General features: G+C 46.6%; 3 protein-coding genes, 1 non-coding gene and 1 pseudogene across 15 annotated transcripts; 1 reads left to right on the forward strand and 4 right to left on the reverse strand.

Annotated features, from left to right (window-relative positions):
* Positions 1–801: 801 nt before the first annotated feature.
* ARHGEF19 (Rho guanine nucleotide exchange factor 19) lies at positions 802–16,832 on the reverse strand. Of its 8 annotated transcripts, none has more exons than XM_045859847.1 (18): positions 16,666–16,832; positions 14,936–15,235; positions 13,968–14,098; positions 10,147–10,590; positions 9,467–9,730; positions 9,187–9,295; positions 9,030–9,106; positions 8,462–8,724; positions 7,558–7,718; positions 7,298–7,450; positions 6,942–7,071; positions 6,717–6,791; positions 6,454–6,543; positions 6,162–6,322; positions 4,065–4,223; positions 3,682–3,761; positions 2,439–2,561; positions 802–2,015 (listed from the first exon to the last, which is right to left on the reverse strand). In XM_045859847.1, the coding sequence occupies exons 4-18, from the start codon at positions 10,559–10,561 to the stop codon at positions 1,858–1,860; spliced, it is 2,418 nt and encodes an 805-aa protein (XP_045715803.1). In that variant the 5' UTR covers positions 10,562–10,590; positions 13,968–14,098; positions 14,936–15,235; positions 16,666–16,832; the 3' UTR covers positions 802–1,857. The 8 variants fall into 8 exon arrangements, with proteins under 8 accessions (XP_045715803.1, XP_045715805.1, XP_045715804.1 ...); XM_045859849.1 differs by lacking the exon at positions 13,968–14,098 and adding an exon at positions 16,483–16,590 and having other exon boundaries at positions 14,936–15,128; XM_045859848.1 differs by lacking the exon at positions 13,968–14,098 and having other exon boundaries at positions 14,936–15,128.
* A 4,576-nt stretch (positions 16,833–21,408) lies between these two features.
* On the reverse strand, positions 21,409–26,159 carry CPLANE2 (ciliogenesis and planar polarity effector complex subunit 2). 4 transcript variants are annotated; one of them, XM_045859318.1, is made up of 7 exons: positions 25,917–26,159; positions 25,114–25,262; positions 23,614–23,766; positions 23,377–23,463; positions 22,898–23,022; positions 22,444–22,580; positions 21,409–22,227 (listed from the first exon to the last, which is right to left on the reverse strand). In XM_045859318.1, exons 2-7 carry the CDS (start codon positions 25,223–25,225, stop codon positions 21,978–21,980), a joined length of 864 nt encoding a protein of 287 aa, XP_045715274.1. In that variant the 5' UTR covers positions 25,226–25,262; positions 25,917–26,159; the 3' UTR covers positions 21,409–21,977. The 4 variants fall into 4 exon arrangements, with proteins under 4 accessions (XP_045715274.1, XP_045715273.1, XP_045715272.1 ...); XM_045859317.1 differs by lacking the exon at positions 25,917–26,159 and adding an exon at positions 25,639–25,775; XM_045859316.1 differs by lacking the exon at positions 25,917–26,159 and adding an exon at positions 25,564–25,769.
* Positions 26,160–33,155: 6,996 nt separating this feature from the next.
* On the reverse strand, positions 33,156–117,102 carry FBXO42 (F-box protein 42). 2 transcript variants are annotated; one of them, XR_006787960.1, is made up of 11 exons: positions 116,897–117,102; positions 79,408–79,674; positions 76,208–76,324; positions 67,129–67,263; positions 42,222–42,375; positions 41,736–41,846; positions 39,996–40,092; positions 39,463–39,519; positions 38,499–38,615; positions 36,398–37,978; positions 33,156–34,736 (listed from the first exon to the last, which is right to left on the reverse strand). XR_006787960.1 is itself a non-coding variant. In XM_045858957.1 (10 exons), exons 2-10 carry the CDS (start codon positions 79,655–79,657, stop codon positions 36,863–36,865), a joined length of 2,154 nt encoding a protein of 717 aa, XP_045714913.1. In that variant the 5' UTR covers positions 79,658–79,674; positions 116,897–117,102; the 3' UTR covers positions 33,156–36,862. The 2 variants fall into 2 exon arrangements, 1 of the variants encoding a protein (XP_045714913.1); XM_045858957.1 differs by having other exon boundaries at positions 33,156–37,978.
* LOC123831769 lies at positions 58,064–58,527 on the forward strand (annotated as a pseudogene).
* LOC123832396 lies at positions 78,758–78,863 on the reverse strand. The gene has a single exon (XR_006788050.1). It is a non-coding gene; the product is annotated as a U6 spliceosomal RNA (small nuclear RNA).
* Positions 117,103–122,101: the final 4,999 nt, after the last annotated feature.

The raw sequence follows: 122,101 nt of genomic DNA on the forward strand, positions 1-122,101 counted from the left end.
GACTCACGTCTGCTCTGCCCCACAATCTCCGTTTGAGGGCCGAAGCTGGGTCCCTCTGCTCCTTTCCGTGACTTGGATCCCAGTGAATTGGCCTCTCCGGCGTTTATGCTTCCTCAGCAACAGCCACCGACTCCTCTGGAGGGTCCGTAGGGTCTCAGGGCTCACAATTCCCCAGCCTGGCTCCAGGGATAGAGCACACGGCCTGGACTTGGGTCTGTCAGCACACCCATGCCCTGGCCTCCGTCATCAGCCCGGAGGTGACCCAAGCTGGTCCTATCAGAGAGCGTCCCAGGACTCCGAGACTGTGGAGACAAACCCAGTTCTCTTCCTCCGTGCTGGATGTGAATGAAGAAGCTCCTTGGGGCCTTAGGATGAAGTTGACACCAAGAATGACAGAGCTGAAAAAATGGAAAGGCTGGGTCCTCAGAGACAGCAATGAGCCACCGGATCGAGCCTTGCCTGAAGCCCACCCTATGCTACACTTCTCAGTCATGAGAACTGTGGTAGACTGAGGCAAGGTCTCCCAAAATACGTCCACATTCTAATGCCTGGAACCTCTGAACGTCATCTCACCTAACAAAAAGAAGGGGTGGGTCTTTGTAAATGGGATTTCAATTAAGAATTACAAGATAGATTTTTTCCCCCAAAGATTTTATTTATTTATTTTTAGAGAGATGGGAAAGGAGGGAGAGAAACACTGATGTGTGAGAGATACATCGATCACTTGCCTCTCACACCCCCCCCAACCAGGGACCTGACCTGCAACCCAGGCTTGTGCCCTGACTGGGAATCGAACCAGTGACCTTTTGGTTGGCAGGCCAGTGCTCAATCCACTGAGCCACACCAGCCAGGGCTATAAGGCGGATTTAAGTTAAGAATTAAGAATCTGGGTGGGCCCCAAATGCAATCACAAGTATCCTTATAAAAGGGAGGCGGAGGTCTCAGAGACAGAGACCGGAGAGGTACAGCTGCCAGTCTAGGGTGCTGGCAGCCACTGGAAGCTGAACTAGGCAAGGGACAGCTCTCCCCTCAAGACTATCTCTGCTGCAGCATGGAGCCTGGACATCCAGACACCGAGATTTTGACCCACGGATACCAATTTCGGAGACTGCTGGCCTCCACAACTGTGAGAGAACACACCTCTGTTGATTGCGTCATCTAGTTTGCAGTGATTTGTTAGTGAAGCTGTAAGAAACAAGTACAAGAACTACTAAAGTGTCTTTAATATTTAAGCCTATTCAAATGTGCTATTTTGTTCATAGCAGCCCAAAGCGGTCTGATCCGAGGTCCCTCTCCCAGCCTCCCCTGGTTGAGACGGGAACTCTACAGAAGGGCACATCCCCCATGAGAGGCGGCCCAAGACCCTCCTGGTCTTCAGCTGGGGAGATGGGGCTGGGGTGGCGGGGGGGACGGACAGCATCAGATGGCTCACGGACTCCAAGCGAAGGCACCACGGGAGTTTATTTACAGATAGGCAGTAACCAGGGCCCACACAGGCTCTGGCCAGAAGACCCCAGATACATATATGCCCCGGGACCCGTTAGTACCAGGGCCTTTCCTCGCCAAGCCCCTGGTAGAGGGACCAAGAGGCAGGCAGGGTCAAGGACATGGAAGACAGAGGGCCCCAGTCCTTGCCAGATATCAGGTCACCTGCTGTGGCCCCCATGCCAGAGGAAGAAACCACCCTCGGCCCTGGGAGTGAACACGGAGAAGCGTGAGGACAGCTGTACTCTCGATGCCCGGCCACAGGGCAGAAGTCCCAGCGGCAGCGGCTTGGGGCACGGAGACACTGCAGGTCCCCTCCAGACCTGTCTGGGAGCCGGGCGTGGAACTGGTGTCCCAGGCCCCGGCTGCCCATCACGCAGGAGGCTCCCCGAGTTTGCTGGTGGCACTTGTGATCCGCTTATTCTCCCGGAGGTTTCGGAGGCGGGCGCTGAGGCTGCTGATCTCCTCCACGTAGGCCTGCGGCACCCACCCCTTCTCACCATCTGCCAGGCGGACCCCCTCCAGCCAGCCTGGGGGCACACAGGCCAGGAGCGGCATCAGTGGCATCGGAGCGACACCGGGGCCAGGTCTGCGAGGGAAGGCCCCTAGGCCCTGACACAAGTCTCATCTGCACCACTGGGGCCGAGGTGATGTCACCTGAGCATCTCCCAGCTCCAAGAAGGACCCTGCCTCTAGGATTCTCGTAGGGGAACTTCTGACCTGTCTTTCCTAACATCCTCAAAGAAGGGTACTTCCCACTCTCCCCCACCAGTCACTCTCAATCCTACATCTTTACAAGTAGGAAGTTCCTCCTCTTGTCTAACTTCACTCCAGCATGCTGTGGCTGGTTGATCAATGCTTGCATAACCTTTTCCTGTGATGTCTCAGCCGTCGAGCTCCCTCCTACTCGTGCCAGCCCCGTCAGGGAGGCCTTCCCAGAGGGCCCCTCTCACCGTCACTGGTCCGGGTCCTCACGGCCAGGATGTCAGTCTTCTCCAAGGTCAGCTCATCCGGCTGCAGCGCCTTGTATGTCCTGACACACTGGACCTGGGGGCGGTCTGACAGCCCCAGAGAGACTGAGGGAGTCCCCAGAGCATGATGGGGTGGGCAGGGAGGGGCAGTAGGAGGAAGTAAGGGGGTGGGCGGGTGGTCGCTGATGCTTCTTTTCCTCTGCCCCTCCCTAACCCTCCCTGGCCATTCCTCTCCTCTCTTACCCTAAACACAAGCCCTAGGTGAATCCGGTCTCTCCCAGCTTCAGTCACTCTTTCTGTACCCAGGGCTCTCTCCTCCCCAGCTCAGCCTGACACCTTGCTCCTGACCTCCAGGCCAGTGCCCAGCTGCCCCCAGAAACCCACCACAGAACAGTAGTGGCCCCTTCATATGCCCCCTATGCTACTCGGGTGCTCCCTCTAGGCCGTTGTTCTCGACTGGGATTCAAGCCACATCACTCCCGAGTGCATAACCCTCCAGGGCTTCCTGCTCCCGTTAGAATTAGGTCCCAAGTCCTCCCCGCAGCCTACAAAGCCCTGCGTGGTCCCCCATTGCCCCTTGCTAACCTCATCTCCTCTGTTTCCTCTCCCATCCGTGGATGGAGCTCAGCCACACTGGTCACCCTGATGACACCCTAAGCTCCCTCCTGCCTCAGGGCCTTTGCACTGGCTGTTCCTCCTGCCAGGAGCGCTCTGCTCCCAGGTCCTTTCACGGCTGCCCCTCCTCATCCTTCAGGTCCCTTCCCTGACCACCGCTTTGGAATGGGAAGCTCACCCACCAGCCTAAACAGGATTGCTGCAGCGCTCAAGCCATAGAATCTATTCCAGTCCAGGCTCTCAGCTCTTTCTACCATGCTGGGTGGGCTGGTAGTATTGGGTGAACTCGGACAAGTCACTTTACCTACTGAGGCTCTGTTTTCTAACTTGTAAAATAGGCTTCTGTAGGGGAGGACACAGGAGGATATAAAAGGCTTTGCCATCTCCCGGGTGCTGCCTGTGCATATGGGGGTCGGCCTGTCCTATGTAAATTCTCCCTGCCCTTCGAGGTTCTGCAGAGCCACCCGACTACCCCAGGCCACTGGAGCCCTCTCCCTGGTAGCCCCGCTGGCCACATGGCACCCAGCATTGGAGGGAAGGGGGAAAGCAACAAGGTGGACCCAGCCCAGGGGACGCGGGCCTTGGAGGGAGGAGAGTGGCAGGCTGCTACCTTCCCCCTCGCTGATGACCTCCTTGTCCTCCTGGGGGCTGGAGGGGCACATGGCAGAGATCCATCGCTGCTTCTCGCTTCTAGGAAGGGAGGCCGAGTTATCACAACATGCAAACTGCCTGTCCCAGGGCCGGGGTGGTGAAACGGCTGGGAGGATGAGGTGTGATGTCCGGACCTGGAACCCAGGCCACGTCTTCCCCGCCCCAGGACACACCTCCCAGCCCCGTTCCCACAGCCCTGTGCCCCACCGAGCTCGATCCGAAGAACAGAGCAGGCCCAGAGCCCCCTGGGTGCCAGCTCTGCCCATGCCCTGGAGCTGGAGAAAACAGGCCAGTGCCTGCCTAACGGCGGGGTCCTCTCCCCCCACAGCCAGGCCCACTCACTCCGTCTGCGCCCTCAGCAGGAACTGGTGCTTCGCGTGCTGCCCGTGGAGGAGCTGGAGGAGGAACACATGGCCAGGGATGCCTTGGGGCTTCAGGCTCAGGTCCTTCACCTGTAGCTCGGCCATCTTGGCGTGCACAAAAACGGCAAACTTCCCCAGCCTGCGGGACCGGGGGAGGCCAGGTCAGCCAGGCCTCGCCCTCGGGACTAGCCAAGTTCTGATTGCAGGGAGAGGGGGTCCTCTGCCCCTCAGGAACCTTCCCCAAGGAATCTTGGCTGCACAGGGCACCGCCTCCCTGGCAGCCAGCAAGTTCACAGAAGGACCCGGGTGCTCCGTTCCCGCCAGATCACTAACAGGTGGAAGGTGAGCAGACCAGCCCCCGGCTGCAGGCGCGCCGGCACCTTCTCCCCGAGCCTCGGCCCTGAGCCCGTTCTGAGAGCCAACGGGCAGACACTCTGATGAGACCTCCGCGCTGTTCAGTGTCTGAGCCACTAACTGGTCTGGAAGCTGAACTTTGTCTCTCGTTCTGTTCGCTTTGGCCAACAGCCACTTGCAGGAAGGATGGGTGGGTTGGCGGGGGGCAGATTCGGGGGTGTTTCCATAAGTTTCTTCGTCTCGACCCATTTAAAGAGAATTTAGTATCTCCCACCCCAAACCAGATCCCCTCGCTGCTCCCCATTCCAGTGAAAGACCCCTCCCGAGAGGGAACTCGGTCATCATTCCTGCTTCTCCTCCCTCTTCCCTCGCCCCACACCGGCGACTACGTCCCACCTGTCATCTCCTTATCGTCCCCGGAACCCACCTACCCCTTCTGCAGCATCCGCTCTCACTGGGGCAGTTGTGGGAGCTTCCGGTGCCCCCCTCCAGTCCATCCTCCACATTGACCAAGAGTACAACGCCACACATCCTCTGCTTCACCCTCCATGTTTCCTACTGCCCTCGGAAGGTCCAGCCTCTCTCTCCTGACTTTCAACATTCCAACCCCCACCCCCGTACACATCTGGACACATGGGTTCCATTTTCTACCACACACACTCTGCTCTTACACCTTACTGCGACTTTGCCGTATTCTCCCAAACGCCCTCCCTACCTGGAAAGCTCCTACTTATCCTTCAGAACCCGCCTCAAATGTCCCTTCCTTTGTGACACTGTACTGACTCTCCCCCCACACCGGGGTGTGCTACAGTACGAGTACGCCCTCCCACCGAAACCCTGACCGGGTGCTTGTCGGGATGTTTTCCCTGGTCCGAGACTCCTGTGAGCGGAGAACGAGTCCCATTCATTCACCGCTGTGCCCCCAGCCCTGGCCACAGGGCCCAGTACAGAACAGGGCTGCAGTGATGCTGCACCGGACAAAGAAATAAACCGGAAATGAACTCTTCCCACAGCGGAAGATGTCCATCCTTCATCCCATCCAGCCTTCAGGCCGACCTCATTCAGGAAGTCTTCATCATCCCAAACTTATAATAACCGCAGCTAACACCGAGTGAGTGTTCCCGAGGTGCCAAGTGCACGCTAAGTTCTTTCCCTGTGATAATAATATCACATGAATCTCCCTACATAGTAGCCTCTATTTTACGGGCGGGAGGCAGGGAAGTGCAGTGGTTAAGAGCTGAGACCTGGCATCACACGGACCCGGCTTCCTCCTGACTCCCGCATTGACCAGCTCCGAGACACCAAGAATAACAAGGGCAACTACTTCCCAGGGAAATACTTAGAGGACAAAAGGGAACAGCCCACACAGCGTGCCTGGCACAGAGCAGGCGCACAGTAAAGGTTGGCTGCTATCACAATGACTCAGGGCAGACCCGGGACTCCAGGGCCGTGTGCTCTTAGCCTCTGCTCTGACTGACTTAAGCTCAGAGCTTCGAGTCCTCTGCACATAGTCCGGCTCTTGATTCTGGAAGATGAACTTGCCTTGAATCTCTGTCTTTCCTGCCAGTGCCTCCCAGGCTCAGGGTGCCCTGGCGATACTGTCCGGAGCTGGCCAGGGCTTCCAGGCCCAGCGACGGACTGGGTGTGAGCCAATGAGCCAATGATGCATGCAGAAGGGAGCCTGGCTCCAATCACCCTTCCCTCACACCCTGCTCCGACTCACTCCTTCCGCCGGGAGAGAAGCAAGCAGTCGTTGAAGAGGTGCAGGTAGACTGCCTTGCTGGACAGCTTCAGCTTGGCCGGGGGCGCGGCAGGCAGTGGTGCCAGCTCCACCAGCTCCCCGTGCCGCACCAGCCAGCGAGCCTGAGAGATCAGTGGGAAGATCTGGGGAGGTGGAGGAGGCAAGGCGGGGGACAGGTCAGGCGGAGAGCAGCAGGGCAGAGGGCACAGGCCAGGGATGGGAGGGGACAAGAGCTGCCCTTTGTGTGCCCGTCCCGCCAGCTGTGGGCATGCACCTTGCCCTCGAAGTGGATCTTCTTGCTCAGGTGGATGAGCTCCTCTGTCCTCTTCATGGACTGCACGCTGGCATTGCATTCTTGCACCAGCTGGGGAGGCCATAGGTGGGTCACTCGCAGCCCCCAAACCCTGGTTCCTAGAGCCCAGCCTCAGACTCCCGCCTGGGGACCAGAAGCTCTGAAGGCTGGGGCTGTTTTAGAGATTCACTGAGGCTCTGGGGAGGGCCCTGGGAGCCAGATAGCTCCTGCCCTGAGAAGCTCACCTCCTTGAGTGCATTGAAGGCCTTGGTGGCCATGTCTTCATCTTCAGAGCCCTGTGCTGTCCGCTTCAGGATGTTCTAGAAGATAGGGTCGGTTCAATGAGGCAGACCATGACCTCCCCCCATGATCTTGCCTCCCTGGTGGGTGCCCAGAAAGGGCTGTGGGAGAGCACAGCAGCCTCTCCTTTGCCAGCCCTCACTGCAGCCTGGTGCCCACCCTCCAGGTACCTCCACCAGCATCTTGAGGCGGGTGATCCTCTGAAATGGCAGGATGAGGAAGGAGGTGAGGGGCAGACGTTGGCACACGGGAGACTCTTCTAGTCGAGCCAGGATGCCAGGGAACTTGGGGTTCTCCAGGCTGGAAAATGGGAAAGGGTCTGGGGTCACAGTTGGGCCTGAACTCCTGAGCCAGCTACCCCATCGGCTCTGCAGGTGTTTCTCAGCAGGTCCTTCCTGCATGCTGGCCACGGATCCCTTTTCAGGGACCCCTCCCTCTCAGGTCACCCTTCCTCACCCAGGTCTCTGCACCCAATCCCACCTGAGAATCCCTTTATCCTCCCCCCTTTCAGGGTCCCCAGCCCTACAGCAGGCGCTGGTAGGTGCGCTCCTGGTAGGCCTGGTTGGTAACGTAGGGCAGGTAGACGCGGCGGAAGGCCGGGCAGTGGTGCAATACAATGTCGCACACGCTGAAGCGCAGTACATCTGCCTCGAGGCGCTGCTCCAGGTCCTGCAGGAACCTGAGGGGTCAGCTGTGGGTCAGGGCCAGGGTGAGACCCGAAACCTGGGAGCCTGGCCAATCGCAGGCTCGGTCCCCGCCCCCAGCCAGACCAGGCCAGTCCCTCACCTCTCACTGGTGCTCTTGACCTCGGGCAGTTTGGAGAACAACCACTGTTTGTCCTGCGCCCCCAGACACTCACTCAGCTCGGCCGAGCCTAAGAAGTGGTCCACGGCCACCGATAGGCTGTGGATGTATGAGGCCTCGGACGTGATCAGCTCAAACTTGGCCTGAGCAAGGGCGGATGCAGGGTTGAACCTGCCGGAGCAGCCCACCTGGACAAGCCCTCCCCGCAGAGCTCCCACCCCAAGCCCTGGACATCACCTCCTTAGACACAGCCACACCCCGTCTTCCCGACCCCATCTCTAGCGCCATCCCTGATCTGGTGCCTGGTGGTGTTCGGGACCCATCATCCCCTGCCGCGAGCAAATTCAAACGAAATTGAAGCCCTGGATTAAGCCCGTAGCCCAGCGCTTCGAGCCCTGCCAGTCATCCAATGGCCCCGCCCTCAAAGACCCCGCCCACCACACGGTTCGTTCTCGTTGGCTCTAAAGCTTGCCGGCCCTAGCTTTCAGCGATTCCCTCCTCCTCTAGCCCAGCCTGAATCCGCCCCTCCTCTGTTCCTGCCCTATCCTAGGCCTCGCCCCGTTGGACCCTCCCCTGACCCTGCCCCTCGCCCAGCTTCTCCCCTGGCCTTTGGCTCCAAGGCTCCTCCTTCTTCGCTTGCAGCCAGCCCCGCATTGTCAGGTCCTAGCAACCACCTTCGGATTTACAGTCCCATCGGTACCTCCCTCCTGTGCCCCCAAGTTCCCCGCCTTCTGCGCCCCGCTAAGTCTCGGGACCGGGTACTCCTGTCCCTACTCCTCCTGTTGCCCCACCCCCTCTGGGCCTCAGGACCACCTTCCACGACTGGCAGCTCTGCTGGCCCCGCCCCGCCCCGCCCCACCCCACCCCTCCAAGTCCCCGCCAGCACCTCCTGCAGTTTGCAGTCGCGCAGGCTCAGCGTGGCCAGGACACCGCTCCCTCGCACGTCGGGGATGTCTTGCCACAGCGAGAAGGTGGAGCCTCGCGCTGAGCGCTGCGCCCGGAAGGAGCTGCTCGGGGAGAGGTTGGCGCGCGGCGGCCCGGGCCCCTCCTCCGTGCCCTCGGCCTCGTCCCCTGGGCCCTCCTCCTCGCGCTGCTGCCGCCGCAGTTCGCGGGCACTGGCCACGTCGCTGTATTCCTGGTAGAGGACGGCTGGGCGGGGGAAAGGGCAGGGGAGGGCTGTGGGGCTCCCGCCAGCCGCCGCCCGGCTCCTCCCGGGCTCCCCCAAGAGCCCGCCTCATTCTTCAAGTCTTTCCGAAGGTTCAGATAGCCGGACACAGTGCATTCATTCATTCATTCACTCATTCATCCCCCAAACATTGCTTGAGCTCCAACTGCGTGCTAGCCACTGTGCTGGATACTGAAATTCAATTCTCTCCCTCTCACACGATCCCGGAATCCGTTTCCCAGCTTCCCCGAACCCCTAGCCTCTACCTCCATGACCCCCTCCCGCGTACAGTTAAGGAGGAACCGTGACTGTCGTCGCTCGCTGGCACTTCTGGAACCCAGAGCCGGCTCTTCCTGTGATTCCAGCCTAGGAAACAGAGAAAGTCAGGGGTCTTCTTTGCCTGCGCCCCCCCGCCTCACACCCGATCCCGGGGTGGGACATGGTACCTGGACTCAGGCCAGCTGCCATGGCCCCCGCTCGGGTCCACAGGGGCCGCCATTGCCACACTGTCCGCCCTCATCTCTACACTGCGCGACTCCCTTCCAGATGCTTTCCCTGGAGAGGGCGAGACCTGAGGGTAGGTGGCCCGAAGAGAGTGTCCCTGGGCACCCAGGCGCCACACTCCAGCTGACCAGCACTCAGTCTCAGGTGTCCAGTGAGTGAGCCTTGCCCCACCCTGCATCTGGCTCCTGGGCTGCTCTAAGGGCCGAGGGGAGGAGCAGGTACCTTCCCGAGGTGCTCCGGTGCCTGACCCTTGGGTCAATGTCCTGGCTGCTGAATTCCGCCCCAGGCGCAGGGAAGAGTGCAGCCGGGTCATCAGCTCAGAGGCGGAAAAGCGCCTCCGCTCAGGCCCCTGGAGGCCCACTCGGCCGGGCCCAGACAGCTCTAGTGACCTAGGCTCCTCTGTGTCCAGGGACTGCTCTGCCACCTGGCCGGGCTCGAGGAAGACGGCGTGGGCCTCTTCACGCTGGTACACCCGCATCTTGCGCCCTGCAGGTGGGGTGAGAACACAGGCTGGCATCCACTGGGGTCTCGCCCCACCCCCCTCCCTGCTGCTGCCCTGTGGCCCGGAGCATCTGGACAAGATGCCCAAGTGAAAGGGCAATGTTTTTGCCAAGATCTGGTCCCCAGAGAAATGAATTTGACTAGAGGGGTGGAGAGAGCGCAGTGCCTGACTGCAGCGGGGGGAAGGCGGGCAGAGGGCCAGGAAGACCAGGACAGCCACTCATGTGCTGTGTGACCGCAGAAAAGTCACTCATCTTCCCTGGGCTCCAAGCTCTCTATCACTAAAATCCACTTGTCCTGCCTCTTTGGGGAACTCTGGGGCTTAGGAGTCCTAAAAAGCCACCCCACCTGTCCCCTATTCGTTCCACTGGGCCACCACTCCCTCACCCAGAGTGACTCACACGCTGACTTCTTCTCTGAGCCATGGCTGGCCCGGCGCTGCGGCTGGGGGTGCTGGGGACTCCAGGGTCCCTCCAGAGCTGGGGGCTGGGCACTAGGACAGTGTGGCCAGCTGCCAGCCCTGCTGGGCCGCATCCCCCCACTGGTAGCAGTCTCGGTGTCTGGGACTCCTGGGGACGGTGGCCATAGCAGCCCTTGGAGAGGAGCAGGGGTCCCCAGGGACCAGCGGCTGCCAGGAGCCTGCAGCTCCTCTGGGGTGACAGGAAAGAGATCCAGACACACAGGGCTTGGGGGCTGCAGGGTGGGCAACTCCGCAAAGGACAGACTCTCCTGCTGGCATACAGCTACTGGGTGGCAGGCAGTACCAGGTGGCCCAGCCAGGTGGGACTGGAGGGTGGCAGGTGGCCCACAGTCCATTCCTCTTTTGCTCTGCCCCTCACCTGGGCCTGCAGGGGAGAAGGTTTCAAAGCCAGACACAGGACAGCAGGGCTGGCCAGTAAGTGACCACGTCCTGGAGGCCTGGACAAAACCTCATGTACACGTGTGTGCACACACCTGTACAAGCACATCCACACACCTGGTTACATAGGAATAGCTGATGCTTACTTGGTTTTTAATGAATGATAAGCTAGGTGCCTTGTGCATATTATCTCATTTAATTCTCACTGCAACCCTGAGTCGATGCTACTTTTAGCCCCACTCCATAGGTGAGGAAAGTGAGGCGCAGAGGTTATTTGGTGACGGGTGGAACCAGGGTTCAAACCCAGGCAGTCCAGCTCTAAACCACCCCGTATGTTTTCGAACTCTCGCTGACCCACGATCAGATGTACAGACATGCGCACTGTCACACAAATGCACGTACGTTTCACATGCATCCACACACACTTCCTCCCAGGTTTACGTACTCACATACGCACTCTGACAGGTACACACTCAGACATTTCACACTCACAGGCTCACACACCCACACACAACGACACAATTTTCCCACACACTGACCCATCAGTTATTTACACATCCACTCACACTTTCTCACACTCCTGTCCCATTCACACTCGCTCACCAGGATGCAGACACAAACATCCAGGCCCAGGAGTCCCGGCTCTGGTGTTACCCAGCCTCCCTTCCCGGGCCCAGAGTGGCAGCCTCCGGCACTGAGCGGTGCCCACACCCATGCCAAGCTGGCTGGGAGGGTCACAGAGCGGCAGGAGTGCCACCACACAGATCGGGCCGGGCCCTCCCAGGAGAAGGACGGGGCGGTGTCCCAGCCCCCCAACTCGGGGTGAGGAGGATTTCTTCCCTACGCCAGCTCCCAGCCCAGGCACCGGGCCAGGCGGAAGGGATCCTCTTTGCGTAGGCAGTCCCCCCACCCCCCGCCCCGGGGAGGCTGCTGGAGCCTTGGGGCAGGCCTCAGGATCCAGGGGTCCAAGCTCCCTCGGCCCTGGCCGGGTGGCCCTCCGCCGCTGGCCCTCCTACAGCCCCTCACCTCTCCAGACGAGGCGCGCTGCCGACGTTCGACTGCTCCGGCAGGGGAAGCCCTCTCTCTGCCCAGCTGGCCGGGGGAGATCCCACCCAGACAAAGAGTTTGATTCATCAAACCCTGTGGTGAGGCAGGCGGTAGGGAGGGAGGGAGCAGGCAGCGGCTGGGCGGGGGCCTACCCTAGCCTGGCCTCGCGGTGGGCAGGCGGGGCAGCGAGGAACCCCCCCAGCGCCAGAGGCCCCTCAGGCCAAAAGGGCAGTGCCCAGCCTGGCAGGGCTAGGAGGCCCAGCAGACGGAGGCCGAGATAGAGACCCTTTAGACCGCAACTTAGAACTGAGACCCCAAAGTGCTGAAAACCAGAAATCACAGACACTGAGACACTCAGGGACACCGAGGTGGAGACAGAAAGAGACACAGAAGATTTCGGACAGACCAGACACTCGGAGACAAAGGTGAAGCCAGAAACACCCAGGGAGACAGATGGACGAACATTTCATGCCCTGCGGGGTTGCCAGTCCAGTGGGGAAGCCAAGAAGGAAACGGTTACAATCCAGGCTGGCAAGAGCAGGGTGCTGGGCTCCACACAACCTGAGCGAACATTCCAGGAAGGCTTCTTGGAGGAAGTAATAGCTAACCATTCTGGCTGAAATACCTAGGGACCTAGTACACAAGGAGAATGCTTTGGCCTGGGAGGAACAGTGGCAGTGGCAGTGACCCAGGGAGAGAGGGAGGGAGGAGAGTAGAGGACCCAGTGGGGACAGCCGGGCCTGTGACTGGGCCCCTCAACTCCTCCCCTGCCCTCTCCATCCCCCACCTGAGTGGGAGTGTGCTGCTCCTAAGGGACAGTTACCGTCCCCCACAGGGATGGCTTTAGCTTGTGCCTTAAACCTCTATCCATCTGAGCAAGTACCTCAGTTTCCTCATCTGGTAAATAGGATCGTCATGCCAACTTCAAAACGCCAATGAGAATGAAGGATAACACAGTGGGAGTTCTGTCATGAATCGGCATCCTTCTGAGTATATTACTAGTCTTTCTCCAGCTCGGGAGATGGGCTGGGCTATCACACAGATGGAAAAACTGAGGCAATGAGGGCGAGATACACCCTACTCTGCAGAAACATCTAGCAGGTGACATGGGACCCCTGTCTGCTGGACAGGTCTTCTTCTCCCCAGGAACCGGAAGTCCACAACACAGAGGTCCCCCTCGCTTCTGTGGGCACACACATGCAAGAATGTCCCTGCTCCCTTGTATTCTGGGAGATTGTCTCCACTTGGGCTCTGGAAGCGCCTGAAGGGCAGGAAGGAACCCCCACCCCCTTGTCAGCTGCAGAGATAAACGAGCAAAACATGGAGCCCTTGGGGCAGGAATAACCCTCCTAAAGCTTCAGGAGAAGAAGACTGGGTGAATGTTGGGTGGTGGTGGTGGAAAGCCTTCTAGGGGGAGGTGGGGCAGGAGGCAGGCACCCGGGGGAGAAGCCCGGGAATGACCCAGCTAGCTGTGCTGCCCACCCCGTGGCCTTCCAGGGATGCGGCCCCCTCAGCCTGAGGCTGGGGGCCAAGGAGGCCCAGAGCTGTGTTTATATCGTGTGCAGCACATCTCTGCTGGAAAAGAGAAAAAAAAAAAACCTCAAGAAGAGACGTGGCCGAGGGAGCAGGGACATTACCTGCCCAAGACATGATGACCACAGGACACTCCAGGGCCCATGAGGCCAGAGTTGTTCTGGAACCCACAGGGGGAAACCCTGCCAAAGTTCAAGGTCCGGTGTGGACACGGACAAGCTGTGTGGCCTTCTGCCCTGGCCGGTGCGGCTGGCCTTAGTCAAGTGATAGTCTGTCCCTGGGCCGCAGTGTCCCCATCTGTAAAGTAGCCCCTAAGGCCCCTCCTAGCTGCCCCTTCCAGGAAACCTGTGTCATCAAGAGCATCTCTGCAAGCTGCGAAGGACGGGCAAGGGCCAAGGGTCCCATCCAGTGGGCACTGCCAATCACAGGACAATGGATCCCCTTGGCGAGGCTGGCAGAGCGGGTCCCTGGACACTACCATGGTCCAGGCAAAGCACCTCTGGTCTCCTGTGCCCAGCTCTTCCCTACCCCTTCCCTGGTGCCCCTTGCCCTGTTGCCCAGATGAGTAGGGACCCTGCTAAGGCCCCTTAGCCCCCTAAAGGGACAAAGCCAAGCGGAAGGTCACGGCTGGAAAGGGGATCCAGGCCAAGCAGGCCGTGGAGCCCCAGGAGGCCCGAAGGGAGTGCGGTCCAGGATCAGAGGCCAGTCGGGCAGCACAAAGGACTCACTCTGGAAGACTGGCGGGAGGAGGATGGGGCTGCTGGCAGCCGTGGGGGGCCCTACCTCAGCCGGGGAACTCCATCCAGCCTCCAGCACAGTCCAGGGCTCCAGGCCACCCTGGGGGCTCTGGGGTTGCAGCCAGGTCCTCAGGGGGCGATGTCAGCATGGCCCCCGAGCCCGGGCAATGCAAGCTCCTGGGTATTGTGTGGGGCAGGGAGAGGGGGAGGTGAAGGCGGAGGGAACCTCGCAGGCAGGCAGGCAGGCAGGCGGGCAGGCGGCTGTCTCAACGTGCCTGCTCCCCGCCCCCCTTCCCCAGAACCGGTTTGGCCAGTCTGGGGTACAAGAGGGGGGCTGGAACAATGGGAGTCCTATGCCCAGGAGAGGATCTGAAGGACCCCAGACCGAGTCCTAAAGATGGGGAGGCACTGCTTTTCCTCCCAGCAGACAGGGCACCCTCTTCCAGAGCTTCCCAAACGTGGACACGCTCAGGAGTCTCCTTGGGGCAGGAGAGCATTGAGGGGGCGGGGGGAGCTCCGCAGGGAAGCTCTCACACCTTGGACTCCTCAGGGACCTTGAGAACTCCTCAGTGGGCCGACCCTCTCTGAGCCCACTACAGCACCTACCAAGTGGGGACACTCATCTCTCTGCCTGGGGGACGGAAACCAGGAAGGCAGGCGATGCGATGCATCTAGCGTCATCCTGGCCAGCCCTGCCAGCATCACCGCTCTTCATGAGTGACCCATCTCAACACCTCTAATGGCCTCCTCCACCAGGAAGCCTTCCCAGACTCTAGCCCACACCCAATGAGCCCTCAACAAACCAATGGAACCAGCCCAAGCAGAACCAGCATCAGGGAGTGAGGCCCCACTCTGTGCCCAGCATGCAATCTTCCCACACCTATGAAAGGGGCAGCTGCCTTCTCCCTAGGGCCACCTGCCATTTATTTGAGCACGTGGTAATTGCCAGGCACTGAGCATGAACATGGACGTGTATACATAAATACTAATACTCATGTTGCTAATAACGCTTACTGTGCACTCGCCACGTGCCAGGCACTGCTCTGGATGCTGTGACAGCTCCTGGTTCTCAGATGAGGATACGAGGCTCGCACAGGTCGTGATGAGCATCATCCCACGGAAGCCTCTCATCAGCTCTAGGAAGCGCGTCTCACAGACGACGAAATCGAGGTTCCAGGAATTAAATAGCTTGCTCAGGATCACACAGCTGAGAAGAGTCAGAAGTAATATTCAAATCCAGGTCTGTGTGACTGCACCGCCAACGAGTGTCCTTGATCACTGCCCGCGACTGCCTCGCCAGGCTTTGGAGAGGATCTGGTGAAGAGAATGTCACCGTCTACTGGGAGGGGTGTCAGATGACCTAACGAAATCCTTATTTTCAGCCGAACACGACCAGCATTGATGAACACATGGGGCAGGGGGTCCAGGGCCCAGACCCCAGTGAATGCCCCTCTGCCAACTGGTGGTCATTCAGCGCAAAGTGATTCAGTGCCTCCACTCCCTCATACACCCCTGCCCGCCCCCCACCCCAGAGCATCGTCACATTGTGAGGAGACACTGCACACAGCGAATGGGGACCAGGTGTCCAGGGAGAGGCAGCGAGCTGGGGCGCAGAGAGAGAAGTGTGTTTTCAGCATTGCACACAGGGCGGGACTAGGGGTCTTCAGAGAACTCTGACCCTCTCATCCCGGCTCTGGGGCGACCTTGAGGACGCTGGCCAAGGTACTGCCCAGACCCCCAGCTAGAAGCAGAGAACCATAATCTAAGGAGCATTCTTGGGGACCTAGGGTCCTGGAAGGGCAGTCCTGCCGCACTCGCCCCTGCATCCTGGGCTCCGGGGACAGAGCTTCTGCTGCAGCGAACAGAGAGCAGGACTCGGTCAGGCTGAGCAGGCTGGCCCGCAGGGCAGAGTAGACCCGAGCGGGTGTCCAGTTTAAAAGGGGGTGTGGGCGGAGTTTGGCGGAGGGCGGGGCTTGGAGATAATTAGAGGTATTCAGGCCAATCCTTCCCCCGGGCGAGGACAAACCAGAACCCAGGAGGGGCGGGGGGCAGGGATGAAAGTTGAGCTAAAGTGGGGGGGGAGGGCGGGGGCGTGGCCAGAGGGGCGGGGCCAGGGTCCGCGGGCCCTCTGCCTGAAGGCGGCGCCCCGCGGCAGTCCGCTGGCGCCTGCTTAGCCGGGTAGCGGTCGCGCTTTCTCTTGGTAACCAGGACGGCTGGCACGTTGGGCACGAGCCAAGCCATGAAGCGCTGGCAGAAGAAGACCACGTGCTGGGGAGAAGGGGGACCAAAGAGAGAATGATTGCCTTAGCAATCTTAATTTATAGAGCGCTTACTGGACGCAAGGCACTATTCTGAGGGTTGTCCGGGTATTCATTCGTTTCATCCTCACAGCTCTAGGAGGTCAATACAACTACTACTCCTGTTTTACAAGTGAAGAAACCGAAGCGTAAACAAGTTGTCATTTGCCCAAAGACACAGAGGTATCATTAGAACCCCTTCACACGGGGACGCTGTTAGAGGCCGGCCTAGAAAAGAGGGATCTTGAGCAACGTGCTTCCTACCTCCAAGTCTGTTGCCAAGAGATAGTAGTAGTTGTAGTAGTGAGACTAAGTCATTGAGAACTTGCGATGTGCTGGGCAAGTGCTGGACATCGAATCTTCGTAACGATACTATGAAACAGATCCCATTCTGTAATATATCCCCATGTACAGCCAGCCGGCGGCAGAGTCTGAACTTGAGCCTACCTCGAAAGTGATCGTGAAGTCCAGATGCACAGGCAGCAGCTTCCAGCAGCAGAGAGGGAGGTTCCCCTGCGCGGAAGGCTTTGCACCTGGGCTGCGGAGGGAGCCGGATCCTGCGAGGCTCTCAATTCCACTCCAGGCACTCCCGCCCCTCCCGCTAGAGCTGGCCTGGCTCCTCCAGACCCAGCTTCCTGCCTTCCCAGCTAGGTCCCGCCCCACCCCTTCCACAGGCTCCGTGCTCCTCCCCTCCCAGAAAGGTCCGGCCCTCTCCCCGCTAGCTCCCACCCCTCGCCTGGTGGATGTCCCAACTGCCGGGCGTGTGGTTGCTCTGCGCCAGGTAGGCTGGAGATGCAGGCGCCAGCGTTGAAGCTGACCTAGCAGAGCAGCTGTTGGCGCTGTCTATACTGGTCCAGGAGACGCGGTAGTCTGAGGCGAAGGGGCTGGGGAAAGCTTACAGGGTTGGAGGGTCTTCAAGGCAGAGTCTAACTCACATCCACCGGGGTCGAAACCCACTCCCACAGGGGTATTATTGTCCCTATTTTTGTCCCCCTTTTACTCAGAGAGAAGCAAAGACACAGAGCTCACAGGAGGCAGAACTAGCTCCCACTCTCCTCCATCTCCTGACCCCCAGTGGGGGGGGCTGTCTCTGCGTCATTCCCAGGGAAGCCCTCCCCTCGTCCTGACTAGGCCCAACCCTGTGCCCCTACCCCTCCTGTACCCGTGGCATGACGAACTCCTCCACCCTGCACGCTATGGACCAGACGTTTGCCCACCGAGATGATGAAGAGATGCCAAGTGAGCCCGAGGAGGCAGCTGCTGGGGGCACACAGTGGTTGGCAGACTCAGGGCACCTCGCTCCAGGTTTAGAGACAGTACGGGGCGGCCCCCCCTCCCCGCCAGAGCACCGAGCTGGGCCCCTGCTCCGTGGAGGCCTCACAGGCAGATCCTGCCCCTGCCAGACCTGAGGGTGGGACGACCCCCAACCACCCCAAAGAGCCAACCAGGGGGCATTCACGTCCTCATTCTACATGCTTACTAACCAGGGTGTCCCACACACCCGGGCGTATGTGCTCTCCTGCCTTAGGAGCCAGGCCGCAGCCCAACTCCCTGCGGAGGCTGACCCCTCTGCCCACTACGCCCCCGATCCTCTGGCCAACCCTGCACTGAGGGCCAATGCTGGCGACAGGACCTGCCTGCTCCCCACTGGCCACAGACGGCTGCGTTCCCAAGGGCCTGTGGGGCCGGGGCCCATATCTACTGCTCAACCCACGAGAAGCCAAGGAAGGCCCAGGAAGAGGGTGTCTTGCTTGTGGGGACAAGTTCTTTTGATGACGCTCCCTTCCATTCCCACCAAACGCAAGGGCAATTACAGGGTAACGACCCCCCCCCTCCCGGGAGCCTAGCCCTTCAGGACCCCTAACCAGACATTAAAAACCGGAAACTCCCTGAGGAAATGCAAAGCTCTGGTTTATTCGTGTCCCCAGCGTCCAGTCCAGGGTGCTCAGCGAAAGGTCGCCACAGAGATGGCCATGACCCCAAACTGCAGCACTAGGAGTGGGGGGACAGACCTGGGCCCCCCAGGGGAAAATGAGTAAATGAATGCGGGTGTTAGAGTTTCACATTTGCCTTGTGAGGTGTTGGTCTGTTCCGGCCGAGAAAACTGAAGCCCAAGGAAATCAAGGTCCACCTTCAAGGTCAACAGCAAGACCTTGGTAGAGACAGGTCTGGAGGCTCAAGGATGCTACTGCTCTGCTGGGCCACGTCCTTGGGAGGCGACAACTTCGGAAGGCAGGGGGCCCTCACCTGCCCTTGAAGAACGCTGCACAGAGGGGAGAGGAGTAGAAACTGACAAACCGGAAGATGGTGACTTTGAATGTGAAAGCATCTCCGTGGGGAGTCTGGATTCTGTGCATCTCTGGGCCAAGAGCAGAGCCGGTCAGAGTTCTGTGAGGTTTATGGGGGCTGGCACCAGCCATCCTTCCCCTAATGCCAGCCACGTGTCCCTGGCCAGCCTCATTTGAGAATGGCCGAGCAGGCTGGGGGCCCCAAGGCGGGAGCTACAGGCTCCGAAGTGCAGGTGGACCTTCTGTGCGACTCTCAGTTCCCAACTGATGCCAGGGCACCACTGTGTCCCCCGGTCCTCACTCAGCTCACTGGTGAGCTGCCCAGCAGGCGAGGTGTAGACCTGACCCGAGAGGAGGATCAATAGCAGGTTGAGCACAGTGCTGCTGACGTTTGCAATGTTGCCAGCACAGGCAGAGTGACAGCCATCACCTAAGGGTCCCCACTTTGGGGCTGGAACCTGGAACAGTGCCTCTACACTCTGTCTCCCCGAGGGGCACTCGCTTGGGCCATGAGCAATAGTTGCCCATATGGAGCACTGCAGTGCTTACGATGTCGCAGTAAATGACAAAAATGCCCCAGAAGAGCTGGGGGCCCGCAGGGGGCTCCGTCAGAGCTGGAGGGCAGGCCACCAGGGCCCCAGCCACCCTGGAAGGGACTGCCCTTCTCAGGAAAGGCCCAAAGCCACCTCACTATGACGAGAATGGCTGCAGAGCCAGTGAGTAGGCCGCAAAGGCAGGCGCGGGGTGGGAAGGAGGGCTCCTCAGACCTGTCACCTGGTTCTGGGCCACCTACAGGGCTGGGACAGCAAGCTCTGAGGTGAGCACTCCTGTCAGCAGGAGGACAAATGTTTACCCCAGGGCCCGAGAAGCTGGGTGTCATGGCCCTGGGGCGGGGGGAGCCTGCCCCCTTGCCCTGCCTGTGCAGGGAGCTCTGGAAGTGTGGGGACAAGGGCTGGTTTACTTCTGTTTCTGTGGGGCCTTGTACCTCAGGGCCTGGCTGGGAACCTGTGGATGGGTGGGACGGATGGCTGGCTGGCTGGACAGACACATAGGCAGGCAGACAGAAGTTAAAAACAAATGGATGCACACCCGTCTGTGCGTGGAGGCCTGGACAGGTGATGGATGGGTGGGTAACCAGACGGGAAAACAACCGGCAGATCTCCACAAACGAGCACACACGTGGAGGGTGCGGGGAGACCGGCAGACGGACGGACGGACGATGGCTAGGTGGGGGGCAGATGAAAGCGTGGACGATGGACATGAGGATGTATGGGTGGATGGACAGATGTGTAAGTCACACAAGTTTATTCAATAACTGCTGACAGCCTGCTATGCACTAGATACAGGACATGCCACGGCGACCAGACTGGGATGGCGCGTGGCCGGACTCCAGAGCCCAGGCCCATTTTCCTCCCTGCTCCGTTCTTCCCCAAGGAGCTGGCGAAGTGAAGGTGGGTGACAGGTGAGTCTCTGGCTGGAGCAGTGCCACCCAGGACAAGACGGGCCTGCTCTGTTGTTGGGGGGGACCTGGGTTATTTCTCCAGCGCAACATTCTGGCTCTCAGCAGAGCTGGTGCCCAGGAAGGTTCTGGAAGCTTCCTTTCAGGGGGAGCTTCCAGCCCAGAGGTAACTGGCTGGGATGCAGAGCGGCTGGTCCTGTAGCTGGAGGGTCACAGTCAGGCCCAGGGGCCACCTCCCTGGGTCCCACTCCCATGGTGGGCTGCTGCCCTGGTGGGGTAAGGTCAACAGGAGCTAGGAACAGCGGGGACCAGGCCGAAGGCCACTGCCTGGGAGCAGGGCTGCAGGCCACCGTGGGAAGGTCTGGGGTCTACGGGCTGTGCTGCTGTGAGTCTCGGGGTCCTGCCTGGGACACTCCTGTTCTAGGGTAAGATCAGGCCTCAGCTATGAACCGAGTTGGCAGTAAGAAGATGCTGGGCAGTCCTTTAGGTCCCAGATGGGTTGACAAGCATACGGGCAGTGCCCAAGGGAGACAGACATGGCAAATGTCACACCGGCAGTGTTCTCCAGAGGGTGAGCAGGGGGCATGTAGGAGCCTCCTGTGCACGCTGGGAGGGGAGACCCCCCGAGGGCAGTGCTGGGGTGTGTGTGCACACGCACACGTGACCACATGTGCGTGTCGATGTAGGGCTGACAGGGTTGACTTCTCAAGAGAGGGCTCCCAGGTCCAGCTGGCTTTGGGGGTCACTATACCTAGGCCCCTGGGGCCCTGCCAGCTGGGACACTAGGGTCAGGCCTCAGCCCAGGGGGCAGCCTATGGAGCCAGGGATCACCAGGGACCGTCAGGAAGCACGAAGGCCCCCTTCGTCAGCACCCTCCTCCCCACCCCTCACTGCAGCCTGTGTCACCAGTGTCTCTGGCCGGTGGGGCAGAGAGAAGCACAGAAACGAGCAAGTGTACTCACCTGCCTGCTCCCGTCCTTGCTGGCTCCCCACAGGGCAGAGCTGCCAGCAGGCCAGCTCACCATCTGACCCCCGCCTGGCCCCGTGATGCTCTCTGATTCCCCCAGGGCCCCTGTCCTAAGCCCAGCCTGACAGCCTCGTGATCAAGAAGGCACTGCAGAGCAAGGGGCTCACCACCTGGACACGCAGGTGGACTACATTTCCCAGCCTCCCTAGCAGCCCCATGTGACCACATGGCACGTTGCCTTAGGCCAGGCCCACAGAAACCTCCTGGGCGACCTCTCACTTGCACACCTCGGTCTGCTCGCTGGATGGCGCACCCCAGGGCAAACTGGGAAGCCCCGTGCAGAAGATCTCAGAGCCTGGGTCTCCGAACGAGTGCATGGAGCAGAGACCCCCCATGGCCACCTCCCCCTCCCCCTGAGGTGAGACGCAAACAAAATAAAACTTCGAGAGAGTTCAGCCACTGAGACTTCAGGGTTTTCTGGCACAGCGGAGGATGGTATCACCTCAGCTACAGTGGGGCAAAAGGTGGATCGCTGTGAATATGTGAAATAGTTTATTCTTGTATTATTATATGCTAGTTACTGTATCGTTTTCCACACAAACAACTGTAAGCCTACTTTCTCCCCACCCTGTAATACGGGCTCTCAGGTGAAGTCACTTCAGGTCCAGGGCCGAGCCGAGCCTCCCCTGCTCCCCTGTCACCCTCCCCGTGTGCTGCGGAAGGGGAGGGACAGCAGGTTGGTGGAGATGCTTGAGTCTGGGGGCCCCGCCCAAGCGGTTCCCCAGTTTCCAGAGCCTCGACCCCCAGGACCTGGGAGAAGGCAGGGGGCCTCCAACCACTGCCCGGAAAGCCCTGTGCCCCCACCGCACCGCCATGGGTTCTGCACAGCAGGTGCTGCGGGGGCAGAGTCTTCACCGGCCACCAGCCTCCCTGGCCAATCCTCAGGAGGAGTTCAATGTCCCTGTCCCAGCCCTAGGACTGGGTCCTGTCTCCTGCTCTGGGTCCCCTGAGACCCGGGAGGAGGGATTGCACGTGCCCACTCATGTCAGCTGGGGGTGTCTTCTGGGGGGTTGGGGAGCAGGCCAGCTGCCACCTGGTCCTGGTGCCACAGCTGCTCTGCCAGGCTATTGAGCACGTGGGCAACGTCGGCCAGCCCAGCCCGCCCATCCAGCGTGCGCCCATCGGCCAGGCGCCGCCCCGGCACGCTCTTCACCCGCAGGAGGGGCAGCTCCCAGGCCTGCCGGAAGGCTGTGATGTCGCGCTCGGGCACGTCCGTGTGCATGTACTGGTCAAATCTGGAGGAGGGTCAAGGTCAGGTGTCTCTGCTAACCACCCCATCAAACCCAGCCCTCTCCCTCCTCCCTGGAGGCCCACACGCAGGGTCTGGGGGAGGCCCTGCAGCAGCCTGGAAGATAAAGCCCGTGGGGCTGGACCCCATGGCTGGGCAGGGGCTGGGTCCATGTCTTGCCAAGTGTGGCCCCTGACTATCCTAGGGGCCACCCAAAGGATACTTGGAGCCAATGACCATCCTGACGACACCAGGGGCCTCGCCTGCGACGCGGGTCAGCTGTCCAGGGAGGTCTTCGAAGGAGGCACGGTCGGTGAAAGAGAACAGGAAGAGGAAAGCATCTGTTTTCTCCTTACAAGCCTGGGGATGGAGGGGCCGATTCAAAGGCTGTATTCATGGGGGACCAGAACCCTCCCATCCGCTGCAGGGTCCAACTTTCACAGACTGGGAAACTGAGGCCCAGAGCAGTGAGTGGCTGGCCCCAGGGCAGAGCTCGGGCTGGGATCAGTCCCCACCGCCAGCTCAGAGCTCGCCCAGCTGGGGCAGCACCTTCAGCCCATTCGTGCCCGATTCTGGCTCCTGCACACCCGGCAGGCTGGGCTCAGACACCTGGACTCGGAGGCCCGCCCCAGACAACCAGCCCCTCCGGGACCCACACAGGCCCCCCTCCTGCTCACCGGCAGCATGTGATCGAACTTTTTGAGCGCAGACTCCCCGCAGTCCCAGAACTCAAAGCGGAACATGATGACCCGGTCACTGACCTGCAGCTTGGCCGGCCAGAACACCACGGTGGTCTGGATGCCTGGGGAGGCCGGGGTCAGCCACTTAGCAAGGGAGAGGTAGAGGTGGAGAGAGGTTGGGGGCCGGGAAGGAACAGGAAGACTGCGTCCCTGTCCTGAGGGGTCAGAGTCTGACCGGGAAGGCAGAGTCCCTGACCTGGGAGCATTCTCAGTCTGAGGAGGGAACCCGACCTGCCCTGGAGGAGCCCCTGGCCCACCGGGAATATACGGCCCTAGCCCCCCGAGCCACAACAACGAAGCTGCACTCATATGTACAAGGGGACCCAAAGGTCCTGGGACACGGGAAGATGTTGCAAGGTGTTGGCCAATCAGCAACCAGGGGAAGGAAACGAGATCAGTGTTTCCTGAGCACCTACTTTGTGCCAGCTCCATGCTAGGCATGTTGCCGCCACCATCTCTAGCGCCAGCCTCCCAACAACCCCACGGGATTGGTGCTGTCGTCCCTGTTGGACAGAGAGCCAACGACGGCTCAGAGAGGGGACGTGACTTTCCCAGCCTGCAGGGCAAATGGTGGGGCTGGTTCAAGCCCCGGGCTTGTGGTTCAGGGACAGTCTCCTCTCCACCCTGGGGAAGGCCTCCAGGGAGGGACTCACCGATGGTCTCGTGGTGTACCACGGGCACCTCCAGGCCAGACAGCTTGGCCACCAGTGCCGTCTTGCCCACGCCACTCTTCCCAGACACGAAGATCTTGTAGCTGGCCGTGTCAATGGCCACAGCAGGGGGCAGCACCGGTCGTTCGAGCAGCCCTGGGGCAAGGAGGGAGCCCCCTGGGGTCAGGTTGTCTATCCCGCGGGGTCTTGCCTAATCAGACCCTGGGTGGCACAGCCTTGTTTCTAAGGGCTTTTCCAGTGCCAGACACCTGTGGTTCTCTCTGCTCGTCACCGAGGCCTGGGACAGCAGCAGCACCCCTGGACCCGCAGCTCTGCAGAGAACGCCTGTGCTTGGTGAGCCAGACCGAGGCCTGCTCCAGAGGACACCCAATTATTATTATTATTATTAATTTTTAAATAATTTCTTTTTTAACTTTATTTATTTATTTTTAGAGAGGGAAGGGAGGGAGAAAGAGAGAGGAGAGAGAGAGAGAGAGAGAGAGAGAGAGAGAGAAACATCAATGTGCAGTTGCTGGGGGCAGTGGCCTGCAATCCAGGCACGTTCCCTGACTGGGAATTGAACCTGCGATGCTTTGGTTCGAAGCCCGCGCTCAATCCACTGAGCTACACCAGCCAGGGCCAAATTATTTTTTTAAGTGCGTTGCATGAGGTGGTTTTTATTCATGTTATTATCACATGTTCCAGATTTCTTTGTCACTAACGCTCTAGATTTCTCACACACAGAAGCAAGGTGAATCATAATTCTTTCTTTAGGAGAGAAATATCAGCAAAAGTATTCTCCATTACTATAAACTCCTTAGGGTGAATACAGCAAGAGCTTTAGGAACGTTTGCATCTTAGAACTTGCAAAAGAAAAGTCTAAATTGTGATACGTCTGGAGACATAGGGCCTCAAAGTCCTAAGTTGTGGGTTGCCCTCTCATTCTTCGGGTTTAAGCCTTCTGGGGCGCTGTCTCTCCTGGACAGAGCCAGACTCTCACAGCGGACGCCAGCCGCTTCTCCAGCCTGGCCCGGCCCGGCCCAGCACCGCCTGGGGAACACGAGTGGCTGGCCCTGGAGAGAGCAGGATGTGGAAGAGGCCCGTGTCTGCGCCCCAGTCCTCACGAGTCTGTCAGAGGTGCTGCGAGAGGCTGACATGGGACTCTACAGTGTCAAGTGCCCAGCAGAGGGCCTGGTGCAGGGTGCGGGGGCGGGGGGGGGGGTGGCTCAGTCCACAGCCTCTCTGGTGACAGTAGTTTCTGGCAGGGTTTCACCTGTTTCCATGGTCCTGGCTCTGATGGTGGAAGTAGCTCTTAGCAGATTTTGGGGAGGGGGCCCCACGGATAGTCCAGGGGTCCCCAAGACTGGAGAGTGCAGTGTGGCAGGCCCTCCCTGCCCTGCTTCTCAGCTGCCCCAAGGGAGCGACAAGTGACACTGTTCTCCCTGAGGAACAGCAGCAGGTGGCAGCTTTGGGGTGCGGGGTGGGGGAGCGGAGGGGACTTACCGAACACCCGCCGGCGGTTCTTGCGCAGGATGCAGGCCAGGTACTCCTTGCCCTCGGCGCTCTCGTGCCAGTCCGGGACGATCACCGAGCCCGAGGCCGGCGGTCTGGCCATGGCTAGGCACCCGACGGGGCAGGGAGAGGGCAGAATGCTGAAAGCGAGGGAAGGACAGGGTGACTGTCCCAAGCTGGACCTGTGAGCCCTCTTCACCCGCCGTCTGGCTCGCTCCCTCCTTGGGTGGTGGAGCAGTCTGGAGCACCAGCCTCCTTATTATCCCAATTACCATTTTGGGAGTCCACGCTCCGTTTCACTGTGTGTGTGGGGGGGTACTCATCCCCATCTACCTCTTATTACCCAGAAGTCTCTTCTACCCCGTGTTGCTCCCTGGTGGGGGGCAGCCATCCCATTTATTGCCCTGAGGGTATTTACACAGCTCCTCTCTCCCTTGTCACCTCTGAGAGGAGTCACACGGCCTTGCTTCTCCTCGGCCTTCTCGGTACTGACTCCCGGGGCCAACCAGCCCTCACCATCAGCAGTCCCCGCGGGCGAACAGGCCAGTGTGGTGAAGGTCCCTTTAAAAGTTCTTTCAGCGCTCCCGCCGCCCAGCCCGCGCCCAGCCCACCGGGCCTGCTTCCGCCCGGCCCTGGACCGGCTTCGGCTCGCGCCGCCCGACTGGCCAGGCGCCTGAACAGGAGGCGCATGTGCGGAGGTGTTGTCATGACAACGCTAGGGGGAGGGGTTGGGTTAGGTTGCAGAGTTCCGGGCGTGGGTGGTCTCTCCAGCATCTGCAGCTATCACCGCGCACCTTGGACAGGGCCTTCCCCTCCGACCAGGGATCCTCTTCTCCTCCAGTGCTTAGTCGGAGCCCCAGTTTTTCCTCCGAAACGGAATTAAATCTTCCTTCTGCAGGAGGAGGGGGTCCGCTGCCTCTCTGCGCCGGTTCCCTCTTCTATGAAGTGGAGGTGAAATACTGTTACCTCCTCGGGTTCTCTACACCAGTGCGCGGTCCACAGCAATGCTCAGTAAGTGCCATTACCGCTCCGTCGATCCTGCTGGGCAGGACCTCGAGACGAGCTGCACACCTCCGCCTTCACGGATGGGGAAGAGCAGCCCAGAGAGATCAAGGGATTTGCTCAAGATCTTAAAATATGAGTCAGAGGCCCACTGGGTTGTACTTGCCAGTCGTTTGTTGATTGAATGATTCATCCCATTTATTCAACAAAGAATGACTGAGCACCTACTCTGTGCTCAGCCCGGTCTAGCTGCTGGGAAGACATGGGTGAACAGGGAGTCCCTGCCCTGCCGGTGCGGACAGTTCGGCACCGAGGCCGTGAATCCTTCCGCACAGTCCCAGCGCTGTGCACGGGGCCTCTCACCTGGAGGTGCGTGCTCAGTAAATGCCTGTGTAGCTGGGCAGGGTGCAGGTGGGTCATTATGGAGAGGTTGCCCATTACACGTAACTTTTACCAGTGTCCTCTCACTATGCCTTCAGGTGGGGCAAATCGCTGTTGTGTAAGGAATAACCTATGAGTTAACCTTTACTAAAGGCCAGCTAAGTGCCAGACAGTGGGGGCTGTGCAGAGGTCACCTCATTTAATTCTGTAAAGAAACCTGTGTAGGAGATATTATTATCCCTCTTTTCCTTCACAGCCAAGGACACTTAGAGACAGCGTGATTGTCTGCGGTCACACCACACAGCTGGTCAGTGGGGACACTGGACTCAGAACCCAGGGTTTCTGCACTCTGAAGGATGTATCTGTTCAGCCAGATTGGGTCAGTTTGTTTTTTCAAACTTTTCCCCAGCCATCTTGGCTGGTGTGGCTCAGTGGATTGAGCGCCAGCCTGTGAACTAAAGGGTGGTCGGTTCGGTTCCCAGTCAGGACACATGCCTGGGTTGTGGTCCCCAGTAGGGGGCACACGAGAGGCAACCACAGTGATGTTTCTCTCCCTCTCTTTCTCCCTCCTTTCCCCTCTGTCTATAACTAAATATTTTTTAATTTTTTTTAGATTTTATTTATTTATTTTTAGATAGGGAAGGGAGGGAGAGGGAGAGAGAGAGAGGGAGGGAGGGAGAGAAACATCAATGTGCGGTTGCTGGGGGCTGTGACCTGCAACCCAGGCATGTGCCCTGACTGGGAATTGAACCTGCGATGCTTTGGTTCGCAGCCTGCACTCAATCCACTGAGCTCCACCAGCCAGGGCAATAAATAATTTTTAAAAATTAAAAAAAACAACAACTTTGCCCCAGCCCCTAGGAGGGCTGTTCCTAGTAAAGCTGGAAGCAGCCACAGGACCACAATCCCACCAATCATGGCGGCCCATTATGTCCAGTGGGGTGGAGGGGACGAGGACGTGTAAGACAGGGCTGCCGCTGCAGCTAGGCAGAGACGCAACAAACGGATGCAGGATTCTGTGCTTGAGACTCGCCCACACTCCCAGGTCACTCAGCTCCCCTTCCCGCGGCGCTCGCCGGATCTGCCTGGAGTCAGGGCGCTTCACAGCTGCGGTCTCTCCATGGGCCAGCAGTGCCGCGGGGGCCGGGCTCAGAACTGATTCACCTCTGGGTTTCCGGACCTCACACCCAGCCCTGTGCTGACCTGCCTTGCGGTGGACTCAGGGAGAGTGTGGGGAAATGCCGCAACTGGGTGGAATGCGCTTGCCCGTGACCCTGGAGGCCAAGGTGTGAAGTCTTTCCATGCACAGGGAGGGAGGCTGGTGGCCAGAGCTGGTGGCCAGAGGGTTAGTCTCAGGAATCAGTCTTGACTGCCCTCAGGAGCTCCTGGAGAGGACACTTCTGGGGGCATCAGGAGACTGTTCAAAACATGGGTTCTGGGGCTCCGTCCCCCAGAGATTCTGTTGCAGGGCATCAGGTGGGTTTGGGCACCTGCACCTGTTAGCAGAGCACTGGGCGGTCCAGGAAGCTAAGCTCCGTGCCAGTCTGCTAGGGCTGCCGGAACGGATCGCTGCGGACTGGGTGGCTTGAACAACAGACACTCACCTTCTCACAGTCGGGCAGCTAGGATCCAAGATCAAGGTGCCAGCAGGGTTGGTTTCTGGTGAGGCCTTTCCTTTTGGTTTGCAGGAGGCAGCCCTCTCACTGTTTCCTCACGTGGCCTTTCCTCTGTGCATGCAGTCTTTTTAAAAAAAATCTTATTTATTGATGAGAGAGAGAGAGAGAGAGAGAGAGAGAGACATCAGTTTGTTGTTTCATTTATTCGGACATTTATTGGTTGATTTTTGTATGTGCCCTGACCAAGGATCGAACCCACAACCTTAGTGCATCCAGATGATGTTGGGCCCCACAGTTGTTACCTCATTTAACCTTGTATCTCCTTGAAGGCCTATCTCCAAATAATTCCTATTGGGGTTTAGGGCTTTGACATACAGATTTGGTGTCAGGTACACAATTCAGGCCATAATAGGGTCCACAAACCTAATTTAGATCAACTTTGCTGCTGAGGACAGGAGGCCAGTGAGCAGTTGGGACCTGGCAGTGGGCTGGTCAGGACTGCATTTCAGAAGGATGCTTGTGAATCCATTTTGGTCTAGTGAGTTCCCCTCGCCTGTGCCCCTTGGACCCCTAAGTAGTATGTCGCCTTAGGCAAGTTGCTTCTCCTCTTGGGGCCTCCGGTGAAGCAGGTAACCATCCACCTAAAGGCCCCTCGAGGGTAGAACCTTCTGATTCATCCACTCTTTTCTCCACTGAAAGGTCTGGCCTTTCCCCCAAGTTGACTGAACACTTCCTGGGCAAGGGCCCACGAGGTCTTGAGAGGAGGATTAACAAGACAGGGAGACAGTCACCAGCCGCCAGGAGGTGGCCCAGGTGGGCAGACTCCCACACGGGCCGAGGCCCTGGACGGTAAGGGTAGGGGTGGTTGGGCTTCCCGGGTGGGCGGGCGGTCAGTGGAGAAAGGCCACGGTCAGATTTGTTTTCACCTCTTGCCCAGCCTGGGCAGCTGGTTCCGTCCGAGTTCCCCTGCTTGCCCTCTGGATGCCACGCAGGGGCCGGAGTGATGGTGTCAGAACGTAAGTCTGGGGGTACCACACCGGTGATTAGAGTCTTCGCCGCGCTCAGGATAAAACCCAAACGCCATGCCTTCAAGGCCTTCTGTGACTGCCCCCTGACCTCTCGCTTTTCATCCCAACCACCACCCTCTTCTCCTGGCCTTTTCCTGGGCCCCTGTAGGGCCTCCGCCTTGCAGTTCCGGGCACCTGCAGCTCTCCGCACCGGCCCCAGCGCCTCACGTGGGCGGCTGCTTCCCCCACTCGGGTCTCGGGCTGAATGTGGCTGCGCAGAGACATCTTCCCTGCCACCGCTCCATGACTTGCCCCAGGCTTGCTCTCTCACACCACCCTGTTCTTGACCTTGACATTTTAAAATGTATTGTCTGTCTCCCTCACCTGGACCTAAGCTCCCTGAGGACACTGGCCAGGGCTTTTTGCTGTCACACCCCTGTATTACTTTCCTAGAGACGACCGCAGGCTGGGCAGCTTCAGAGATGCGTGCAGTCCTGGAGGTTAGCAGCTGGAGGTCAAGGTGTTGGTGGGGCTAGTCCTTCTGAGGGCAGAGGGAGGATCTGCTCCAGGCCCACCTGCCTCTGCGGCGGGCGGGTGTCTGCACATTGCCCGTCCTCTGTACGAGTCCGTGTCCGGGTTTCCTCCTCCTATTAGGACAGCAGTCGTATTGGTTTAGAGCCCACCCCAATGGCCCGCTTTCACTTTAATCGCCCCAGCAAAACCCCTACGTGCGAATGTGATCACACACTGAGGTACTGGGGTGAGCACTTCAACATCTCAATTTTCCCCGGGGGGGTGGGGCATAATTCAGCCCCTGATAACCCCTACTCCCTGGAAATCTGTCTGACATATAGTAAAACTTTATAAAAAATGTGCTGACTGCAACTGGCTAGGGCTGCAGCTTGGAGAAGGGCCTTGCAGGGGGTGAGCCTGGAAGGGCCAGTGAGGAAGCAGGGCGGTCATGCCGGCATGAGTGGGCTAGGACATGCATGTATTTGCTGGATATTACGAGCACTCCCTGCTCAGGCCGGACACTGGGAGGAAATAGTGAAAGAGACTCTGACTTTGCCCTTGGGTATTCCACACGCTGCTGGGAATAAAATCGAAGAACTAGGCCACTACACTGAGAAGCAGGGCAGCGGGGTAGAGAGGAGGGGTGGATCCAAGATGTCCAGGTTCCATTTTTAAACACAGGATTTGGGTTTGGAGCTGCCGGATCATGCCCAGGGAGTTCTTGAGGCTGCAGAGTGCCAGGCCTGGGCTCGGGGCTCGGCAGCAAGGTTTGTGTCCTTGACCCGGACGGTCCTTGACCGGGACGGCCCTGCCTAAAACCCTCTGGCGCCTTCCCACTGCGCCCAGAGTAATGGCTGCGTGTCTCCGTGCCCCAGGGCTCAGTTCGAGCTCAGGGCACTCGCGATGAGAATGAACGATCCCCCGGCTCGTCCTGGGCTCTCCTGGTCCTCCAATGGGTGGGTGGCAGCCCGGGACCCTCGGCTCTGGGGCGGGAGGGAGCTTCCTTCCCCCTCCCAGACTTTTCCCTGGGAAGGCCTGGCCCTGCACCCTCCCCTTTCCTGCAGCGGGTAAGCAGACAAGTTCCCTGGTGGGGGCATGGCACACTCTACCAGCCTTCTAGACATTTACTTAAAACGTCAGCTGAGCTTTGTGCCTGCTGACACGGCCTGGGCCCAGAGCCCAGCCCCGTGGGGGAGACAAGGGCTTTCCCACAGGTGGGGGCGGGGGCAAAGAGGGCAGGCGGGCTAGCCTGGCAGTGGTGCTCAGAAGCATGGGAGATGCCGGAAAAGTGGTCCTACCCAGGCTTTACCAACAGAGGTGGGGTGGGGGCCGGGGAATGGGCATTTTCCTCCTCCAGCACATTGTTTCCTCCTTAAGGCTGCCTCTGACAGAGCACCCAGGACTCAAAGCCTTTCACAGGGCGCCCCCAGGTGGTATCTTGGGGAATCACATCCATTTCCTACATGAACAATTACTGCTGGTTCCAGCTAAACTGCTAACCTGTGAGGCTGGCAGCATCATTGCCATTTTACTGACAAAACTGAGTCTCAGAGGGGTGGTCAAAGTGACAGGGTCAGCTTCTTAACCAAGGTCTTTCCTGGCCCAAAGCTGGTGCCTATGTCCCTGTCCTGGGTCCTCTCTAGGAAGTCCTTTCGGAGCCCACAGAATGTCTCAAGGATTGCAAGGGCATCTAGGACTCCCTTGGCTCCATTCTTGACCTGATGCATAAATCAGCTGTCACCCCAACCCGTGCAATTATTCCTCTCTGCTTGAACATTTCCAGCAATGGGGAAATCATTACCTCACAAGGAACCCACAAGAATGCTAAACTGCTTCTGTCGGTACATTGCAGAAGCAGCAGGGGATAGTTGCAGCCGTGGAACAGAAGGCGGACTTTCTGGGGCGGACCTCAGCTGGCATGCTCCCCTCTGCCTGGGGGAGGTGGGAAGGCACAGGAAGGCCAGGGTAAACCCTAATCACGGGCAGCAGCACTATAACCAGGCAAGCCTGCCAGATGTGTGGGCGATGCCTCCGGTCCTGCCTGGGCCTGAGGGTGCTCAAAGCCCAGATCAGGGTGACTCAGGGCCATCTTGGGCCGGAGAGCTACTCGGGGTAGTGACACGTGCAGTCTGAGGTCCTTGTCTGAGGCGATGGTTCCTGCACCACCTTCTCAGAGAGCCAGCTGGAGAGGTGCTGCTGAGCCCTAAGAACAGTCTGGAACTGCCTTCTCGCCAGCTAGGTGCTGCAGCTCAGACCTGAATGTGCGCAGGCCTCTGGTCCTCTGGTACCCACGGGAGTGGCCAGGGCACGCTGGGCTGGGCCCACACGGGAAAGCAGTGGCTGCCAGCTCCTGCAAGGCCTTAGGTGAGTCATGCCTGTGTCTGTGCTGTGTTCCTAACATTAAGGTTTCTCCCCAAGTCAGCCAGTCCCCGCTTCTCTGCTCCCACACGCCCTCCGACCTGGGGCCGATCACAAGGCTGATGATCCACGTGTACTGAGTGCAAAGAATGAAACAGCGCTCAGCACAAAGCCCCAGGGGTGTTAAGAAACCGGCACATACTCAGCCAATCGCTTCCCGGCTCTTAGCCACCTGCCCTGTGGCGCCTGGCTCTTCCTAGGTCCCCACACAAGTGGGCAGACTCATGGTGTCGGCTCCCAACTGATACTTCCAAACGGAGAGCCAACTAAATGTACCTTTGAATGTACCAGAGGCCGAATGTGATTGGCGAACCAAAGAAGAAAGCCTGAAAGGGAAATTAAACTACGGGCAATTCTGACCTGATTTATGGCAGCAGCTGCTACTTGCTGCTCTCGAGAGGCAAAGGCCTCCGAGGTTCTCACGACATCTAAAAGATGACCCCACCAACTGCAGACACGCATAATCCTCAGTATGGGCATGCGCCCAGCAATGCCCACCCTGAGCCCAGCCCATTCCTTCAAGGTCCCGTATCCTCCTCAAGGGCTACTTATAAATAAGAGCCACCATTTTTTTTTTTAGCACCTACTCTGTGCCAGGTGCCGGGCTAGTGCTTTTCACATCCGCCTTCACTTAATTCTCACGATGCTATAAAAGAGAAACTACTACATTCATGGGTGAGGAAATTTGTATCCAAGACTGAACTGTACGTGGGGGCAGCGGGGAGCAGAGCCCAGGCCTCTAGGCCTCAGGGCGGTGTTCTCAGGCACCAACCACTCCCTGTGTTGTTTCCAGGCCCCAGAGGCCAGCCGTGGTGTAGATGCCACCCTGGTCCCCGGGGCTCTGCTCCAAGCTCAGCAGCTCGCTTGGGTCCCCACTGCAGGGGGCACTGAGGCTCTGAAACACCACGTCCTTCCAGCACTACGGAGAGAGCCGTCTCGGTACAGAGTGACGTTGTCCTCAGGGAAGGGCAACGCCCCGCCTCCACCCCCACACACAGCCCTCCTGGAGAGGAACGGCTTTCCAGCTACGCTTCCAACTTCACTCGCGCTCCATCACGGCTTTGTTTCCTTTCTACCAATAAAACAGTTCAGACAATTCTGTCTATTTTGTTTTATTTGTTAAATTGCTAAAAAGTCATCAGGGGAAAACAACAAAAAAATGAAATTGACAGATTTAAATATCAATGAAATCATATCCACGTTTCATTCCTACACAAGTATGTGCCTAAAATGATCCTCTCAGGGTGAGCCCCCCGGGACCCCCGAGTTCTGTGGGAAACATCGCTCAGCACCAGCTGCGCCAGGGCACACCGGATGTGCGATGGCAAGGACCCTGGTTGGTGGGGGGGAGCAGAGCTGGGAGAGAGGAGCAGAGCTGGAGGCAGAGCCTCGGATTTGCTCCGATTTGACAATGACCATGGTGAGAGGGGGCCACTTACTGGTGACCATGCAAACATGCCTTCTGTAGTTTGTGGGGGGGCTGCACAGGACCCGGCCTCGGAGTTCCGCCTCCTCGCCCCGGGTGTGTTCGGCTCCTCCCCACGGACTTGCGCGCTGCTGGCCAGAGGCCACAGACAATGCGGAGCGGAGCACAGCACCATGCCGGGGTCGCCACGTGGACAGGGACAGACAACCCAATCAGGAGTATCACTTCCAAGGGGAAGGAAAGAGGCAAAGCAGAAGGAAACCCAGGAAGATACAGTGAAAAGGAAGGGAGGCATCCCTTTATTCTCCGTCAGCTGGTGGCCTTCTGTCCCCCAACGTCAAGATTTGTTGTTTTTTTTCTCCCTTTTTTTAATTTTAAAGAGGTCCAACACAGTTCTTAGGATAGTTCATAGTTTCAGCTCTTGATATAAAAAACTCAAACATTAAAGTCAAATCAATCCACAGTGGGCAGGGAAGAAAATAAGCCCAGTAGGGCCTTACAACTAAATTTAAGCTTTTTCGGCACCTACTCTGTGCTCCCAAAATGTGGGGTGGGCGGAGGTCATGGAGCCCCCCACCCAAACACAGAGGAAGGGTGAAAATATGAACAGAAACGCAGGACCCTCTCTGCCGCCCAGACTGCGACAGGAGGAAGCAGGAAGCTCCGTCCGAGAGGGCGGGCAGAGACTCAGACTCGCACCCGGGGTCAGCGAGGTGGCCGGGAAGTCAGTGTGACGCGGGGGCTCTCCAAGGCACACTTGCAGGAATGGAAGGGGTTAAAGCTTCAAGTAGAAACAAAATGTACTTTAAATACTTAAATACTGATAAATATTTCCTTTAGGTGCTCCTGAGGGTTTAAAAAAAATATTTTGTCTCATTTTTCTCAGTGAGTTTTAAGACAAAATTGGCATCATGTCCAAACCGGAGATGTGGTTCAATCAGATCCGCCCGAAGCATCCGAGGCGCTGTGCAAACGGTCACCTAGGCCGAGACGCCTGAAGTTCCGCCGCGCGTGGGGCTTCTTGGGCCCGAGGAGGCCATCACCTTGACTGCGCTGAGTCGCTCTCCTAAGGTACATGCTCACGGTGCCCCAGAGCCACCGAGACCAACACCACCGGGCAGACATGAGGCAGATTTTTCTCGAAGAGCTGTAAACAGACGGTCTGGTTCCGAGGGGCGCGGGCAGTCCGGGGATGCCAGGGAGTTCCGAGGAGCCGGGCTACCTTCTAAAGGAATCCTCTCCGTTACCTGCCTACTTGGGGAAAGCAGAAGGATGGACAAGTTAACAGCTCGCTTAGGAAGGCCAGGGGACAAAAGGAAAGTTACGAAGTTGGGATTCTGCGCTTTCAGGCTTCCAGACACGTTCTAGTGAAACGGGAGCTGAGCTCGGAGGCACGTCCCACGCACGAAGGCCACGTCCTACACGAGGTTCGGCAACAGCAGCGATGCCCAAGTGGCTGATCTTTCAGGCCAGCTTTCTCTCGTGAGGAAGGACCCCACGTGATCTAACAGTCTTTGCCAGAAAAGGACCGGCAGCAGCCCCGGAGCAGGGAGTCTGGAGAGCTGTGTGTTGAGCTACGAGCAGCTGGACACCATAGTAAGCAGGCACGTGGCAGTCCCCTCCTCTAAGGGAGCACAGACGGCCGATTCTGGAACACACGCCCCTCTCTGTGAGCGGGCCCTCCCTGGGCCTGGCGCCAGGGGGCTCCCACCAAGACCACACTGTGAAAGCTAATGGTTAGGGGAAAGGACTCGGCAGGACACAATGAGACGGGAGTGAACACACCTATCGGACAGACTGCGGAGTGCGGGCTGGAAGCCAGGAGGACCCAGGGCCAGCCGCGGGCTGTGCTTGGGAAATGCTAACAAGAAAAAGAGAGTGCGGGGATGGGAAATGCAATGTTTTAAAATTGAAATCTTAAAAGACAAAATAAAAATCCTCTTTTCATTGATGAGAAGTCATGAGAAATTATCAAAAATCACACTTAAGTGGTTCCAACGTGTCCAGGCCATGGTTTTAGAGACCATGTAACTTCCTGCATCAACCAAAGAAATTCCCCAGCTGGTTGCAACTTATCTCAGAAATGACATAAAAAACCCCAAGCCTTGTCTGGGCGACACAGGAACAAGATGATCACAAAGAAGGAGCTGCTCTCAAGGTCAAACATGCATCAAAGAGGTCAAGCCTCCTGATACTCAACCCAATCACTGGGTAACAGCCAGGCAGAAAAATGCATGTCACAGCAAGGGCAAAAGTAATTTCTAGAAGAAACTGTTGATGGGTGTCCACTGTGCTTTGGAAGTAAAAAGCGGCTCATAAGAAAAAATAGTAGATGATGCTTCAAGGATCTCTCATGACACTGGCATCTTGAATTCCCTACCGGCCCCTTAGTGACACCAGAGAAAGCATTCCAGAAATATTTCAAGAGATCTCTCTGGGCACTTGAGCTTTTATAAAAGAAACAAAAAGTGAGAAAGGTTTTAGAGCTTTAAAAAATCTCCATATGCAAAAACAAAACAAAACAAAACAAAACAAAACGAAAAACAGAAAAGAAAGGCAGCTTCTGAAGATCAAGTTTTAAGGGGAAGGAAAGAACAAGTGTGGTTTTTGGCAACTCGTAATCAAGCACGATTGTCAGGAAATTCCACGATCAGACACCGAAATGTTTTGTGAGACACAGAGGGAGCACTCAAAATACCCAAAGACACCAGGTGGACATGTGTTGCTGCACACACGCTGTTTCACGAGGGGCCTGGCACACAAGGATGGACCACAATCCTCTGCTGGGCAACTGCCCCCGGTCCCAGAGGGCAGAAGGAGCCAGGCGTAAGACACCGCCACACAGAGAGGCTGCCACAGTCCTCCGTGGTCTGAGAGAAGGGGAAGGACAGCTCTCTACGGGTTGCGTTTACCCTGCCAGCGCCAGGAGCACACACATCTGAAACCTCCGCCGGCGCGCCTGCCGCAGGCCCTTCCTGTGTCTGACTCTGAGGAGGCCACGTGAAGATTTACAGCGGGCTCTTCGGTTCCTCCAGGAGAGTTCTGGTGTTAGTCTGTTCCCTAAATTCTTGGTCTTGTTACCAGCAAAGTAGAAAAAGGCAGCACAGCCTCTGCTAAAACACAGCAACGGTTTTGTCTGAACCAGGACAGAGATCTCTCCCTCTTTGTAAACAGAGTTGGCTATATAATATATATTTATATATAATTTTTCTTAATGGAGATTTGACCCCAGCCTGGAGTGAGTGAGGTTGGGAATTGGGGTTTTGGTTTATGGGAGTAATTTTGTCCTTTGTTTTTCCTAGTTCTCAGTCCAAACACTTGCACGCTGGAAAGTTCCAAATTAAAAGCCACGGAAAGGGAAAGGGGTTTACAACATATTATCTCTTTGCTCGAACAAAGTACAAGGCGTTTGTTTTTGGATAGTACTTCACATTCTGTTTTTTGTCCATGAGTCCTCCAAATATGATGAGTTCGCCCCTGCCTTGTACCACTGTATGCAGGCTGGTTTCAGGAGGTCCGACCACAGAACTGCTGTTAAATACTTTCCACTTGACCCGCCCCTTCTCCTTGGTGTCTTTGATGTCCAGCACATACATCTGCATGGGCTTGCAGTTCATACTCTGGTACAAGGGTTTGCCAACATTCAGGGACTGTGGAGGGTGGTGGCCCAGGCGGCGGGCAATAGGAGGTAAGGAATGTCCATCTCCTTGGGCAGGCCCCGGCCGGGGAACAGGCCCCGTCTCCCCACTGCCCAGGTTCTGACTCCCTGGGGAGCCTGGAGAAGACCCCAGAGGAGGACTTAGTGCTGCAGAGGCCGAGGGGCCTTTGGATGACATTGCTTTGATGGCTTCCAGGCTCCGCCGCAGGGCGCCCGGGGAGACGGCCCCTGCGAGGGCAGTGGCCACGTGGGGCGGGGTGTGCACGCCGTTCGCCTGCTCGGGAAGGTGCCTCACACTCCCCCCGGCTGTCCTGCTGTCCACACCGTCCACGTGGCTGCTACTGGAAGCGGGTTTCAGATCCCAGTTCAGATCTATTGATCCCAATCTCAGATCTTTCTGATCTGGTAGTGACCCTCGTCTCGGGGCCAAAGAAAGGCCCATTTTTAGGTCATACCCCTCGGTGGTAGACGGAGTGCTAGGAGACATGGCCTGGACAGGGCTGTCCAAGGAAGAGCCACCTACGGCTGCCGTTCCTGGAGATAAACTGCCACCATTGAGGACGGGAGAGCCATCTCCTCTGGCTGGGGAAAGGCTTCCTTCCCGGGAACCCGAGGGGGTCTGCCTTTGAGCTCTGGGTCGCAGTGTTCCCCAGCGGCCGTTCACACAAGGGGCTTCATCCATGCTCCTTACTGGCGACTGCGAGCGGTACTCTCGGGTTTCGGGGACCAGGGCTGGAGGGGTGGCACTGATAGGTGACGGGCGCGAGTTCAAACTGGGGCTGAGTGGGGCTCTTCCGCTGGGGGCCTGGCTGAAGACCACCACACACTGCCCCACCTGGAAGGCAAAAGACTTAGGCTCAGTTCTGATCATTCACTCAACTATCAAACATTTTATCACGAGCATCCGGGACACGCCAGGCATTCTGCCGGTACCTGAGATACAGAGATGAAAATACCGTGGTCTGCCTTCCAGGTCAGAAGGGCAGACAGACATGGGAGCAATCTGTTGCTCTAGCATGACATGTGCTAGCGTTAGAACTATGTTTACAGAACAAGGACAGAGTGGGGGGAAGAATCAGTTTGTGTGTGTGGGATCCTTAGGGATCCTGCAGAAAATTCTGTAGACAAAGAGATGCTTAAAGCTGGGACTTAAAGGATGAGGGGGGCCCACTAAGTTTTTCTTCCAGTGATTCATAATGTGAGAAACTCCCAAGGAGCCATGGTTAAGATCTACCTATTTTGTGACATCCAGATGTCTTAAATTTCCATACAAATTCGCTTGGGAATCTGACAAGTTAACTTGGTTTTACATTTTGGGACCTCTCCTCCTGCTGGCCCGTCAGTTCCCCGCTTACCCGGCAAGCTGGGTGGCACCACAGCTCCGGGGCCCCATGGTCTTCGTTTTCCACCTTGAGTGGCTGCCAGGCCCAGGGACTCGAGTGCATGTGCAACAGCCAGGCATCCTTGAAGAGCTGTAAGAGAAGGACCACCAGCAGGACTCAGGGGCAGGTCCTGCTACAAAGCATACACAGACCTGAAATCTCAAGGTTGTGCCACCTGGTCTCGAGAGTGTATGGGCTCTTCAGAAAGAATAGCAAAATCTTTGTTACTCATTCATCTGTGCCTTTGCTCATTCACATATTATCATTGGCCAGGCACAAAAAATTGTGCTTGTGACCCATGGAATCGATTTCAAGTGGTTTTGAATTTTGAGGTTGATAATAAGTCTCCATAACTTTCTGAACCAGTATTCTCTATCTCTCTTTTTTTAAAGATTTCATTTACTTATTTTTAAAGCAAGGGGAAGGGAGGGAGAAAGGGGGAGAGAAACATCGACATACGAGAGAAACATCAACCTGGTGCCCCTCGCATACCCCCAGCGGAGGGCCAAACCCGCAGCCCAGGCACATGCCTTGACTGGGAACTGAAAGACATTCCGGTCTGTGGGACGAGGCCCCACCCACTGAGGCACACCAGTCAGAGCTGAACCTGCTTTTACGCCCCACTCCTCCTTGAACAGAGTGATAGCAGTAAACCTTACAGCCTAAAGAGGAAGTGGGAGTAGGAAAAAATACAGATATGAATATCCAAGAGATTACTGTTTCTGATGACAAGAACTCCTTACTCCCCCCACAAAAAAAAAAACAAAAAACAAAAAAAAAACAGAGAAAATAGCCAGAAACTACAAAGACTATATACCCAAAGGGAAAGGTGCTCTTAATGAAAATGCCACAGAAAGCCCTGAGAAATGGGAGACAGGGAGGCAAGTCTGAATACTCAGCAGCATGCGCATGGGAACGCCACAGCAGCCATACTCACAGCATTGGGACCGCCACATCCTCCAAGGATTAATATAGTTGCATCATCTATGACAATCTGGGGACAGAAAGAAATTTAAAATGAAAGCATAAAGACACAGCATCTGACCTATGCTTCAGCCGCATATGAAACAGCCTACCCAGCTCCGAAGTGAGAGTCTTACTTCTAGTTACCATAATAAGCCCTGTATTCTCCCATGTCGTTTTGGTCCCTGTGAACAAACTGACGATTCACCTGAATGGAAATATTCTGTTGATCAAATATTAACATGAGAGTGCCAACCACATAAAATGCAGGGTTCTCTTAAGAAATGAAACAGCAAAGTAAATGCTTTAGGAGAGGCACAATATAAAGCCACTAAAAATACATGTAACCCATTAGAAGTTGAAAAGCAAATACCAGCAAAAGTAATGACAAATTCTCTTTCGGCTTATGCGTGCTAGCATCTTACTTGACTCCCTCCTCCCTCTCCCGACCTAACTGACAGATGCTACTACAGTGCTTGCTGAGTAGTTATTTGAATTCCTGAGCACCTGAGACTGGCCACCTCGAGGATGAGGACTGGGGCCAGAGATGTTCGGCTTGGACCACGCCCACTGCTCGAGGTCGAGGACCCAGACATCATTGCTCCTGTAAGACAAGGACACAAGGGTGAAGGAAGTGGGAGCTACTGGGGACCCTAAGAACTGATATAAATGATGTTACACTTACAAAGATGCCCCATAAAGTGCCGTGTTCATAGTTAGCACTTAAAACTATATATTTTTCTCTTTAAAAGATTTTATTAATTTGTTTTTAGAGAAAGGGGAAGGGAAGGAGGAAGAGAGGGAGAGGAACATCAATGTGTGGTTGCCTCTCGTACGCCCCCAACCAGGGACCTGGCCCGCAACCCAGGCATGTGCCCTGACTGGGAACAGAACCAGTGACCCTGTGGTTCACAGGCTGGCACTCAGTCCACCAAGCCACACCAGCAGAGATGAACTGTATTCTTCTTCTGCTTCTTCCCTTGGAACCCGTCTCTAGACCATCAGACGTTTGCTCTTTCCACTGACCCATAAGGCCTTGCTTATGTGAGTCATGCCTGTTGTCACACACTAATACCTAAAGAGTTAACAGATGACAGCAGGAAACGGCTACTGGCCAAGGTACAATCTTTCTTTTGAAAAATTTATTCACTGATTTGAGAGAGAGAGAGAGAGAGAGAGAGAGACAGACAGACAAACATCAATTTGTTGTTTCGCTTATTTATGCCGTCATTGGTTGATTCCTGTATGTACCTGGATTGGGTCAGAGGGGTGGTATCGAACCTGCAACCCTGGCATATCAGGACAACACTAATCAACTGAACTAACTGACAAGGGCTAAGATACAGTTTTTCAAAAGCAAAAATCAGAAGGAAGAAAAAAATATTCAAATGGCAGGAAATAATGATTTACCGATTCTGGCTACAAAAAGCAATTTCACCATGGCTAATGAGAGCTGTGGTTTCATCAAGGACAAACTGTCCTCTCCAGCCCCCAAGGGACTAGTGTGGCAAGGACAGACTCCTAGACGGCATTTTCTGCTTTATGGTCTGCTCTGTAAAGTTGTTTATTCACACACTGGAACACAGCAGTGAGAGCTCTGATACCTCAAGCCCTTAACCCCCTCACCTGGAGGAGAGCTCAGACTGCCAAATCAGATACACAGCGGTTCAGAGGGAGGACTCCAGCTCTGGATTCCGGCCTGAGCTGGTCGGTTGTGGCCAGAGGTGGGGAGGACAGTGCGTATGAAGAACAGCCTAACAGAAGTGTGTCAGACCTGACACAGTTTTCTTGCTCCTACCCACTCCCCCAGCCCAGCCCAGCCCAGCCCATCTGGAGTGAACCATCTCCACTTGTCCTGTTATTCTACCTCTCTCCTTCTCTGAAGCCCCAAAGGGCACAAACTGGGCACAGAGGAGAGCCAGACAAAGTACTGTTTCTTGGAAGGGGACCTTCTGCAGGCACAGGTAGAAGCAGACTAGGTGGAGGTTCCATCAGAATTTGATCCCACTGAAGAGAACCACACCAAACAAAAAGCGATGACACAGCCCTGATTCTATGGAGGAAGTTTCCCAACTGTACTGGTGCGTGACTAGGGGATGAAAAGTTGGAATGTCAAGGTCAGATAACTAACTGGATTAATCTGAGACATGTTCAGCAACACTGACCCTGACTGGTTCACTTTTCTGACCTGTTATTCCCAGGGCTACTTACCTTCAGGACAACAGACAGCAAGGCAAATATACTTACATTTGCCGAGATCCCAAGGAGCCACCAAAGACGATCATTTTGTCCTCTATCACACAGGAGGAATGGCCGGCCATGGGAGGCGGCCCATGGGTTGTCACAATGCAGTTCCACCTAATATAAAGTCAGGAAGCCGAGAAGTCAGGAACCATCTGGACCCACGGCACTCCTGGGAATTAGTAGCCAAAACCAAAGAGATCCCTGTTCTTAACCAGCCCACCCATATTTCTTAGAAGGGGAATGTGCCTCTCCCACTTTTTCCCTTTGGAATGAGAGTTCTTAACTTTAGGTTTTAAGGGGTCCTGGCAGCCCTCTGAGACTGTGGGCAAAAATATGTGCATGTGTCAATTGTTTTTTCTGGGGAAAGCGTCCATAGTTTTCACCAAATTCTCAAGGAGATTTCTGAACACACAAAAAAGACAAGGAAATCCACTCATTTAAAATATTTTATTCCAGATTGGAAAGAAAGATCTTATCTTTGCGGCTTACCAGTTTTTAGAGGGCGAGTAAGTGTGTATTTCATCAAAGAACCTTTCTGGCTGGTGCAGGGGGTACGGGCTTGGCCGGGTCCAGCCGCCGAACAGCACCAGCAGGTCCTTGTACACGACCAGAGTCGCTCCGGCTTTGGGGGAAGGATAAGACCCTGGGAGAAGCCAGTGACAGCAGAGTTAGGATTCACGGTCTTACGACAAGCCACAAGTAGGCTGTCGGCAGATCACCTTCCCACGGAAGAGTGACCAGAGGAGCCAACGCCACAGAGCAGAAGAAGGGGGAGAACAGAACTGGGTGTATAGGTCTGAAAGAAAACCATCACCAGTTTATACATCTTTTATAATTAAAACAGCGAAACCTGAGTTAGAAGAAAGTTCCTTAGCCTCTCCAGACTTGGTTTCGCTCACCTGAAATTAGGGATGAGAGTACCTAGCTCATTAGACTATTTTGCACATTAAATAATACATTCAAAGCACCGAGCATAGTGCCTGGCACACAGCAGGTGCTCAATAAATGCCAGCCTCTCTTGCCCGTCCCATCCATAAGCTCAACAGAGAGTACAAAGGAAGAATGTAAGGGACCCAGAGAGGAGTATGCATGGAGGCTGGATACCTGGATGCCACTTGGAAATAACGGCTGCTACCAAACACAGGCAAAAAGGAGGCAGAATGCAGTTCTCATTTGTCCCATAAATGAAATGTTACCACAGTGACCTCCGGGCCCTTAGCTATGGGCCTCACTAGCACCCGTGGGAGCAGACTTTCAGGGCTCGATATAAAGGTATTCCAGTGAAACGGCAAGCCTTTATACCAAGAGTGGCTGCTAAACCCTCCAGGCTGGACCTCTGAGCTAGCTATGGTGACTGAATTTTGAAACAATGGACACCTGGCGTACGCTGGAACACTTTAGGAGTGACACCCATCCCACAGGAGCACACTTTTCAGACTTTTTGGTCTCTGACAGAACAATCGCCATTTCTCTCAGCCCGCTCCCCCACACGCCGCCTTGACTCTGCTCAGGACCAATGGCCAGGGTCAGTGAACACTGGGCTAGTAAAAAGAGTTTGCTTTGCTGTTACTACGGGTGCAGGATCCATTTTTCAAAGGAAATCTTAGGCAGAAGGAATTGCAATAGTACAACACATTAATCTGACAGCAGCTGAGGCGTTCCGATTTAGGTGGACAACTTGGCTTCCCCCTTCCGCAAGGGGTTATGGGAATGTGGTTTGAAACGCCCTACTCAGGCTGCTTTAAGGGCGTCAATGACAACGTCCTGAGGTTGAAAAGGTAAAGCAGAGGACTGTCTTCCCCGGAGCCAATGCAAGAGTGACTTCACACGACTTACTGAGGAGAGTCTTTGGAACACGGTGTGAGCATCTGAGAGCATTATGCGGCACCCGCTGTTCTGAAAGGCTTCTCAAGGGAACGGCAAGAACCCGCCGCAGAAACCAGCCCTCCCCAGGAGCGGCTCTCGGGGCAGCCAGCTCTTGCCGCCCTCACCCCCCGCCCCTCAGGAATTATGACTAGGGGTCTTCTAGATCTGTAGTCCACAGAACTGCAGATTACTAGTTAAAAGCTTTTACCTTCCTAGGAGGAAGGCCCCTAGCCCAACTAGAAAACCTAACTAAATGTAACAGTATAGTTGAAATGCTAGTGTACCCAAAGATGATTTAATCTGTGATGTGGCACATAAAGCTTCAAGTTCTTGTTCTTACCCTGGAATTCATAAGTACGGTGAAAATGTTAGAAAAAGCAAATAAAATATGTAACAGACTTCACCAGAATAATAATTTAAAAACCTTCCAGACCAAAATTTGGGTTTGGATTTCAGATACTGGAAATCCTGGCTTTTAAAATCAAGTGTATAAAGTGAAGCAGACCATGGGTCCACAAAATAGCAAAAACATAGAAACAAAAAAGTTTTAATGTAAACTGGGCAATTTGTATCAAAAATTTTAAGTGTGTATGCTCTGAATCAGCAATTTCACTTCCAGGGATTAATCTAATGAGATAGCTGGGCAAATAAAAAAAAGAATTAGATACAAGTATATTCATTTGCAGTGTTTAAATAGGTCAAGAAATATCCATATAAAATAATACTACGTGGCAATTAAAAATTGTGTGTCTATTTGATGTGAATAATTCCCATGCTCTTTAAGTGAAAACTGAAAGTAGCAAGTGACAAAATGCGAAATAAAAACAGCTAACGGTTGACGGGCACTATGCTCTTAGCACTGCCCTAATGCTTTACACATCATTCATTCATTTAATCCTCACAAAAACCTGATGGATAGGCCCCATTGTACTCTTCACTCATTAGATAAAGAAACCGAGGCACAGACTGGTTCATTTCCCCAAGGCCACACATCCAGTTAGGGTCCGAGAAGGAATCTGAATCTAGGCAAACTGAGCCCACTTACAATAATCTACATGAGTTCACTGCACATACAGAAAGTCTAGAAGGTCACCCAAGTGCCCACCAGGAGAGGAGTCAATAACACTGTTGTACATATACACAAAGGAATACTACTTGGCCGTGAAAAAGAAAATTCCACCCTTTATGACAGCAGAGGTAAACCTGGAAAACATTATGCTAAGTGAAATAAGCCAGTAAGTGAAAGACAAGTAGCATATGAATTTACTCATGTGTGGAATCTACTGACCAAACTGAACTACCGAGGAAAACAGAGACCGACTCATGGAGAGCAGGATGGCAGCTCCTGGGGAGGCATGGATAGAAAAGGCAAAGGAACTGATGGGCACAGACAAGTGTGGTGATTGTGTGGGCGAGGGGGTATGAGGGAGATAAATGGTAACAGAAAAAATACAATCAAAATAAAAATAAAGTAAAAAAATAAAATAAAGGAAGTCCAGAAGGTCAATAAATAGTTGATCTCTCTGAATGGTAAGATTACAGGTAATTTTCACTTTATTCTTTGTAAAAGCCTTTCTGTATTGGCTAAACTTTGCAAAAAGTGATACATGTTCATTGATTTGACAAAAACAAAAGTATTTCAGTTGTTTAAAATGAGAACTATGAATTCAATGCAACTCCCTTTTCCTACACCTTCCCTAACCTCACTCCATCTGAGAAGCCCCTGTGAGAGGCTCTGTACAATGAATTCTCAATTGCTTATTCAACATTCCAAAATCTGCAGGGTTCTGAAAAATCTTTTTTTTTTTCTCCAAAACTCATTTGGCAACAAAACTTGACCTGAAATGATGAAGCTATGGATTGTCTTTATTTAATCCACTCAGTATGAGTATTCATTATGAGTTACTGCAGAAATACTAGTAAGTTTGATTAGAGGGTGCTGCTCCAGACCCCACTAGAAGTATTATAAAGGCATATGCATCATATCCCATTTTTAATTAAACCTGAAACACTCTGAATTCCAAAACACAATTAGCACCAAAGGTTTAACATGAGAAACTATGGTTAAGACCGCAGGTTCTGAAGCCAGCCTGCCTGGGCCGGACCCTGCAACCAGGTAGCTAGCTGGGGAAGGCCAGTGCAGATCTCCCTCTGCATCAGCGTCTGTATCTGTGAGATGGAGCGATGACAGCATCTGCCTCACACGGTGGTTGTGAAGACTGAGTAGATTAAATCATGCAATGTTTTTAGAACAGTGCCTGCTATGGTTATTAAGCAGGCACTTCAAATCCCCGTGAAGTTAATACAAGGTCAATTAGCTGTACACAGCTGACAGTACTGCCATCCACATGGAACAGTTTGAGAACAGAACATATTTAACTACTAGTATATGGTTGGAGCATTCCTGGCATAATAATTTACTTAGCTCAAGAAAGTATAATAGAAGTAAAATTGAAACTGACAGTAGATGATATGAAAGGGAAATTCCAAAGTAAACCAAATACATCAAAAGTGATTTAGAAACAAACAATGGTTAACATAAGACTAGTTTCGGTTTGCTCTTTTTCATTTGTCGCCTTTAACATCTTTTCAAACAATTTATAAGGCAAAACAAGTTAATGTTTACCAGTTCTGGGTTCAAAGAGATTACAAATGTACTATAAGAATACATACCTCTTAAGGGGAAAAACTATTCAAAGAATGAAAAAGAGTGTTGGGCCCTGGATGGTGAGACTCAGTGGGCTGAGTGCTGGCCTGCTAACCAAAAGATTGCCGGTTCGATTCCCAGACAGGGCACATGCTGGGGTTGTGGGCCCAGCAGGGGGCACATGAGAGGCAACCACACACTGATGTTTCTCTCTTTCTCTTTCTCCCTCCCTTCCCCTCTGTCTAAAAACAAACAAACAAACAAACAAACAAACAAACATTAAAAAATAAATTTATAATCCTTAAAATATGAAAAAATATAAAAAGTGTTGGTAAAACATAATTACCTATATCTATATATCACGTGATACCATAATCACACCAGTGAACCAGGGAACACACTACATCCATGTTACACCTGCACTGCCCAGCACAGTCACCAGTAGCCACACGTTGCTAGTGGCTATCGAATTAAAAAGCACAGATGTAGAACATTTCTATCATTACAGAAAGCTCTGCTGGACAGTACTACTTTAGACAAAGGATTTTAATTTTAGAAACTGAGCCTATGTTTACAGGGAATGGAGAAGGTGGAGGCATAAATGGGGTGACTTCATTAACTTCTAAAGACATTATATTACTATTATTTATAACTATTACTACTGTTACTATACTAGTGATAATGACTAATATTTATTGAACTTTTTTTTTTTTTACCACATGCTAGGCAACTTTCTAAGTGCTTGGCATGTATTAACTAAATCTTTCCCAAACTCCTAGTTTTAGTCCCATTTTATAGTCGAGAATACTGAACCATGACTCATTTAAGTAACCTGCCCAAGATCACAACAGAACTAGTAAGTGGTAGGGCCAGGATTCCAGTCCATTTACTCTGAACTTAAAACTCATCCTCTTAACCTTTATACCCAAGTGAGCTTCATGTGTACAGAGACATTCATTTTGAGTAGCTGCCACAAACAAGTCTGGTACCTTAAAAGGTCTGAGTGTTTAAAAGCTGAAAAGGTCTTTGCTAAAGTTTTAATTAAGTAAGCCACAGACCTAGAGTAGACAGATAAGTAAATTGAACAGACGGTTATTCTTAGGAACTCTTTTCTCCACAGGGCCCTGGGTCACACCCTCTCTCCACTACAGACCCATCTGCTCATTCTCTGGGCTCTCCCAAGGAAAGGTAAGCTGGGGCCAGTGACCCCGATACCTCAGTCCTTAAGGATTATCTGAGGTAAGGGCTTTCCAAAGCAACTTCTCAAATGTCTTGGTATTTCAGAAAGCCAAACTCTTTCCCTCTACTTATCCCACAAAGTGTAAGAACTCCCTCATCCGGCATTTCCAACATCTGTTTTATGTCACAAACAAGCTTTAATTTCAGTGCCGTACTTAAATCTCTCCACAACCAAGCAGGCTTGTACTAAAAGCTGGTCTGATCATGCACCTCCTCAATCTGTAAGGCATGTGGGGAAAATTACTGTGTAATAACGAGTGAAGCAGCGGGGAGAGAGCACAAAACTCAACATACGATACAGAGCTAGTTCAGAATTAAGAGGCCAAAGACATGGTGCATCAACCATTCCATGACCCAATTATGCATATAACATTTGCATTATTTGTTGCAAATCAGATACTTTTAAATTCTTATTACTTTCAGAATCAATAGTATGAGGCCTTCATAAAAAGTCTCTACTTTTATCATTTCCAAAAATCTATGTATCTTATATTTTGAATTTGTTTAAAGCAGAGGGTCTTAATTTCCCTTCCAGTATCCTAATGCTAGGTCCACGGATCAAATGAACTAAATTTATGGTGAGGTCCGAGAACTTCAGCATAAAGTTCTACATCTTAAACAGTCTCTTTAGCCAAGTGGAGTTCTGGAGAGCAAGCAATAAATCTTTACTAACATTTTGAGAAAACAAAAGAAGTCATGTCCAAATTACATATCTTTATTCATTATTTTAAAGTTCTAAGAAAAGCAAGCTATTTAAATGCTTCTTACCAATAAACTTTCTTTAAAAACCCCCATGGCCCCGTCATCGGACTCGGGGATTCGGACGCGGGGCGGCCCTCCCTCGGCAGAGCGCCAGGCCTGCGGCCCGAAGAGCTGGGAGCTCTCTGACCACAGCAGACCCTCCACAGCGCGGAGACCCAGCATCAGCACGGTGACGCGTGAAGTAAGTACCTTCCCTCCGTAAAACTTATAAATGGAGGTTTTACACTCATCAGGACATTTCTTGGCCGGCCTTTAAAATAATGACGTCACTGGGCCTCTACACGCGGTCTGCATACCGTTGTCTCACAGAAGTGGACAAGGAAGGGTGTCGCTCCCGTGTAGCTTCCCACCGAGCACCACAGGACAAAATGTGCCCTGTATCAAAGCTGGACACCACGTCACTCGAGCCTGTTGCCCCACAGCCAATGCTCTCCTCGCAGGCTTCATCCCCAAACACACCGACCGCTGCCTAATCTCGCAGCAGATATGATCAACCGAGCAAACTCAAAACAAGGCACAAGCCAAAAAGGCGGCTGTGGGAAACGGGACGATCAGATAGGCGCCGATACACAGAACCAGCATTCCCCCAAACTGCTAATTGGTTCAGGTGTTTCCCAAGGTTCCTATGAATCAGAAGAAAGTTTCACATGTGAAAGACAGTGGTAGAATTACAAGGCATTCTTGTTTACTTTTGCAAAGACAGTAAAAACAGTGAAGCAATTCCTACTTCTGGCCTGGTTTCTATGCCACTTTCCCACAATTGCAGTTTCTGTTCACGGAGAACCTAGGGCTGGAAGAGCAGCTCAACTGTTTGATACAAGATAAAACAGGAACCTGTTCTCATCAGGGTTGCCTGGATTTTATGTGAGACTAAAAATTATTTTTACATCTCCAGACTATGATTATTAATATTAGTATTAGTTTATTATTAAGGTGTCATAAATAATAGTTACCATTCCCCTACAGCTGTAGTTTTTTTATGTTGATTTATTTTTTTACTGAATTTATTGGAGTAACTATAGCTAATAAAATTATATAGATTTTAGGCGTAGAATTCTACAACACGTCGTCTGTACACTGCCTTGTCTGTTCACTCCACTGAATCAGGTCTCCTTTTCAACACTATTTCTCCCCCTTTACCCTCCCCGCCCCTCCCCATACAGCTCTAGTTCTAGTCACAACACACTGTGCAGGGGGGGCGCCTTCTGAGTTCCCTATTTGGCGGGAAGGGGTGGGGAGGGAGAAGGTGCATTTCTAACAAGCTCACAGGTGATTGATGTTTGGGGTCTCGACTTTGGAACCCTTCATTCTGACAGTAAAGGACAAAGATCCAAGGTCCATTTTCCTTGACAAATGCTTCGATCAAAGAGGGGCTGAAAGAAACTACTTTAACATTTTCAATATACAAACATTTCCCTAGTTGTTCTCACCTACGAGTCACTGAACATACACTCTGCAAAATAAATTTTAGAATTTGTTCCACCTACTGGCTTTCAGGCAAATCATTTTAATTTCAGTATCTTACATAAATATCTCCAAAACTAAGCAGGGTCATACTAAAAGTTAATTTAATCATGCTCCTCCTCAATTTGTCACTTATGCTGTGACCTAAGTGACAAACATAATAATTATGACATAAACGTCTTGCTAATAATTGTTCTCCATGGCTTTGAAAATAGAAAACTCTAAAACCAGGAATTAGGGACTTATAAGAGGTAAAGTTTGAAAACAAAAATACTATGAACATAAAAAATTTAATTGCAGGACTCACTAGCCAATGAATCCAGAAGAAAAGCACTAGACAAAAACATTTCCACTTCTCTCATGAAACTGCAGAATGTTTTTGTGTGTGATTTGCCTTTTAAAGGGGGCACAGACTTACTGCTTAACTGGAAGTTAAAATTTTTTCCCTGAATGCTTTCAAATTATTTTATACTCGTGATGGCAAAGGGGACATTCAAGACTGAATAACGGTACTGATGTTTCCGATCCTACTCTGCATTTCATGCTAACAACTCGTCACACGCACTCGTTTTCTCAGGAGAGGCCCAAGGACAGGCGTTCACTCCACATGCGGTTCACCAGTCCTTCCCACACAACACTGGCCTTGGGGGCAAAATGAGACCAGATTAACCCCTAACTCACAGTTTCTTTTGTGACGGTAATTTCCTGTGGTGGTGAGGAGTCTTGAGTTGGTGCGCATACGGGAGGGCAGTATGGGGGGAAGAGATTTTGCTGATAGGACCCAAACTGGGTCTTAGGAAGCTGATGAAGCATCTGGCTCGATAGAGCTGTCATTATGGTTGTGTGTGAAGAAACTGACCATGACAGCAGGAGTTCAGAGGTCAGGGGAATAATTTGGAGAGGCATTTCCCAGAACACCACATTAGCATCTGAATCAGAAAACCTAGAGGGCCCAAGAGGACAGGCTGGCACTCACAATTTAGGGGGCAAGAGACCCTTTAGTTTTTCTTCAAACTACCGGAGCTATAATTTAACTGCTTACATATCTAAACTGTTTTAATTTTATAGGCAATACTTTGTCATGGGAACAAGAAAAGCATGTTTCAGTTTATGATTGAGGAATAAGGAGACAAGAACGCTTCATAATTTATCAGTATAAAAAACCCTCTTGGGCTGTAAACACCGAGACGACAAAAACTATTCAGAATGCTCTCCAAAGCCGGCTGCCAGGAGTTCTGTCTGGAACAGATATCAATTTCTCTTCTGATGATGAAAATATTTCCATTTTAATATCATTGTGGCCAACAATTACAGTAAGTCTGCATTTAGGTAGATGTCCACAGAGGATACAAAACTATAGTGCTTATCTTATTTTTTATTGATTGATTGATTTTAGGGGGAGAGAGAGGAAGAGGAGAAGGGGGAGAGAGAGATATCAATTTGTTGTTCTACTTGTTATCATTCACTGGTTGTTCTTGTATGTGCCTTGACTGGGGATCAGAACCCACAAGTTTAGGGCATAAGGCCGATGCTCTAACTGCCTGAGCTACCCAGCTTGGGCTATCATGCTTATTTAAGAAGGAAAGTAGGAGGCAAATATAAAGTTATTCTTTGGCAAAGTTACTACAGAACCGCAAAACTCCTGCTTTCTAAGACTTGGCTCTAGCCAAGTGTGCTCTTTAACTCAGTCTAAAATCAGTATTTTAAGTTAGCCACCAAGGACATGGTACTGGACTCAAAAGAACTAAATTATTCTGCACAGGCGTGGCTTTTTTCCAGATTACTGCCAGCGACACCGCTCCCCATTCTGGACGGAGGGTCGATGGGGAGGAGACACCCTCTATCAGCACTTGGCACACTGTGCTGCAATGATCCAGTTAGAGTCTCCCAGTAAGATTATAGGTGCTCTATTTTGCCAAGTATAGTGTGTACTTTTTAGCCCTATTTTCTTGAGGGAAAAATAAAGATGTGCATTATACATGGGTATAATGATTACATACCATGAGTACAGTAATCCCATGTGTAACACACAAAAACACACAGGTGTGCATTATGCACAGGAGCGCATTATACAAGGCAGAATACAGTACTATGCTAGAGGATCGGAACTATTCTTTATGAAAAAGTTTACTGAACGGAACCAATCCGTGGAAGCCAAACAGTTACAGATCCCTCATGAGCTGGTATGAGAACTGGCCCCAGTCAATCCTATTCACACTGCTGAAAGGCCACACAGCGGAGGGCCTTTCAGCAGGGGTGAGGCCAAACACTTCTCTAGGTGTCCCCCATCCTCCACTCCTTTTATTTTTATTTTATTCCTCAATGCAACGTGGCCAGAAAGTTAAAGCTTGATAGCAGAACAACTCACTGACATCAGACAAAGCTCGTCTGGATCCCAGGCTTCAGGGCACATATTTTTATTAAAATTATACATCTTTGTAAACATCACTCCTTAGGTCATTTACAGAACACCCAAAACAACAGGACCTTCTGTAATGGGCATGAGAAACTTTTAGATCCTGTCTAACTACATGTGCCACAGGCAGAAATTCCCTACTGGCATTGTTTTCACTTCTAAACAAACCCACATGAAAGACCATTTGATAAATAGGGTAGCACTTATCAGCTAAAAATTAACAACATGGAAACCTGTAATAGTTCCTTGTTACCATGTCAAGTAGTCCTTTGATTCCATTTCTGGGGAAGGAGAGGAGGTCCAGAGTCTCAGTTTAATCTGATAAACTTGTTAATTGCAGTTCTAATGGTGGTGGGGGGAGTTCTCTTTTAAGTGGCTCTGTTTAAAAGTGAAAACAATGTTGCCAGTCATAAAGTTTCTGGCCTAGTGTCAAAACAGGACAGTCCTAGTCGGGTGGGAGAGAGCCAAGCTGAAATATGGGGTAATCTTATTTATTCTCTCCCCCAGAGTATTAAAGTTTACCCAGATTTGAGTTCTGCAAATTTTCCCACTCTTCTCTCCGACAGGAGAGAATGTGTACCCACCTTAGAAAAGCATGTATTCGGGAAAAATCCCAGGATCTGAACTTTATTTATAAACAGGAAAGATCCCTTCCTTTCCTAGGGGAACCCAGTGGCTTTGCTCTCACTCACATCTGAGACCACCACAGATCGGGTTGTTTCGGGGTTGCCCAGGGCTAGAGGAGAAATCGCCATCTCATAAACTTAACCAGGACTGGTCCATGGGTCTGGAAGAAGCTGATACAACAAAGAATTTAGCCACTTCAGTAACATCCTATGCCTTCTACAGACATTAGTATATGTAAGTGGTGTCTGGGTTCTGGGTGTCTTCCTTTCAGGAAAACAAGAAAATGTAGATGGAGATTCAAATACTTTGCAGTTATTTTCATCAAATACTTTGTCTTTATAAAAATAATCAGCTTTAAAAATAAATTATAACAAACTGAACAGAATCCTAATTGTTAGTTTGCTACTTTTCTCCTCATAAATCAGATTTTCTTTAAAAACCTATCCATCTATATATGTAAATCCTGGGTCTGTACATACTTTAGAACTTATTTTAAACACCCCATCTACTCTCTTGTATTACCAGTTATTTTCTCCTTATTTCTTTGTATTTTCTTTGTATTGGTTTATTTGTTTATCGTCTGTCTTCCCCTAGAACACCTTGCTTCTCGTTCACACCTGTGTCTGTAGTACCTAGAACAGCACTGGGCATAAATACTCAATAAACAAAGGCATGAAGATGAATAAACAAAGGAATGAATGTGGTCACTTATCACGCTTCGAGAGCTAGAGGATAACTTAGGACCACTGCCCACTCCTTAGCTTCCACATCCCCTCTCCATCTGAGTATTACATTGTATGGGTAATCTGAACAAAAAATACAAAAGGTAGGTATTAAGGTATTATCATTTATGCTAAAGGTGACATAAATGAGATGATAAGTAACTTGTCTAAGGTCACCCCATTATGAAGCAACAGAGATCAGGTGCCAGCCTGTGTCTGCCTGGCACAAAAACCACGCTCTCAATGGTACTACTGACCAGCCTCCCTCCCTCTCACCACACACTCCTCTGATCACTTTAGGCCATGAGGTCCTTAAATGGTGAGTAGCACCTTTGATTTAATTAGCTAAGTGGTCTTTCCTCCCTAAACCTCTGTAATAGTTCTATCATCAAATCTTCCTATTTAAATAGAGCAGGACTAACTGAACAAGAAATCCCTGGCATACTTACTATGTCTAGAATATTTCTTTAAGTTGATAAGTCTTAAGTAAGAAATGAGTGCTTATGCCCTGGCCAGTGTAGCTCAATTGGCTGGAATGTCATCCCATAAACTGAAAAGTTGCAGATTCAATTCCTGGTCAGGGCACATGCCTAGGTTACAGATTTAGTTCCAACTAGGGACACATACAACAGGCAACCGATTGATGTTTCTCTCCCTCTCTCCCTCTCTCGCTCCCTCCCTTCCCCTCTCCCTAAAATCAATAAGCATGTCCTCAGATGAGGATAGAAAAAAATTTTTTTATAATGTAACAGTTAATACTGAATAATATTTTTTAAACATTTTTTTAATTTTTTTTTTAAGATTTTATTTATTTATTTTTAGAGAGGGAAGGGAGGGAGATAGAGAGAGAGAGAGAGAAACGTCAATGTGCAGTTGCTGGGGGTATGGCCTGCAACCCAGGCATGTACCCTGGCTGGGAATTGAACCTGGGACACTTTGGTTCCCAGCCCGCGCTCAATCCACTGAGCTACGCCAGCCAGGACGGATAAAATTTTTTTATAAAGGTTGCATCAAAACCTTTTAAATAGCTAATAAACACAATTAAAGTTCAAAAAGAAAAAAAGAAAAAGAAACAAGCGCTTATGTCCACAAATAAACTTATTTAAGAATATTGATTGCAACTATATTCAAAGTGGAAATAATCCAAGTATCCATCAACAGGAGAACGGGGCAAAGAAAAAGTGGTATATTCACATTATAGAACATTTAAACAGCAACAAAAGGAATAAACTACTGATAGATGCAAGCACACGGATGCATCTCAAAAATAAAACAAAACAAATAAAACCAGAACAAAAACCAAGATGAATCACAAACAACTCTGTTAGAAGGCAGATGAGTAGTTACCTCTGTTGGGGGTGGTATTAACAGGAAAGGGGTTAAGGAAACATTCTGAGGCAACACAAGTATTTTTGTATCTTGATCTGGGTGGTGATCACATGGCTGTACACTTATGTAAAAATGTCTTTAAGTTGTGTACCTAAGATTTGTTCATTTCACTACATGTAAATTATATCTTAATAAAGTATTGTTAAGAAGAAAAGAATGGCTAGTACCAAAGCTGGTAGAGTGAACTGTAAACCCTATTTATACTGTTGTCACATGGCACCTACTAATTTCAAGAGTAAACAGAAATATTTATTGGCAACCCATTGTCAGAATTAAAATTCATAAGGTGAGGTCTTTAAGAACACATTACTACCTTAAAATGCAACCACCCTGTAACTCATATATATAAGTCAAACAGCAAGAAACATTTTAAGATTGGGCCATGGGATCTCAGAAAGCTTCCTAAAATGGGAGAGAAGGCAAAGAGAGCACAGTGTAAAAACCCACACAACAAACATAAAATCCGTAACTCATAATCACGTCCAGAGAGAGCTAAGAAAAAGAGGAAATCATCAGGGCACTACTTGTTTGGAAAGTATAACCAATAAAGCATAGCTCAAGAGTTCATCTCCCAAGGGAGCTACAAATCTCCGCTACAAAAAAGGTAGCTGCTGAAATCTGAAAAGAATTCAAGTTGATCAATAGCTTTAAGTTAATAAATGATCAATCACAACTCTCAACCACCTAGGAAGAGCACTGTGTAGCTTCTTTACAAAACCTCCTCAAATCACGAGCTAAACAACTTGAGGAATGGGCCGACCCGACTCTATGAAGAACAGAAACCAGTGTGCACCGGGGGCACAAGTGGGGGCACAAGCGGGCACACGCGCTGCAGTGTCCCGGACACCGACAGAGTCATGCATGGGGAAGTGGAGGTTAGGGATGGCTCCGGGATAGTATCTTTTGCATTCCCCCACGTAGGATTAAACTTCTGCAATTCCGTTCAGAATCTAAAATAAAGTCAGTACATCCAGCACGCACTGGAGACACACAGGGACAGGGCATCGGACGCAACGGAGGTTACTGGAGCCATAAAACACAAGGTGCTGCCGGGGGATCTTGCGGGTGCCGGAGAGTAAACAAGGATCACACAGTCTGTATTTCTGCCTCTTGGTTGACAAGCGACCTGAAACTGCTTGTCAAGATGGCAGGCAGACAAGATCACACAATGTGCAGATATGAAAGCTCAAAATTCTAAGGAAAGTCACCACTTATTCTCAGTGACACTTTGGATTTCCATCTAAAATAAAAGGTTTACAGGATTTTAAGAAAGGACAGAAAAGCCTCATGACTTGGACCAAATGAATAGAAGTTAAAGAATGCTGGATTTTCAACATGAGAGAGAAAAAGCTAAGGTCAGATTTTAATACATTTTGGTAATCAATATGTTTGGTAATCAAGAAAAGATCCATAAGGTAGAAATGGCCTTCACATTCACAAAGAAAATATTAAAACAGTGAAATCAATGCTCTGTTCTTAGGACACAGAATAGAAGCTTGCAGTGGATTGGAAAGGCAAGTGTGTCCTCTTGTTACATGGTCCAGCTGATATGCATCCACTTCTCTCCCATCTCCACAAACCTGGCATTCTCATAACATATTGCATACAATGGTAATTTTTTAAATGTATAAAGTGCTTAAATGCAAAACAGAATCTAATGATTGTGAGTATACTAATACATTATTCTAAAAAATTCCATATCCAGCTATTTCAATGTCAGCTATTACACTGACACCTGGGACCTAAGCCAAAGGAAGAACTGGGTGATGTTTTCCAGAACACACTCTCCAGTCAGCTGTTTTAGTTATCCCTGGTGCCAGGTAACAGTTCCAGACTCCCTTCTTTGCTTTGACACATCCACAGGCTCGGGAAAGGGTAGCAGAGAACCTAAGACTAAGCTTTTATACTAGAGCAGGGATGTCAAACTCTTTTTCGCCCGGGGCCACATCAGCCTCACGGTTGCCTTCAAAGGGCCAAATGCAGAGCTCCTTGCCCTAGTTAAGGAGTAGTCACATTTATACAGTCCTAAAATTATATTCAGCCCTTTGAAGGCAACCGCGAGGCTGATGTGGCCCCCGGTGAAAATGAGTTTGACACCCCTGTACTAGACACAGAACAGAAAGCTTCATCCATGAATCCAAGAGCCCTATGGGCATCATTTGTAAGGTATCACTCACATCTGAAAATACCTGACAGTACTCCTTAACTGCTGTGGGCAGTTTACTTCTGGACAGATCCAGCACATTCCAGCTGGTAAGGGTGTCCTGGCTTTCCTACAGACACCCCTATGCCCTACACTTTTTTCTTTCTCCTGCCCCTGATTCCAAACGTGATCTAGCTTTTCTGAAGGATTACTCAGTGATTCTGGAAGACATGATTCTTTTAGGGGTCAGTCTTAAAGGAACAAAATCATTTCCAATAGAGCTTCTGGTTCTGGATAGCTAGAAAGATCTTGATTGTGTTAGGTAATAACAAAAAAGATAAGTGGTCTTCAGTATCCTGCTCCCCACAAAACATTTTAAAAGGCAAGTCATGTTGATATTTAAAAATTCTCTATGCTGTGCAAAGTTTTCTTCAAATGACATATCTCTGTTCATTATCCTTTCCTGACTCTGTTAGTAGAATAATAGCCAAGAGCTTAGTTATTCCCCCGAATTCAATGGAATGTTAAGAAACTAGGGCAACTACAAACAAAGAAAAAGAAATCACAGAAAGAGAAAGAAAAAAAAACTGTAGAAAAGAATTTTAAAAGGAGGGGGAAATAATTTTAAAGCGGAGAAATCTACAATAAACACTATCTCAGCCAGGTGATCAAGATTAACACCAAGAGTGAAACATCACACTGACAGCACATACCCTTGACATATGTGACAAGAAGGGCACTTTCCCTCTTTGGTATTCTTCTCCCAAACCCACAACTACAGTCCAACCACAAAAAACATCAGACAAACCCAAACTGAATGATGGTCCACAAAACACCTGACAATACTCCTTAAAACTACTATGTTCATCAAACCAGGAAGTCTGAGTGACTGTCACAGCCAAGAAGAAAACTAAAGGGAGATGAAGACTAAATGTAAGGTATCCTGCATGGGATCTTGGAACAGAAAAAAGACAACAGATTAAAAAAAACAATAATAAGGCTTCTTTTCGGCCAAAACTGCCATCTGCCAGTAATTTGCCAAAATGACTTAACACAAGGGCAAAGAGGAGAGCCACACACTTCATGTTCTCTAGGCCCCTTAGAAAACATGGAATTGTTCCTTTGGCCACGCACAAACAAGTGTACAAGAAAGGTGATGTTACAGACATCAAGGGAATGGGCATTGTGCAAAAAGGAATGCCCCACAAATGTTACCATGGCAGAACTGGAAGAGTCTATAATGTCACCCAGCAGGTAGTGGGGACTGTTGTGAACAAGTTAAAGGCAAGATTTCTGTCAAGAGAATTAACATATGGATGGAGCATATTAAGCACTCTAAGAGACGAGACAGCTTCCTGAAACGTGTGAAGGAAAATGATCAGAAAAAGGACACCAAAGAGAAAGGTACCAGGGTTCAGCTGAAGCGTCAGCCTGCTCCACCCAGAGCAGCACACTGTGTGGGAACCAATGGAGAGGAGTCTGAGCTGTTGGAGCCAATTTCCTAGGAATTCATGGCATGACGAGTGTAACAACAAAAAAAGACCTCTCTACTGATAACATATACATACATACATACATGCATAGGAAATCTAAATAAAGTCTGGACTTTAATTAATAATATTGCATCAGGCCCTGGCTGGTGGGGTTCAGTGGATTGAGTTCCAGCCTGCGAATGAAGGGTCACTGGTTTGATTCCCAGTCAGGGAACATGCCTGGGTTGTGGGCCAGGTCCCCAGTAGGGTGGGTGCACGAGGCAACCACACACTGACGTTTCTCTCCATCTCTTTCTCCCTCCTTTCTCATAATAATAATAATAATAATAATAATAATAATCAATATTGGTTCATTAACTTCACAAATGTATTATTTTTTTTAGATTTTTGTTTATTTTTAGAGAGAGGGGAAGGGAGGGAGAAAGAGAGGGAGAAAAGTATCAGTGTGTGGTTGCCTCTCATGTGGCCCCCACTGGGGTCCTGGCCCATATGTGCCCTGACTGGGAATCGAACTGGCAACCCTTTAGTTTGCAGCCCGTGCTCAATCCACTGGGCCACAAATGCACTATTATGACCAAATATTAACAATAGGGAAAACTGGAGGTAGGGTAGATGGAATCTCTCTGTTGTACTCTGAAATTAAAGTCATTTTAAAGTTGACAAATATGAAATAATTATAGAAAAAATAAAACTACTCATAGCATGGCATAGTAGAAAAAAGACAGCCTTTAAAGACAAAATCTTGGGTTTCAATTACTGTGCCATCACTTATTGGTTGTGTGATCTTAAATAAATTACTAGGTGATCCTCTGAGCTTTAGTTTTTTCTTCTATAAAATGGATATAACAGTAGTGCCAACCTAACTGGGTTGGTTTGAAGGTTCGATAATATGTATGGAGAATCAGGTCACCAACACCCCACCCTCCAAACCCTGTCCACATGCACTCCCTCGGACAGTAGGCCGCTCCTGACTGACCAGGGGAAGGCAGCAGCTAAAATTGCAGACGGTAGCCCTCCTTCTTCCTTAGCAACAGTTACGGAGTCCAGTTTAGTGTAGTATACACCCACCTAATAGACTGTGATAACACAGCGAGGTCACAGACTGTACAACAAGAAAACAAGAAGCCCTGGCTGGTGTGGCTCAGTGAACTGAGTGCCAGCCTGTGAACCAAAAGGTCACCAGTTCGATTCCCAGTCAGGGCACATGCCTGGGTTTCAGGCTGGATCCCTAGTTGGGGGCATGTGAGAGGCAAGTGAATGAGCATGTAAGATGTCTCTCTCCCTTTCTTTCTCCCTCCCTTCCCCTCTCTCTAAAAATAAATAAATAAAATTTTTTAAAAAGAAAAAAAATTTTGTAGAAGTCCAGGACTTCCAAATTTAGCTAGGTTTAGAGTCAACTGGGACATTTTTTCTTTTTAAAAAAATGCAGATGCACTATACTGTCTCCAGTCCCGAGACTAGGTGAGTGAGTCTGCTATGAAGCCAAGGACTCTACGGGGTGGGCACAAGTAGGTTTACAGTGTGAGTATGTGAAACACAGAGTTTATTCTTCTATTATTGTTTATTCTTGTACTGATTTCCATACTAACAACTGTAAACCTACTTTGCCTGCCCTGCCCCCCCCCCCCCAGTTTAAGTTTCCCAGTGACTTGGAAAAAAGGGATCTGCTCTCCGGGTTTTAGAACAGTGGTCTTTCTCTTCCTTTTTACAAGGAAGGAAATCGAGGCCGAGAGAATGCAGCAGTGATCAGGTTCAGAGACAAGTAGGTCAGGAGTGGCAATGCCAAGCTTAGCGCAGGCATCTAGTTTGTACAGCTCTGTCCTTGAGTGCTTTTTTCCTAAAACAAAGGGCCTGAACCACAAGTCATCACTTGGAACTGCATGTGAGACTGAAAGAGAAGAAACTGGAAAGAAAAAAAAAAAATGCTTGGGAAAGAAGAATCTATGAGGAGAATGCAGTGGGAAAATCAACTGTGCTCCAGCACTAGTTAACCGAGATGACAGGCCTCAATCTTTACCTATCATCAGTGGACTCCCCCCAACATTTATAGACTCTCCTAACTGAGTCGGGGGTGGGCTAATATTTAAGAAGTTTTGAAAACTTCTATTTTGATTAAGTTACCAAAAAAGGCTGTGACTTATGATGGTATTACATATTAAACAGATGCCAAAATCCGCCTCAGTCTGAATAAAGGGCACCGCAGAAACAGTGGTTTAAACATTAGTCCTTTCACGTACTATCCCAAGAACCGCTCATGTGCTTTGGGAATTGACCACGGGCTGAGTCAAGCTAACTGATTAAGGAGTAGGGTGTTACCTTGATATAATACCAAAGGGGAAACATTCAACTTCCTAGAACCACCTGGCAAGGACTATAATGTACACAAGTGTACATTCATAACCACTAGCCAGGATTTCCAACCGTTTCTGTTCTGTCCCACCCACATTTTTTTCTCCAAGTGATAAACCAATCAGTAAAGAACTGCCACCAGTTCCCAAATTTAGCCATTCACCAGCATCAGTAACTATATATTCCTTCCTCGTTGCTTTGGATCAATGGTCAGTGTTCCTACCCGAGGCCAACCTCTCCACCGGTACAGTAGATTCTGCCCAGCTCAATCCTTGAGAACACGGCTCTAACAATTCTTCCTCTCAATCCAAATCAATTCCCTCCTCGAGAAGATCATTCCCATCAGCACATAAATGTTACAAAATCTGCCATCTTAAAACAAAACAAAACAGCCTTGGCTGGTGTGGCTCAGTGGACTGAGTGCTGGCCTTTGAGTCGAAGGGTCCCTCTCAGTCTGAGGCGCACGCCTGTGTCGCAGGCTGGGTCCCTGGTGGGGGACGCACAAGAGGCAACCGCACATCGATGTTCCTCTCCCTCTCTTTCTGCTTCCCTTCCCCTCTCTAAAAATAAATAAATAAAATCTCTTAAAAACTTATAATAAATCAATAAAATAAAATGTAAACTGGGTTATAACACTCCTCTGCTTAAAATCTCAAGTTTTCAGAGGACTTGGTTTGTAAGTGAGATGGCTCCGTGCGCCGCCCCCCCTGCTCCGTGCGCGCCCCCCTGCTCCGTGCTCACCGCACCGCGCCCACTAAGGCCTTCCCTCAGGCCCCCAGCACGCCCTACTCGTCGCTGTCCGGGGTCTTTGCACATGCCATCTCACTCTCCACTCTTCATCCTTCAGATCTCAGTAAAAAGAAGTTCCTGTCTAAAGTATCTCCCCCTCTTACTCTGCATCTCATTCCTTGTGTGTGTTTCCTTCATAATTTCTAACAATTTACTGACTTGTTTTTTGTTCCTTCCCCACTATGAAGAGCTCCATGAGGGCAGGGACCACAACATCGACTGCACAGGAAGGGGAGCCTCTTTGGAAAGGGCGGAGCAGCGCCAGTTGTAGGTCTGGCGACGGTAAGAGCTGTGGTTCATTCCAACACTCACCACATCACCACAGAGCTCCCTCCAGGTGGAGCACCTCTGTGATCCCAAAAGGAACCAAAGGCAGGTTTCACTGGCAAATCACATCAATTCCAACTGCCGTGGACCAAACTGTATCTCTTCAAAATTCACAGGTGGAAGCCCCAAGCCCAGTGTGATGGCATCTGGAGACGGGCCTTTGGGAGACAATGAGGTTTAGATGAAGTCACGAGGGGGAGTCCTTATGAGGGATCAGTGCTCCTACGGGGAAGAGGAGGAGGAAGAAACACCAGAGCTCTATCTCTCTGCCATGTGAGGACAGAGCAAGAAAGCAGCTCAAGAAGAGAGTTATCACCAGCACCCTGATCTCAAGACGCCTAGCTTCCAGAATTGATAAACTCCTGTCTAAACCAACCAGTTCCTTTTGTCATGGCAGCCTGAGCTGACTAAGAAAGAACCCAGCCAAAACGAGAAAGCTCCACTCTCAATGTAACCAAACAAACATGTAAAAGGGCACCCGGCGCAGTAGCATTGTCTATCAAGACTCTCCCAACCCACACTGTTCTACTGCTTGTCTGATGCTCTTCCCCAAACAGCCACACTTTCCTGGAGACTAAAAACTTAAGGCTATTGCTTTAAATACTCATCGCTTGCAACTACTCAAATGCTAGAAGATGACTTCAAAGCGGGCACCAAAGGGTGGTGGGTAGCACCCTCCCCCAGCCACCCACCAACCTACCCACCTCCACGCACTAAAACGGGTGGGTGACTCAGGCACACCAAACATACCAACAACTGTGTCTTGCTCAGAAACACTCACTGAGGTCCCAGTTAGGGAGTGATTTTGGCCGAGACTCATGACCACATACAGAAACACCACCTCAGGCAAACTTCCCATGGGATTTCCGCCCAACCGAGAGTCTCAGGGGTTCTTTATTAAACTACTGTCTGTCTGCTTTTTTTTTTCAAGTAGACATTTTAAAAAGCTAAGTTCCCCCGCCCCGCCTCTAAAACTAGACTCTAACTGTAGAGTAGAGCGATAAGTGATGTAGCAACTAGATTCTTTGACATATTTTGTTAGAAAACTACTTTAAACATTCAGGAACTTACATAATTTTATAAAAGGGAACAGTCTAACATTGTATTTTTAAAAATTCATCTTCTTTGTACAATCTGAATTGTCAAGTCAGTTATTTCTCTGATACTTTCTACCTTGGAAATTTTACAACAGTCTTAAAACTCAGTGGTTTTTTTAAAACACCCATGTCCATCTTATAAGGAGAGAGAAGGAAAAACAGGCAAAGTAGTAACAGATTATGAAGGTCCCAAAGTCAGGGCTCTGCTTCTACAGGCCAGAGGAACACCCAAGCCAACTTATCAAAGGCATGAAGTTTAGCTACAAAACGGAGAAAGGCGGTGTAAGTATTTTGCGACGGGAACAATCAAAGCTGCTCTGGGGCCTGGACACCAAGTACAGTGGCAATAGGATGTATAGACTGAACAGACCCTCCACATTTTAGAATCTGTGGCTCCAAATGTTAATCAACATTTCACTAAGCGCAACAGGGGACAAAGGGCTAGAAATGGAAACTATCCAAAGTACAAAAATCTGAGGGCCCTAAAACAGCACTAACCCTTAAATTTCTTTAAAGATTAACACTTGTTCCTCTTTCCAATACTTTTATTTTTTATGTATATTTTATTGATTATGCTATTACAGTTGTCCCTTTTTTTCTTCCCTTTATCTCCCATCCACCCTGCACCTCCTCTCCTTCCAGCATTCCCCCACCTTAGTTCATGCTCATGGGTCATACATGTACATTCTTTGGCTTCTCCATTTCCTATACTATTCTTAATAGGATAGTTTATTCCCCACTGTCTATTTTGTACCTACCAATTATGTTTCTTATTCCCTGTATCTTTTCCCCCATTCTCTTCCCTCCCCCTCCCCACTGATAACCCTCCACGTGATCTCCACTTCTGTGATTCTGTTCCTGTTCTAGTTGTTTGCTGAGTTTGCTTTTGTTTTTAGGTTCAGTTGTTGATCATTCTGAGTTTCTTGTCATTTTACTATTCATGGTTTTGATCATCTTCTTTTTCTTAGATAAGTCCCTTTAACATTTCACATAATAAGGGCTTGCTGATAATGAACTCCTTTAACTTTACCTTACCTGGAAAGCAACTTTTTTAATGCTTTATTTATTTATTTGAGAGAGGGGAAGGGAAGGAGAAAAAGGAGGAGAGAAGCATCAATGTGTGGTTGCCTCTTGCACACCCCATACTGGGGACCTGGCCCGTAACCATGTGCCCTGATTGGGAATTGAACCTGCAACCCTTTGGTTTGCAGTCTAGTGCTCAATCCACTGAGCCACACCAACTAGGGCTGGGAAGTATTTTATCTACCCTTTGCTGGATAGAGTAATCTTGGATGTAGGTCCTTGCTTTTTATGACTTTGAGTATGTCTTTCTGGCTGAGTCTTATGGGAATCATCTGATAGTCTTATGGGACCTCTTTGTAAGTAACTCTATCCTTTTCTCTTGATGCTTTTAAGATTCTCTCCTTATGCCCTGACTGGTGTGGCTCAGTGGACTGCATTCTGACCTGTGAACCAAAGGGTTGCTGGTTTCGATTCCAGTCAGGGCAAATGCCTGGGTTGTGTAGGGAATGCATGAGAGGCAACCACACAATGATGTTTCTCTCTGCTTCTCCTTCCCTTCCTCTCTCTCTAAAAATAAAATCTTAGAAAAAAAAAAAGAAAGAAACGTCAAAAACCACTTTAAAAAAAAGACTATATCCTTATCTTTAATCTTGGGTAATGTAATTATGATGTGTCTTGGTGTGTTCATCCTTGTGTCCAACTTCTTTGGGACTCTCTGAGCTTCCTGGACTTGCATGTCTATTTCCTGCTCCAGACTGAGGAAGTTTTCTTCCATTATTTTTTCAAGTTAAGTTTTCAATTTCTTGCCCTTCCTCTTTTCCTTTTGGCACCCCTATGAGTCAGATGTTGGAACACTTAAAGTTGTCCCAGAGGTTCCTGAGCGCCTCATTTTTTCTGAATTCTTGTTTCTTCATTCTGTTCCTGTTGAATGTTTATTTCTTCCTTCTGTTCCAAATCATTGATTAAGTCCTGGTTTCCTTCCCTTCACTGTTGGCTCCCTGTATATTTTTCTTTATTTCACTTTGTAGAACCTTCACTCTTCCTTTAGTTTGCAACAATACTCAATCATTTCTGTGAGCATCCTGATTACCCGTGTTTTGAACCCTGCATCTGATAGGTTGTCTATCTCTTCGTCACTTAGTTCTTTTTCTGGAGTTTTGATCTGTTCTTTCATTTGGGCCGTATTTCTTTGTCCCGTTGCACCTGTTACATTGTAAGTGGCTGAGCTCTAGGTATTTGCCAGGGTGGGGCAACCCATGTCACTGTGTTGTGGGGGAGGGGTCAGGGAGGGAACAATGCCACTTGCTTGGCTCTTGCTCCCTTTCAGTCACTTCTTCCCCTACCCACAAGCGAACTGCGCCCTTCTGATGCTGATTCCCATGCAGGTGGGTTTGTATCTGTTCTAGGATCCTGTGGACCCCTCCAGTGGACTCTTCTGTGAGACTGGGAGTTTTTCCTGCCCCCACAACCCCCACAGATTTTTACAGCCAGAGGTTTTGAGGTTTTACTTTCCCTGTGCTGGAACCCTGAGTTGTGTCGTCTGTCCCACTCCCCAGTTGTTTCTCCTGGTTTATCTGCATGTGTATGTGGGACCACCTGGTCCACCCTGGCTGCCCGCCTCCGTCCCTCCTATCAGTCTGCATGAATGTGTCTTCTTTAACTTCTTGGTTGTCGGACACCTATACAGTTCCATTTTCTGGCACTTCTGGTTATTTTTTTTTTATTTTAAATTGGCTGTTATCCTTCTTTTGGTTGTGTGAGAAAATGAAGCATATCTATGCCTGCATCTTGGCCAGAAGCTTCCAATACCTTTAATAAAGAGCTTCATCTGTACAAGATCGAGTCCCACCTATGCATATCCTCCACTGTCACTATGCTACTCCCTCCTCTCTTTGCCTACTGCAGGAGGAAGGAACAGAAGTTCACAGCTTTGGGGAAGCAACATGTAGCAGCTGCTCATAAAAGGGTTTTAAGCCCTTGGCCTAGACATTCATAGCAACTGTTACACAACTGAAGAGAAAGATAAACTAGCTTTCCCAATCCATTTAAAACTAGAATCATCTAGTCCTACACCGTATGTCTCTCAGAGAGATGCGGTAATTTGTTCATAGTGACATGGAGAATTGGTGATTATGCCAGCAAATAAAATTCATGTCTCCTTAGTGCAGTGCCCTTTCTAATACATCAGCTTGCCTCCCATTTGATACTCAAAGTAGTAAATCAAGACCCAAATAAGTAGGGAATCTGCATAAGGAAAACCCAAGTTGTCTTAGTCCTAGGGTGAATTCCAACCTTGGAAAGCCAAATGAATAACGTTTAGGAAAAGCCTGCCAACAAATCGGGCAGAATACTTCATACTCAGTAGACTCTATTTCTCTCACATGAGCCCCTCAAATCGTATAACTGTGTCTTTTCAAACTGCCTCACCTCATGAGTGCAAAAACTATTGTTTTTATTTTATTTTTTTACCCCAAGAAAGTTTAGGTCAAAAAAGGAGAAAATAATCTCACTTCTTTATGCCAGAATTTTGGCACAGTGGGACTGTGCAGGAATGCACCTACTGTGGAATCTTCCCACACCCCTGTGCTGTTGAGAGTAACCAGCAGAGGCATGTTCCATACACTCCCCAAATATCTCAGCTGGCAACACAAAAGATATTCAGAGATCTTAGCCCTGGGACAATAGCTTCTGTCAGTCAACTACAGTTCTCACGACTCTATGTTTCTGCTCTTACTTCAATTTCATACCAAAGAGCATATCACATCTGTATAAGTAGTTGAGAAAACCACGCAAATGAATTCACACAGTAGTTTATAGCAATTTTGTGAAGGCACAAATACTAATGATAAAGTACAGATTTTTTTAAAAATTCAAAGACGTTACACAAGCATATTACTCTCAGCACTTACACAGCATATTTGACAAAGAACCCAGGGCCCCATTAACCTGTCCTTGAGACTAACACCGAAAACGATTTTCAGCAGTTTCCATGCAAAGGTAGTTACATGTTAAGAAAGCAAAGATGAGCACTTTTATCTCTTACCTGAAGCCAAAGGTCGAATCCATTCTTTGCTATTCAGGTCAAGTCGCCAGAGGTCATTGAAAGCAGCATTGCAACTGCTTTGGGTGCAGCCTCCAAACACATACATAGACTGATTAGCATCGTAATAGCATGCACCTAGAAAGAAAACAATACATAAATAACTGATGTTTAATTCTTAAGTCCCTTTAATACCTTAACAATAGCCCATATCTTTCAAAGGTCAATTATTTCTCATATTTCACAACTCTTACCAGGCACCAATTTTCTATAACCAACCTGTTGTCTTCAGATTGGTCAGCATCACACTAACCTTTAAAATAAGGCCCAGAGAAAAGCAAAGAAAGGGTTATTTCTGAGCACGCTAAGCGAAGTGACAATGATGTCATTAAGTACGGCAGTATAGTTCCGGCTGGTGTGAGTCAGTGCATTGAGCACCGGCCTGCAAACCAAAGTGTCGCCAGTTCAATCCCCAGTCAGGGCACATGCCTGGGTTGCGGGCCAGGTCCCCAGTGGGGGGCACGCAAGAGGCACCACACATTTGATGTTTCTCTCCCTCTTTCTCTCTCCCTTCCTCTCTCTCTAAAAATAAATAAAAGATCTTAAAAAAAAATAAGACAGTATAATTCTAGCAGAGCACACACAAATTCATATTAAGGGCACTCAATGAGTGCTATTTCAGCACAGCTGCACACTCAATCTAAATCTGCATAGGGTTAGGGAAAGAGTCAGTGCTAACAGATGCACTGTCCTCCCATTTCTCTCCTCCAGTCCGCTCTCATTGGTTTTGTTTTCAAATGAAACCCGAAGCACAAACCAGTAAACAAGTCTTTATATGAAGGAGAATGAGGGAAACAATTTTAACCAATGCCACAAAATAAGCACACATGAAGACCAATGTAGTGCAGGGATCTCAGAAGTAGTGTGGTCCCAGGACAACCGAGAGAAAAAGCACAAAAGCCCCTAGGTATAACCAGAAGCCACCAAGGCAGGCTAGTAGCGCTAAACAGAAAAATAGTGCAGTAAGTAACATTTAAAAAGCAGAAAGGTCTCTGAGAAGAGCCTTTTTAATTAGCTGATTATATACACCTCACCAATGGCATCATTCTGAAGAGGCAATGACTGTGAGAGGGCTGTTCCTCTAAAACTAGAAAGATCAGAGCCAGAGTCTAGATGGGAGACTTAGAGCTAAGCTCTGCCACCTTGCTTCTCACTGAAAGCTCATTTAGTCTCTATCTTTTGGAAAAGATGACCACACTCCCCACAGTCCTGCCTTTAGCATGCTGGATCTCAGGAGAAAGGCAGAGAAAAACTTCTTCTATTCACTTCGTGTATACCAGTGGGAAAAAGACCTCTCAAAGTGCACGTGAAACTAAGTTTCAACAGTTAAGGGTCATATACAAGGAAGGGGAAAGTGAAAAGAAGGTCAGAGACTCAACCCACTAGTGCAACATTTCAGTGATTATTTAGCTTATTTGCTGATCTAGCTCGACTTGGCACATCACTGATTTTAAGATCTATTCTGAAATCTGGCACCATTTATTCAAGTTTAGAAAAAGGGAAATGCCACTGCTATATTACCCCTGTGATGTGTACTAGCTCTGGGAATAACTTTCCCTTATATTTTTTCAAACTGAGCCCACTCAATAGGCACTTTAAGGAATCTCCACACTAGGAAGGCCAGGTCAGAAAACTGCGTGAGTTAAGGACCAATAAAAGCAGTGTGTTTAGTCACTTACACCCAGTAATTTCAGTCAGTGGAAGAAGTACATCCAAATCATCAGACCTCTGACACTGTGCAACAATGGAGCTGCAGACTTCTCAAATTCACAAAGAAATTAAAGAGACTAGAGATGTGAAAAAATGAAATACCATCTAATCATCGATAAACTCACACCTGCAAAATAGTTAATATACTCCCAGAACTCAAACACACTACAATGGCATATAAAGATTTAAGTAATCTTAAACCTTCCACTGTCTTTGCCTTTGAAAATAACTTCTAAATCAGCATTTTAATCCACATCCCAACAAAAAAGTCTATTAAGAAGTAAAATCCTATGGAATTACATTGCTCATGTCTCAGTTTTGTTAAAAATTACAAATAACAAAGGATCAAATTAGATGACATTAGGTACACAACACGAATAATTAATGGTACCCTATTGTAAACTCCACCAAAGAGCTACGCTTCAGATATTTTTGGTCTTCTCATACATTTCTTTCTTTCTTTCTTTTTTTCAATCCTCACCCAAGCACATGCCCATTGATTTTAGAGAGCAGATAAGGGAGGGAGGAAGAAAGGGAGAGAAACATCAAATCTGTTGCCTCCTGCACACAGCCTAATGGAGACCGGACAAGCAACTTGGTCCTGTGCCCTGAACGGGAATCAAACCAGCGACCTTTCAGCTTTATGGGATGATGTTACAACTAATTGGGCCACACCGGCCAGGGCTCTCACACCTTTCTTGAACTAGCTATTCCAACAAATGGGAAAATTTTGAACCGAACCAACTGGTGCCAAGCATAAAGAACATTCTTTTCCTCTTGGTAATCCATACCTCCAGAACAGAAATTGGCAATGTCCTTTGGCTTCTGAAACCTTAATTTGTGTCCTTTATAACAATGTTTAGTAAGGCAAACTCATGATGTGATATCTAAAAGAGTGAGGGCTCATTTATGTCTCACCATTCCTCAAAGATCAACTCTTAGCAGCTGCTTCCTTTGTGTAGCAAAAGAGCGCAGTGCCTTTATTTATCAAAGAGGTAGCAAACATTCTTCTTCTCTATTTGGATTGAAAACTCAGCCAGCCGCTGGGCCCCATGAGGTTCTCAACCACATGTATTTTAATCCTATACTAAAATAAGGCAATTGGTATTTTCCTGCTTCTCTTTGAGCAAACAAAGGTTTCTGGAAGAGGAAGGCACAGCCCAAACTACGCAAAGATAATAGGACTAAAACGACAAGTTTCACACACTGTATTTTCAATGTCCAGCAGTCAATTATCAACAAAGCTTGGAGAGGAAGGGAGTCACTTTAGTCGGCTAAGTTTAGAACTCAGATATAATGGAATAAGAAAACTGCCATCGATAATACACTCAAATATTTTAGGCATCCTAGTGAACTTTGTTTATTGTCTATTTTTATTTTAGACACCTACGTGTTGTTCTGAGTGGGGGTGGGAGAACCAGACTAGTTCAATGGGCCTTTGAGAAAAAATTAAGAATTTACACAAATACCAGTGTTCAAGTAGTCATTTCCCTTTTACCAAAGTTCTCCACCCAAAGAGAGTTTTTTTCCTTTCAGACCATTGGAATGTGCCATACAAAAGTTACAGTTCCTAATACAGTGTGAATAACCTGCTAAGAAATAACATTAAGAATGTTTATTTGACTGCTAAATCTCTTCAACCTTCGGAAATGGGTTTGATTGCTCCATGAACAATTATTGCAAGACACATACCTCAAGTTGGTGTCTAATAATCACTATTGAAATGCAAGTCAAATATTCCCAATTATACACACAGCAAGCAAACAGTTGTTCAGCATTCCAAATACTTCCCTCCCACACTGCAATCCTCTCAAACGCAAGGTATTCCAGTTGTTTCACGTTTTCCCTGGTGCCTGGTAATCCCTCGATAAATGTCCACTCTGACTTTTTTGCACTTTCAGGTGTTAAATTCTCTTCTGTTTCCCTGCTTGTCTCCAGAGAAAGGCCCTGAGGCTCTCATCCCATGCTTCCACAGACTCTGCTGTCCTGTGTCTCACGCCTACAAGCCGGGACACATTCGCTAAGGCCTGTAATTACATAACTATGGAACAAGCACGGCTGGCCACCCAGTCTGGACCTGCTTGCTGCTGCAGGAACTCGATCAGCAATGTGTATGTGGAATGATCTGTTTGGAGTCGGAACACTAAAACCTTTCCAAAGCGTGGCGCTGGGGACTCAACAGACCGCTGCAGCAGTCTGCAAAGGGCATCATCGCACAATCCGCAAAGAGCCGCACGCACTCGCCAAAACCCAGGAGAACTGGTTTCATTTTACTGCCCCTGCCTTTTTCGTCCCAGACCTTTTTTTTAAATACTCAGGAAAGGAGCTGTACTGCTCATAGGTTTGTTACATTTAATTCCACATTATTTAATAAATTATGATCCAGGTACTGTGAAAGGTGCACAGGTGTCTCAAGACACAGCAACTATCTAGCCTCAAGTAGACAGCTATTTTGTGGAGGACCATCATCATCATCATCATCCTATCATTTTGCAGTTTTAAAACCTTTTTTTATTTTACAAATGTTTCTTCAATCCAATTTCCTAGCAACCCTGTGGCACAAGAATTTTCATTCACATTTTACACATGAAGAAACTGTGGATTAGAGGAGCCAAGGTGCTTTCTAAGTACAAGTTCTCTTGCATGCAGCTCTTGTATACGGGGAACTAGGGTAAGAGACAGACGGCTATAAACAATAAAAGGAAGGTATGAAGAGTGCATTAGGGGAGTCAAGCAGAGGAAGAAAAGAACTTAATCTTCATGGTGGGAAATTTGAGAGTAGTTTTTGAAGAAAGTGGCTTTTGGCTCTGTTTATAAGACAAGCTTTAGAAAATAGGACATTTTCAGTCGATTAATGAGGGCGAACAAGTCCAGGGACAGAAAAGGAACAAGTGGATGAAATCAGGGCATCCAAGAAAAGCCACGAGGGGGGAGTTTGAGACATAACAAGGAGTCTTGTGAGCGTGGAGTCTGACTGTGTAAGGGTGCAACAGTGAGTCAGACTGACAAGGTAAGCTAGGCCTTGGAAGCCAGGTGGAGCGGAAACTTCTCCGTGTAGCACAGAGGGGCTGAGGCTTTCTGGCAGAGGCATGACAAGGCTGGTTTTGTGTCTCAGATCTGCAGTGTCTCCTGAAAGGAGCGCCTGTCATTTGGGGCAGGCTAATTCTTTGTGTCTAGGATCATCCCATTCACTGCAAGACACTGAGAATCCCTGGTCCTTGCCGCCTAAATGCTTGTAATGCTTTCCAGTCCAGATGACGAGCGGCTTCACACATTCCCAAGTGCCCTGGGAGGTAGCACCGTCCTCTGCGTTACAGATGACTGCCAACAGTGTCCAGTACAGGCTCAAATGAAGAAAGAGGGAAAGCAAGAAGGCTATTTAGACAAGACTTTGGAAAGATGGAACGATTAGATCATATGTATGAGTAATGGGGGAAAAATGGAAGTATATGAGAATGCTGAGATAGGGAAAAACATCAACAGGATCTGACTTCTGTTGTTGTGGAAAAGAGAGGTATTACGAATGAATCCAAGATTTCAAGCTTGTATAATTGAAATCATGATAATGCCATTAACTGGATTAGGGAGAGGAAAAGATTTGGGGGGCACTACTGAACTCCGCTGTTAGCTGACTGATATGAAACATCTGTGCATCTCTGCGGCAATCGAGGCAAAGAACTGGAAATGTGGACCTGAGCTCAGCATGAGCTGGGGATAAGAAGTAAAGTTGAGCACAAGGGATAAAGACAGGGTTGGAAGAGGTAGAGATTAAGGAGAGAAATTCAAGGAATTCCTTGTTTTCGACCTATTTCTAAAACTGCTATTTCTCTCGGTCCTCACCAGTTTCCCAGTCAGACAGCATGTAGAGACAGATGGAAAGAAACACGAGCGACGGGCCAAAAGAGACAATGAGACACAGAGGCACCTCTTAAAAATCTATGGCACCTGTTCTCAGATTTCAAGTAAAGATATGAAAACAATTTTTAAGTAAAAACAAGTATCAAAACCTACCAATCTCTGAACCTCTGGGAGCTTACTAACTATAGTATTTATTTCTACCTCCCCACCCCAAACAACTGCTTCTGTTTTGCAATAATACTTTTTCAAAAGCTAGTTAGGCCTGGCCAGGTGGCTTGGTTAGTTGGAACATCATTCTGCACACCAAAAGGTTGCAGGTTCAATCCCCGGTCAGGGTGTGCACAAGAAGGCAATCAACTGATGTTTTTCTCTCACATCGCTCTCTCTCCCCACCTTCTTCTCTCCCTTAAAAAAAAAAAAAAAAATCCTAAGGTGATGATTAAAGAAAAAAAAAGCCTCCCTCTCTCATCAGAAAGCTGAACTTTTACTATGATAATCACTCATATCTGAATAGTTCCTACTCTGGTTTTTATTTTACCCAGATTCATTCGAATCCCCTCATAGTTCTAAAATTGCTTTTTAAAAAAATCTTTAAAAATCGGTCTTTAGACTTTAGAAACCTTATTTCTACCTCTTAATCCAATTACCTGTAGGTAAGCAACGTTATCCCCCATCAACAATGACCAAACGCGGGCCCTTCCGTGACTGCATTAAATATTCTTAGCAAGGGTTCATTTCGCTGTCTACTGCCGTACTGCCTAAGTGTGGTCTGTGGGCTCCTGAAAACACTCAAGACTCTTTCAAAACTATTTAAATAATAATGATAATAATGATAATAATAATAAGTAAGAGGAGGAGGGAAGTAAGTAGAAGTAGTTCATCGCCCTTTTCACTGTGTGCACATTTGCCCTAATAGTGCAGAAGCGATGCTGGGTACAAGTGCTGCAGCCTACCCACAACCAAGGCGGGATCTTCAATGATTCCAGGGATCACTGTGTTCTTCACAGCCACACACTCACAGGTGAAAAGAAAGAAGGCCAGTTCTGACTTCACAGACCCCCAAAGGGTCTCAAAGGCAACCTCCTTCCCAGAGGTCCAGGAATCACCCTTTGAGGTTGATCGCTCTAGGGCACAATAGCCGAATCCCGCCCTCCACCTTGTTTTATCCAGCCTGGCACCTTGTTTCCACCCGGCGGCAGCACCGGGCTCCTTGCCCCTAGCTAAGGAGCAGTTACATTTATACAGTCCTAAAGTTACATTCGGCCCTTTGAAGGCAACTGCGAGGCTGGTGTGGCGCTCGGTGAAAGTTTGACACCCCTGCTCTAGGGGGTGTACAGCGGCACAAGTGAAATAGCTCCTTGAGAAAACTAAGAACACAGCAATAGTTTGGCCTATTCCTTTGGTCTATTTAGATACCATTCAAAAGTAACAATGAATTATAATTATTCACTGAACTATCTTCCGCATACAGAGTACAACACGTGATCAGCAGCCAGCCTCCGAGATGGCCTTCAACAATCCTCACTTCCCAGTATTTATTCCTTTGGTCAACCACGCTGTGAACAACAGAATATAGCAAAGAAGATGCTATTTACCTCGGAGATTAGGTTGTAAAAGACACCACAGCTTCTGTCCTGGTGTCTGACTCTCAGATCATTTATCTGTGGGGAGCTCCTCCTCTCGTCCGCCATTCCCTGAGCGAGCTCAGAAGTGGACCCCACGGCCCCGTCAAGCCTTTCGGGGGACTACAGCCCTGGCTGTCAGACGGACTGCAACCTTGGTGGGGGGGGCCCGGAGCCAGAACCTCCCAGCTGGGCCTCTCCCAGTTTCCTGACCTTCAGAACTCCGTGAGATAATGAATGTTTCAGACTGCCAAGTTTTGGGGTATTTTAATGTAATACGGATAACTAATATCTTTTCTTTCCCCTCAAGAGTTCAAAATACAGTTTAAAAAAAAAAAGACATATACATGTAAACTAACAATGAAAGACAGTGAGTTAAGTGCCAAATTGGAATTTCAGGCAACAACGTAAGCTCAGATCAGAAAAATATTCCCTATGGGCTAGGGAGCTGAGAAAGGGTTTTATGAAGGAGCCAGAAATCCAACTGAGTCTTCAAGGAGAGGCCAGCTTCTGCTAAGTGGACAGGAATACTCCAGGGAGGAAGAAACAAGTACGGCAAAGTGATAGCTTGAAAGAGAAGAGCTCTTGGGAAAAACTGGGAGATGAAGTGATTAAATGTAGACATAGGTCAAATTAAAGAGGGCTCTGAATATAAGACTAAGTTTAGCTTTTATCCTGTAAGCAATGGACAGGCACTGAAGGTTTCTGAACAGGGAAGTAATAAAATTAAAGCAGTGCTGTGGCTGGTGTGGCTCAGTGGACTGAGCGCCAGCCTGCAAACCAAAGGGTCACCGGTTCAATTCCCAGTCAGGGCACTGCCTGGGTTGTGGGCCAGGTACCCCGCAGGGGGTGCACGAGGGGAAACCACACACTGATGTTTCTCTCCCTCTCTTTCTCCTTCCCTTCCCCTCTTCAAGAAATAAATAATCTTTTAAAAATAAAAATTAAAAAATTAGTTTGTCAAAAAAAAAGTTTAAAAAAGTAGTAATCATGAGAACTAAGAGGCAACCCTCTCCTCAGTGAGATCTCTTTTTGCAGAACCATGAATAAATACACCTTTACTGGCCTAAGACACACTACATTTCAATTTCACTTTGATGAAGGGATATGAATCACAACAAAATAAAATGTGTCTACAAAAACCAATTAATTTTACTACTTAAATTTGTATTTTATAATCAATAACTTTCACATTCAAAAATTTTATATGACTCCAGTCAAATTCAGTATTTGCTGAGCATATACTATGTTAAAATAAAGAGTTATTATAAAATAGTGCTAAACTCTGGCTACTCCCTAAGCAAAATCTCAGAAATACCCTTGTGTATGTCATTCCTTTGTTTCTCTCTAACATGACGTCAGATGTTTAAAAGTCTAAGCATGGCGCTGACCCGTGTGGCTCAGGTGCTGGGCGTCGTCCCGCAAAGCAAAGTTTGCCGCTTCGATTCCCTGTCAGGGCACATGCCTGGGTTGTGGGTTTGGCCCTGGGTCAGAGTTTCTCTCCCTCTTTTTCTTCCTCCCTTCCTCTCTTTCTAAAAATTAATAAATAAAATATTTCTAAAAAATTAAAAATAAAAATAAAAGTCTGAGCATAACCTTGACCTCTTTGGAGTACAGATACCACAAAAACTCAGTGAAAAGCAGAATATAAAATTATACCAAAGCACCTACAATGTACTTAGGCTCATGCTCTTCCCTCGTTCTGAATGCAAAATTAACATAAATCATTTTACATTCCTCCATGAAAAAGTCAGACAAAACACAGGCCTCCAAAGCAGTTTTTGGAAACACAGGCAGGGTGGATCCTGTATCCCTTCGCAGTGCATACTTACTGTGTGAGAACCGCTGGGTGATCGGGGTTCCAGGGTAAGGGTAAGTCCGACTCTCCCACTGGATGTTTCCTTCCTGAACGGCCTTTATGAAACCATGGTAACACTGGTGGGCTACACCTACGGACGGAAACAACAAAGGCCTCAGCCCAGCACTTCACTTGTAAATCAGATTATTGAAGCTGCATCTATTAAATGTGTTGTCACTTTTATAAGACATGAATTTGAGATACTTCAATTTTCTTTTTAATTTTTTCATTCAGGAAAAGAAAACAGAATCATATACTTTTAAAACTGGAAGATCCAATCCTTTCATTCACCAGTTTCAGGAAGGTTAAGTGACTTACTTGATCAAGGTTACAAAATTAGCTCATACTGTAATTCCGCTCCCTTTATTATATCGTGATGCAACCCACCCAACAACTGGTATTAGTTATTACAAAGCAAAGGGGCTGGGAGGCAATGTAGCTTCGTGACTAAGAGAATGGTAAAACAGTACCTGGAATGTAATAAGTATTCAGTAAATATCTATCATTGGAACATGGCAACTAAGCATTCTCCATCTTAAACAAGGAGATAAAATTTAGTTTACAATGGATTATTGTTTATAACTAAGTTGTTATTTATCATTAAGAAAACTCTGTTTTAAAAAATGAGAACTTGGGAGTATTTGAGATTTTGCTCCCTGGCGTATGTCAGTTTGATTCAAATAAACTCACAAAAATTTTTAAAAATTTGTGAGAACTTTTACTATAATGGCAGATACAGGTCACTACACTTTTGTCCAAACCCAGAATGTTCGCCAAGTTCGAGCCCTAGTATCACCTACAGACTTTGGGCCCTGATGATGTACCAATGTAGGTTCATTGACTGTAACAAATGCACCGCTCTGCTCTGGTGGGGCATGCTGACATAGGGCTGTGCACGTGCTGGGGCAGGGGTATATGGGATACCGCTGACCCTGCTCAATTTTGCTGTGAACCTAAAACCACTTTAAAAAATAGTCTATTTTTAGCCCTGGCTGGTGTATCTCAATGGATTGAGCGTGGGCTGAGAACCAAGGGGTTGATGGCTCGATTCTCAGTTGGGGTGCATGCCTAGGTTACCAGACAGGTCCCCAGTGGGGGGTGTGTGAGAGGCAATCATACACTGATTCCCCCCTCCCTCCCTTCTCCTCTCTAAAAATAAATAAATAAATCTTAAAAAAAAAAAAAAAAAAAGACCAAGGTGGCACAAATGCCAAATAAAGTCTAAGAATAAATTCATATATTGATTAGATCAGAGCCCCTCATCTATTATTCCTCTCCCTATTTTAGGGGTGAAATGTCTATTTCCACAGTGTAGGGGCCAATCTGTCCTGAAGAGCCCACTTGCTCTGCCAAGAGAAGTAGGCTGTGCACACCAGTATTACTAATTACGAGCAGATGAGTTCAGGACCTGACAAGCAGTTTCAACACAGCTGGTCCTTAGACCTCCAGGGCGGACTTGGATAACTGACAAGGACCGCACTCCCCTGTGAGCCAATCTGATGCAAGGAAAGGATTTTAAGACTGATTCTTATCTAAAAGTTTTTCTCTTTCACATTTCTGCTGCCTTGCTCCCACCAGGAAAGAACAAACTGCTACCAATCCTTGCTTGGATCAAAGATTATTGAACTGGGCTGGTCATCTTCATTTAAAAAAGTGGGTGGGGGAGGGTTGTTTCTGCCTAAAATGGAATAACACCAAATACCTGCTATCTATAAATTAAAAATACAACCCTAGCTGGTGTGGCTGAGTGGACTGAGCACCAACCTGTGAATCAAAGGGTAGCTGGTTCGATTCCCAGTCAGGGCACATGCCCGGGTTGCAGGCCAGGTCCCTAGTTGGGGGTGCACAAGAGACAACCACACGCTAATGTTTCTCTCCCTCTCTTTCTCCCTCCCTTCCCCTGTCTAAAAATAAATAAAAGAAATCTTAAAAAAAAAAAAATATAGCTCAGCTAGTAATCTCAACATTTAGCTAAAGTTGAACTCTTGATTAGAAAATGAAGGGAAAAAGGGGAGAAACTCATTTTAAAAAGCAACAGGTATCCATAAGGACTGTGCTGTTTAGAGATAAAAAACAAGGGGTAAATGCTCTCACAAATCCACATTTGCCACAATTAGCCACTTTTTGAAAAATATATTATTTTATTGGTTTTGCTATTACAGTTGTCCTTTTTTCTCCCCTTCACTCCCCTCCACCCTCAACTTCCCTCCCACCAGCATTCCCCCACCTTAGTTCATGTCTGTGGGTCACACACAGAAGTTCTTTGGCTTCTCCATTTCCCACACTATTCCTAACCTCCCCCTGTCTATTTTGTACCTACCATTCATGCTTTTTCCTGTACCTTTTCCCCCATACTCCTCCCTTCCTGCTGATAACCCTCCATGGGATCTCCATTTCTGTGATTCTGTTCCTGTTCTAGTTGTTTGCTTAGTTTGTTTTCGGGTTTTTTTTTTTCAGGTTCAGTTGTTGACAGTTTGAGTTTATTGTCATTTTACTGTTCATATTTTTGATGATCTTTTTCTTAAAAAATATGGAATGCTTCACAAATCTGCGTGTCATCCTTACGCAGGGCCATGCTAATGTTCTCTGCATTGTTCCAATTTTAGTATATTTGCTGCCAAAGGGAGCACACAATTAGCCGCTTTAAGAGGCAATATGATATCCTCACAAAGAACAGGGGCTTTAATGACAGACTGCCTGACTGTGAACCTTCGATCCTTCGTTTGCTACCTGAGTGACCGTGGGTAAGTTACTCAGCTGCACCCGCTCGGTGTCTGCGTCTCTCATAGTGTGCTGAGAGGACTGTAAGGCAGTTACAATAAGTGCCTGACAACGGGAAGAGCCATATTAATGTTAGCTGCTACTGTTATCTCAGATCTATCCCGTCTCCACCTATTCAAGAGCAATGTAATTTGCCACATCAGCTCTAAGAATATGCAGAAAACCATCTTCACTTAAAAACTTCAAATTAATTAAATATTATAGTATTCAAGCTGCTCATAAAACTAATAACCAGGATAAAGAGAAAAGGGAATGTACAATGTTAACTAACACTAAACTTTAGAACCACAGTAAATTTAAGGGAGAAAAGAGAAAATAAAATTGGAAGTTTAAAAATAAACCATTCAAACAAATTTTAAATAAATACATAAACCTCTCCGGTTTCCACGGTACCTTTGATGAGCCGATACCACTGTTTGCAGACAAGGGCTGCAGTTTTGTGTTCCTGGTACGGTGACAGAAAGGACAGGATGTATTCCAAAACCTCTTCCGGCAGCTCGGACATGGACCTGTTATGTCTAGTCTCCTCAACCTCTAATACTGGCTGAGGCTCCTCATCTTGCTCCATTGTCCCTTCCAGCACAGTTTCTTCCTGGTCCACTGCCATGAAACTGTCATCTTCGCTGTCCGAGGAGCTGGCCATGACATTCCACTCGACAGCTACAGTGGGGAAGAAATGGTGGGGCATCAGTGCACACTGCTGGGAGCTCTGACACAGCGCAGGCACACACACACACGAGCCGCCCAGGATTGGTTTGAGACCCTCAGTAGGAAGTCTGTTCTGCAGCGCTGGTCGGGAGCCACCTTGATCTGACAGGCACAGCTCAAGTACCAAGCCCATCCCAAATACCAAACAACCTCTACAGGCTTGTCATTTTTTCACTCCACTGAAAACTATGATAGCCAAGTTCTGGTATAACCAGAAAACCAGAAAACTGGTTCTCTAACAATTCCCCTCACTCAAGGATCTGACTGGAAGACGGCAAAGGGAATAACAATTGGCTTCCCTTGGCCAGTAACATAACCTAAGACCTCAAACTTAGAAGGAAAAAATAACTGGGTGCTACAAAGAGTAGTAAGAATATTCTGAGGATGTGGTTTTAGAAATAACAGTTTTTCTAGCTTTTACACAACATAATTCACTTAAAAGGATAATAAATGTCCCAAGAATAGGCCTAACCAGCCAAAATATCAAATATAAGGCAAGATTTATACTAGAAAACATCATAACAAATCCAGGAAGTGAAAAACTGGAAATGATACAAATGCCCCTCAACAACAGAACACTCAGCTCTTTCGCGGTACACGCAGACAGAACACTGCAGAGCAAGGAGCCACAGACACTCAGCTAAGTTTCAACATAACTCAGCAAAAGAAATCAGAAGAGCACAAACACACGACCATGCTTATATCAAATTCAAAACTAGGCAAAACTGATTTATGCGGTTGCAAGTAAGGACAGTGGTTAGCTTTGGCAGCCACTGGGAGGCTCCTGGGCTGCCAGTAAAGTGGTTTCCACTGGAATAATGGTTACACAGATGGGTTCAGTTTGTGAAAAATTCACCAAGCTGAACACTTAATGCTTAATCTTCTCTAAAGTTTACCGAATCAAGCCATGATCAAGTTACCTCTAGTGAAGGTAATTAATTTTAAAAAATTGTTTTGGGTGACTTGAAAATTTCTTCTTTATGCTATCCGTATTCACTAAATTTTATGGAAAGAGCATGTGTTAAACATACGCGCAGGAGCAACACCTTTTCACCACGCCCTGATGTTTCAGGCAATGCCTACGGTAAAAAGGGTAGTAACAGGACGGAAAGGATGATTTACGCAGGAAGTGCGTCACAGGTCAGACTCTCCAGGAAGCAGACGCTAAAATACATCTAGGAATGAAAAAGGCTTAAAGGAGAGAACTCGTGTGAGAAGAAAAGCATTGAGCAGGAGGAGCTATCAGACCAGGACGCGGATCTGGCAGCTCGACCAGCGAAAGCTCAGGCACGAGGCTGGTCGGTGAGAGTAAGAGGACTGGGGTGCTGGGTGAGAAGACCAGGCAGGCACGTCACTGCTCTCTGCCCAGCCGTTGGCTGGGGGCTGCTCTGAGAAGAGGGCGACCCTGGCTCCAAAGCTGAGGCAGTCACTGAAGGCACTTAACAGTTTCCTTTAGCTACACTCCTTATGTTTAGGCAACAAGTTCTCTCTTGATGGGGTATCTGAGTTCATTTTATGATTTTGTTAATACATCTATTCCCCTTGATCCCCTGGTACCTGCCCAGACCAACACTATGTCAGCCAACTCATAAATTTCCAGCATTTTCTCTGGCACTGATGAAAATAATAAGAAATAACAGGAAGAGAAGAGTGGTTCTGAAATATACTTTGGGGCTTAAAGAAAGATCTGAAGTGTTCCAAAGGTAAGGGGGTTGGGGAGAGCAGAAACTAGAAACCTCCCACCTCATCTCTACTACTCCTGTAATTCATATACTAATTATGTATCACACCTTAAAAACTGGAAGAATGATCACATTCAGAAAAATGAAGACATAAATCAAAACCCAAGTAGGTGCTAGAATATGTTTTTGACATTTAAGAAACTGTATTTTATTGATTATGCTATTATAGTTGTCCCATTCCCCCCCACTTTATTCCCCTCAGCCCTGTGCACCCCCTCCCACCTACATTTAGTTCACGTCCATGGGTCCTACATATAAGCTCTTTGGCTTCTACATTTCCTATACTATTCTTAACCTCCCCCTGTCTATCTGACACCTACCATTTATGCTACTTATTCTCTGTACCTTCCCCACCGCCACTCCCCTGCTGATAACCCTCCATGGGATCTCCATTTCTGTGATTCTGTTCCTGTTCTAGTTGTTTGCTTAGTTTTTTTTGTATTAGATTTGGTTAATAACTGTGAGTTTGTTGTCATTTTACTGTTCATAGTTTTGATCTTCTTTTCCTTAGATAAGTTCCTTTAACATTTCATATAATAAGGGCTTGAAGATGATGAACTCCTTTAACTTGACCTTATTTGGGAAACACTTTATCTGCTCTTCCATTCTAAATGAAAGCTTTGCTGAATACAGTAATCTTGGATGTAGGTCCTTGCCTTTCATGTCTTCAAATACTTCTTTACAGACCCTTCTTGCCTGCAAGATTTCTTTTGACAAATCAGCTGACAGCCTTATGGGAACTCCTTTGTAGGTAACTGTCTCCTTTATTCTTGCTGCTTTTAAGATTCTCTCCTTATTTTTAATCTTGGGTAATGTAATTATGATATACCTTGGTGTGTTCCTCCTTGGGTCCAACTTCTTTGGGACTCTCTCAGCTTTCTGGACTTCCTGGAGGTCTATTTCCTTTGCCAGATTGGGGAAATTTTCCTTCATGATCTGTTCAAATAAGTTTTCACTTTCTTGCTCTTCCTCTTCTCCTTCTGGCAACCCTATGATTTGGATGTTGGGATGTTTAAAGATGTCCTGGAGGTTCCTAAGCCTCTCCTCATTTTTTTGAGTTCTTGTTTCTTCATTTTGTTCTAGTTGAAATATTTCTTTCTTCCTTCTGGCCCACACTGTTGATTTCAGTCCCAGTTTCCTTCCCGCCACTGTTGGTTCCCTGTACCTTTTCCTTTATTTCACTTAGCATAGCCTTCATTTTTTCATCTAATTTGCGACCAAATTCAACCAATTCTGTAAGCATCCTGATTACCAGTGTTTTGAACTGTGCATCTGATAGATTGACTATTTCTTTGTCGCTTAGTTGTATTTTTTCTGGAGCTTTGATCTGTTCTTTCATTTGGGACATTTTTTTTTTTTTTGTCTTGGCATACCTATTATGTAGTAAGAGGAAGAGCCTTAGGTGTTCACCAGGGTGGGGCAACCCACGTTGTGTTGTGATGCTGTATGTGGGGGAGAGAACAATGGCACTTGCTCCGCCCTCTGCCAGTTTTCAGTCACTGCCCCCGCTTCCCACAAGCAGATTCCCAGGTGGGTGGGTTTGTGTATGTTCTAGGACCCTGTGGGTCTCTCCAAGGAACTCTTTTGTGAGGCTGGGAGTTTCTCCTGCTGCCCCCTCACCCCCCACAGGTGTTTTCAGAAGTTTGAGGCTTTGTTTCCCTGAACTAGAACCCTGGGTTGATCTGGAACCCTGGGCTGCGCAGTCTGTCTTGCTCCCCAGTTGCTCCTCCCGGTTTATCTGTACACGAATGTGGGACCACCCAGTTCACAATCCTCTGCCTCGCCTCATCCCCCAGCTGCCACCTTGCCCACCCCAGTCCTCCACCCACAGCCTTGCCACGAGTCCTCTCTGCCCAGCTGCCTGACTCCGCCCCTCACACTGGTCTGGATGAATGATTCTTCTTTAACTCCTCGGTTGTCGGACTTCCATACAATTCACTTTTCTGTCAATTCTGGTTGTTTTTGTTTTTAAATTTGTTGTTGACCTTCTTTTGATTGTGTGAGGAGGCTCAGTGTGTCTACCTACACCTCCATCTTGGCCGGCAGTCCCCAGCTGCTAGAATCCTGATGATGACGAACGAATGGCTAACTGGAAGGAGCGGGGCAGCCTACGTACATCTCCTAGCCGGGGGAGGAGGCTGCAGTGGTAAAGGAAGGACAGCAGCACTTCCCTCCATCCCCACAAGTACAGTATCGTCTTGGATTTCCTGTAAGCTGCATCGGATAAAGCATCCTAGATGGTTGTTAGCCCCTCCAGCCCTGCCTCGGGTGAGCTGTTCTTCCCACGCTTAACTTGCTAGAGGGAAGGCCTTTCCACTTCCAGCCCTAACTCCTATCCAAAAATCATGTAAATATAAAACCAAAATTAAAATGTTTTTCTAGCAAAAAAGGTTGCCTTTTCTACTGGAAAAAAAAAATCAGTTCCCATAGTCCCTCTTGTTCTTTCCCTGCAAATTACCATTTATCATCTCCCACTATCTTCCCTAATTTATTGACTTTCTCATATTTTTAACCCCTACTCAGGCCTGAAATTCACCAAAGAAGAGTACAAAAAACCACTTCCTAGGATCTGGCTGTGTTTTTCACATTTGAATTAAATACAGGATCTCAAATACAGTTGTGCTCTATATACCCTGACAGCCTGTGAACCTAGGGTTGCTTTAGCACAAACTGAATCATAAAGGCTGCAAAATGTTATTTATATTACTGGTTTTTTCCCCAAGCAAAATAAGTCTGTTTGGCTCAATAAAACAATTTGCTTCCTTTCCAAATCTTCTCAAAGTATAATTAGCAAGCCCAAAGAAAGGGGATCACACTTTCGCAATACCCAGTTTTAAGCAATTCTCACCATCCAACCGTTTCAACTGTCCACAAATGCGTCAAACCCCACGCCCCTGAGGGCATGTCTGCTAACTCAGCCCCTAAACACAGATGCCGATGAGCACATACAGGGATGGGCTTGGATGCAATTCCTCCGAGATTACATGCCCAGCATTAATTTGCACAGCCTTTCATTTTCACTTCCTTGATTAAGTAATGAAATCATCACTCATATTCCCAAAGCACATAGGGGTATTTTGAAAGTTTTTCATGCCAAAAAAGCCTTATAAAACATTTCACATATAAGTGTATTACCTTAATTAATGAATGTGGTGTTCATGAAAGTCTTTAAAAGAAATCTTCCTCACCCTTCACATTTGAGTCAGGCCTTTCAGTTTCCCCAAAGTGAGAAACCACAATTTGAAGTCAATTTATTGGACTACTTCAGGACAGAGACCATTTGCCGAGGCACCTTGTCTTCCTAGCACTGGACAGTCAAATGAGCCAAGGTTTATGGACATTTCTACTCATAAAACCCTTGTGCTGACTTCACGTTATTTTATAATAGAAATTACATCATTAGTACATCCAGGAAATAGACCCTTATATGTCACTAGATATTGTCAAGATATTTTTTATTGGTCAGAATGTACATACGTCTCTGGTTCTTTGAATTTTGACCTTTTAAGGTGCGCACTGGCCTGAGTCTGCTGCCAGAGGCCTGACCCATCCCCAAGGAGAGGAATGGCACGGAAGAAACCATTTATTAGACCCAATGGCATCTTTTCCTTTGAAAAACTACTATATTACATCCAACTAAATTCAAACAAGTTTGACAATCCTTTTGAAGTATAAATTAAGGTTAAGATTTTGAGACCAGGAGATCTAGCTACTGTTTCTAGTTGTAGTACCATGTGATCCAAAGTAAGTAGTACACAGTTAGATAGGAAAACTTCTCAATCCCTTTCCCACCTACTTCACCAAGATTTTGTAAAAATAGCAGATATCAACAAACTACTCTGAATTCAAGGGTAATCAATTAAGTTGTGAAGAGTTTAAACTGATTCAAAGAGCTTTGGCTGGTGTGGCTCAGTGGATTGAGTGCCGGCCTGCAAACCAAACAGTCACTGGTTCGATTCCCAGTCGGGGCACATGCCTGGGTTGCAGGCCAGGTCCCCAGTAGGGGACACACGAGAGGCAACCGCACATCGATATTTCTCTCCCTCTTTTTCTCCCTCCCTTCTCCTTTTCTCTAAAAATAAATAAAGTCTTTAAAAAAAACTGATTCAAAGAAATTCAAAATAGGGACGAAACTCCTTTGTATTTCACTTAAAAGTAATTGCTAGTCTTAGTATAATATTTGATTAATCGTGCCTTTGATTGTATACAACTACACATTTGACAATCCTCTTGGAGTAAACATAATTTTATGAAAATCAGAATACATTTCACTTACCTAAAAGGAAGCTGAAGATTTAAAATGCAATCAAGCTTATTCACAATTTCAAAAGGTTAAAGAAATGCAATTAAGGGATCTTCTCCCTGATGGGTATTTTACCAAATGCACATATTACTTAATATTTTATCTATATTAACAGAAGCTCATAATCCAGAGGCTCCTTAGTTCCTGACAGTCAACGTTTTACAAAAAAGTCTAGAAATAGAATAACCCGACATAACTACTGTTGCTATTAGTAAACTGTGAGCTATTTTGACAAATGCAGAGAGCTATTTCTATAAAGCATTCCAAATTTAATAACAGATATCAGCTGCTGTAGGCTTTTTTAAATGAATAACTCATCAGTGTGTTATGCAATTAAAATTCCCTTTAATAAAATAGAAAAATCAAGTATTTCCCCAAACTACCCACCAGTCTACTTTATCATTCTTCACAATGGTTGATATTAAATGAACCACTTTAAGATGAGTACAGAGTAGTAGTAGAAATGGACCAGTGCTGAGCCATTCACTATAGTCATATGTAGCAGCCAAAGGATTTGTTACTACTAAACATAAATGGTCAATAAAAATGTACTAGTTTCAATCACCAATGAAAATACTCTAGGTTCTGCAAACACTATACGGAAAATCATACATTCTAGGTTCAGCAAAATGTTTCATTTGGTAGAAAAAGTAATATCCAAATTTAGATTTTATGGGAGCTTGAATTTTCAGATTTTAAGAGATGATAGTAATAATACACAAAGTATAGGATAATTCTTTTAAGATTTTTATAGGGAACCTATCCGAATGGTATGGGAAATGTAGCCCAGCCCCTACTCGGAAAGGCCAGTGGGGAGCGAAGTTGGCACACAGGACCCACGCCCATGGACAGGTTTTCCCATGGGGAATCAGGCCTACATTGCACCTAGGCTGCTATGAGACTTGCTTTTGCTACAACTCCCTCACCCTGAATTGAGGCAGCAAATGTTTACTGCGTATCTCTAAAGTAACATCCTAAAATCTGTGCTAAACCTCCCAAGTATGGAGTGTGACCAGTTCAACCACATTTCCCCTTGATCTGCAACATCCTTCTCTTTTGAAGTAATTAGCAACATTCTTTTGTTTGTTATCGGTAAAAGGTAATCAGCTACAGTGAACCTGTGCATAGTAAATGAGGACCATCCTCGATGTAATGTGCCCAGAAAAGCAATAAAAGCCTCTCCAGGCAGGGGTCGGGGCCCTCTCTCTCACTTAGAGAGCGGCTATGCCGTCCCTTTTTCTCCACAGCACTTCTGTAGTCCGTGTGCATTCATTCGTCACAGCCACAACACACAGACCCGGAGGGCCAGGGTCCACATCAGATTTTATTTAATTAATTTATTTTTTTAGAGAGAGGGGAAGGGAGGGAGAAAAAGAGGGAGAGAAACATCAATGTGTGGTTGCCCCTCACATGCCCCCACCTGAGGATCTGGCCCACAACCCAGACATGTGCCCTGACTGGGAATCGAACCAGTGACCCTTTGGTTCGTAGGCCCATGCTCAATCCACTGAGCTATACCAGCCAGGGCCCATTTGTAATAATTTAACATAGCAATGATTTAAAACAAAAGGCTTTCATTTGAAGTACAGTATCAATCAGAAGGGAGTTAAATGGGAGAAAGGTCCATTAACACATTTTTCTGGGCTTGGAAATTTTTTCCTCTCAAAAATTATTTCAGAGAGTAAGACAAATGTAAAGGAGTAATAACCATACTACAACAAAAAACTCTATTAACTCAAAATTAACTGCACTAGCCTACAGAAATGCTCAAAGCACACCAACCTCTCCCTCTGTGCTCCCACAATACTAGTACCTGCCTGCATACCAGCCATTACTATGCAGCAGTCACCCCTTATCTGCTGCAGATGTATTCCAAGACCTCCAGTGAATGCTTGAAACCTCAGATGGTGTCAACCCCTACATATACTATTTTTCCTATACATACATATATATACACACACACATATATACCTATGACAAACTTTAATTTATAAATTATACTCAGTAAGATAGAATAACTAATAATTAGATTATTACAATATTTTATAATAAACATGATGTGAATGTGGTCTGTCTCTCAAAATATCTTACTGTACTGTACTCACCTTTTCACTTAAAAGACATGCTTTAGAGCTTTTCTTTGTCATATCTGAACTGTCGGTATTATTACTCTTGTACTTTTGAGTCATTATTAAGTAAAATAAGGGTGACTTGAACACAAGCAGAGATACCATGACAGCTGATCTGATCGTGTAGGTGGCCACTAAGTGACTAGTGGAGCAGGGAGCATTTACAGCATGGATATGCTGGACCAAGGGGTGGTTCATATCCCAGGTAGGATGGAGTAGGATGGGTCGAGATTTCATCATGCCACTCAGAATGATGCGCAATTCCATTTTTTTTAGAAAATATTTTATGTATTTATTTTAGAGAGGGGAAGAGGGGGAGAGAAGCATCAATGTGGTTGCCTCTTGCACGCCTCCTACTGGGGACCTGGCTCACAACCCAGGCATGTGGTCTGACCAGGAATTGAACCTGCAACCTTTCATTCTGCCAAATGACACCCAATCAACTGAGCCACACTGGTCAGGGCATGATGAACAATTTCAAACTTATGAATTGTTTATTTCTGGAATTTTCCATTTCATATTTTTGAACTATGGTTAACTGCAGGAAAGTGAAACCACAGATAAGGAGGGCCAACTGTACTTCAGTTGTCTGTGTCTCTTTCTCTCCCCTTAAAACACAACAAAAAATAATTTTATTTCCTGCATCCATACAAGCTCTCAGCAAAAGGCTACCTGACAAATAAGCAAACACAGCTTTACGAATTCATTTTAGAGTCAACAACAAAACCTAAATGTTAACTTGTAGATATTCTGATGAAAAAAAAAACAAAAACAAAAACAAACCAGGAACTTCCTATCAAAAATTAAAATAAAAAAATAAAATCACAGAGTTCAGATGGCTAAAGACAAAACTGAAAGAGGGAGGGTAAAAGCAGGGCATGAAGAAGCAGGAATTTCTATTCTTAAATTTAAAACACACAGTATCTAGGCAAATCAACACTGTTTTTAAGATATTCAGATGTTGCTGCCATTACACAGCCTTACTCTGACACCAAGAGTAGCGTGTGCAAAACCCACTGCATGCAGGGATTCTCTTAACCTTTTGGGAAAAGGTTCTATTGCCATAACGGTTCCCAGACTTCTGAATTTCACAGGTCAGCAATTTTTCTGGACTGACACAGGATCAAAACCTTACTTAATTTTCCCAAATAAGGACCCAAAACCCTACAAAACTCAAAACATATATACACACGCACACACTACCAAAGTTAGATATTTCATTTTACCACTCACTTGCTTTGTGAAAAAATACCCACAGACATTTAAAACAAGTTATATAGTCTAAATTTTGTTTTTACCAAGTGTGTATCTTTTCTTTAAGCCAATTTAAATTAAAACTAGCTGTGCCCAGTCCGCTGGGGAACCACTTCCTAGGACTAGAAACAGAGGCAGAGGCTGCCGGCAAGCGCTCATAAAGATGAGTGCGGCCTGATTTCTTTCAGAAACAGCTCAGCTGCTCTTTACTTCGGCTGGCTGGTGAGTTTATACTGCTTTTTCACTTATGTGTTTCCCCCACTGAATTAAGGTCTATATTTTTTAAAGATTTAACTCTTTTTCTTTTAAACTGTATTGAGTAGTATATCAGTTAAATTTTATTACTGTTAATCGGGGTATTAAAGTCAAGCTATAGAGTTTCAAAACTTTCCATAGAAGCTAAATTTTTAAACACCAGGTTCTCACGCAAGATGCTATTTTATGCTATTTTCCAAAATGTCCTAAGTTAGAAAACTCTTCAGGATCTGGAAAAAAAGTCTATGAAATAGTAAGAAAAACAAGTCTCCCTGGGCTGAGAATGCCTAAAGCAATCATCACCTCACAGCACCAGTTCTACCCACTGCAAATCTATGTCAATGGAAGAAATAATTTTTTAAAATAAAATTTACTGTTTTGTACATTTAGTTCTCATTAAATAAATATTTCCCCTGTAATTAAAAAAATTAAAGAAAACTACTTTGATTAAAAATTTCTTCTGGGTGGTAATGGGAGGGAAGTGGGGAGGGTGGGAGGGGGGACTGGATTGGGAGTAAAAAGGAGAAAACTGTATTTGAACAATGATTAAAAAAAGAAAATTAAAAAAAATTTCTTCTAAATACATCTGTTATCTTATACAAGTACCTCTGCTATTGAACAGAAATACTCGGATAAGTATTTCCTTCTTCGGAAGGAAAAGTTCATACAGAAACAGGAAAAGTTCAAGAATATACTGGATTTGGCAGTGTTTATCAATTTAAAATGTGCAACCCTTTTGACTCAGCAAATTGACTTTCAGGTATTTTTCTAACACAGACATCCAGACATGTGCACAAAGATGTATGAACAAGTGGAGGTTTGTTGCATCTTCTTTGTAATGACAAAAACTTCTAACTATATAGATGTCCATTAATAAAAGAATGGCTACATAAAATGCTGTATCTAAACCATAGAATTTAAAGCACTAGTTTTTAAAAATGTGCATATTTTGGCGTATGTTGACACGAAGACTCCAAGACAATTATATAAAAATGCAAAAATAATATAGTAGCATTTATGTTAAAGAATAAGTCAATGGCTGCCCACCACCAGAATTCAGATTCCCAAGCCCACTCAACCCAAACCAATCAGCACCACCTCAAGGGAAGGCGGAGGCTGGAGCCCACTCCCTCTCACTTTTAATGAAGAACTCACTCAGACAACTCTCTCACACCGGGTCCGTAACAACGACCAGACAGTAAATCAAAACGGCAAATCCAGAGCAGTGAAAGCACACGGAAAAGTGAACTTAAGAGCATCATCTCTGAGGAGGGAAAGGAGCTTTTGCCTTTTTAAAACTAATTTTAACAGCCAAGCATGTCATAGATACAAAGCTGCATACAAGTGCACAACTGACAAACAGTACGACAGTTCCGCAAAAATTAACCAGAACTGCCACATGATCCAGCAAGTCTACTTTGGACACAAAACCGAAAGAACCGAGAGCAGCAACTCAAACAGATATTTGTGCACCCATGTCCGTAGCAACATCGTTCACAATAGCTAAAAGGTGTCAACAACCCGAATGTCAATCAGTGGATAAACAGACAAAATGCAGCTTAAAATCACCATGGAATATATTATTCAGCCGTAAGCAGGAATGAATTTCTGACACATTAAATGGCAGAAGCCTGAAGAAATTATGCTAAGTGGAACAAGCCAGACGTAAAAGGCTAGGTACTGTGTGATTCCATTTATGAGGTACTAGAACAGTCAATTCACACAGGGAGGAAGAATGGTGGTTGCCAGGGGCTGGAGGAAGAGAACAGGCAGTTATTGTTTCATGGGTTCAGAGTTTCAGCTGGGAAGCTACAAACATTCTGGGACGAAGAATGGTGAGGACTGGACAACAACATGAATGTACTCAATGCCACTTACCTGTACACTTAAAAATGGTTACAATGGCTCTGGCAGGTGTGGCTCAGTTGGTCGGAGCGTCATTCTGTAAACTAAAAGGTCGTGGGTTTGAGTCCCAGTCAGAGCACATGCCTAGGTTATATAAAATCAGAATTATCTGTTCCTTGACTATTTGACAGATATCGCTTGTAAATCTAAATCTGGGGTTTTCTTTGTGAGGTTTTTCTGTCCACTGATTCCATTTCTTTGTAATAGATCTACCTGAGTTTTTGGTTTCTTCTTGAGTTTTTTATTATATTCCATTTTTTCATAAAAATGTGAGAGGAGTTACACAGATGGCAACTAAACAATGGGAAGATGCCCTTAAACAAGGCACATCTGCTCTGAAAACTTTGTTTATGACAGGCCAATTTAACCTCTTAAATCTCCAACAGATGTCACTAAAAAGTCTGTTCACTTGTACAGCACCTGTCTCTATTACCAGCTTCTAAATTTCTATTTGACTTCCTTTCTCCACCACTACATTGTATACTACTTGAAGGCAGAGACTAAGTCATATTCATCTTTGTACATCTGGCACATATAATTTAGGTGCCACATTATTATTAATACTTTTTCTAATAAATGAAGATCACAAGATCCCTTACTGAGGCTGATGTTACTGACTCACTTCCGGTTGCCAAGTATATGCTTGCTTGCTTTCTTCTTTTTTTGAGATTTTATTTAATTTTTAGGGTGAAGGGAAAGGAGAGAGAGGGGGAGAGAAACATCTACCTATTACACTTGCACACCCCCAGCTGGGGACCTGACCTGCAACCCAGGCATGTGCCCTGACTGGGAATCGAACTGGCAAACTTTTGGGTCGTAGGCCGGTGGCACTTGATCCACTGAGCCACCCCAGCTAGGGCGCCAAGTGTACTCTTGAGATGTTTAATGTTGAAGGACTCCTATCTGACCACACTTGCACACAACCCTCCTTGTGACCAAAGGCACAAAGCCATCTCTAAGACAGCTTGCCTTAGTTGGGAGTAAAACATAAAATAGGTCTTCCTTCACTGCTGAAGTGACTGAAATAAAACTGAATCTTGAACTATTTGCTGCACCTGCACTCCTTGCTAATCAAATGAGTCAACCATCTAAGTATAAAACTGTGAAAGAACAACAGAAATAACACACAAAAATTATCAGGGAGAAAAAAATGCCAGTATACTACTCTATACCAGATTATGAATAAATATCATCATTCAGTTGTAGATTCTATGGCACCTGGATTGTTTGAGGACATAACTATTCTTTTATGGAAATCTCTATGTTGCCAGGGACATAGCTAAGAACACAAAACTGCCAACTTTTTAAAATTATATTTTATTGATTATGCTATTACAGTTGTCCTGATTATTCCCCTTTGCTCCCTACTCCCTCAGATAATCCCTCCACCATTGTTCATGTCTGTGGGTCACTCATATAAGTTCTTTGGCTACTTCATTTCCTACGGTGTACTTTATGTTCCCATGGCTATTCCGTAACTACCCATTTGTACTTCTCAATCCCCTCCCCTCTTCACCTATTGGCCCACACACCTCCTCCCAACTGGCAACCATCAAAACACTCTCTGTATCCATGATTCTGTGTCTGTTCTTCTTGTTTGCTTAGTTTGTTTTCTTAGATTCAATTGTTGATAGATCTGTATTTTTTGCCATTTTATTGTTCAGTTTTTATCTTTTTCTTAAGTAACTCCCTTTAACATTTCATATAATAATGGTTTGGTGATGATGAACTCCTTTAGTTTTTTCTTTGTCTGGGTAGCTCTTTATCTGCCCTTCGATTCTAAATGACATGTTTGCTGGGTAGAGCAATCTTGGCTGTAGGTCCTGCTTTTCATGACTTTGAGTATTTCTTGCCAATCCATTCTAACCTATAGAGTTTCCTTAGAGAAATCAGCTGTCGTCTTAGGGGAACGCCCCTGTAGGTAACTAACTTCGCTTGCTGCTTTAAAGATTCTCTCTTTATCTGTAACCTTTGGCATTTTAATGGGGTTGTGTCTTGGAGCGGACCCTTTGCATCCATCTTGTTTCGGACTCTGTGCTTCCTGGACTTGCAAGTCTACTTCCTTCACCAACGAGGGAAGTTTTCTTTCATTATTTTTTCAAATAGGTTTCTAGTATCTTGCTCTTTCTCTTCTCCTTCTGGTGCCACTATGATGCAAATGTTGGACCTTCTGAAGTCCCAAGGCTGCTTATATTAGCCTTATTTTTTTTATTCTTTTTCCTTCTTGTTTTGATTGGTAGTTTTTTGCTTTTCATTTTAGTTGTAATTTTGATGTTGCATGAAGAGGCAAGCCATGTTTGTCTATGCCTCCATCTTGACCAGAAGTCCCCAATATTTAATAATGATAAATTCCAGAAAAAAAAACATTAAAGAGAAATCAAAATGAGAAAGATAAATATTAGCTAGATTCACAGCACTTTAGAGTTAAAAGCAGGACTGAAAGTTATTTTGGCCAAACCATTTTTAATGCATAAAACTCAAGTATAACTTACTATCCCAATCACATTTGTCAAAAGTCACAGAACTTTGCGGCACAGAGGGAAACTTAATACAAATTTCAAAACAACTTATTAGGAAGGAATGAAATTGTGACAAAAGAGCCTAACTGTATTATAAATATATAAAACAGCCATGAGTAGAGGACATGGTGCTGATGTAAGTAATTTTAGAGATGAGTGGCATCTATACGACTAAATGCAAAAGGAGCGGCACACAGCACTAGACTTTACTTAAAGTTGTTTCCCACAGGAGCAGTCAGTCATTCTAATACAGCTATACATGTGCACTGGAATTGAACAATTAGATAAATAAACAGCGGATGGCTGGAGCCAAGTTTCTCACAGCTGCAGTGGGAATTTACAGATAAGCAAGGGGGAAAGCATAGAATGATCATGTGATAGATTAGAATGAGTGGCATTAATGTGAACTCATGATAGCTTAATATACAGGATCTGGCACAAATAATGCCCCTTTTTAATTACAAAATCTTAAGCATGTAATTTAGTAACCTAACGATATCACACTCAGGCACACCACATGACATTTTAGGTAAAATGTTCAAATTAAAACTATAAATTGTTACACCCATATTATTACCCTACCAACCACACTCAAGCAGTCGTTACTTCTGCCAGACCTTGTAAATAGTTACATATAGAAATATTTATAGATTTATGCATATACACTAATTAATACACACACACATACTTCCTTGCTATGCAGCTGAGTGGGCCTAGAAGCAACACCACCCCAGAGCAATGGGCACAGCACTCACATCTTGACTTCTAGTAGCATTCTCCAATGAAAGGAACTAGGGACCATTGGTGAAACTGCAGAACCTACAACTGGCACAGGCACAAGATAAACCTGGATAATCTTGTAGAGCCGGAAAGTAAGAATGTGATCCAAAACCAAAACATTTATAGAATGTCAAAGTGACACAGGAGACAAAGGAATGAGCCAATGCTGAAACAATATGAGCACAAAATAAATATCCATGAGCTCATATAAGATAAGTGATTGAATTTAAAAGAGGAGGGCTCCCTTGCTGATTTCCAAACAATTCATGTAGATTATCTCCCTTCCAGTAGGTGGGGCTTAATTTCACTCATACTCATATTCCTAATTTGCATCCACCCTGGTAATATTCTTCTTAACAGTCAATGAAGATAGGTACTAAGCTAGGTTTACAATGCAAGAAAATTGTTTCCACCAGAAGACAGCTGCATAACTTCATTCCTTGGGCAAATAAAACTTCCATGTATACCTATGCCAGGAAATTCATAATGGGAAAATTAAGCATAAAAATAGATGAAAACCAACAGATACTTCCAATGAAAAGACATCACCACGGTCCCTAAGACCTCCTTTCCAACTGTCATGTGATTTCCAAGCTGTGTTTATCCAAGCATTCTCTTACATTTGCACACCTAGAACTAGACTCTGAGATGACTTAATTAAATCAATATATCACAAAACTCTTGCTTACAAACTATTCTTCCCTTTTGCTGAACTGTCAGTACTTATTAATACACATTCAGCTTCTTTGCAAATAAAAAGTCAAAACAGAGATGATAAAAGAGTTGTGTGACAGCCTATCAACGTTAGAGAGGCAAGGTCTCAGTCAACCCCTATGTGAGGATTTTCTGAAACCCAGTTTTGATCATATTATTAAGCAAACTCTTAAGATCTATGCAGTTCCTTCAGGAACTTTCTGGAAATGACAAAAACATAAAATACTGATGAGTAACTCTCATTACCCTCTGTTCTGGACTGAATGTTTGTGCTCCCTTCAAATTCATATGTTGAAACCCTAACCTGCAATGCGATGGAATTTGGAAATGGAGCACTTGAAAGGTAACTGGGGTTAGGTGAAGTCATAAGGGGGAGGCCCTTATAATGGGATTAGTACTCGTACAAGAAAAGAGGCCAGGCTTACTCTCACTCTCTCTCTCCACCGAGGTCGCAGAGAGAGGGCAGCCACCCACAGGCCTAGAGAAGAGGCCTTAGAATGCAAACTATCTGCCAGCACACCTTGACCTTGGACATCCCCGTCTCCAAAAATGTCAGGAGTAAATTTTTTTGTTTAAGCCACCTAGCCTACAGTACCTTGCTATGGCAGCAAAGAGAATGGCACTAAGAGTACATAGGAAGTAAGCTACCACGGATTTATAGCATAACAAACATCTTAAAGAATTTAGAAAAAGTATGCAGTATCAGTTCCTGGTTATATATCTCATTATCTTTAATACTTAGCCACTTCTGATACAGATTTTTCCCTTAGAAAAGATCCATTGATTCAGGGATGCCTTTTATATGTGGAACTTTGTCTCCCTCCCCCCAAAGTAGTGATAACATGGCTGATTCTGGAATAATGAACACATATGTGGAGGGGAAAGCAAATGAAATTAAAATGCAATGGTTCCTTTGCCATCTTCAGTAAATTTAACCATATACTTCGAGAGCTTTGCTTACACTTAAAAATGACGTAGGTTAAATAATTTATAAGTTAAAAAAATTTAATTTCTCCAATATAGTAGGAAAGCAGAGTGCTATTATTATTAAGGAAGATCAAACATCTTTCCCTCCAAAAAAGAACATTTATGGCATAGATGAAAAGATTTAATGGATGAAACTTTGATATGTCACCTGGACAGAAGGTAAAGAAAGTTATACTTCTGGTCCCTAGAAAATATCTTATTTGGTTTAACTCTTCCTATAAACAATATAAATGCTTTGGTGAAATAAATAAAATTACCAGGCAATAGCTACCAAAGCATGCCAGAGATTTAAGAATGAGAAGATTAACGTCTCTTTCTAAGAGAGTTCCATGCAGTCATTTGCTCTACTTATTCCTGCAACACCCTAAGCACTTTTTCATCTCTGGCCTTTGCTCTTACTGGCTACCCCATCTTCCTAAAATATTCTCTTGCTTGCCAGAATGGCAAATTCCTATTTCTTTAAAATATTTACTTATTTTTAGAGAGGGGGGAAAAGAGGGAGAGAGAGGAACAACAACATCAACGGCTGCCTCTCACACGCACCCTGACGGGGGGCCAAACCTGCCATCCAGGCACATGCCCGGACTGGGAATCTAACCGGGAGGCGATGCCCAACCAACCGAGTCATCTCTTCTGTGAGATTCTCCCATGCTCTCCAGCCAGCTCGGTACTTCTCTGGCCTTCTACTGATTTTGTACAGTACCTTTATTATTTAAGAGTTGTATAAATATCTGTTGAGTTAGGTGGCTTACAAGACCTAAGCCAACATTAGAGAAATCACACATGCAATTTCTACTTTTCACCACTTCACAAGTCACAATTCTGTTCATTAATAAACTTGGCTAATTGAAAGCCGTATTTTACTTCGTATTGCCTTGGTTTCCAATAAAGTCTATACAAAGGCAACAGCACAAACGGCGAACAAGATGCCTTAAGATAGGGTACCCAAGAGCACGTGAAAACTGTCAATGCCAACTGCCCTTTCATGTGTGTTACACCATTCTCTACTTCTCAGGTGGGCAGTATGAAGGCTGAAAATCTTTAACATCCTAATTCAAGTGTAAGAGTCTACATTTAAAAGGATGTAACCATGAAAAGTAATTTCATCTCTGACCTTCCTTAAATTTGCTGTAATCTCAAGGAAACTGATTTTGCATACTTATCATTTGTCTGGTAAAAAAATAAATTACCAGAATTTTTTAAATATTTTATTTATTTATTTTTAGAGAAGGGGGAAGGGAGGGAGAGAGGGACAGAAACATCAATGCGTGGTTGCCTTTTGCACGCCCCTACTGGGGACCTGGCCTGAAACCCAGGCATGTGCCCTGACTGGGAATCGAACTGGCAACCCTTTGGTTCATAGGCCGGCACTCAACCTACTGAGCCACACCAGCCAGGGAATATTACCAGAAATTTGAAACTGCAGTATTTTGTACCATTTCTATAAAAATAAGTGAAGCCCTAGGCGGGTGGCTCAATTGGTTGAAGCATCTTCCTGTACACCAAAAGGCTGCAGGTTCAATCCCCAGTCAGGGCAAGTTTGATACCAGGTTGGAGCATGTACAGAAGGCCACCAATCCATGTTTCTCTCTCTCTCTCTCTCTCAAATCAGTAAAAACATCGATTTTAATCCTCAGGTGAGGATTTTAAAAACAAAACAAAACACATAAGGACCCAAGTTGAAGGCATTCCCACAAATAAGAGGAAACAATTTGAGCACCAAAACCACACACATACACAAAACTACTATGAATTCAAACACTGTAAGTTTATAATAAAATTAAAGAAAATTCATTAGTTAGCCCAGGCTGGGTAGTTCAGTTGGTTAGAGCGTCATCACAATACATCAAAGTTGCAGGTTTGATCCCTGGTCAGGGTACATACAAGAATAAAAGAATCAACCAATGCCCTGGCTGGTGTGGCTCAGTGACTGAGTGAGGACCTGTGAACAAAAGGGTTGCCAGTTCAATTCTCAGTCAGGGCACATGCCTGGGTTACAGGCCAGGTCCCCATTAGTGGGCATGTGAGAGGCAACCACACACTGATGTTTCTCTCCCTCTCTTTCTCCCCCCCTTCCCCTCTCTCTAAAAATACATGAAATCTTTAAAAAAAAAAAATGTGTCTCCTTCTCCCCCCTCCCTCCCTCTTTCACTCTCCCTCTCCTTTCCTTCCTCTCTCCCCTCCTAAAATCAATAAACTAAAAAAAATTATACTGGTTACCAGGAGGGACTGCTAAGAGACTACTTCATGATTACTCTACAACTTGATAAATAAAGGGGGAAGCATTAAGTACTTTTTCTGTCTTTCCTATACTAACCAACAGAGTAACCAAATAATTAAAGTGGGAAGTTCTTTGTGAGGAATCCATTGAGATGAAGAAGGAATGACAGAATATGAAAACTATAATTTTTGCAAATCCTAATAATTTATAATCAACAAAGGGTGTTAAAACCACTATATGAATGGCAAATGGAAAACATTCTGAAGGAGAGATCAGGCTAATATCATCTGAACCCAGAGGCCAATCTGAGCACAGCTAAAAAACAAGACCACCAGGAAGCACGCCTCCTGAGTGATACAATGAGAAGTACACAACACTGCCTATGAAGTGCTCTATGAAGTGCACTATGCTCTAAATTTTTAATTTAATCACTCTTCTAGATAAGCTAATTCCCAGAGGAAGCAATTAGTCAAATCCAGACTATGGAACATTCTGCAGTTCAAAAGACTAATTGCCTGGGCTCTGTGCCTGAAGGTAATTTGTGCATTTCAATGAAGTGAGGGGGAACTAAAAAATGCCCAACAACCTCTCTGAGTGGTGGAGACAAATTCCAGAAAGAAACGAAGCCACACCGAAAACGAACTCCAGAAATGCGCAGTGTCCTCGAGTCTTCCCCAGGTACTGGGCAATACACACTGAAACTCCACAAAGTCAGGCACAGAATGACAGAGAAATTCAAAGTTGAGATCAATCCCCACAGCTCACAAGCAGGAAGAAATCCAAACTCCACAAGTAAGAGTAGAAAGTGCGTTCTTGTCAATCTCCTGGGATTTTCGGTGGAGACCCCAGAGAATTTACCCCTTAGCACAGGGCTGAATTGTTCCTGAAATGAAGACTACACTAAATCTACCCTAGTAAGACTTAAAAAAACAGACCTCAAAAAGATGAAGAACTGGTCAGCAGGCAACTTAACTGTGTGCCAAAACAAAGCCAAAACACTCTTTAAAGAAGGACAACGAAAGCCAGAAGCTCATCCAATAACCAACCAAAAATTACTAGATGTGCCAAGAGACCAAAAAAAGGGGGGGGGGGGGAGCTCATACTAAGAGAAAAAGTCAATCAACAGGAACAAACCTCAGTCAAACAGGAAGAAATGACAGAACTAGAAGACAATGATTTTAAAACACCTGTAAGAAGTGGCGCTGGCCGCACAGCTCAGTTGATTAGAGTGTCATCCCCATACACCAAAGATGTGGGTTTGATCCCCAGTCAGAGCACATACAAGAATCAACCAATGAATGCATAAATAAGAGGAACAACAAAAACTGATGTTTCTCTCTCTAAGATCAATAAATAAAAATAATATAAAATAGTGATAAGAAGCACACCATTATTATGCTCAGGGATTTAAAGGTTAACTACTACAGAGAAATGGAAGACATTTAAAAGAAAATAAGGAACTTTTAGAGATTAAAAATACATGAAATGAAAATATCACTGTATCTAATTAACAACAGGTTAGAGCATACAGAAGAAAAGAATCAGTTGAAATTTAAGACATGCAACATAAACTATCCAGAATGAAACAGAGAGAAAAAGATTTTAAAAAATTAACAAAGACTCAGTAACAATGGAGACAATATCAGGTCTAACATACATTTAATCAGAGTCCTGGTGGAAAGAGGAGAGGAGCCAGATAAAGATTTTAAAAAATAATCATGAGAATTTTTCCAAATTTGATGAAAACTATAAACCCAGAGACCCAATAATCTGAATAAACCAAGCAGGATAAAACACAAAGACAAAAACATACCAAGGCACATTATAATCACATTGCTGAAAACCAATGACAGAGCATGACTGTCAGAAACTGAAAGCCAGAAGACAATGGAATGACATTTTAAAGTGCTGAAAGAAATAAAAATCAACTTGGAGCCCTGGCAGGTGTGGCTCAGTGCATTGAGCACTGGCTTGTGACCTGAAAGGTCGCTGGTTCAATTCCCAGTCAGGGCGCTTGCCTGGGCTGTGGGCCACATCCCCAGTGCGGGGTGCTTAAAAGGCAACCACACACTGATGTTTCCCTCTCTTTTTCCCTCCCTTCCTCTCTTTATAAATAAATAATTTTTTAAAATATAAATAAATAAGTAAAATCTTAAAGCAAAAAAAAGATGTGGGTAATAATAATGGTGTACCAATCTCATGGAGGTATTGTGAAGATGAAATGCTTTAATACATGTATACTCTTGGAGAAGTGTAAGGCATACAATTAATACTCAAATGGTTTTTGTACTTTCCTTTACATTTCCACTTGCAGAACTTATGGTTAAAGTAAAACATTTTAAACAAGCCAGTAGTGAAAGTAAATCTGTTTTTATCATATATACCAATTTTATGCCAGAACATGTGTTAACTAATCAGTTTCCTTTGAGGAAAGCTGTTGTATATTCTAAGCAAATTAGATGAACTAATGTTTTTAATCAGCACAAAACATGTAAACATACTCAGTTTTTTTCAAACTGGTAGCAAAATAGTATGCCCTGTATTATTACAAAGGGAGGCAACAATTATTCGAAGAAAAATTTGCACTTTACAGTCACTTATACCAAGAGTTCTAGGCCTAGCAAAGACATTTCCATTGAAAGTAGTGCCACATACTACAAGTCTGAAGGGAGATAAAGTCTCTTGCAAGACCTGTTTCACTTGATCTGGGTTTCCAACAAGCATAACCCTCGTTGTCTTTATACATATAAGGCATACACAAAGCAATAATATATATGTATGTATATGCTGTGTCTTTCTAATGTCAAGTAATCATCCCACAATTAATCCCACGATGTTATCTCTACAAGTTCCTGAAACTGTTTTTCATCATGTGAAAAATATATCATTTCTTGATTTCCAAATGATTTTAAAATTTCTAGTTGCATTTTAATACAGCTTATTACTGTCACTTCATGCAAATATGAAATAGTCCCATTTCTGCCTTCTGAGTAGAGCACTCTGTATATAAATAAGAACTATTTTCTTTAAATGTCCAAAAGCAATTTTCTAGTTATAGTCATTTACAAAGAATTATAGAAACTATATTTACCAATAAAGTAACTAAATGTAGGCATTTTATTTGTACTAATGCTCATCTGCTTATATTACACTAGAAGAGAAAAAAAAATTCTTCTCTCTTATTTTGCTCTGAAATGACTCATAGTATGGTTAAAGTAAAACACTTTGAACAATCCAATTAAAGAAATATTCCAAATCAAAAGCCTAATACAAAGGAAACTTTTAAAATCAGCTTAGCCTCAAGTTCTGTTTACATCCATTTTTATAAAATGCAATGGTACCTGAGGGAAGCCTAGAGTTACATTTCTAAGTATTTTAATTTTATAAAGAAAAGCCTACTTAACTGAAACAGCAGGTTAGCATAATTATCTTCATTATTACTTCCTATTTATAGTGTTGTGGCCAGAACAAGGAGTTATCTGTAAACTTAAAGAATTGAAGGAAAAAATTATTTTTCAGATTCCAGACAATACAACTGCATCAAATGTTTGCTGTCTACCAGAATCTGATTTAGAAAGAAATGTAACATGATACATATGTATTGGGGGTGGGGGGGAGACTCAAGATTTAGATGTTCCAGAAGAATTTTATTATTAACATTCACTTGCAGTAGGGATATCAAATTTATAATAATCAAGATGTAGTCAATTACATGCAAAGATAGAATCACCAAGACTTTTCTATTTATCCTACTTCTATTCTGAAGCGAATTTTCAAGTTTTTCCATCAGAATTGACACTGGCAGCTTTTTACATTGCTTAGCCCCCTCTGCTGGTTTAGTAGCAGTGGGTATTTAAAAATTAGTTGCAGTACAAATGAATATAATTCCATTAAATTAATGTGTATTTCATTAAATGTACATTTCATAAAATGCATACTTCCAGCTTAAAGCTAGCCACATTAACGTTAGACTTTAAAAATAAGGGAACTCATTAATAAAAAAGTTGTGTACGTTAGTAAAGATGTGCTTCACCAACTCATATTTTACATTCACAAAAATGGCTTCATAAAACAGAATCTAATTTGGACAATATGGCTCACTTTTTAAAAACTGACAGTCATATTAAGTAAACACCTACGTAACAATACTATCTAGTGTTATGAATACACGAATATACAGCATAGTAAAATATACAAACATGCCTGGGAATGGTAAACACCAAATCCATTTTGATTATTTTAGAGAGAAATAAAGGCAATTGAGATCAGAAGGGGAACACATAGGCCCTGGCTGGTGTGGCTCAGTGGGCTGAGTGACAGCCTAAGAACCAAAAGGTCGCCGGTTCGATTTCCAGTCAGGGCACATGCCTGGGTTGTGGGCCAGGTCCCCAGTAGGGCGTGCGCGAGAGGCAACTGCACACTGATGTTTCTCTGCTTCTCTTTCTCCCTCTCTTCCCCTAAAAATAAAATAAATAAGAACCTTAAAAAAAAGAGGGGGGAGCACATAGGATTTCAACTGCTATCTGCGTCTTATAATTCCCTTTTAAAAAATCCAAAGCAGCCCTGGCTGGCGTAGCTCAGTGGATTGAGCACGGGCTGTGAACCAAAGTGTCGCAGGTTCGATTCCTAGTCAGGGTACATGCCTGGATTGCAGGCCATGACCCCCAGCAACCGCACATTGATGTTTCTCTCTCTCTCCCTATCTCCCTCCCTTCCCTCTCTGAAAATAAATAAAACCTTTAAAAAAAAAAAATCCGAAGCAAATATGGCAAAAGAACAAACTTGATACAAGTAGTTGAAATGTTAAACAATTTTATTGCCCCAAAAATATTTTTTGTAAAATAAAATATAAAACATTATTTTTTATTTTTTCAATTACAATTGACATACATTATTACTTTTAGGTGTACCGTATTTCTTTTTTTAAAGAAACTACAAACATGAAGTATCATTCTTGAATCGCTCCTCTCGATACCTCAAAATTAAGTAAGTTAAACATTATAGTAAAATTAAATAATCAATCTTATATGTGGGAAAGATAAAAAAATCGCTGGGAAGGAAGTTTTTTAAATTAGCAGTACGAATTTTATTTATATTTTTAAAAGATTTTATTTAGTCAGTTTTAGCGAGGGGGAAGGGAAGGAGGAAGAGAGGAAGAGAAACACCAGTGTGCGCGAGATGCACCGATCGGCTGCCTCTCACACCCCCCCAGATGGGGACCTGGCCTGCAGCCCGGGCTGGGAATCGAACTGGAAACCTTTCGGTTCTCAGGTCAGCATTTCCACTTATATTTTTTCTGGTGGTGGTCAAAGCAAAGAAGTGCATGAGAAATAATATCTTGGGTACTCCCTATCTCCAGGACACCAAAAGGACAGAAGTGGACTATACACATGAATTAAATCTTGTTTTGCAAGCTTACTTGATCATAAAAAAAAAATCACCTAGTTGGTAAACTTCCTAGATATTGTTTCTGAAGATAGGGATGGGTCCAGGACTCTTCCATTTTTTTTAACAAGCACCACAGCAGACACAAGTTCAGAAAACCCTCAGTAGTACTTCTAAAACTTAAGCTTATGTTCTCATTTATAGTATTCCTATGCCTTACATATTTCATTGAATAATAGATTTAAAATATAGCCAATAAAACTTCCAGAAAAGTATAAAATATTATAGCAAAAAGTCTTTAATATTATGAAACAATTGAACCCTGATTTTATTAATGAGGAAACTGAGGTCAGAAAACTTAACTCACTTCCTTAAGGTCATGAAGCTAATTAGTGGCAAAATAGAACCTCTCTATCTTTGTCTTTCAGCCTACTGCTCCTTCTACCGTATGACACCCAAATCTATTTTTGAAAGATCAACAGTAAAGCATTATTTACTGATGTCCATCAAAAAGTGACCAGCCCTGGCTGGTGTGGCTCAGTTGGCGCATTCTCCCGTAACCAAATGGTCACAGGTTCTATTCCCGACCAGGACACTACACACCTAGGTTGCAGGTTCATTTCTGGGAGAGTACTAGCCCTGGTCCGTGCAATCCCAGGTCTGTGCAATCCCTGGTCCAGGCGTGTAAGGGAGGCAACCAATGATGTTTCTCTCTCTCCATTCCTCTCTCTAAAAAGCAATGAAAAAATGTCCTTGGTGTGGGGAGGATTTAAAAAAGAAAAAAGTGACTAGCTGAACACATCTAGCACATCCACAAAACAAACCTACAAAAATAAATGATTAAGGATTGCTTCTGTTCCAATATGGCATGATCTCCAAGATACATTATGTGAACAGAGAGGTGGTGAACACTGTAAATAACATGGCAACCTTTCATATAAAAAAGGAGAAAAGTAGGCCTGGCTAGTGTGGCTCAGTGGACTGAAAGAAAACCTGTGACCGCCTGTGAAGCAGGTTCGACTCCTGGTCAGGGCACATGCCTGGGTTGCAGGCAAGGACCCCAGTATGGGGGAGTGTGGGAGGCAACTGATTGATGATGTTTCTCTCACACGTTTCTCTTCCTCACTCCCTTCCCCTCTCTCTAAAAATAAACAAAATTTGTTTATTTTGTTCAAAAGGAGAAAAATATATGTAGATATTTGCTTATTTTTGCAAAAAGAAACACTGAAAGGATAAACCAGAAACATAAAAACTAGGAGGAGGAGGATGGCTCAAGCACCAGCCATGTGGTTCTTGGCGATCCCTCCTCATGGCCCCAGCTCTGAAAGTGGAGACAGTGCTTAAGGTGGTGATCCCGCCTTCATATCCTTTAAAAGTTCAGGGAATAACATCTATCCTTTTTGTTCCAACTTTTGAGACAACAGTTTCATCCTACAGTTATTAATCTCTAAGCTACCCTATCCTACTCTTTCCTGCTCTCAGTCTTACAACACACATGTAACCAATTCCCCACATTAAATCTTCTCTATTTGAAATATCTAGTGTGTTTTCCATTTTTTGACTGGATCCTGGCAGACAGAACACCCTGAGCATAAAATGAATCATAGCCCTGGCTGGTGTGCCTCAGTGGGTTGAGCACTGGCCTATAAACCAAAAGGTCGCTGGTTCAATTCCCAGTCAGGGCCAGGTCCCTAATAGGGGGCTAGTGAGAGGCAACCTATCGATTTTTCTCTCCCTCTCTTTCTTCTTCCCTTCCCCCCTCTCTAAAACTAAATCATTTTTAAAAATCACACAGAAATCTTAAATTTGCTTCAGTAATTTTGTTAGTAGTAATACAGGTAACTATATTTTTTAAACTTCTTATATATACTGTAAGATAAAGCAAATAGATGTGAACAGTACTAAAAATCAAGATTTTCAGTTTAAGAAAGGAGAAACATATAAAATCTAAAGCAAAAACCAGTAATATGTTAAAATTAAACTGGAAATATCCGTGTAAAGTTTTGTGGGGTTTTTATTTAATTATTATTATTATTTCTTTTAGAGAGAGGGAAAGGGAAGGAGACAGGGCGGAAAAAACATCAGTGTGTGGTTGGCTCTCACGTGCCCCCTACTGGGAACCTGGCCTGCAACCCAGGAATGTGCCCAGACTGGGAATTGAACCAGCCACCCTTTGGTTCACAGGCCGGCGCTCAGTCCACTGAGCCACACCTGCCAGGGCTCAAGTTCTGATTTCTAAAAAAAAAAAACATGTTTTCTAGCTCTGCCCGTTCAAAGGACCTATAAATAATGAAGACCTAGCAGCAATGAGCTTGGTTTCTAATGGGTTCCCTACAAAAAAAAGCAATCAGGTCTTCCTAGAAAAATGACTGATTTCAGGTCAAGGATGGGGGGATTACAAGGTTATCATGAGATAATCTTGTTGTGACAGAAAACAACCCAAACACCAATGGGGGCATGTCAAAAGGACATATCACCAGCTTGAAGATACTGGCCAAAGGTCAGTGTCAAAAAATACTAATGGCTGGAACTATGTGAAATGAATGAATGAATGAATGAATGAATGAATAAAATTCATGTGCCTATAGGGATACAGAAAATAGCAAAGAAACTTATTTGCCACCACTGCAGAGATCAATTCTTTACTAAGAAAACTGACAATGAAAAGAAGAATTAGCCCTGACCAGTGTGGCTCAGTTGGTTGGGCGTCATTCCACAAAGAGAAAAGTCACAGGTTGGACCCATGATAAGGGAAGGGCACATGCCTAGGTTGCAGGTTTGGTCCCCAGTCGGGGGAGAAGCAACAGTCGAAGTTTCTCTCCCTTGCTTTCTCCCTCCCTTCCCCCTCTCTAAAAATAAAATCTTAAGAAAAAAACAAAGAAAAGCAGAATTAGACTGTTAATAGCTCATTCTCAACTGATAATATCTTGCCAGCTAATAAACGTGGAAAGATTAACACCATCACCATTCTTTTGCAACTTCCAATGAAACAACTGTTTCAGGAAAGGATCATTAATGGATGCAAAAACAACGGGTGAAATATGGTTGAGAAATAAGAGTAATCACATTGTGTCACACTGCCACCCCACAAACTATTTGATCACTGTAAAGGGAAACCTTTAAAGTGGAGAGATCTAGGACTTCCACGTCAACCAAATCATCAAATTAATGGAAAAAGGTGACATCAAATGATATGAGTCCACAGTGTCACAAAGGATTGCAAATCTGAATACAATCAAGCCTGTAGTCTTGTCTTACTTAAAAGGGGATAAAGGAAGGAGTTAAATAAGCACTGAGACAAATCATGAATGTCAAATAGTCTACCAGAGAACCAGATTGGTCTCTTCAAAAAGTCAATGCCATTGAGGGAAAGAAAAAAAGGGGGAGGAGACCTGTTAGATTAAGAAGCAAAATCTAAATAACAACCAAATGCACTTTGGAAATCTGAATGAATCCTGGTTCCTACTTTTCAGTCCTCTGCACTTGCTAGTCCTTCTGTCCCCGAAAGAGCATTACACAACCTGCCTTGTGTCGCTCGCCCTGAACATCGCCTTTGCACTGAGGCCTTCTCTGAACCAGTAACCTCAATCACAGTCATGTGCTGCAAAATGACCTTTCTGTCAAGGACAGACCGCATGTACGACTCAACAGTACACCAGAGAGTCTCGGTGTCCAGTAGGCTATACCACGCCCAGCTCTGTGTGAGCATACTCTACAAGGTTCACACAACAAAATCACCTAAAGAAGCGCTTCTCAGAACGTACTCCCATTGTTAAACTGTGCATGACTGCAATTAGTCTCCCCTTCTGGCCCCACGTCATTATCACACCCTGTTTCATTTTCTTTGTAGTACTTACTATCTGAAATGTTGTTCATTCATTAACTGCCTTCTCTAATCTCAAACTAAGACCCAGGAAATCAGAGACCTTGCCTGTTTTTGTCCACTGTATCCCTAACACCTTAACCCATGCATGACTAGCACACAGTGACAGCATTCAATAAATGTTTGTTGAATGAATGGCCCAGTGAAACAAAAAGGCAAGAAAAATTCAACAGTTGGGATCAGGTAATATTTCAGAAAACTCATGAGGAACATCAACCTGTAAGAATCAAAAGCACAGTAAGTCCTCACTTAATGTCCTCGATAGGTCCTGTGACCTTAAGCAAAACATAACAAAACCAATCTTACCATAAGGATAAACAAAAGCTCTTACGGCATCTCATACAACAATACAAGGAAATGACATTGGACAAAATGTCGAGGATCTCCTATACATGCTGAATGAATGTTTCAGTGCCTAGTATAGAAGCACTAAATGTGCCTATAAGGCACTAAAATATTACATATGAACTATACTGCATAATGTATCATTTTTAAGTTATTTGGCAGGAATTAATTAGCACAATACTTTTCTTCTAGGATATAAACTTTAACCTAATTATACAAAGGCAACAGTGGTTAAATGATAGAGTATACAGGAATACTCTACAGAACTAGATAGAGTGGTTACATGAAAAAATTGCCTCCTACCTAGGAAGATAAACACTCCGGTTGTGCAAGTGAGCATGATACATATGAGAGGCAGTGAGACTATCCTGGCTGGAACAGACTTAATGATGAGTATCATGGAAAATAGGGCTGGAAATGTACAATGAGAGCCATATGGAAACCTTCCAAGATAAGCAGGGGAGATAGGCAATAATCAGTTCCCGTAAGTTCTTAATCAGTGGAGAAACCATTCAGATAACAGTCCTTTAAGACTGGTCTGTCATAAACTGTCACCTCAATCTGAAATAACTAACTACTGTTAACTGAGTGTTACCATATGTTAGGCCTTTAGTTAAGTATTTTACACATATGTCATGAGATAAGAATCGTAATTCCCATTCTGAAGATGGAGACTGAGATCACACATAACTAGCAAATGGCAGAGCACAGGGAAAAAAAGACCAGCTAAGAAGTATAACACTAATTTCATCTGCCTTCAGCTCATAAGCCTGGTCTAGAGTCATGGCAGCAAATATAGTAAGGAACAGGGAAACATGGGGGATACTGAGGAAGACAATACAGAACTACATGGCAGGATACAGAGATGAAAAAGTATAAAAACTGATTCCCGGTTTTGTGGTCTATCAGACCAGAATAAAATTATTCTAGCTACAGAAATGGGAATATTAAGAAGTAGACTTTGTTGATGTAGGTTTTTAACCTTAAGGGAAGAGAGATGAAATAATGGACTCAGCTGTGAATACTCGTGCAGCCAAATTAGAAGATATGCTCTACTAACATCCCTGGAAAACCAAGGAGCATAAAAGATCACATTAGACGGATTTAAGGAACATCAGAGCCGTGATGTCAAAGGAAGCCACAGGCAAGCCCAACTCTCCAATCAAGGGCAGAGAGAGGAGCACGGGGAGAAAAGGTAACAGGTACTCCTGACGCGGGACAGGCGTGCTACGGGGACTGCACCATAGAGAAGCTAGGACATAAGTCCCCCTTGTCCCAGTTTTAATGTTCCATAAAACAATATAATAATATTTAAGATTTGAATGTTTACTATGGGGTAAGCAATGTGCTAAGAAGTTCACATGAACTCCCACATTTAATTTTTCTGCAATATAGACACCATTATCCTTATTTTATAGATTAAAAAACTGAAACTTAGCCCTAGCTGGTGGGGCTTGGGGGACTGAGTGCCAGCCTGCGAACCCGAAGGTTGCAGGTTCAATTCCCAGTCAGGGCATATGGCTGGGTTGCAGGCTGGGTCCCCGGCTGGGTCCCCAGCTGGGGACGTGCAAAAGGCAACCTCTTGCAAGTCAACATTCCTTTCCCTCTCATCCTCCCTCCCTTCCCCCTCTCTAAAAATAAATACATAAAATCTTTAAAAAAATAAAAACCTGAACCTTAGAGAAGCTAAGGACCATAACCAAGGAAAGTAGCTAAACTAGGGTACAAGCCTAAGTCTACTTAGGGCCAAAGCCTACCTTAATTACTACATTAAAATAAATGGTCATTGAGCCAGCTCACAGAGAATATGTACATTTTTAAGTTATACTTACTAAAAATTGTGGTAAAATATACACAAAATTTGCCATTTTAATCACTGTTTGCATATGCAGTTCAGTGGCATTAAGCACATTCACGCAGTTGTGTAGCCATCACTAACAACCAACTCCAGAACTCGGTCATCGTCCTGAACTGAAACGCCAGACCCATTAAACACGGACTCCAGTCCCTCCCAGCCCCTGGCGCGTAGCACTCCACTCTCTCTTTCTGGGAACCGGACTACTCCACACACGTCACCAAGTGTAGTCCTACAATATTTGCTCTTTTGTGTCTGGCTTATTTCACCTAGCGTAATGTCTTCCAAGATTTCATTACTATTCAGTTGCTTTTAAATTAAGTAAGATGTGAAATTCTAACCCACCAGTCGTCATGCAGCTCCATGGAAAATTGTGTTCCCAAATTCCATTATGATTTATGAAACACACATACTTTTGGAAAAAAACTGCATTTACTAAGAAAAAGGGGAGAGATAAGGAAGACAGACAAATCAAAATTTGAAGAACCCATTTAAAATTTTATTGATTTGAGAGCTAAAAAAACACATTGAAATAAAAAAAAAAATAAATTTTAAAAAACCCATTGATTTGTTGTTCCACTTATTTTGTGCACTTATTGGTTGATTCTTACACGTGCCCTTGCCGGGGATCAAACCTGCATCCCTGGAGTAGCAGGACAATTTAATCTAACCAGCTGAGCAGGCCAGCAAGAGCAGGAATATAAAACTTTAGATTCATTCATAACGAAGAAAGCAGCTTGCTTGATCTTGAGTAGACCAAAGAGTCTATTTACAAAGATTTTATTAAACAGCTCAAAGCAAAACTAAGAAGGCAGCCCTGCAAACACAATACTGCTCAATCCCAAGACAAGACAATGTTGCTTTCTGGCAACAGACAGCAAGACTACTAGAAAAAGAAAGAAAAAAAAAAAGCTTGAAGAAGAAATACTGAAATAAAAGGACAAATTCCATTTTCCTTTGACTTCCATCTGACAACATTTAGTAAAAGTACACTGATGAATTAATAATTAACATCAATCTCTCTTCAATGAGCCAAGAGGTTCATTCTGGAAAAAAATTCCTTGTTCTCCAAATCACAATGCAAATTAAACATTTAAAATGAAAAAAATAAAGGAAACACAAATTTGGAGGAGTATGTGTTGGGAACCGCCCTGCTTGGTTTCAGAAGCTGTAACCCCCCAGGGCTAAGGCTGAGTGAGAGACCTTGAGACCATGGGCCACTAAGGAGACAAAGCTTATCTCCCTGGCAAGGGCACTGCCTCTACCCCTTTACTTCACCCTGCTTGGCCCCGAGCCTGATCTGTTAGCCAATGACGGGTAAGATTCCTCAAGGGGTCTACGGCCATACCACCCTGAACGTGCCCAATCTCGTCTGATCTCAGAAGCTAAGCAGGGTCGGGCCTGGTTAGTACTTGGATGGGAGATTCCTCAAGAGAGGGACGACCTAAGACAGGCATGGTCACATAAAGGCCCCCAGGGAAGGACTTGGGGGCTATAGAAAAAGGGGGTGATGGACACTCACCCCTCAGCTTTGACATAGCCTGAGTCCTCATTCCGTCTGCAAGAAGTCTCCTAATCTCTTGGCTGCCTTACTTCCCCTGCCTGACTTAAGCCTGAAACAATGACAGAGGGTGGTGCAGCCCTGTGCTGGAAAGGGCAGGTTCCCTGGGGCGATCAGGCCTAAGAAAGAATATAAAAAATCCTGTGAAAACTGCTTTGCTAAGAATGCTCTCAAGTTTCTGATAAGGGTCTGAGCAGGAAATGACTGTGTTTCCCAAAGTTTTATAGCCCTTTAGCTAACTAAACTAACCCTGACTCAGAATAAGCCCTCGTAGTTCTTTGTATATTATCTATTGATGACAATGACTGATGAGCTTTACCTGTATTACTGTGTAAATTGAACCCAATAAAAGCCCACTGAGGAAAAGGCTCCTGGCCCTTCTCCTTTGAGAGATCAGCCACCTTTCCTCCCCAAGCAGATCATGTCTTGGGAGATTTATTCTCATCCGTGGCAAGCAGGGGTGGGGTGGGAGCTCTGTGGGCGGAGCCCCCCACAAGTATGTGTGCCATATTAGTGGGTTCCTTAAGGTAGTTGAAATAAAAAGTATCCTAAATATTAAATATTCTAAGGGAATATTATTAGCTAAAACTAAAACTAAAACTGGTTTGCCTTTATAGAATTAAATGAACTACCTCAAATCTATTATGTTACCAAAAAACAGAAAGTAAGTTACTGTCCAGAATAATAATTTTTTTTTTTTTTTTTTTTAGCCCTGGCTGGTATGGCTCAGTAGATTCAGTGCCAGCCTGCAAATCAAAGAGTCACCAGTTCAATTCCCAGTCAGGGCACCTGTCTGGGTTGCAGGACAGGGGTGGGGGCACACATGATAGGCAACCATCCATTGATGTGTCTCTCCCTCTTTTTTCCTCCCTTCCTCTCTCCCTAAAAGTAAATATTTTAAAAATTATTTTTATTTTTACTTATTGATTTGAGAAAAAGACAGACACATCTATTTGTTTCACTTAGTTATGCATTTATTGGTTGATTCTTGTATGTGCCCTGACCAGGTATCAAATCCACAACGCTGGTGTATTGGGACAACACTCTAACCAACTGAGCACCTGGCCAGGGCCAGAGTAATAAACATTTTCAATTAACTATTGCTTTGTATAATATCTACACATTTATTGGACTTACGTAAATAAACAGGCATCAAAGCACCACAAGACTCTTCCACCTTTGAAGCAAAATACAGACCAGCAACACTGGAAAAATAAATAAATAAAAACTTGGGAGGAAACTTTATAAATTAAAAGATAGAAATTTAAAACAGGAACACCAGAATTCAAGGGAAATGTGTTTTCCAATAGATGCATGAGTAAGGAAAGGCAAAATTATACTATAGTTAAAATTTTAAAAGACATTGAGAAAAACATCATTAAAAACAATTTTAAAAATAGGATGTTTCATGAGCATATACTGGGCAATTTTTCTGTAGATCACATCCTTCTACACGTTAACAACATATACTATAGAAAATGAACACATCATCTTCACTTTTCTGTCAACCACAACCTTGAAGCATTCATTTTCAGGTAAGACACAGATTGTACATGTTCAACCAATATTGCATCCTTAAAGATTCCATTCAATCCAAAAACTCTTATAACTTTAGCAACATAGGCAACAACATGAAAATTAGTTATAAAACTACTACTGAGCTCAGATGAGGAACTTGGGCCATAATAAGTTCATTATCAGCAATACTAAATGATCTCAATTCACATAAACAGATTCTATAAAGTAGTTTACTATAGTTTTGGCTTAACCGTCAGTTTTACCAAAAAAGGAAAAAGACTTTCTCATTTTATTTATTATTGGGAAAAAAGAGACAGTACTAATCACCACTTACGGTCAACATTCTGAGTGGCATCTAAACATTTATTAACAAAACGTGGTCAAGTTAAAATCACACAGTGCTGCCTTGACTGGTGTGGCTCAGTGGATTGGGCATCGTCCCACAAACCAAAGGGTTGCTGGTTCCCTTGCTGGTCAGGGCATATGCCTGGGCTGCAGGTTCAGTTCCCAGTTGGGGGCATGAGAGAGGCAACCAATCAATGTTTCTCTCCCTCTTTCTCCCTCCACTCCCCTTTAAAAATAAATAAGTAATCTGACTGGTGTAGTTCAATGGATTGAGCGCAGGCTGCGAACCAAAGTATCGCAGGTTCAATTCCCAGTCAGGGACCATGCCTGGGTTGCAGGCCATGGCCCCCAGCAACTGCACATTGATGTTTGTTTCTTTCCCTCTCTCTCTCTCTCCCTCCCTCCCTCCCTCCCTTCTCTCTCTAAAAGTAAATAAATACATCTTTAAAAAATAAATAAATAAATAAATAAGTATAATCTTTTTAAAAAACATAAGACAAAACAAAAACAAAAGCATCATCACTCTAAGTTAGCACCACTCAGTAACCTGAGATATTTTAATTGCAGCTGAATGTTTGTGTTAGTTGCCAGTGCCTATGACTCATTCTCAAAAAGGTTCTCCCAAGACTCTTGCCGATTTTTGAGAATGCAGGAACCATAACTGGGGCATACTGTGTGGGAAGTGTCTTGACAGTGAATGAATAAAAGGAGAAAATAACTCATGACAGAATTTTTAAGAAGTTTTTATAAAAAGCAACTCACTCACAAAAGGCAGATTTTTCTGCAGGATAGGAAAGGTTGAAGAAGCTATCCTGGCACTGAGAACCCCTGGTTGGTTGGATTCAGGCCCTTCTTACACTACAACATATAGTACTTAACTGGTTTCCTTGTCTGACTCCCCACCCAGACTGTAGGCAACTTGAGACCAAAAGCTGTCTTGTCCTAGAATCATTAGTACCTACTTTCCAAAGTGCCCAACACAAAGAGGGCTCTAGATAGATGTTTTCATAACAGTGATTTATTGAAGATCAATCTTACATTTACCCTTTATTTTACAAAGTAGTTTTACAAATATTACCTCCTTTGATGCACAAGAGGATCTTATGAAGAGGGAAGGGCATTAAAATGGCTTTCAGTTTTATAAAGAGTTGTTAGCCCTGAATGGTGTGGCTCAGTGGGTGGGGCATTGTTTTGCAAACCCAGAGGGTAGCCTGGTTTGAGGCACATGCCTGGGTTGCAGGTCTGGTCCCTGGTTTGGGGTGTGTGAGAGGCGATGGATTGCTGTCTCCCTCACACATCGATGTTTCTCTCCCTCTCCTTCCTCCCTCCCCACTCTCCAAAAATAAATTAAATTTTTTGAAAAAGAATTGTTAATTCACAGACCTAAACAAACCTGATATCACAAAGATAATCACATACTTGTTCATCATTGTGATAACATCTCCTTGGGCCCTCAATATTCTTGTAAAACCCAGAGGTTTTGCTCGTCTCTTCTGTGCCTGCTCTTCATAATAGGTAGGACTCACACAGCTCTGAATGTTACAGAATGATTTTTAACTACATAAGGCAGTGTTAAATAAAGTTTCTCTTCTAGAAATCAGACATTGAGAAGCATCCTAAGCTGTTTTTCCTGACCCTGTTCTTTTTGTAAAGACCCTGAGAAGGTAAGGAACTGCAAAAGGCAAAATGCTGGAGAGTGAATGATGTCATGGGCACCATGAAGTCGCATCAATACCTGATGATGATTTAGCACAACAACGCCACACATTATGCCAAGAAGCATGATGTTGAACCACCAGGATGTTTCACTGCATTAATTTTGTGACTCTTTATTATTAGCAAATTGAAAGACACAGTGGCTCTCCAATTTTCCACAACGGAGAAGTTGTTGGTTCAAGTTTATACCCTTAGCAAAGGCACTAAAAAAAAAAAAAAAAAAAACCCTACAAATCTCTATGGAGATGGTTTTAAGAAAAGGTAAAATGGTAAAAATATAAGCTGATATTAAACACTTGTCATGTTAGCAATTAAAAGATTTTTGAAATACACAAAACATCCGTGGGTCAATGTAGAGTAAATAACCCATTTATACTGGGCTTGTGAAAAGCAAACAATTACAGGGTATAGAATGACAACATATAAATGAAAGGACGTCCAATCAAATGACACACATGAATATGCGCAAAGTTAGGATTCAACACAGAGCATCCCTCTTCACTGTAAAAGCTACAGAGTGAATTTTCAATGTTCAAATGTAATGATGGCATTTCCTCCCAATTTTCCCTGTACCCGTCAAGCCCACATGACGTCATCATTCTTAAGCACTGCAAAACAAATTTAACTTTACAAAAGGTATTTGAAGTGTCCAATCCAAAGCCATCACCTCCTCAATTCCCCACAGCACAACTCCAACTGAAGCCAGCAATTCCTAAGGGGGAAAAAAAAAAACAAAAAAAAAAACGCGGGACTTCAAACCGACTTTCCTAGTTACAGAAACTGAATCAGCCCCTAAATCAGCATCTGAACAAAAAAGTTATTCTCAAAACAGAACGAGCATCGTACAACAACGTCCCTGCCCGCAAGTGAGAGCTGGTCGTGTGTCTGAACCTTCATCCACAGCAATCAGAATCCTAGCATTCAGAGGTCCAAAAGCTTGGCAATTAAGAAACGAAGCTTTTACTTTCCTAATAAAATTCGGGCGACTGTACAGACCCAAAGCAGCTGGCTCTTTCGAATCTTAACAACTCAAAGGTTCCAAACGAACGAGGACTTCATTAGCACCGAAGTTACTCTGCAAAGACTATCAAGATCTTTTTTTTTTTCTCTTCGTTTACAAATTCATTCCCACCCTCTCACCGTTGCGTTTACACAAACAATTCTCACCAGAAGGCTTGTACAGGCTCAACGTGGATTGCTGTCTCAACCAAAGAGATCCATGGTTCCCACTTCCCTGGCGGAACACTCAAAAAGCTAAGGGGTAGGAAAGGCTGCTTGTGTTTTATTTTTTAGGTCAATTCCAAAATCTTCCCTTTGCAGCTGCAGCTTCAGAGAGGCTGGCCCCTCGCCGCAGCCCCAATTTTGCAGGGCACCGGCCTCCGGCTTCTCTCTCAAGACGCTAAACATTCGCGGGCGGGGAAAGATTACCTGACATCCCTACAGCCATCCTTGCCCACGTCACACACCCATTCTCGGCCCGCTGGGGGGATAAGAACCGCCCTGCTTGAGGAGAGGGGCTGGGTTCACTCCCATCCCAATGGCTGGCTGGAGAGGGTCTCTCCTCCTCCTCCTCGCTTAACCTAGGGAGGCCGAGAATTACGACGGCAAGGTCTCCAGACCAGCCGGCACCGACCACCGCGCGGGGGTGCAGGGCCTGCGTGGAACCCGGAGCGCCCACTGCCCGCTGCGGGCCCGGCGCATAAAGGGCAGGAGGCTCCAGCTGCCCGCCGCGGCCCTGGGATGGGGAGAGACCTCACCTGGCCCAGCCCGCGCCACGCTCTCGGGTTAGCCCCGCTGACGACAGCGGTGAGGGAGCCGGGACAGGGCCAGTGCAGAGGCGTTCCGCCTCAGGCAGCGCTTGCCGCACTCGGGGCTCCTCACAGCTGGCCGGACTGTAAACCGCCAGGAGCCGCCATCTTCCTCGACTCAAATGCCGCCGCCGGGGCAGCTCTGGCCTGGAGAAGATAGCACGGAACACGCATGCGCCGGGGCCCGGCGTGGAGGAAACGCGTGCGCGCCTGCGCGCGCACACGTCAGCTCAGCGGCCCGCGCTGGCGGCCTGGGGGCGTTGCCCTTTTGGGAAAGGGCGTGGTCCCAGGCTGAGGTTCACCCCGAGGAACCCGCCCCCTGGAGTGAAGGAAAGTCGTGCTTCCGCGTCCTTCTTCCTTTGGTGGTTAGAGCCTACCCCAGGTCTGCACCCACCCCCATTCTCAGTGCCTGGGGCAACTGGCTTGAGACCATGATGGAAGTTCGGCCAGGAATAAACTCTTTTGTACCTCTGGGGTCCCAAAGAGCGCAGGGGTGGACTGTGGGAATTGGAAATGGATGCTCTTGGATGTTTACTGAAGGAGGGAAGCCCCCATTAACTATAACAACTACTCTGTGACTTGTTACTAGCTCCATTTTTCAGATGGGGAAACAGACACAGAGAAGTATCAGACATTTTCCCAAGGCCACACACCTTAGGGGAGAGGAGGCAGGGTAGAATTTGAACTCTGGCTTATCTGGTTCTCAAGCTCCTGTACTTTCTACTGTCACTGTCCCCAGGCCAGACAGCAGAGTCCAGCAAAATCCACCTTCCAAAGAAGCAATCTGGTGTGTAGATGAGAATCTTGAACCCAGCGGGACAGCATGTGGTCTAAAAAAAAGGCAATGCCAGAGATACAGAAACTAAGGGCTTCAGTCCTCATTGCTTGCACAGAAAACCAAAGGAAGCTTGAGGTGCCAGTCCACCACTCTGGGGTAAAATGGATTCTGGGATATCTCTTGGGATACCCAGCTGGATCAGAACCCAAGTCCCCTCTCAAATTGGGAGGGCACCATTAAGCAGACTTGAGTCACCCTCACTCTAGAAATCACTAGATCTGTGTTCCTGAAACAGGAATAATGAAGAAACTTCTGGAAATACACTCATGGAATCCCAGTATGAGGAACACTGATTTACTTCCGGCCAAGATGGAGGCATAGGTAGATACACTGTGCCTCCTCCCACAACCAAAAGAAGGACGACAAAAAATTTAAAAACAAAAAACCATCAGAACAGACAGAAAATTGAACTCTATGGAAGTCTGACAACCAAGGAGTTAAAGAAGAATCATTCATCCAGACCAGCAGGACTGGTGGAGACAGGCAACTGGACGGAGACAGGCAACCGGACGCCGCAAGGTGGCGGCTGGTGAGTGGGGCGGTCCCACATTCGCTTGCAGATAAACTGGAAAGAACAACCGGGGAGCGAGACAAACCACCCAACCCAGGCCTCCAGCGCAGGGAAATAAAGCTTCAACCCTCTGATTGAAAACACCTGTGGGGATTACAGTGGCAGCAGGAAAAACTCCCAGCCTCACAGGAGAGTTCTTTGGAGAGACCCACAGGGTCCTAGAACATACACAAACCCACCCACCCAGGAATCAGCACCAGAAGGGACCAATTTCCTTGTGGGTAGCAGAGGAAATGACTGAAAACTGGCAGAGAGCGGACCAAGTGCCATTGTTCCCTCTCAGACCCTTGCCCCACATACAGCATCACAACACAGCAACATGGGTTGCCCCGCCCTTGTGAACACCTAAGGCTCCACCCCATACTACGTAACAGGTGCACCAAGATAAAAAAAAAATGGCCCAAATGAAAGAACAGATCAAAGCTCTAGAAAAAATACCACCAAGTGATGAAGAGGTAGCCAACCCATCAGATGCACAGTTCAAAACACTGGTAATCAGGATGCTCACAGAATTGGTTGAATTTGGTGGCAAATTAGATGGAAAAATGAAGGCTGTGCTAAGTGAAATAAAGGAAAATGTATAGGGAACCAACAGTGGGGGGAAGGAAACCAGGACTCAAATCAACAGTGTGGACCAGAAAGAAGAAAGAAACATCCAACTAGAACAGAATGAAGAAACAAGAATTCAAAATAATGAGGACAGGCTTAGGAACTTCCAGGACATCTTTAAATGTCCCAACATCCGAATCATAGGGTTGCCAGAAGGAGAAGAGGGGGAGCAAGAAAGTGAAAATTTATTTGAAAAAAAATAATGAAGGAGAGCTTCCCCAATCTGGCAAAGGAAATAGACTTCCAGGAAGTCCAGAAAATTCAGGGAGTCCCAAAAAGTTGGACCCAAGGAGGAACACACCAAGGCACATCATAATTAGATTACCCAAGATTAAAGATAAGGAGAGAATCTTAAAAGCAGCGAGAGAAAATGAGGCAGTTACCTGCAAAGGAGTTCCCATAAGACTGTCAGCTGATTTCTCAAAAGAAACCTTGCAGGCAAGAAGGGCCTGGAAAGAAGTATTCAAAGTCATGAAAGGCAAGGACTTACATCCAAGATTACTCCATCCAGTAAAGCTATGATTTAGAATGGAAGGGCAGATAAAGTGCTTCCATTCTAAAAGTGCTTGACCAGATAAGGTCAAATTAAAAGAGTTCATCGTCACCAAGCCCTTATTATATGAAATGTTAAAGGGACTTATCTAAGAAAAAGATAAAAATTATGAACAGTAAAATGACAACGAACTTAGTTATTAACAACCAAACCTAATACAAAAACAAAAACTAAGCAAACAACTAGAACAGGAACAGAATCACAGAAATGGAGATCCCATGGAGGGTTATCAGTGGGGGACTCCCCCTGCAACTGTAAAGGTACAGAGAATAAGCATAAATGATAGGTATAAGATAGACAGATAGACAGGGGGAGGTTAAGAATAGCATAGGAAATGTAGAAGCCAAAGAACTTATATATATATGATCCATGGACATGAACTAAAGGGGGGGAATGTGGGTGGGAGGGGGTGCACAGGGCAGAGGGGAGTAAAGGGGGGAATGGGATAACTGTAACAGCATAATCAATAAGACATATTTCAAGGAAAAAAAACACTAATTTAAGAAACTCAGGTCTAGCCCTGGCTGGTGTGGTGCAGTGGATTGAGTGCCAGCCCGCAACCCAGAGCCACCAGTTTGATTCCCAGTCAGGGCATATGCCTGGATTTCGGGCGAGTCCTCCAGTAGGGGGCACTGGAGAGGCAACCACACATTGATGTTCCCCTCTCTCCCTCTCTTCCTGTGTCTAAAAATAAATAAATAAATAAACTCTTTTTAAAAAGGAAAGAAGCTCAATTCTTTCAGTTTGGAAATGTCACTGCAAAAGAAAAACTTGGCAATTAAACTGATAAAAATATTAAAAGCATGTCATTAAAAATTTGTCACAGAACTTGTAACTAATCCCCTCGCCCACCATGTAGAGGTCAATGTTAGAAACATACTGGGCCAGCTGTTAGGTCAAAGTCGCTCAAGAAACCAGACGGATGCAGCGAGCTACGGGGAGCAGGGTTTAGTAGCAGGGAAAAAGAGGGAAAGTGGGGCCAACTGAGGGAGTTTAGGAGGAAAGTGGAGCCAACCAAGGGAGGTTGGGACTCACTTGGTTGTTCTTAGATCGGGTTTTTTAAACGCAAAAACCTGAGGTTGGAGCATTAGAGTCTGATTGGCTAGAGCTGTTTGCTGGGTGAAAGCTGCATCCTGTTATGCTGGATATACTGACCCCAGACCCTAATCTTCCTGGGTAGAGTCTTCAGGCAGCTTCCCACGGTGCCATTTTCTCACCTGGTGATTCTCATTCCTCCTAGGCCTGCCTGGATCTAACACCAGCTTTCGGGGCCCAGTTAGGTTTTGAACTGCTGGATCATGTCAGAACAGGTTCAAATACAGAAGCACTTCACCCCGAATCTCCTAGACCAAAGACAGGGGGGATTTTTGTCTGCTTTGTTCACTGCTTTATCACCTAATTTAGAGACTAGCACACAGTAGGGACTTACTAAATATGTACTGAATGAATGCATGAACAGAGAATTTTTTTTAAAGGTTCTATTATTTAGCCCTGGCTGGCGTGGCTCAGTGGATTGAGCGCAGGCTGCGAACCAAAGTGTTGCAGGTTCGATTCCCAGTCAGACCACATACCTGGGTTGCAGGCCACAGCCCCCAGCAACCGCACATTGATGTTTCTCTCTCTCTTTCTCCCTCCCTTCCCTCTCTAAAAATAAATAGATAAATAAATAAAATCTTTTAAAAAAAGGTTTTATTATTTGTGTTTAGACACAGGGGAAGGGAGGAAGAGAGGGAGAGAAACAATCAGTTGCTTCTCCTTTGGCTTGATTCCACTGCCCAGGCATGTGGCCTGAAGGGAAATCCAACCAGCCACTTTTCCCTTTGCAGGACGACACCCAACCCACTGAGCCACATCAGTGAGGGCTGAACTGGGAATCTGATAACTAAGAACGCAGTAAGTCAAATATTTAGTGAGCACCTAGTATGTGCCAAACCATGTGATATGTACACTATCACATGTGATATGTGATAAATAAAACTAACAAAATCCCTGCCCTCACGAAGGGCCCCTACAATCTACTGGGAGAGGTAGACAATAAACAACTGAATAAGCCATATAAAACTATAAATTGTGATAAGCATAAAGGTACTATATTAAAGCAAATTAATAATAGTCACAGATGGTGTGTATTATGCACTGTTATGTGCCAAACACTGCTAAGTAGGTGCCATTGTTGTGCTTATTTTGCAGATGCTAAAACTGAAGCTCACAGGGATTAACTAACTCAGCCTGGGGTCACAAGCAGGGTTTCAACCCAGGTGTCCTCACTTCAAAGACTTTGCTCTTGAACTCTCCATAGTGTGGCTTCTGACAACAGGAGGCAATAAGATTGAGGTCAGTTTATACATGGCCTGGATATTACCTTTTAGGTAGTGGGAATCTGGGGCCAGGAAGGATATGTGATGTGTTAATATAATGTTTTATAATAGTTTCTCTATCATGGATGAAGGCCTTTTGGGACAGAATCAGAGAGGAGACAACTGATGAGGCTAGGATGAAAGGGGTGGCTGTCACTTCTCCCATATGTGTAAACTAAAAGCTTTCCTCCAGACTCCATTCAATGATCAATTATTGAAATTCATT

Source organism: Phyllostomus hastatus, unplaced genomic scaffold (assembly GCF_019186645.2).
Source record: "Phyllostomus hastatus isolate PE091 unplaced genomic scaffold, TTU_PhHast_1.1 phas_scaffold_182, whole genome shotgun sequence".
NCBI classification, from domain to species: Eukaryota; Metazoa; Chordata; class Mammalia; order Chiroptera; family Phyllostomidae; genus Phyllostomus; species Phyllostomus hastatus.

Excerpts from the sequence above, each read along its gene's own strand:
- CPLANE2 (XM_045859318.1), bottom strand. The coding sequence starts at position 25,225 with ATGGCCAGACCGCCGGCCTCGGGCTCGGTGATCGTCCCGGACTGGCAC. Across the intron at positions 23,767-25,113 it reads GAACCGCCGGCGGGTGTTCG|GGCTGCTCGAACGACCGGTG; the intron begins GTAAGTCCCCTC and ends TCCTTGCCCCAG. Across the intron at positions 22,228-22,443 it reads AGGATGGTCATTGGCTCCAA|ATTTGACCAGTACATGCACA; the intron begins GTATCCTTTGGG and ends ACCCTCCTCCAG.
- FBXO42 (XM_045858957.1), bottom strand. The coding sequence starts at position 79,657 with ATGGCCAGCTCCTCGGACAGCGAAGATGACAGTTTCATGGCAGTGGAC. Across the intron at positions 38,616-39,462 it reads GATGTGGCGGTCCCAATGCT|CTCTTCAAGGATGCCTGGCT; the intron begins GTGAGTATGGCT and ends CTTCTCTTACAG. Across the intron at positions 37,979-38,498 it reads GGTGCCACCCAGCTTGCCGG|GTGGGGCAGTGTGTGGTGGT; the intron begins GTAAGCGGGGAA and ends TTTGCCTTCCAG.
- ARHGEF19 (XM_045859848.1), bottom strand. The coding sequence starts at position 10,561 with ATGGACTGTGGGCCACCTGCCACCCTCCAGTCCCACCTGGCTGGGCCA. Across the intron at positions 7,719-8,461 it reads GCGACTGCAAACTGCAGGAG|GCCAAGTTTGAGCTGATCAC; the intron begins GTGCTGGCGGGG and ends GCCCTTGCTCAG. Across the intron at positions 2,562-3,681 it reads GGTCATCAGCGAGGGGGAAG|TCTCTCTGGGGCTGTCAGAC; the intron begins GTAGCAGCCTGC and ends GGACTCCCTCAG.